The sequence below is a fragment of the Octopus bimaculoides genome, chromosome 11 (assembly GCF_046866305.1).
Source record: "Octopus bimaculoides isolate indiv1 chromosome 11, ASM4686630v1, whole genome shotgun sequence".
Taxonomy (NCBI): Eukaryota; Metazoa; Mollusca; class Cephalopoda; order Octopoda; family Octopodidae; genus Octopus; species Octopus bimaculoides.
The window spans coordinates 52,085,394-52,229,572 of record NC_142938.1 but is presented as its reverse complement, the minus strand read 5'-3'; the positions used below and the strand labels follow the sequence as shown (position 1 = coordinate 52,229,572).

At 36.8% G+C, this 144,179-nt stretch overlaps 3 protein-coding genes and 1 pseudogene across 7 annotated transcripts; 3 read left to right on the top strand and 1 right to left on the bottom strand.

Annotated features, from left to right (window-relative positions):
- Window positions 1-30,983: 30,983 nt before the first annotated feature.
- Window positions 30,984-56,543, bottom strand: LOC106873921 (GRIP and coiled-coil domain-containing protein 1). Of its 3 annotated transcripts, none has more exons than XM_014921458.3 (11): window positions 56,498-56,543; window positions 53,665-53,697; window positions 51,165-51,283; window positions 50,562-50,755; window positions 47,346-47,471; window positions 44,856-44,945; window positions 42,088-42,216; window positions 40,794-40,985; window positions 33,806-34,190; window positions 32,876-33,009; window positions 30,984-31,885 (listed from the first exon to the last, which is right to left on the bottom strand). In XM_014921458.3, the coding sequence occupies exons 3-11, from the start codon at window positions 51,247-51,249 to the stop codon at window positions 31,055-31,057; spliced, it is 2,166 nt and encodes a 721-aa protein (XP_014776944.1). In that variant the 5' UTR covers window positions 51,250-51,283; window positions 53,665-53,697; window positions 56,498-56,543; the 3' UTR covers window positions 30,984-31,054. The 3 variants fall into 3 exon arrangements, with proteins under 3 accessions (XP_014776944.1, XP_052827749.1, XP_052827750.1); XM_052971789.1 differs by lacking the exon at window positions 56,498-56,543 and adding an exon at window positions 54,524-54,548; XM_052971790.2 differs by lacking the exon at window positions 42,088-42,216.
- A 54-nt stretch (window positions 56,544-56,597) lies between these two features.
- On the top strand, window positions 56,598-89,687 carry LOC106873914 (ESF1 homolog). 2 transcript variants are annotated; one of them, XM_089360010.1, is made up of 15 exons: window positions 56,598-56,807; window positions 64,593-65,076; window positions 66,645-66,737; window positions 67,829-67,912; window positions 68,717-68,910; window positions 69,991-70,114; window positions 70,686-70,845; window positions 71,306-71,423; window positions 72,828-72,963; window positions 73,987-74,163; window positions 74,783-74,904; window positions 76,061-76,181; window positions 77,297-77,400; window positions 80,037-80,201; window positions 89,352-89,687. In XM_089360010.1, exons 2-15 carry the CDS (start codon window positions 64,611-64,613, stop codon window positions 89,670-89,672), a joined length of 2,385 nt encoding a protein of 794 aa, XP_089216136.1. In that variant the 5' UTR covers window positions 56,598-56,807; window positions 64,593-64,610; the 3' UTR covers window positions 89,673-89,687. The 2 variants fall into 2 exon arrangements, with proteins under 2 accessions (XP_089216136.1, XP_089216135.1); XM_089360009.1 differs by lacking the exon at window positions 56,598-56,807 and adding an exon at window positions 62,458-62,495.
- A 3,722-nt stretch (window positions 89,688-93,409) lies between these two features.
- On the top strand, window positions 93,410-112,062 carry LOC106873924 (mitochondrial ribonuclease P catalytic subunit). 2 transcript variants are annotated; one of them, XM_014921460.3, is made up of 7 exons: window positions 93,410-93,571; window positions 96,605-97,615; window positions 100,094-100,144; window positions 103,226-103,469; window positions 106,180-106,319; window positions 108,163-108,355; window positions 111,834-112,062. In XM_014921460.3, the coding sequence occupies exons 2-7, from the start codon at window positions 96,657-96,659 to the stop codon at window positions 111,969-111,971; spliced, it is 1,725 nt and encodes a 574-aa protein (XP_014776946.2). In that variant the 5' UTR covers window positions 93,410-93,571; window positions 96,605-96,656; the 3' UTR covers window positions 111,972-112,062. The 2 variants fall into 2 exon arrangements, with proteins under 2 accessions (XP_014776946.2, XP_014776947.2); XM_014921461.3 differs by lacking the exon at window positions 93,410-93,571 and adding an exon at window positions 94,372-96,389.
- Window positions 112,063-124,790: 12,728 nt separating this feature from the next.
- LOC149133330 (uncharacterized) lies at window positions 124,791-125,593 on the top strand (annotated as a pseudogene).
- The last annotated feature ends 18,586 nt before the right edge of the window (window positions 125,594-144,179 follow it).

Sequence of the window (144,179 nt, the reverse complement as noted above, 5' to 3'; positions counted from 1 at the left end):
TGGTAGTTTTTTGGTGGGGAAAATTATTTGCTACATAATTCTAATTTCTTAAGCATTTTTATTTTTTTCTGGAAGTGTTAAACATATTTAAAATTCTCTGAACTTTTCCATGACAAAAGATTCTCGAAGGGATTTTAGTAAGATGGGGAGACCATTTTAAGATTTTAAAACTGAATTGATGTGTGCGTGTGTGTGTGTGCATGCATCTGTGTATGCATATGCTTGTGTTTATGAGAGAGACATGTGGATTGTGTTCATGGTCCATAGAAATGGCTGCATGGTTCCATGCACTGAGTAGCAGCAGATGGTTTTAATAGACTAAAAATATCATCAGAGTTTAAACTATAGTATTTAACACACAAACTCATTATCACAAAACATATTACATTTTATGCTCAAATTTTCTTTTTTCATGGAATTTGCTAATGGAAAAATTCATTGAAGACTAAATTAGATTATTATCGTTAAACATCCGTATTCCATGCTTGCAGCAGAAAGAATTTCTTCCTTTATGAAGAAGATAGCTTTATGAAGAAGATAGCTCTTATAAAGACTTACCCTATATATATATACATATATATATATGTATATGTTTAGATTTCTTGTCACCATTATGAGAGAGAAAAAAGTGTTTGCTTAAATGAATTAACAGATGTTGTTGCTGTTGTTGTTGTTGTTGTTGCTGCTGCTTTGGCTGCTGCTGCTGTTGTTGTTGTAATAATTTTCTATCTGTAAAAGAAGCATCAAATTAAAAACTCTACTGATAGAGAGAGTACATGAGACTTTCTGTATGTAACCCGATAGTCTAGCATCTGTCAAGGTTTGAGATAGATTCAAATCTGTTGTATAAGCCCTGATTCAGCATCAAATTTGTCATTCAAAGAACCCATTGTTTGAAATGTGGTTCCTGAATCAGATCCATTTGTAAACAACTATCACCATCTCTTAATACTTGAATCAATATTTTCTTTTGAACTCAAAGCAGTGAGTTAAACTAAAGTGTCTGATGGTCAACTTTACTCATCCCCCCACCAAAAAAAAAAAAAAAAAGTTAAAGTAACATGCTAGCATACTCTGATTGAGTTGAGGCCTCTTTTATTATGCATGACTTTGTTCCAGTTTTGTCTTTAACCCTTTCAAAAAAAATTGATTGATTTTTTTTGTGGTGTAAATAGAAGACACATTTTAACCATTCAAAAACACACAAAAACTGTTAAATTTATTTAAACATTTCTTATTTAGTGTTAAAGTGTTTGTCTTGTCACCAGCAACTTGATCACTGTTATGGGGTCATTACATGATTAACAATTAACTAGAATGCCATCAGTTATAACAAGGGATCTGGTTAATCCAGTCAATGGAACAGCCAACTTGTGAAATTAATGTGTCAGCGGCTGAGCACTCCACAGACACACAAACCCATAACATAGTTCACAGGGATATTCAGCATGACACACAATGTGGCAGGGCTGGCCCTTTGAATTACAGGTACAACTCGTTTTTGCCAGCTGAGTGAACTGGAGCAATGTGAAATAGTACCTTGCTCAAGGACAAAACGTGCTGTTGAGAATTGAACTCACAACCATGCAATCATAAACCAAATTCCCTAACATCTAAGCAACGTGCCTCCACATCTCAAACAATTAATCAATTGATTATTATGCTAGGATTGATAATTATGAAATTAATTTTAAAACAAAGCTACAAAGCATGATCTTGAAAATTTTACACAGTACAACCCCCACATTTCTTTTCTCTTCCAGATATACTCAGAGCAGATGTTTAGGTTAAATTTGTACAGGTAAAGTATCTTAACCCTTTAGCCTTTAAACCAGCTATATCCAGCCAAAATATTCTACCTGTTTTATGCCCCAACTGATCAGATTTTGCCTTTCACACCAACCCTACAATATCATTCTAAAAATTAACAATTTCATCATCAAAATTTCAAAGCTAGAAGATAATGCAAGATTAATTCAAAACAATATGAATAAATAAGCATTACATTTGAGAGAATACTCTGAACGCTAAAGGATTAAATGCTACATGGAAACATCTGGATTGAATTTTGGTATTAATGACTGAATTATGAGGAGTTAGAATAACACATTTTCATTTGGTCAGAGTGAATCATCAGCTAAACAGAGTAAACAGGATATTACTGCTAGACTGAATAGGACACTGGAAACTTGAGTGAACAGATTTTTATTGGTTGAACAACTGATAGCTTGGATGAAGTGTTTAGTCAAGACACTTGATTTTCAATTCATTTGGCTCCATTTGTTTTATATATATCTATATATAAATTGACAATGTCTGCAAGCTGATGAATACCACCTATTAATCCCCTCCATTTTCTTATTGCTATAAATATATATATATATATATATATATATATATATATATATATATATATATATATATATATATATATATATATATATATATATAATAGTAAAGTATGTAGCCACATTAAAGTGGCAGATTTCACTACCTGATCATGTTGCCACAACTTGTAGTGGTTTTGGGCAAATCTAGGGCATTCGTTCATGATATGGGCAATGGTTTCGTCCACTCTATTACAGATGTGGCGCAACAGAGACACTTGTTCATTCCTAAGGTTGACCCTCCAATTCATGGGCAAAGCTTGGTCTTGCGCAGCTAGTATAGTGCTCTCAGTCTCTTTCTTTAGTGTTCCTTTCTTCAGTCAATCTCATCTATTTTTTCCAACAACTTCTGTTGTGGCTACATGGAATAGATTGTGTAGTCCCTTGTTGCATAACACTTCTTCATCTCCTTTTTGTACTTTGTTTTTCCTTTTTTTCCACTTTCAATATTCCCTCATTCCTAACTGACACTAGCACTTTGGGTTAGGTATTTCATTAAGCTCTCAAGTTCGATACATACACAGTCTTCCACACTTATCAGTTCCCTTCCTCCATTTGTTTACTTCATGCATAGGTGATCAGCATCTGCACATGGATAATGGGCTCCATGCATTGTTAGGAACTTTCTTGACTTCCTGTCCATCTCCTTTAGCTCCTCTTCTATCCACTTCAGGATTCCAGTGCCATACCAATCTAATGCAATTGCGTAAGAATTTATTGCTGAAATTATGTTTCTGGCTTTCAGCTTTGAAGCCAGTCAAACTATCAGCAGACCATCAGGCACCGATGGTCTGCTGGGACTGAAAGCAAGGTGTTGGCTCTGGAAACCATCATCATCATCACCATCATTATTATTATTATCATCATTATTAAAGTGGCAAGCTGGCAGAATTGTTAGCATGCCAGGCAAAATACTTGGTGGTATTTCATCCATCTTCACATTCTGAGTTCAAATTCTGCTGAGGTCAACTTTGCTTTTCATTCCTTTAAAATAAAATAAGGACCAATTGAATACTGGGATTAATTTAATCACTTATCCCCCTACCCCAAATTTCAAGCCTTGTGCCTATTGAAGAAAGGATTATTATTGCTATCATTATTATTATTATTATTATTATTATAATTGTTGTTGTTGTTGTTGTTGTTGTTGCTATTGTTATTTACTTTTAATCTGTATGTTTGTTGCAATCACTTGCTGAGACACACCCAGAACCCTAGGGCAAGTGAAGGATAAGAGATGTTACAGTATAACTGAAAACTTGGTGTAGGGAGTGGCAGGGGCAGTAGCATGATATTTCCATGTAATACAACACAGACATTTAAATTGACAGGGTTTTTCTAAGGATGTGGGCTGTACTTGTCAACACAATCTTTTGGATTTCTCTGAGATATAGTTCTCCTGGGATGTTGTCAAAATGTTTCTGTCATCCCTTTTTTTATCATACATAAGGCACCCACAATAACAGGAACAGTTTTTGCTTTAAAATGCCACATCTGTTGTATTTCAATTTCCCGGTCCTTATATTTACTAAGGTTGTCAAATTCCTTTACAGATATATCTTTATCGGTGGGAACACTTACATCTATTAGTCTAATAGTATTTTCTTCTTTGTCTTTAATAATTATGTCTGGTCGATTAGTCTGGACCATTCTGTCAGTGTTGACTGAAAAATCCCAGAGGATAGTGATATTTTTACTTTCAATGACTGGTTCAGGATGATGTTCATACAAGTAAGCAGGAGTGTCAATTTTGTAGTGTTTACATATTTTCCAATGTAAGTACTGTCCCACCCCATCGTAGCAATTTTTGTATTTGCTTGATATCAGCACAGGACATCTGGAAATGAGATGGTTAATTGTTTCATTAAATGTGTTGCAGAATCTACATCTAGTGTCAGTACCATTTTCAAGAAGGTTAGCCTAGTAGTTTCTTATTTCTTTATTGCCCACAAGGGGCTAAACGTAGAGGCTAAACAAGAACAGACAAAGAGATTAAGTCAATTACATCGACCCCAGTGTGTAACTGGTACTTAATTTATCGACCCCCAAAAGGATAAAAGGTAGAGTCAACCTCAGCAGAATTTGAACTCAGAACATAACAGCAGACAAAATACCACCAAGCATTTCACCCAGCGTGCTAACGTTTCTGCCAACTCGCCGCCTTTTAGTCTAGTAGTTTCTGATAAGCAAACTTTGACCTTCAGTCTCTGTTTTCAGTCCTAAACTTCTCAGCCACTGATGGGTTGTTACTTGGTCTACATTAGCATTTTGACTTTGAAGAATATATTGTCCATGCAGGGTCTTCTGGCTCCACCACTCCTCAATTTGTTTTTGCCCATTCATTTTTTTGCAGTCTGCTTGATTCATTTTTGCTTGCTTGGTGGCAGTGGTTTCAGGTTCTTCATCTAATTCAGGGTCGATGCAAGTTCCCTTGCGAATTTATAAGCTTCCTTGACATTAGAATATGACTTTTTGCTATTTTTATGTTTGTACACAAGTTGCAGCATCCAGTCCTCTTTACTAGATAAACACCTATTCATTGCTATTGTGAAGGTCTTATAGCACAGTTCTAATTGCATTATTCCTCTTCACCCCACTACATAGGTGCAGACAGTCAACGTCTGCTTTTGGATGGTGCATGTTCTTAGATGTCAATAATTTTCTAGTTTTCCTGTCCCAGCATTGGAGTTCCATAGGATTCCAGTCAGTGATGTTAAAACAGTATCAAACTGTTGGAAGTGCCAGGGTGTTAATGGCTTCGACGCAATTTTTTTAGTTGAATTCAGTCTTCAGTACAAGTCTTATTCTCCTATAGTACTCCTTTTTTCTTTTTCCTTTATAGTAGCATGATAAATACCATCTCCTTCATTTATTCTTATTTCATTTATTATTATTATTATTATTATTATCATTATCATCATTATTATTATTATTATTATTATAGCTGTCACACAGTGTATAATATTGTGAGGTTGTTGATTGAAGATATTGTGTCTACCGTGGGTTTGTACTGTTTGTCAAGTCACAACAAGGACCTCAGACAGACAGTTCTTTATGCAACGTGCATGCAGTTCCAAGTAACCCTGACTTTTGCAATACACCTAAATTTTAGGGTATTTCTAAAGTTTTCAGATTTTTTTTTTCAGATTGTGTGGTATTGAACTCAATGCTCTTATGACAATAGGATAAACTTTATGTTTGACTCTCATAGCTGCCGCATCTCAGCAATCTCAATTCTCAGGTCTCCATATTTATCAACCTTTTCTCTTTCTTTCATTATGATATGTTGATCTCCTGGCACTGCTACGTCAATTATTAGGCACTCTTGCTTGTCCCTCCTAAAGGTTATTACATCCAGCCTTCAGTGCTCTAATACCTTGTCTGTCTGGAAGTCAAAGTTCCAGAGAATTTTTACCTTCTCCTTTTCATCCATTACCTTTTCAGGTGTATGTTGGTTCCAAGCACCCATAACCTCATAGCCATACTTACAGCATAGTAGCCAGTGGAAGTTTTGGGCTACCTTGTCATGTCTATGCTTGTACTCTTTCTGCACAAGACTTTCACAAGCACTAACAATGTGAGTCACGCTTTTGATCCTCTTCCCATACATTCTACAGGGGACTGTTGCACATGTGTGGCATATATTCTTTTTCACTGAGAAGGTATTCAATGCCTGGTCTTGGGCAGCAATGATTAAGCTTTCAGTATTCTTTTTTAGGTCACCCTTGTTAAGCCACCTCCATGATGCTTCCTGGTCTATCTCCTTCATTGGACACGAAACTTAGCTTGCGAAGACTTATTGGGGAAAGCGAAATCGTGAAGGCACCTGTGCCCAGCGTCGCCTTTCTGGCACTTGTGCCCGCGGCATGTGTAAGGACTTTTGAGAGAGATCGTTGCCAGTGCCCCTGGACTGGCTCTTGTGCGGGTGGCACATAAAATACACCATTTTGAGCGTGGCCATTGCCAGTACTGCCTGACTGGCCTTCGTGCCGGTGGCACGTAAAAGCACCCACTACACTCTCTGAGTGGTTGGCGTTAGGAAGGGCATCCAGCTGTAAAAACTCTGCCAAATCAGATTGGAGCCTGGTGTAGCCATCTGGTTTCACCAGTCCTCAGTTAAATTGTCCAACCCATGCTAGCATGGAAAGCGGACGTTAAACGACGATGATGATTATTATTATTATTATTATTATTATTATTATTGCCTTTGCACAGCTTCTAATGCTGGAGATGTACAAAATAAAGATGACAAGAACAAAAACAGTATTCCTTCTACTTACTATAATGGATTATGGTACCCTAGCTATAGTACCTATTTATAGTACCTAGTTATAAATCTAAATACAGCGAGCCCTTCACCTTCTGTCCATCAATATAACATCTTATCAACTACAACTCTACAAAATAAAGATGACAAGAAGAAAAACAATATTCTTCCATCATCTAAAAGAAAGTTAGTTTCAAATGATGACTTATCTCAGCAATATTTTTAATGTTTTTAGTATAAGCAACAGAAAAAACAACAAACAATTCGTTCTCATCCATCCTGATGAGTTGCTAATTACTCAGAAGAGAAGAGCAAACATTCCATCAGAGTAGCTTAATGAAAACCCTCGTATTTTTTACTTCCTTTTACGCTGCACCCATATTACACCTCATTTGTTTACTTTCCACCACCCAAACCGCCCAGCCCTCCATTTCACCATTCCAAACCAACACACACCATTAATAACCTACAAACTCTTGCTTTTGTAACACGGGGTGGTGGGGAGTGCTGGTGGTGGTGGTGGTCGTCGTCGTCGTTATGGTCATAGTGGTAGTGGTCGTCATCACCATCATCGTCATGGTGGCGATGTGGATGGTGGTGGTGAGTACATAGTGGTGTTAGTAATGATAGTGGTTGTGGTGTGATGGTGGTGGTGGTGGTGGAGTGTGGATGGTAGTAGTGGATGGTGGTGGTGCTGGTGGTGGTGGTGCTGGTGCTAGTAGTGCTGCTGGTGGTGATGGTGTCGCTGGTGGTGAGTACATGGTGGTGGTGGTAATGATGGTGTGGCGGCGGTGGTGGTGGTAATGATGGTGTGGTGGCAGTGGTGGTGGTATTAGCAGTGTTGGTTGTAGTTGAATTTTTTTACTAATCAGTGGTAAAAAAAATGTTAGTGGTTGTGTAAATACCAGAGAAGAAACAAATGTTCTTTCCTATAAAATGTAATCACCAAAGGCAGAAGGTGGCGAGTCAATGCCACCACCACCATCACCTCCTCCTCCTCCACTACTACCATTGCCACCACCACCACCAATAACAACAACGCCATCCCCCTTCTTTTTCTCCCTTTTTAGTTTTTTGAACCTTCTTTCTTGTCTTCTTTTTTTTTTTACTTCCTCCTTAGATTAGATTCTCTGCATGATTCACTTTCTTTTAATCCTTTCTCATCATCATCTTTACCATCATTTCTTTGTTTTCTTTTGTTTTCCTTCTTTTTCTTCTTCTTCTTCTTCTTCTTCTTCTTCTTCTTCTTCTTCTTCTTCTTTTCCTCCTTTCTTTTTTGCCTTTTTCTTCTTTCTCTTTTTTAAACATCCCTACCACCAATCCCCCACCCAAATTTCAGACCCCTATAACCTGCCTTTTCTTTGCACCTCTCTTTTCTTTGCCTTCGTTTTTTTTTTATTTACCTTTTTTTTCACCTATTTATTTAAAATAATAGCTTAATAATTGTAGATGTTGCAACTGATTTAAACACATCTAAAACATTGAAGAACGATAAGAAACACTATTCGAACAAATAACTGAGTTTCCTTAAATAGCTTCGTTATTTTCCAGTGAAAATGTTCGTAAACTAAACAAGGCTTGGAGCAGCCAGATGTTATGTTTATCTGCTAAAACAGTTTGATTTCCTTTAAAACAAGGTAGTAAAACAGGAGAAGACAAAAGAGGAAATAACAAACCACTCCCATCCCTCTCCGTTGCAGACCAATGCTTTAAATACAAGATTCAAGTTGAATTTTCTAGACACGTTTCCTTTTCCATTTCAAGTGAGAAGTCTAAAACCATTGAGAGACTTCAAAGAAAGGTGCTAAATAGGTTCTGTTTTATGGATGTCTTCTAAAAGAAAGTCTGTTGCCTCCACTACAACAACCATCACTACCACCACCATTACTCTTTACTCTTTTACTTGTTTCAGTCATTTGACTGTGGTCATGCTGGAGCACCGCCTTTGGTTGAGCAAATCGCCCCCAGGACTTATTCTTTGTAAGCCTAGTTCTTATTCTATCGGTCTCTTTTGCCGAACTGCTAAGTTACGGGGACGTAAACACACCAGCATCGGTTATCAATCGATGTTGCGGAGACAAACACAGACACACAAACACACATATATATATATACATATATATGACAGGCTTCTTTCAGTTTCCACCTACCAAATCCACTCACAAGCCTTTTGTCGGTCCGAGGCTATAGTAGAAGACACTTGCCCAAGGGGCCACGCAGTGGGACTGAACTCGGAACCATGTGGTTGGTAAGCAAGCTACTTACCACACAGCCACTCCTGTGCCATTGATAAATAAATATATAAACAATGAATAAATATCATTTAATGTACACTGTATTAAAAGGAGAGATACTAATAGTTTCTCACCATTAAGACATGTGGTTAACGAGCTTTATGCTATAGCATAAACCTATATAACGATGTGTCTCAATGACTAGAGACTGTTAGTAGCTCATAATTTAATGCAGTGTATATCAAATGATATTTATTTCTCACTGGATGGAGTTCTTTTTTTGTTGATCCTATCTTAACTGAACAGTAAACTAAACAAGGAATAAATATCTAAATGATGAATCAGAATTTTCTCATGATCCATGAAACCACTACACCTTATTTTATCAATCTCTATGTTAGGCTGCTAAGTTACAGTACGGAAAGGGATACAGCAAAGGCAAAATCAGTGTAAATATAAATGGATACAGACACATACATATACATACACACATGCTCACATACACGTGCATATATAAACACACACATATAAACACTTGCACACACACACATACATATATATATAGAGAGAGAGATAAGGAGAGAGAGGGAAGGAGAAAGAGAGATTTAGTAGAACAAACAGGAGAAACAGAAGCTAAGTGCATAAATAAATACATTTTTTTATTTTTTGATTAGCAGAAAGTTACAAATGTGACTTAAGGACAGAGAAATTCATGCATCCCACTGGACCAAACTGATCGGCCCTTGAGTCACTTTGGTAACTTTCTGCTGCACTTCTCTCTCACTATTCCCTCTCACTCTATATTACACACACTCTTTCTACCTTTCTCTCTCTCTCCCCCTGTTCCTGCTGGTATCCAACATTCCTTTCTGTCAGCCTTTTCTCTTACTGACCATTCCTGTCCAATATTTTTCTCTTCTCCATTCAAGTTGTACATCCAAATAAATGTCTGTTTTTCTATTTTCTATTTACACTGTTATTTTCCAGGTTTGTTCCAATTTAAGTTAAATGACTTATACTCTAGATTTGTTTGTTGTTTTTATACTCTAGGTTTGTTTGTTGTTTTTTTCTATCAACTTTTGTCTTCATCATCTCCATTTTCATCCCTAAGTTTTTTAACATCTTCAGCTTGTCGTCATTTTGTTTTTTGTGTTGGCACTCCGTCGCTTACAACGTCGAGGGTTCCAGTTGATCCGATCAACGGAACAGCCTGCTCGTGAAATTAACGTGCAAGTGGCTGAGCACTCCACAGACACATGTACCCTTAACGTAGTTCTTGGGGATATTCAGCGTGACACAGTGTGACAAGGCTGGTCCTTTGAATTACAGGCACAACAGAAACAGGAAGTAAGAGTGAGAGAAAGTTGTGGTGAAAGAGTACAGCAGGGTTCGCCACCATCCCCTGCCAGAGCCTCGTGGAGCTTTAGGTGTTTTCGCTCAATAAACACTCACAACGCCCGGTCTGGGAATCGAAACCGCGATCCTATGACCACGAGTTTGCTGCCCTAACCACTAGGCCATTGTGCCTCCACTGTCTTCACTATATTGTGCTGAAACTCTGGCACTTTCCAGATGAAGGATATCAACTTTTTTCCAAGTACTGAAATCCTCAGGATTCTGGAATAATCCTTGGTTGATGAAATGGTTTTCTCCATGTTCATATTATGTCCTTTTCCTTAATTGTTGTACACATCTTTCACCATTATTTTGAATTATATAGGTATGACTGTGTAGTAAGAATTTTGCATCCAAACCTGCTGGTAAGTTGGAGAGCTGCACTAAGCTCCAGTCTGTTTTGGTTCGATTTCTATGGCTGGATGCCCTTCTTAACACCAACCACTCCATAGAGTGTATTGGATATATTTTACTTGTCACTGGTCCAGGTGCCTTTAACATGACACCAGTACAAGTATCTTTTACTTGTCACTGGTACAAGTTACCTTTATATACCACCAGGTGCCTTATAAAAAAATGTATTTTTTATTTAAGTTTCAAGTAGCTTACAATGAGGCAGATATACACTTTTACTCTTTTATTCTTTTACTTGTTTCAGTCATTTGACTGCAGCCGTGCTGGAGCACCACCTTTAGTCGAGTAAATCGACCCCAAGACTTATTCTTTGTAAGCCTAGTACTTATTCTATCAGTTTCTTTTTGCCGAACTGCTAAGTTACGGGGACGTAAACACACCAGCATCGGTTGTCAAGCGATGTTGGGGGGACAAACACACACACACACACATACATATATATATACATATATACGACGGGCTTCTTTCAGTTTCTGTCTACCAAATCCACTCACAAGGCTTTGGTCGGCCCGAGGCTATAGTTGAAGACATTTGCTCAAGGTGCCACGCAGTGGGACTGAACCCAGAACCATGTGGTTGGTAAGCAAGCTACTTACCACACAGCCACTCCTGCGCCTATATTAATGATTTTACCAAAAGTTGCAATAAAAGGCATTTATTACCAAACAGCTGCTGAGCAGTCACAAGTCAGGAGAATGACAGCTTCGACATTAAGCCAGTGTTTTTCCAGCTTCATGATTAAAATACATAAAGCTAATTATAAGTAAAACAGTTTTGTATCCATTCAGTCAACATAAAGATATTTCAATTTAGCCAGATCTACAGAAATACATGTTCTGTACATAACTGTTACCAAATAGAGAAGTAAAAATCTGCTGCTAAGGTGAATCTAGGGTCCATCGAAGCAAACATAAATAAAGATAATTTAAATGTTCTTAGGACTAATTGTATTTGATTAGATTAAAAACCAAGTGTTAAAAACACACAAACAAAGAAAAATGTCTGTTCCGTTGTGTTATTCCCTGTGCAAATGTTGATATTAATGTTGTTACTGTAGTAACTAGCCCCATGGTGGTTTTATTTTCAATTGTTTGGTTATTGATTGTATAGTGTGACCAGTTATTTCATTAGTATACACAGATAATAACTACATTCCATTTAATATCCAGAGAATGCAGAAAACACAGCAACCAAATGTCAATTGAGTTAAGTATTCTCTTGGGAACTGGACAATGCCTATTCAGAAAAATACTCCACAACTATTGGAAAAACAATGAACAGTGAAGTTTGTTTGTCTTTAAACATTGCTTGTGTTATTTAGCACGTTTAAATAGGAAAGTGCTATCATATATTGTTACACAAATAAATGTTGATAGTTTCCATTCAGCTTTCAGGAGACTGGGCATCATTGTTGTGGCTCTGTGGCAAGTAATTGGCAGAAAAGAAGTTCTTTATGTTCCCCTTATAGATTCATTATACAGGTACATCACCAATTTTCTGTTATCCTTCGTTCAAAACCCATGTTACCATGTAATGAAAAATCACCAACAAACCTCTTACCTGATAATTATACACCTGATTACAGGCAAGTTCACCACCATCAATTCATTGCAGGGGAAGCTCACTGCCATCAGTTCACCATGAAGAAAGTTCACCACGAGGAAGTTCACTGCAAGGAAAGTTTACCAAGAAAATATATCCATAGTATCTCACCATTAATAGTTAAAAAGTATTTTATTGGGGAAAAAAAAACGGTGAATTGATGATGATATATGAAAAATATGTAAAATATTAAGACAGTTGGACAAAAAATATCTATATATATAAAAATGAGAATGTGTGTGTGTCTGTCTGTCTGTCTGTCTGTCTGTCTGTCTGTCTGTCTGTCTGTCTGTCTGTCTGTGTGTTTCCCTAAAACTCGAGAACTACACAACCAATTTCATTCAAATTTTACACATGTCTCCTCCACTATTTAAGTATTACGTGTCAAAAGTGAAACAAAAACACTCATGTCAAATACTTTCACTTTAAAAATGAAACTATTCCACTAACTGAAACAATCACATTTCGATACTGTAATGACAGATACTTTCACTTTAATGGTGTGCGTATGTATATATATATATATATATATATATATATATATACAGAGAGAGAGAGAGAGAGAGAGAGAGAGAGAGAGAGAGAGAGAGAGAGAGAGAGAGAGAGAGAAAGAGAGAGAGATGTATATGTATACATATACATGTATATGTACACGTATATGTATAGATATATATATAGATATAGATCTATATGCATACATGTATATGTATACATATGTGTAGATGTATATAGATAGGTATACATCTAATATGTACACATATATAAATGCATACAGATATCTATACATATATATACACCCATACACACACACAAACACACACATTAGTCATTTGTTTTCTTATCCAAAACTACATCAAAAGTATTGAATGGATCTTTAAGAAATTTGGAAATTATATTCTATGCATAATGGCCATAACCCCCATGAAAATTCATATATTTTTGATGTTGATGAAATTTTAACCATACAGATTACACACAAATAAAGTAATATTTCTAAAAATTTTTCTTCTTAGAAGTTACAAAGACCCCTTCATGGGGACTTCACACCCACAGTTTAGTCATTTTTCCTAAGCAAAGACGAATACAGTTGTACCATTGGTAGCTATAGGGTCACCCGAACATAACAGATGAGCATTATTTGTAATTCAACGGTACAACAGTGTAAGACTATCCTTTCAGATATACTTACATTGTGATTTCTGCAATGTGGTGCATAAATTGTCAAGTAAATGAGACTCATCTTTGCCTCCACTGCTTCACTTGCAAAGTGATGAGTAAAATTATTTCGTTGCAGACCTCCTTTGAGTCTTTTTATTACCACTGCGACACATATAGTCCCCAGTTGGTAACATTGATTTCAAGGCCTTCCCAGATGAGTGACTGGTTGTTCTAAGACATTTATTGATTGTAAATATTTTCTGCCCAGTTACCTATCGGTAGAGTGGTCATTTGCAAACTCAAGAGGCGACACTTTCATTTCCCTTTACTCCAAACGTCACACATTGTTGTTTCTATTGAGTCATGCCCTTCCAATTGCTATAGATCCATAATGCATCTTAAAGCTGTACCTGTCACCTGTATGGTGAGGAATCCTACATTGGGGAGTAGTAACGACTAGGCTACGGTAGCTGACTGATTATCATGATCATTCGTCTTTTGCTTTCCTGTAGCTTTGCTCTCTTTTACAAACCCAGTGAACATACATATATTTCCTATTTTAAAGAAATTCAAACAATACATATTACACACAAGTTAAAAAGATTCCCAACAATTAAACTTCTCTGGTTGACATTAATACACCCATCACCAATAGGGGCCTTAACTCCCACAATTTTCAGCTCCATGAGCTCCATTTTTCAGGAGCAAAATTCTTTTAAGACCCATGTAGTGTCTTAAGCCAAAAAAATTTTTAACTTCCTGCATAGTTCGAGCCCATAGCAATATCTTATCTCCTCCACTATTTCAGTATTATGTGTCAAAAATGAAACAATAACATCACTCTACTGTAATGTCAGATACTTTCACTCTAACACTGAAACTATTCCACTATTTCAGTATTACTTGTCAAAAGTGAAACAATAACATGTCGCTACTGTAATTTCAAATATTTTCACTTTAATATTTTCAATTTTATACTGAAACTATTAAAGTGAGACTATACTCTCACATATATACAGGCATACTATAAGACCCAAGTAAAAACATTCCCAACAATTCAACTTCTCTGGTTGACATTAACACCCCCACCCCCAATAGGGGCCTTCATTCCCACATTTTAGAGCTCCATGAGCTCCATTTTGCAGGAGCAAAATCTTTTTTACAGGTTCCAGAAGACTGAAATTTTGGAATATGCGCATAAAGATCAATAGTATGGGATACATGTCTCATGATTAGAATTTTTTTAGGGTGTGTAAAGAGGGAAAGAACCCTCATGTGCAATTTTGATGAAATTCGAATCATATGTATTCCAGTTCCTTACAGAAAATATAACAGAAAAGTCTCATTTTTCAATTGCATGTAACACGGGCAACGCCGGGTATCTCTGCTAGTCTATAATAAAATTCTAATTGATAAATATAAATTTTTATTACAACAAAACATTCGGGTGAAGTAAATCTTGTGGTGTGAAGAATTAACACAACACAGCATGCAGATGAAGTGAAACACAACACAATGTGCAGTTGTCATGGTAACAAGCTGTTAATGCTTCACTGTCTGTTGATTGGCTAAAATTACCCAAATTTGCCCAACTTTAATTCCAAATAACATGAGATTCTTTAATTTACGAGATAAAGTAATTGGTTGATTGTAATCAAAATTCAGAGTTGCATCGATACACCAAAGTTGAAAGCAATCTGAGCAAAATTAAAGGGAGTTGATTTTGTGAATCAGTTTAACTAGATCCCTCCCTCTTACCCTTATTGTGTTCTTCCCCCACCCCAGCCCAGCATGAACCCTTATGCTCAATCCAACTTCCCCCAGAACTGTCCACTCTCTGCAACTCCTTCCCTGCAGCTATCAATCTGCCACAGTTAATTCTATCAATCTCACAGGTGTTGAAGGTCTTGCAAACTCCATCGACACAGACTCTTTCCTCCACAACAAACCAATAAAATGAATCCACAAAAACTCAACAATAAATTCCTAAACTCAAAATATTTTCTCTGTTTACAGATCAACAGCAAAACTAATAATAATAATTAATAACAAGAGCACTCAGAGAGCGCAAACTTCTGCCATGGCAACACCAACGTCCTCTCAACAATTAGCCTGAGATGATTTTTAAAATGAGAATATCTGAAATAATCTCAACTGCTCTCACAAATGAGAATACAGTTAATGTTGACATTATTACCCAGAAACGAAATCGAAAAATAAAATAGTGTAACGGATATAAAAAAAGGTGTAGGAAACGAATATGAAAACAAAAATGCCCGGAAAGCAATGGGGGTGGAGAGAGGCCTTCGAAAAATTCACAAGATCCAATGTTTTTCCTTCATAACTTTTAGAAAAATGGGTTTTTTTTACTGAAATTTTATATAAATATCTTTCAAAAGGTATAGATTACGATTATAAAGAAATTTACGGGGAAAATCTTTCCCAAAGGGTGGGAGGAGGACTTCGGAAAATTCACAAGATTCAGAAGATCCAAGTTTTTCCCTCATAACTTCAAGGAAAATATAATCCTTTTCAAATCACAAATTAGGCTTTTCCTCAGGAACCTGGATGCTAAACATCCCTTTGAAGGGTTCAGGTCCTTACTTCTAAGATATATATATATATATATATATATACACACACACACCACACACACATATGAAATCACTCATTCGCTCCATTTGACCCATGACATGGCTATGCCATTGGAAGTTTAGCTACACAAAGTATATTACATGAAAGATGTGTGTGGGTGTGTCTCTCTCTTTCTCTCTCTCTCTCTCCACACAAAATTGAAACCTATTAGTTTACCCAATTAAAATTTTGGCATGAATAATTGCTGAAGGAAAGTGAAAACATTGGATACCATTTGAAAACTAGTGATTTTTAAGAGGTATGTAAAAGATATTTTGTTTTAATATAATACTTTGTTTCACACACACACAAACACTAACGTGATTTTTATAAAGATTTTGTATCATTCTTTCTCTAACGTGGTTTTTATAAGGATTTTAAATCATTCTTTCTCTCTCCTGTCCAGACTTCGTTACCACTAGTTTTTATAAAGGTGCACTTGTAAAACTTAACGAAATTTTAAAGAAAGAAACAGCCCGTTTTCCAGACGAAAAAGTGCTTTGTGGCATATTACGTCACTATAATTCATTTATCGGAAAAAACAAAAACATTTTCCAATAATTCCGGTTTCCTCCTCCAACCCCACTTTTTCCGAAAAAAAATAAGGGGTTTGTGGCACATTCTAATATAGGTACAAGACCTGACAATTTTATGGGAGGGGACTAGTTGATTACATCAACCCCAGTACTCAGCTGGTACTTATTTTATTGAACCTGAAAGGATGAAAGGCAAAGTCCACCTCGGCAGAATTTGAGCTCAGAGTATAAAGATAGATGAAATACCACTAAGCATTTTACCTGTGTGCTAACGATTCTGCCAGCTCACCACCTTAATAATGATAATAATAACAAGAGTACTCAGAGAGCACAAACCTCCACCAAAGCAACACCAACATACTCTCATCGATTAGCCAGAGACGATTTTTAAAATAAGAACGTCTGAAATAAACTCGACTGCTCTCACATACGAGAATATTAAAAATGAACCCAACCGCTCTCAAAAATTAAGTAGAAAAACAGGAAAAGTAATCCAGTATCCTTACCCGGTACCTGATTGATCCCAAAATCTAATCAGTTTGTGCCAGTCACAAGGCCAAATATCCTTGAAAGTTTAATCCGGATCCATCCAGCTGTTCTTGAGATATCTTGCCCACAGACTGAAAGAATACCTTGTGAAAGAATACCTTGTGGTGTTTATTTACAGCTTGACAGCTTGTTGCATTCTGTAGTGATAAATGAAGTTTATTTACAACTTATTACATTCTAGGATTGATTAAATAAAGTACCACTCTGGGGCAATTTAGACTGGCAAAACTGTTACAGCATCACACAAGATACCTTGTGGTAATTGTGGTAATGATTGATATTTTTCTTGCATTTTTGAACAGAATTTCAGCTTTGGAAAGAAAGAAGTATTCTGGGTTCAAATCCCTCCCTTGTAGACTTGATTGCTTCTTGCCTGATTTAACATCTTCACCTGACATCTTCCATGTCTTTATTGGAGTTTATCTATTGCTTGGTCATCAGGACTCTTCTTTGAGGATAATCATCTCTCAACCAACCGTAGACACGTAGACACTTCCTTTCCCCATCACTAAAGGACATACAAAAAAGTAATTTTCTAACTGATACCTATTACTATGACAACTGCTTAACCTACCCCACTGAGAACAGCTATGCAATTCTTTTGATATTCTTCAATCAGCAATGTTGAGTCAAAGTCATACTTCCCTCTTGATGACAAATACAGTCTTAGGAATTAAGAAGAACTTCATTAAATCAATCAAAGACTTCTGTGGTTGGAGTCAATCATGGAAAGATCAGCAGATGATTGGAAATGAGATTTTCATAAAATTTTATCTATAATGAACATTTATTGATTATTAAAATACAGTAATATCTGAATTATGGCAATCTTTGATTCCTTGAAAAAAGGTAAGAATAATTGTATATGATGATGGTGGTGGTGGTGGTGATGGTGATGATGGCGGTGGTGATGATGAAAGATAATGATGAGGGAAGATGATGATGATGGTGGTGGTGGTGGTAGTAGTGGTGGTGATTACAGTGATGATGAATGATAATGGATGATGATGATGATAATAATGACAATGATGATGAGAATGGATAATGATGATGCTGATAGTGATGAAGATGATGATGATGATGATGACTGGACTCTTTTGCATTGGTTGTTTACAAACCCAATGTAAATTATTATCATTTTAATTCATTCTTACAATAGAAGCTCCCAGAATTTCTATATTCTTATAAAATCAAAAAATATTCAATTTTATGCCACATCTTTGTACATTTTTTTCTCTAAATTTCTTAAAAAAAACATACTGCAATTAACCAAAATTTATACCATTCACATATACTGGTCCATCATAGATATATTTCATGCTAAGCATGTGCTGATGTTATGAAAATTTGTGCAATTAAATGGAATCAAACTATAGTATTACTGGTTGTGTCAACAGGTGCAGGAGTGGCTGTGTGGTAAGTAGCTTGCTTACCAACCACATGGTTCCGAGTTCAGTCCCACTGTGTGGCCCCTTTGGCAAGTGTCTTCTACTATAGCCTCGGACCAACAAAAGGCTTGTGAGTGGATTTGGTAGATGGAAACTGAAAGAAGCCTGTCATATATATGTATATATATATATATATATATGTGTGTGTGTGTTTGTGTGTCTGTGTTTGTCCCCGTAACATCGCTTGATAACCGATGCTGGTGTGTTTATGTCCCTGTAACTTAGCAGTTCGGCAAAAGAGACCGATAGAATAAGAACTAGGCTTACAAAGAATAAGTCCTGGGGGTGATTTGCTCGACCAAAGGCGGTGCTCCAGCATGACCACAGTCAAATGACTGAAACAAGTAAAAGAGTAAAGAGAATATAGAAGAGTATAGCAGAATATCTAGCACTCAGTCAGTTTCAACGACAAGTGTTCCAGTTGGTCTAATCAGTGGAACAGCCTGCTTGTGAAATCATTGTACAAGTAGCTGAGCACTCCACAGGTATGTGTAACCTTAATGTGGGTCTCAGGGAGATTCAGCGTGACACAGAAAGTGACAAGGCGAGCTGGTAGAAACGTTAGCACGCCGGGCGAAATGCTTAGCAGTATTTCGTCTGCCGCTACGTTCTGAGTTCGAATTCCGCCGAGGTCGACTTTGCCTTTCATCCTTTCGGGGTCGATTAAATAAGTACCAGTTACGCACTGGGGTCGATATAATCGATTTAATCCGTTTGTCTGTCTTTGTTTGTCCCCTCTTTGTGTAGCCCCTTGAGGGCAATAAAGAAATAAGAAAGTGACACGGCTGGTCCTTTTGAAATAGAGGTACAATTCATTTTTGCCAGTGAACTGGAGCAACATAAAACAAAACATCTTGCTCAAGGACACAATGTGCTGTCTGGAATTGAACTCATGACCTTGACGACTGTGAGCTGAATGCCTTAACCACTAAGCCCCACAACTTCGTTGTATAGCAGAATATAGTGACAGTTAAGAAGATAAGAAAAAAAATCATGAGAAAACTGAAGAGAAGCCAAGCTTTCAGTCCTTCATCTTCAAGAACTTGACCTGATTAAAGTGAAATGTTGAGTGTTTCTACTTCATAAACTCAGTCAGACATCCAGCTAGAGAGGTCCAGTCATAATGAATGTGTTAATGTGAACAGCTAAAATAAATAGGTGCAGGCAGTGTGATAAGGAAGTTTGCATCACAACCACATGGTTCCAGGTTCAGTTGCACTGCATGGCACCTTGAGCAACTGTCTTCTACTATAACTTCAGGCTGACAAAAGCCTTGCGAATGTTGTGTGTGTGTTTGTGTATGTGTGTGTCTTTGTCTGTGTCTCTTACCACTGCTTGACAACTAGTGTTGGTTTGTTTACCTTCCCGTAACCTAGCAGTTCAGCAAAAGGCATTGATAAAATAAGTACCAAGTTTTAAAAAAAGAAAAGGGTACTGAGGTCGATTCATTCAACTAAAATTTTTCAAGGTGGTGCCCCAGCATGGCCACAGTCTAATAACTGAATCAAGTAAAAGGTAAAAGATAATATTCTGGAAAGATGAAATAAAAAAATAAAAAAATCTAGAACATGTTTTCTTTAACTTTTGTTCTACTTTAAACATTCTATTGTGATTTTCCTGACTTCCATATAACTTCATTTAATGAGGTAATGAATAATCCAAGCTGTTCCTATTATGTTTTTAAGAGTCACAGCTGACTGATATGATAGGCTGTTGCTTGTCTATCAGCCAAAGTTGAATGGTTCACTGACAAAATATATAACCCGGGTATTACGAAGGCAGCACATAAAAGTATTTTGTTATTTTATTGTATTGAATCATAACCTCAAGACCTAGAAAACAACTTACCACAGTAATAACTACTTATTTTAAAAGTAGATTTAGTAGTTCATTGAGATGCAAAGACTTTTGTTTTGAATCAAATGTTCCAGTTGAAGATCAAAATGGAAATACCCAAAAAGAGTTACTTGAAATTTCCAAAATGAAGAAAAGCAGCAAAAAGCATTACTTTGCACAATTAATTAAATGGTAATTCAGAGAATGACTAAAGGAAATGTTCAATCACCAAAGAGTGGAAAAAGGTTTTATTTAATATGTAGTGAAACTACCTCCCGCCATTAGATACAAACTACTATCGCCATTACATACAATCTTCTCATTTAAATATAAATAAATGCGAGCGTAGTAGAGAACCCATTCCTTGTCCATCACGTGACTGATAATTATTCGAATCGGCAACTTCTTCGAACCGTTCCCGCCAGAACGCAAACTGACCAATCACGGCCCCTAATAAGGTCACGTGATAGAGTATATTTCTACCATCTGGTGAGCCAATAATTTGTTATAAATAGCTTTAACTCGGCAGCCAAATTTGTCTCGGTCCAGTTTCTCTTTGAGAACTGTTCCGTGTACCACACGACAGCAGCAGCAGTTCCAGCGACCACTTCAGCAGCTTCGTCCAGCCACGATGACCTCCGCCATCGCCACATCAGCAACAAGAGTCTACTACTACTATCCAGCATCATCATCATGATCAACACGATTCTACGATTACTACTAACCAGCAACAATCTCTACCAGCGTCAACACGACTTACCATGTACACCACACCAAACTCCGCGGCACATTTCTCTCTTCGATTCTGTTAGGTGACTCAGCTTCACCACGGTAAATAAACAGACAAGAGTTCTTAAACAGACAAGAAATTCTCAGCCAGCGATGAACATCTGTATAACAAGAATCAAGGCCCTGGCATCGAAGCCAAAACACAACTAGTGATAAGCTCTGCCACACTCAGCCCCCTCACTTTCACATACAGAACTTTTCCTATAGTGTACTAACGAACTGGTATAATTGTCCACGTGTTATTGACTCTCTTTCTATCTGCTGTAATAATACACATACACATACATACTTTTCTTTGTACGACGGCCTGTCTTTGATTATGTTATTATATGTCGCATTCACACTCTCACACAGACATACATCTTTGACACTACAATAAATATCTCTGTTATTCATCTAATACGGTTGTGGTCTTTCATTACTGGTCATCTATGTTATCGTCGTATAACATATCATGTATATCATCCATTGATATATATATTTGAATGTTCGACCGTGTGACTCGTTTAAATAAAAGGAGTCCTGTTTTTCCATTCGTCACCATTGCTCCTTTTTTAGTTCGCACGGTCGTCTCTAACAAATATGATTGATATTTTTCTTGCATTTTTGAACAGAATTTCAACTTTGGAAAGAAAGAAGTATCTATGATGTTTGATTGAAAACATAAGAAATGACAAAGAGAACGTAAGTGCTTCCATGTATAATGGTTGATACAAAGATTTTGTCAGCAGGTTTAGAGAAGTCATTATAGAGATAAAAAAAAAGTAGCAAAGATAAAACACAACTTGATAATAGGTAATAAATACATATTGGATCCACAAGGATGGATATTTCTATGGTCAAAAAGGTTGCAGGGACCTTTTAGTTTGTGTCAGGTCAGTTGTCCACATTTAACAAAGAAAAACACTGCAGTTCAATAAAACCTATCAAGTTTTTCATTAGTTCAATAAAGTTCACAGAATGAAATAAGTTTGCAAGTTGTGTAGAAAAGAAAACTTTAACCCTTTAGCATTTGAACCAGCCATGTCTGACCAAAAATATTCCAATTGTTTTATTTTCAAACCAACCAGTTCCTACCTCTCACATCTACCCAACATTGTCATTTTAAAAATAAACAAGCACATCATCAAACTCTTGAAGCAACAAGATAACGCTTTGTTGGCACTCTGTCGCTTACAACGTCGAGGGTTCCAGTTGATCCGATCAACGGAACAGCCTGCTCGTGAAATTAACGTGCAAGTGGCTGGGCGTTCCACAGACACGAGTACCCTTAACGTAGTTCTCGGGGATATTCAGCGTGACACAGTGTGACAAGGTTGACCCTTTGAATTACAGGCACAACAGAAACAGGAAGTAAGAGTGAGAGAAAGTTGTGGTGAAAGAGTACAGCAGGGTTCACCACCATCCCCTGCCGGAGCCTTGTGGAGCTTTAGGTGTTTTCGCTCAATAAACACTCACAATGCCCGGTCTGGGAATCGAAACCACGATCCTATGACTGCGAGTCCGCTGCCCTAACCACTGGGCCATTGAGCCTCCTACAAGATAACGCATGATTAATTCAAAACAATACAACTATATAAGCATTATATTGGACAGGTTAATTTGAATGTTAAATGGCTATGGTTTTAAATAGGACTTGTCATTAAATGAAAAATGTTTCCCTCACTCTTCTAAGATAAAGGGTCCTGCTTGAAATATTAGTATTCTCTGCTCAAACCATACAAACTTATTCCATGTGGTGAACTCTGCTCAGCATGAACTAAAATCAATAAGCTTTTTCTATTGTGTCAATGTAAACAAGTTTAGTCTGTTTTCATTTGTCTGGTTAAGCCAGTGGCTCTGGCTCACTTGCAACCTTCATGCTTTCATAATTCTTGTTTTATCATATCAATTTGTTATCAAACTCTACAATTAGAATCAAATTCAAAATCAGAAGTTCGAAATTCAATAAAAATCAAATATTTTTTCATAAATCTAAACTAATCTCTCTTAAAGATAAGATTAAGTTCAGTCAACTAATCCAAGGCAGACTGGATTTAAGCTGCCACAGTGAGTGGCCGACAGTATCACATCACCTGATCTAGTTTTGTACCAAACCATTTGGTATTTTTCACTTCAGTGAAACAGTCCACCTCGCTACGTTTTACTAAATTGTTTATTACAGTAACTAGCAAATTCAGTGGAGATAACTGATGAGTGATTCATTATGGGAGTCACCCTCCACCACCACTAAAATCAATAACAAGAATCTTTGGTATCAAACACTTCAGATAAATAGAATTATTATCTATGAATAAATTAATTTTTATAATTGAAGTTTTTGTCGAAATTTCTGAGATGAGTAATTATCATTATTATATCTTCGTCTTGGTTATTAGAGGCACTTTATTTTTATATTTTATAGATTTTTATTATTAAAATAACTGATGTTGGCAGCAGTTTTAAAGCAAGACACAGACGGAGCTAAGATATCTAAATAATATTGATATATTGAAACTCCAATCTTAACTAAAGTTTTAATAAATTATTTGACAAAAATGTTTGCTTAAGCAAAGGAATATTTGATGTTCTCAGGAAAAATTTTTCTCGGGAGTGGCTGTGTGGTAAGTAGCTTGCTTACCAACCACATGGTTCTGGGTTCAGTCCCACTGCATGGCACCTTGGACAAGTGTCTTCTACTATAGCCTCAGGCCAACCAAAGCCTTGTGAGTGGATTTGGTAGACGGAAACTGAAAGAAGCTTGTCGTATATATATATATATAGAGAGAGAGAGAGACCGTATAAAGCTATCTTCAGCCGCAAATGTATTCTCTCCCAAGAATTATATCACATAGAAGTTAAAGGAGGAAGAAAGATGAGATATAAGAGGTGAGGTTCCGTTTGGTATTTTGTATTGCAATATACCTCGTAGAATTCTTAATTTGATATATTTATACATAATTTCCTCGGTACTCCGGAATCCGTCCATACCTTGCTACAATTCAGTGTGTAGTGAACGCTAAGTAAACATTACTATTTAATATTAGTTAGAAGGGTAGTGTTAAAGGAAGGAATAAGTTGGTGGTTAAAACAATACAACAAAAATGAAATAATATAAAATAAGAAATAAAATAAGGAATATAAAATACTGAGAAGAAAAAATTTCTATTACTAATAGAAATAATACGTATAATACCAATGTTAACGGCAGAACGAATCGAGGTGAAGTAACTTCGAACAACCTAAATAGAGGTAGCAGCAATAATAATACTATAAGCAGCTACCCCACAAATGTAAGCACAAGACGACCTAACAATTATAAAATCGGTTGCAATTGTGTAACACCTTCGACATGTCCCTTACGTGGAAACTGCTTAGCTAAAAACGTAATATACTCCTGCGAAATTATCACGGAAACTAACACCCTCACCTACCTTGGATGCTCTTCATCCTGGAAATCTAGATTTTATAACCATAGATCTTCGTTTAGACTCAGACATAAGGCTAACAACACTTCATTATCTTGTAGAATTTGGGAGCTTAAGGACGACAAGATTAATTTTAACCTTAGATGGTCTATTGTTGGATCAGCCCCAACGTATAAAGATAATAGAACTGGTTGCCAGTTATGCTCCCTTGAACTTTTGAAAATTATTAAATTCCCCGATAAGAATAAGCTAGTTAATAAGAGGTCAGATTTCAAACCCTCCTGTATCCATAAAATGATGAAAACCTTTAGATATTATAACCCCTAAGTCCTCTCTTTTAGTTAGAAGCACTTCTACACCTTCTCTCATTAACTACTCCCACGTTAGATCCTGCCTACCACAACTCAGACACCAAATTAGCAAGGCCTGTACTCTACCCCTAACCTAACCTTAATAATTTTGTTTACCCTCGAATAGCTGGATTATGACCACATGATATACACACATTTTTAATAAACAGGACCCATAATCCCAAACCTATGGATATAGTTCCACCTTTCAGTCACTGACCTGAAACTCTCCAATGACACTACAATACACAAAAATGAAACGAAATAACACTAATCAATACTTTTTCTATAGTTTTTACTTTTATTTTCTTTATTTGATTATTTTTACATTTTTATTTTTTTATCTTATTTTTTATTTTTTATTTTTTACTTTATTTGTTACTTTATTTTTATATGTATATGTATATTCTTTTATATATATATATATATATGTATATATATATTTTTTTTTTCTCAATTTTTATATATTTTACATTTTCAATTTATATTTTACATTTTCAATTTATATTTTACATTTTCAATTTATATTTTTACATTTTTATTCTATATCCTTTTTATGTCTTATTTTTTTATTGTTTACTTTTTATCTTTTAATTTTTTAATTCCTCTATGTCTTTATTTATTATTTATTTTTTATTTTTTATTTTTTTATCTTTTATTTTTTTATATTTTTTATCTCTTATTTTTATTTTTTATTTTTCATTTCTTATTTTTTGCATTATTAATGTGGGTGCTATTATTTCCTATCAATATTATACTATATTACCACGGTTGAAATGCCCCCAATACTCTGTATTTTGAATTTGAACGTCCACACACTTTATTTCCCTTTTCTTGTGGACATTTTCTAATTATTCATTCTTTAAGGTCTTATATGTTCTAATTACCCTTTCCACCTCCTTAACCCTTTCATCATCTAAATAAGTATGTACCAATATAATAGATAAGTTCGTATACTTAAGTTGTAAATCGCGGAGACTGACCAGTCACCACAAGAATATCATATTTCAAGTTTACTCTAGCCTGACGCCACTTATTTACGACCCACCACTGACATAGGCAGACACAGTTCATATATATCTGTCACTTACGACTTTTAAGATCTCTGTATCTATATCTACTTATCTTCTTCTTCTACATTTAAACTTTTCCTCACCACCCTTATCCAACCCGGCTAAATGGCTTAGATGTATCTTAATTTACTATCCAAATTTTCTCTTATTGTTTCTTAGATCACCCGCCCCACCGATTTGACTCCTTTTATTTTTATTTTTATTTTTGTATGAATATCTGTGTATTTTTCTTCTCAGTATTTTATATTCCTTATTTTATTTCTTATTTTATATTATTATTTCATTTTTGTTGTATTGTTTTAACCACCAACTTATTCCCTCCTTTAACACTACCCTTCTAACTAATATTAAATAGTATTGTTTACTTAGCGTTCACTACACACTGAATTGTGGCAAGGTATGGACTGATTCCGGAGTACCGAGGAAATTATGTATAAATATATCAAATTAAGAATTCTACTAGGTATATTGCAATACAAAATACCAAACGGAACCTCACCTCTTATATCTCATCTTTCTTCCTCCTTTAACTTCTATGTGATATAATTCTTGGGAGAGAATACATTTGCGGCCGAAGATAGCTTTATACGGTCAATTATACACTGATGTAACAACTATAAAGCTTGAAACACCGCAGAATCCTTTGTGTTTTGTTTTTATTTTTACATTTACAATTTATTCATTCACCCCGACCATGAGCTGGCATACACAGGTGCTTACAATTATCAAGTATTACCTCTAACATTTATATATATATGTATATATATATATATATATGCGAGTAAAAATAAATACAAAAAAGGTGGGGTTTTTTGTATGATTGTGTATAGAGGAATATATTATTTTGCTTAAAAGAGTTCCAACACTGTCTGTTTTTTATGTTTTATTTATATTCCTGCAGAACTAATGTGGGGTATAGAATATGGAATATACAATATATAATATGATATACAATATACAATATAAAATAAAATAAAATAAAACTGGATGGCACCATGAAAGAAAGTATTGAATGTAGATGAAATATTGAGTGTTCAATATAAAGGATCAAATATATAAATATATAAATATAAATATATATATATAAAGGCGACTCGAGTTTCAGGGCTATTTCCCTTCGTCATGGCCGGTATGACAGACTTTAACAGATATGTATGTGTGTGTCTGTCCCCCAACATCGCTTGACAACCGATGCTGGTGTGTTTACGTCCCCGTAACTTAGCGGTTTGGCAAAAAGAGACCGACAGAATAAGTACTAGGCTTCCAAAGAATAAGTCCGGGGGGCGATTTGCTCGACTAAAGGCGGTGCTGCAGCATGGCCGCAGTCAAATGACTGAAACAAGTAAAAGAGTTATAAACAAAGGAACTGTAACAAAGCCAGTATTATTTGATAGCCATTGACAATGTAGGCATAACTATACAACAGTTACCTTAATGATTTTAGTCAGTGTCAATTGTCCTTAATAAAGACAGGCAGAGCTGCAAAAATATATTATTAGATATCACAGAGGACTTTAAGGAAAACACCATTCTTTCCAGTTGGGTAAGAAGTGGTCAGAAGTTTACTTCCTAACCATATGGTTTTAGGTTCAATCCCACAGTGTGCCACCTTGGGCAAGTGTCTTCTACAACAGCCCCAGGTCAATCAATGCCCTGTGAGTGAATTTGGTGGTGGAAACTGAAAGAAGCCTGTTGTATATGTGAATGTGTGTGTTATTTATTATCTCCTTCCTTTGATATCACATGATGCTTGCAAACAAATATCACCATCATGCAAGTGGTGTCCTTCATTTCCAGTCTTCCATAAAAACATGTCTGGTCATGTGGGTAAGTTACAGATGAGAGTTAGTGACAGGTAAGTCATCCAGCTGTAGAAATTTTGCCTTAACAAATTCTATTTGACTCATGCAAGAATGGAAAAATGGAGATTAAAATAATGATGGTGATTCAGAAGACATGAGATTCTTACAAGAGCCATTGGAAACAGAGTTATAAATCTAATAATTAAGGCAGTATCGCCTTTAAGTTAATTAGAAATAACAAGGGGAGACAAGTGAGGAATTAATGTGACCAACAGTAACATTCTAGCATGGAAGGATATAAAAAGATTCTATCTACTTGTTGAACTATTTAAATAATAAGGGTGAAAAATTGAATATAAATTTGATTAATATCAATTTAAAACCAGTGGTCAAGCATATTGAAAAATTTGAAGATTCAGAAAAATTATATTACATACATATAAGAGGGATGACCACAAAGTGGACATCCATTATGCTAGAAGAGCACTAAGAAAAGATTGTTCTCAAGAAAATTCAGCAAACGCCAGAACGTAAGCGAGCAAGGCAAATGAAAAGATGGTCAGACCATAGGTGGTCTTCTTCTAGCATAATGGATGTCCGCTTAGTGGTCATCTGGTCATCCCTCTGATATGTATGTAATATTTGTTGAACTATTTAGGGAAACACTTAGATATCATAGCAACTACATTGTGGAACAACCATCTAATATCTCACAGAGTGTTTAAATTCCCTTTAAAAATACATTTCATAAGATGTCAAAGTTTCCATGGCACAGACACAGTTCCATTTCAATATATAAAATGGTTCTTCCATGATAGAGAGTAACTGCTTCCAGTCTTAGATCAAGTGACTTTCTAAACAAGCACAAGTCAAAAACTTGTATTTTCTACCATTGTGAATCTGTTATAATCCTGCCAAGCAGCTTGTAATGGTGTCAAACAAACTCCTTTGTTCTAAGATGTCAGCTGAAATCTCTACCAGTTTCTGGAAATATAATTCATGTACCGTTTTTTTTACAAGCTTTACTGTGGGAGTTATGAACCAAGTAAGTCATAAATATATACTAGATATACTTCATTCAAACATTAGCTTTAGAAAATAAACTTTAAGTTATCTTGCAGCATCAAGGCTTCTATCATTGAAAGGACAGGTCCCAAACCTACAATGATAGTTGCATAACTTTTCTCATCTTTGTCTTAAATTTCCTACTGCAAAATTTGCATATGCAGATTCTTTACTTAACTAGCAGATTCATTGAAGTTTCCACTTTCTACTAGGCAATGAATTAAAAACAAAAATTTTTACAAAATAAATCTCAAGAAAAAGTGATTGCTAAGTTTCCTGTATTTGCAATTTTAAGGCACTGAAACAAAAATTTCCTTTGGCTTAGAGATTTAACAGCAGGAGGAGATAACTGCTGAAGTCATATTAAAACTATAAGACGAACCAACATAACCAGGGGAAATAAATAGCAGAGACATTAAAATTGTTACTTAGCTGTGGATGAGCCCGGATTGAACATGATCAAAGATGTTACAGTCTTGACTATCTGAGATTTTGTTTTGTTTTTTTTTTCACGTACAATATGTTTAGGACTACATTATCTAAAGTATCCTTAGATGACAGAGAACAATTTGAAAGAAATTTAGCTTTTTATAGCAGGTTGCAACCAAATAGGAGTTTCCTCATGAGTTTCATAATGCTTTGAGTACAGTTCGTCCAAAAATGAAGCAAAAGGATTGAACTGAGAAAGATTTGGTTTCACAGGAATAACAGATTTTGAGTCATTGGGTATAGAATGTTATAACAAATGGGATTGGAAAGTAAAGACATAGGTAGCAGCAGATATATGTAAAGCATTATTATTATTATTATTACATTGGTTTCAACATGTAATGTGAAGTTGTAGACTTCATCCATCTCTCAGTTTAACTTCACCATCTGCATTCATGGTGTCTTAAATAAGTTAACTCTGTTGCAAGAATTAGCATCAGGCTTTTGGTTTCAAGTAAACTTCCTCTCACCATTACAGCCTTCACTCATAGCTGCTGCCCTCACTCATCAGAGTAAGAACTCATGAACCCTTTCATTACTAACCCGGCTCTGGCTCTGTAGTACAAATGTCTAGTTTTCATAAGTTTTGAATTAAAATCTTCCACCAAACTTTAGTCAAAATTTAGGTTCCTAACATTAGCTAAATGATAACTAAGTTATTTTACTAAATTCTTTGTTATATTTAAAATAATTAAAAGAAACACAGAGCATCTCAAAATAAATACAGTAACGAAAGGGTTTTAAAAAAATGGAAAGAGATGCTTTACTGCAGTTTAATATCCATGGTAGACAAATATAAGGAAGAAGAAAAATCAAAGCCAGACCTAAAAATACTGAAAGGTAATATGATACAAAAGACAAATAATACAACAAAGCTATATGGCAGGCAGACCTGTTCACCCAATACTGACACATAAAAGATATGTTAACCCTTTAGCATTCACATTACTGTTAAATGTAATGCTTATTTATTCAGTGTTTTGAATTAATCATGCATTGTCATAGCTTTGAGATTTTGATGATGTGGTTGTTCATTTTGAAAATGACATTGTTGGGTTGATGTGAGAAGCCAGATCTGGCTGGTTTGAACAACAAAACAGCTAGAATACTTGGGCCAGATATGGCCAGTTTAAGCACTAAAAGGTTAAAATGAAATTGATAATAATAGTGATGGAGAAAATAGAAAAAGGTGTGAGCATTTGAAAACTAGAAAAACTAGAAGTGAAGATTGTACAGATTTCTCAAAATAATTCTCTATTCTTTATTTCCTGGCACAATTGATTGGCCAGTACTTTAAAGCAACAACTTAATAGAAAATGTCAGAGTATGTCAATATTTAAAGCATTTCTTAATATTAACCACTTACTACACAGTCAAGTTAAAGTTAGATCATTTGTGTTAAACAAGAAAACTCACAACATCTTACATGAATTCATTTCAAACAGTTTTGGCTGATAGACATTTTGTTACCTTAGTTAAAAAAAAACAAAATAGCTTAACTGAAAATATATTTCCAAAATGTATTAAAAAAATAACAAAAATAAATAATTTAGACTTTAACAGAGATTTAATCAGTAAAATAATTTGGTCATAAAATATACTGGAAATTCAAAATTTGTTTATCCCCACCGTACTTTACAGAAAGAATATACTTTTTCTCGTTCTTGAGGACTAAATTGCAATATGGTAATTATTGCATTTAGCATCTTTTGTTTCCCAGAAGAGTCTGTACAGATGAGAAACTGATATACGACATTTTTTAAATATTCTAAATTAGCTCCTTCTCTTGACTTATCTCTTTCGTGCTTACGAAGCATCTCTTGTAACTGTTCATGCTCTTCTTTAGCTTTCTGCTCTTTAAGCAATAAAGAATGCTGAAGTTCTCGAAGTGCCGTCTCCAGCTGATATTTCCTGCTTCGAAGAGAAGCAATATCAACATCTTTGCGAGCAATTTCTTGAGCAAAATGTATGAGAGGCATATCACCTGAAGGGGAAGAAACATTATGCAATAATTTAGAGAAACTTTGTTGCTCTTCTGGTAAGTTACTGGAACCAGCATTGTCCTTTGCATTCAAAGCATCCATCTGTTTCTGTGGTAATGATGTTGATGATGAATGCTGACTGTACAAATCTGTATTATAAGTTGGAAGATTAGCAAGTGTCTGAAGCCGTGCAATTTCAAGGTCCTTCTCCATTAACATGGATATAGTCCGATTACGTTGCTTTTTTAACTCTTCTTCAAGCTCTGCCAGTTGATGTCGATGTTCACTGACCATCACATTCTGCTCTGAGTGATGTTTCTCTTGAAGGGTTACCATTATACTGTGAAGGTTATCTTCTTTCTCTAATTGTGACTTCATCTGGATCTCATGCTGAATGTGTAAAGTTTTCACTTTCTCTCTCAATTCACTTACTTGCTCCCGTAAATTGTCATCTTGAGAAGTGTTTTCCTGCAATAAAAATAATTTACCAATTATTATCAAGAAGAAAAAAAAAACATGTATATAAAATCTGATTAAAAGGAAATAATTAACTAAGAAAATATTCAACCATAGAAAAAAAAACATCTACAATGGATACACACTAAAGACCAAAGAATAAGAGGCCTCTTACTTTATTTCAATTATTGTGGCATTCCTCAACCACCATATCTACTATCATTTGCCATCCCACTACAGACATATGACAGGCTTCTGTACAGTTTCTTTCAGCAAACTAAACTGCATTCACAAGATATTCTTTGCAAAAAAGACACTAACCCAAAGTACTGAGCAATAAGACAAAGTAATCATGAAGCTAACTTTTAATCCCACAATCATGCCAGTACTTTCTATATGTATATTAGGGGTACACTGTCTCTATAATATGAAAATTCAGATACTGTTTGTCCACTGTATGTGTGTTCCTTATTTTTAGACTAAACTATACATTATTGTGTTAAAATATGCTCTTAGACATAAGACCTTGTGCTTAAAAAAACTGAAAGGTATCTGAACTCTCAGAGCCTCAAAATAAAAGAATTTTCTTCATTTTTCTAACAATGTATTACGACAAAAATTGTCAACATATCTGTCAAAGAAAATTAAAAGAATATGCAGGACCTCACAAACACACACATAACACAAACACATGTCCGGCCATGGGGAAATAGTATCTTGCTTGGAAAAAGGTGAAGGTTAATGACAGGAAGCGAAAATATACCTCAACAAATTCCAGCTGACTCAGGTAAGCATGGGAAATGGGACATTATAACAGTGATGATAATGATGGTAAATATAATTCAAAAACTTGATCATCATTATCATTTTTTAGAGTTAGCTTCTTATTCATAAAATACTTGCAAAACTTTAATTCTAGATTAAAGACAACACTTTGTGCAAATCACGTCTATTAATTGAATATATTTTTAACCAAACTTTAATTATCAGAAGCCTCATTACCTTTAAGCTTCTACTCTTCAGTATAGCTTGTGCCCTAATTTTGTATCGTTCATACTCTTCTTTCAGCTCACCAAGTTCCTTTTCATATTTCTTACAAAGAGAACAGTCAGCAGCGAGATCATTGTAGACAATATCTGTAATAAAAGAAGAGCAGTCATTTATTCAGCAAAAAAAGAATTACTAGAAAACTGCCCATTTTAAAATGTTACAAATCAGTTTTGTTCTAAAAACTTTGAGAATTTCATTTTCAAGATGAATCTTGAATAAATTTCTTTTAGTCAATAATAAAATCTTAATGAATAAAAAAACGAAAAAAAAGAAACCATAACATTTTTTCTCTTTTACAACACAAGTGGAAAGTGTAATGCCAGAATGGTTAAAGCATCGATTTGCCATCATTTGTTCTTAGACAAAGATCCTTTGAGTCAGTAAAATAAATACACACTATACATGTGTTTCAGTTCTATATTTAAGAGATGAGGAATTATGTACATTATTTACATTATTTAAAGTTGACAGATATTTGTCCTAATCTTGTTTTTTGTTAACACGTTTCGGCTGATATACCCTCCAGCCTTCATCAGGTGTCTTGAGGAAATTTTGAACCTGAGTTCTCAGTCCTAAGGTATTTTTTTGATGTTGTTATTATTATTATTATTAAGGTCACTGCATAGAATTGAACTCGGAATCTTGGGGTTAGTAGCCCGCACTCTTAACCACTACGCCATATGCCCATGGGCATATATCAGCCGAAACGTTGTGTTAACAACAAACAAGATGAGGACAAATATCCATCAAATATAAATAATGTAAATAATGTATATACGTGTGTTTATCTTAATTTTTATTGGCATAATAACTCTCCCTAAAAATAACAGGATTAAAAACGTTAGTCTTTAAAATTATCCAGGTTGTTTTAAATCAACTTACCATCAAGTTCAAATGATTTCTCACTTTTCTGATTTAGCGCTGTATTTAACAACAACTTATATTTCTTGATTTTATCAACAAGTACCTGAACATCATTGACATCAGTGTCTTCTTCTAAATCTTTCTTCATATCTGGGATGTGAGCAGCCTGGGCTAGGGCCATATTCTCAGTATCAAGCTGAGCAACCCTTTCTTTAAGGCGCTGAATGGCTTGCTGGTCTTGTAAACGTAATCGTTCATAGTTGCCCACCACCTCAGACAAATCAGAGAGTTTAGCTTCCAAACCAGAAACCCGTTCTTCACTTTGTTCTGCCATATTATTCAAGCTATCTTCGGCATCATTGGCTCGTTGTTCTTCCTGATACACTTGACTATGATACTGAGACTAAAAAAACAAAGAAAATAATAAGTATATATATATCGAGTTTGAAAAATAAAATTAAGTTTTATGACATAAAGCCATGATGATGATGATGATTTGGGAATATTGGTTTCAAGTTTTGGCACAAGGCCAGCAACTTTGGGGGAGAGGTAAGTTGATTAGATCGACCCCCAGGATTCAGTTGATATTTATTATACAATCCTGACAGGATGAAAGGCAAAGTCAACCTCAATGGAATTTGAACCCAGAACGTAAAGATTGATGGAATGCTGGTAAGCATTTTGCCCAGCACACTAACAATTCTGCCAGCTAGCCACCTTAATGATATGGAAATATGATAACCTTTTTACAGTCAGATTGGTCAAGGACCATTTACCTTCAGCCCACAAACAGTCTATACATTTCTATTCTATTTTGGTGACTGCCAAGCTGGAGCTATATAGAGGATCTTTGTTGCAATTTAACACACATAATATTTTCAGTATTAGACTCCAACAAAAAACATGAAAAATACACAAAAACTTTCCAACCCCACACACATACTAAATCTTTGACAACTCCATATTTTTAGGTTATGATGAAAGAAAGTGAAAGTAGCAGCAGTAGCAGATGGAGAATGAAAACTGGAGGAAGGAGAGAAAAGGGATCTTTTTTAAAACGGGGGCCACATTTTTCATTAACGAAACACTTTGAAACTTGGAACACTGGTAGAATGTGTCATATAAAACATCTTTTTCTCTTAGTCTTCTTAAAAAAAAAAAGAAATCCATAAGTTATTCCATGTTAAAGTTATCGTATTTCTGTAATTTCAACCAATCACTGACGTCCATTCAGCCGATATACATTAAGTGCCGACTACATAAACAAACGATTCTGAAACAATTAACCCTAACCCTAACCCTAACCCTACGGTTAGGGTTAGGGTTAGGGTTAAAGCAAATAAAACGAAGGAATGGAGATTAAATACGCTTTACATCGCTTAATCAGCCAAAGGAGTAAATGTAAACAACTGAATACTTGTCAGTGATTGGTTGAAATTATCGAAATAAGACAATTTTTTACATGAAATAAATTCAAATACAAAAATATTTTTCTGTTCTATAACACAAAATAGATAAATATACGAAGTTTGAAAGTCTTTCCGTACCAAAAACACTACGTAAAACATTAATGAAAAATGTGGCCCCCGTTTTAAAATAGATCCGAGAAAAGAGCAAATCTCATAACAACAGCAACCACAAAACAGTGTTGATGATTAGAATGATGACAGTTCAATCCCTCTTTAAGTAGCAATAAATAATTTTTTTTTAAATATTATGAAATGGTCTTTACCATGCTAAGCTAAATCAGTTTATATAAATATTATATATCACCATCATCATCATCGTCGTTTAACGTCCGCTTTCCATGCTAGCATGGGTTGGACGATTTGACTGAGGACTGGTGAAACCAGATGGCTACACCAGGCTCCAATCTGATTTGGCAGAGTTTCTACATCTGGATGCCCTTCCTAATGCCAACCACTCCGAGAGTGTAGTGGGTGCTTTTGCGTGCCACCTGCACAAGGGCCAGTCCAGGGGCACTGGCAACGATCTCGCTCGGATGTCTTACTGGCAAAGGCCACGCTCGAAATGGTGTATTACGTGTCACCTGCACAGGAGCCAGTCCATCGGCACTAGCAACGATCTCGCTCAAATGACTTTTCACATGCCACTGGCACAAGTGCCAGGAAGACGACATTGATAACGATCACACTGGTGCTATTTACATGCCACCGGAACGGAAGCCAGACATGGCTATGTGGTAAGAAGCTTGCTTCCCAACCACATGGTTGCATGGCACCTTGGGTAAGTATCTTCTAATATAGCGTCGGGCCAACCAAAGCCTTGTGAGTGGATTTGGTAGATGGAAACTGAAAGAAGCCCATCACGTATGTGTGTGTGTGTATGTCTTTATGTTTGTCGTCCTCCCCCCATCACCACTTGACAACCGGTGTTGCTGTGTTTATGTCCCATAACTTAGCAGTTCAACAAAAAGGAGTTGATTTGTTCAACTAAAATCCTTCAAGGCAATGCTCTAGCATAGATGCAGTCAAATGACTGAAATAAATAAAAAAATATAAATATGAATGTGTGTGTATTTATGCACACACAATAGGCTTCTGCATAGTTACCGTTTTATTGAATTCCACTCCTACAGCATTGGTCAACTCAAGGCTATTGTAGAAGGCACTTCCCCAATATACCTCATAGCTGGACCAAAAACCCACAACCCCATGGCTGGGAAGCAAATTTCTTTACAAGGCTTGCCCCATCATCTACATTCATCCCAAAACTGTAGATTTAGAATTGATCAATGTAACAGCCATGACAAAGTTTGAATTGATCAGATATGAAGTATGAAGCTAACACTTTTGCAACATAGCCAGACCTTTTCTGAGAGAGCTGCTTCATTTAGTATTTTATATCAAAAAATTGCTTTAACATATATCGAAGCTTTGAGATTGAATTTGGTAGGCGGAAGTTACTGCCGTATGTGTATATATCTGTGTATGTGCTTGTACTTCTCTCCCAAAGAGAGAGAGAGGGAGAGAGGGATATATGTTAAATTCAAATTATGATAAACGTAAACAAACAAACGAAGTTTGCTTTTAGAAGCGTTGAGATGTCTTAGAAAGTTAAAGAAGTGACTTTAAATTCTCAATCGCAGGATAATGCTAATAATATAGCCTGAACAGGATAAACTACCCCTATTTTGCAGAAAAAAGTGTGGGCGGTTAGCTATATATATATATATATATATATATAAATATATGATAAAGAATAAATGGAGTAAAACGCATATAATAAATAAGTTCCTTTAATATCCCAGCTTCTTTGTGAATTTTGCTACCCTGGTAACTATTAACATATTTACCTTATCAAAGTTTTTCAACTAAGATAATATAAATACATACATCAATAAATATATAGAAATATATCTTCTTTTCTACCATGGATCTTTTCTTTTGTCACCCCCATTATATTTCTTTTTCTTGACATCATCACACACGTTTTCTGCTACAAAAATACTTGCTGCCTTGATCAAATTATTTGATTCTGTGATCTTTTTTGTTCTGATGTATTTCAGAATTTCATTCACATTTTTCGTTTCTTGATTCAATTTCCACCGATCAGCCTTTTTAAGGTTGCAAATAATGTCACTATCGTTCTCCTGTAGTCTTGGCTTTGTTTTTTCTAAATTGCCTTTTGCCCATCTGTCATGTCACCATTAGTTTTATTGTCTTCTTCCAAACCATCTATATGTCTCTCATTGAGCAAGCTATCACTGTTCCTTTCCTGTGGTTAATTAGAGATCTCAACTCTGTTTTCTGTTATGAGATTACTTTTATCAGTAAAAACTGTATTTTCATCATTTCCTCTGCTGCTATTCTCCAGCACCCATTTCTTTGATAGTTTCAAGCTCTACTTCTGTGAACCAATGATTTTTTCTTATCGCTCTAGCTTGATCACATAATCTCTCCTCTGTGATTTGAAACAATCCTTTCTCTCCATTGATCATACATACTGTTACGAACGCCCGCACGCTAAGCACCTCCTTAAACACCGAAGGGGAACTAGCGCACGCGCGAACGTTCAACACGCTCAGTGAGCTAGCAAAATTCATCTGTCGGTACAATCCTGACCGATAATAAAGCCCCGGCTGGAGCACGTAACGAAGAACAACACAGGCAAATAGGACTGGGAGGAAGAAACAACACGAAGACCATGCGTTGGGTAACCTTTTCTTTTTACATACATAACATCACAGAATACATTTAAAACATTAGAATAGAGCATTACATAATAACAATTCCAATACATGGCATGACAGTTCAATAACGTTGACAAAGTTTCCAAACAATTATAAGCTTTTCAATCATTTTTACATCGCAAAGTTCGTGTCTCAAGTTTCATTTGACAACAAAGTTCTTCTGCTTCTTTCTTTTGTATTTCTTTTCTTTTCCTTTCTTTTAGAAGCATTTAACAACACAGTTAACAACTCAGAGTTCTTTTTCTCTAAAATAATATAAAAGCATTTACCCCAACAAAGTTTGTTTCCTTCAGGTCTGCTACTTCCACTGACCAAGGCAGTCTGCCACTACAATTCCGTCTCTCTCTGTCCCTCTCTATACATTTCTGCTGACCATAGCTTTATCCGTCAGACTTATAATTCTTCATCTTCATTTCTCTGTCCCTCTCTCTACATTTCTGCTGACCATAGCTTTATCCGTCAGACTTATAATTCTTCTTTCTTCATCTCTGTACAACTGCTTCATCTCCACGGGCAAACTGCTGTCCCCCAACTGCTTCGGACGACTGCTACAACCCAACTGCCTCGGCTAGCTGCTACCGCTCGACTGCCCCGCTGGCTACCAGAACTCCACTGGCCAAATTCTCTGCTAACTGCTTTTGCCGCCAATTCTCGTTCTCCTATTCATCCCAAATACCATAGCTCATTGTGCTACTTTACCCCCTGCCAAGATGGGTCAGTCGGTACATTCTTATCCTGCCGTTTTTGAACTTTCGCTGACCGAAAAGGGGCAGCTACGCTAAAAATAGCTGTGGTTGCCGACGAGACAAAGGAAATACCATTCTCCCCAACTGACCAGAGTACGGGTTCAAAACCCAGCCTGGGAGATAGGGATATAATGCCAACTGTATTTTCGGTCGTCACATCAATACGTTATCGGTATCCCCTAATATGAACACCTTTTTCATCTACAGGGTTGTTCAGGTAGTAACACTCCATGACCACAGCATTGACTTGTTTGTTCCACCTACACTGTGTGTGCTGGTCCATTGCTGGATAACGACAGGCTGGAGCCTGACCAGTATCTCAGAGCCTGCCGGGTGCAACACTGTCACCATGAAGGGCTTCATTTTCGTTAGCACTGTTATTCCCAATATTTTGTCTTTTCATTGTCACTCATTATGAGGTAGCAAATATCAGGTTGCACAATTATCAGTGTTTTTATTGTGACTGGCAATTATTATTATTATTATTATTATTATTATTATTATTATTATTATTATCATCACTATTGAGTGAGAGAGCAGTGCATGCCATCAAAGTGACACTGGGGTAAAATATACAAAGCCCAATATACCCATCATGAATACCCGTCTGATAAGGGTACACCAGGCACATGCATCACAACCATATGTGCACGACATAGTGATCTCATATCAAGATAAACAGCACATGACCTCGCAGGTGGGGCCCAGTTAGAATTTTCTTCAGGTCGAGTAGCCCATCCCGTTCAAAAGGTCCCTGAATAAGGTTTGTTTAAGAATGTTGAGCAAAACACCCATCTTTTCAGAGGTGAATTATTCAGACCCCAAAGAATTCCTCTCAACACATGGCTATGATGCTCCTCCACTACTTCTGCTCGTGATCAGAGATGCACATATCGTCAGCCACCAAGGGACATGCTCAACTGGTTAAGGTCAAACAATTGACAAGCAAATCTGTGGTATTAAGCAGAATATTTGCTGTAGCCCATCTTTTATACCAAGACAAAACAATGTACATGATAACACTTCCAATCAATTAAGATCAGAAGCCAAGAGAGCCACTGCCTGGTACTGCATTATTATAATTATTATTATTATTAAACAAGAATGTTGTTGACATTGACTTTGAAGCTTCAGCCAGCTAAGCCATTGTTGGACTGCAGTCTGATGATGGCTTAGCAGACTGAAACTTCGAAGTTACTGTCAACAACATTCTTATTTAAGAATAATAAATTTGTATTATACAAAAATATAGAGTAGCCCATCAGATTAATGTAAAATTGTTTTTATTATAACTGAACATGAAAACAAACATTAATATATATATATATATATATATATATATATATATAAAACCTATATTCATTTGTACATTATATATGAGTTTGTATGAGCATGGGTGTTTGCAAGAAGGTGTGTGGGTATACGAGTATACACATAAGTGTTTAGTTGAGGTTTAAGCCCATGAATAAGAAACACATTATAAGTGAGCAGTTAATATTTTACATGTAAAGCAACATTAAATAAACAACATTTCTGTTTACAAATGTTTTATATTGTTTATATTAAAAATCTTAGAAAACATTACCTACTGATTTATAATTTGTCTCTAGCTGTGGTGTTAACTGTCAACTAAATATCAAAGCAAGATGTGATATAATGCTATGCTAGAAATTTGTGAGAACTGGTGTACATGTGCACAAATTTCATAAAATTAGTTAATGATGTATATATATATATATATATATATATATATATATATATATGCCTTGTACGGGTGGCACATAAAAGACACCATTTCGAGCGTGGCCGTTTTCGTGCGGGTGACACGTAAAAGCACCCACTACACTCTCTGAGTGGTTGGCGTTAGGAAGGGCATCCAGCTGTAGAAACTCTGCCAAATTAGATTGGAGCCTGGTGTTGCCATCCGATTTCACCAGTCCTCAGTCAAATCGTCCAACCCATGCTAGCATGGAAGGCAGACGTTAAACGATGATGATGATATATATATATATATAGAAATAACATATTGTCTAAGGTAATAACATACCTTCAAGCTGGTTAATTCTTTTTGTAATTCAAGAAGTAATGGAGATGGCTGATTGGCCTTCTCTTCAGCAGCTTTCAGACGATTCTGTAAGACCACTAATTCATTAGATAAGTCGTGTATCCGCTTCTCATATTGCTCTGAAAGTTTATTGGCTTTCTCTTTAGCTTGCAATGCATTTTGGGATAAATCCAGCTATTTAGATAAAAGAAAAAAACAAAAGCATAATAATAATAATAAAAGTGAATTAATTTTTTTTTCCAAAATTCCAAAAAACACTTTACTTGAAGTCATCAGCTATTCCAAGTGATTCCCTATAAGAATGGTCCAATTGCAGTAAACATGATGCTATATGATGTATGAGACTGTCATATTCTCTGTTATAATTACCAATTCTTCTACTATAATCAGGTTTTTAACTTCATTTCATTCTTAAACTATTCATGTTCTTAATGTCATCTATCAACAATCTAAATCTTTAGTTGATTTAATTCTCCCATTAAGTCTAGATATATTTTCTTTTTTTTTTCAGTTGACTATATTAGATTGCCAAAAGTCAGACAAATTTTATTTCTATTGAATGCAGAGATCTTAGAAATGCTATGCTTGCTGGATGCTGTACTAAGCTGGTCTCTTATGTCTTCATAATGGACAGGTTCTGCAAATACAGTGTTGGAACATTTCACATGTAGAAATCTAAATTATTAAACAAACTTTCCAAACATTTTAATTTCCAATTTCTAAAACTTGTGTAAATAATATTCCCTAATTAGAAACTTCTGTAGTTTTTCAAAAAGTTCCTAACTGAAAATCTCCCAGCTGAGTTCCACAATATGACAGATAAAAAGAAAGGAAATGGAGTTATCCTGAACAACGGATAAGTGAATCGGTCATTTTAACATGTTATCATCATCATCGTTTAATGTCCACTTTCCATGCTAGCATGGGTTGGACGATTTGACTGAGGACTGGCAAGCTAGAAGGAAGTGGGACTGAACCCAGAACCATGTGGTTCGTAAGCAAGCTACTTACCACACAGCCATTCCTACGCCTATATATATATATATATATATATATACTGTTCTGATATCATATCCAATCAGTCGTCTCTGCATCCTCCCCTATATCTTATGAAATAGTCAATTATTTATGAAACAAGTGGAGGGAACTTAACTTGAACCCCACCACCATCTGTGACTATTTCATGAGAAGATGTCTTTAACAGACAAACACTATGTGCAATAATCTCTGAGGCTTTTAAAAGTAAAACAAAAGAACATCTACATCAGACGCTTACTTGATATTCAAGATCTTCCCTGGCAGTCCGCTCATCACTGACAAGTTTTTGAAGTTCTCGTAACATAAAGGCATGGTCTGTTTGCTCCAGTTCTCGTTCTCTTTGCTGAGACCGAAGTTTCTGTTTTAGCTGTAATAAGAATTACAACAATAATCACAGTTTTTAATGATTAATGATTCATCAACATTAATAATTCATGCAGCATAAATGATGCCACCTGAATTAATGTTAATTTTTTTTCACTCTCTTTCTACATGTTAGATATATCTGTTTGATAAAGCTTTGATAATTCTTTGAGGAATAAAGCACAGAACTAACGAAGAAACAAAAATGGGCAGAATTTTGTTTCATGAATGCCATATAATTCCTCATAACCTTTCTTTTTTTTTGTATTTTCAGGAAATTTTTGCAAATTTGTATTCTATATATGGAAATTCATACAATTATGCAAAGCAAAAAAAAATTTTCTGGTGCGTGATTTAAGGCCTATTTAGCTGTTATTTTTAGCACATCTCACCCCTCATACCTTCCTCGTTTGTCAGTTTGACGTATTGATGCTTTTCAATATCTTCCTCTTCATAAACACATTTAATGGTCTATTCTGGGATTTAAGCCAAAAATTTAGACTGTCCATATTTTAAACTGACTCAAAAAGAAAAATTTGAAAAATCACCCAAAATATTCTTTAAAAAAATTTCGAAAAATTTTTTAAAATATTTTTTTATATAGCCATGTGAATTCCTGTGTAGAATACAACTTCAAAAAATTTTAAAGCTACGAGAGGTTATATGGGGTGCTTAAAGTAGAATTCCACCCAAAAATGAGGAACCATAGACTAAATTTATCAAAGGCATTTTGTAGTCTATTTGGAAAAGATATTCACTTGTGTTGCAATTTCTTTCGTTTTTTTTTTTTAAATAAATTTTACCGCCTGTGATAGTTTCCAGCAAACCAGGGACACTACTTATTCATTTGCTTAAAGCCAATAAGATTGAAGTTAAGCATTGACTCATAAAAGCTTCTTGAAGATATTTATGTTTTACATACCAAATATCAACTCCAATCTTTAATAACTGATAAAAAAATATTAAAATACATATTAACTTTATATTGATTTCAAATTTTAAAGCAAAGCCAGCAATTTTAGAGGAAATGGTTAACTCGATTACATCAACCCCTGTGCTCAAATGGCATCTATTTTATCAAGTACAAATGGATGAAAGGTAAAGTTAGCTTTAGCAGAATTTGAACTCAGAATGTTAAAGACAAATGAAATGCAACTAAGCATGTTGCCCAGTGCAGAAACAAATCTGCCAGCTCACTGCCCTTGATAACTTTATATGAAAGCATTACAGACTTTGCTTTAAGGCATATAGTATATAAGAACGTCAATAACCACAGATTTTTAACAAAGCAGCTCAGTGAAGGATTACTTTGAAATTCATAATTCTTTCTTGCTTTTAACCCTCCAACGCAGAGTATAGGCCACTTATAATTGAATTCCATGTCGCATAATTTTTCGCTTCTGTACTTATACTCTGCCATGAATGTCCCCCTTTCTCTAGTTCCTTTTGTGTTGATCTACGCCACGAGTTCTTAGGCCTACCCCACTTTCTATATCCATCCAGATTCCACTGTGAAGCACTTTTCGCTGCATTTGGTGTGTCCTTTCTAATTGTGCTACCAATCCACTTCCACTTTTTCTTAAATATTTGCTCTCTAATCGAAACTTGATTCATTTTTTGCCATAGCTCTATATTGCTTATGTGTTCGGGCCATCTGATTTCAAGTATACTACGCAAGCACCTGTTGATGAATGATTGTATTTGCTTATTTGACTTAACTGCTATTCGCCATGTCTCAGCCCCATACAATAACACCGCTTTTACGTTAGTGTTAAAGATTCTTACTTTGTTCTTTATTGAACATAATAAAAAAATAAAAATGAAACAAGCTTAGATTTATACTGGAGATCCCTTAAATAGGAATAAATTAAACTGTTGGCATCCCACCTCATTCTACTATTATGTTCTGCTGACAACACACTCCCTTACTATGCTTCCATCATCATCAACATTTAATGTCTGCTTTCTATGCTGGCATGGGTTGGATGGCTTCACAGGAATTGGCTAGGCTAGTGGCTGCACCAGGTTCTATAGTCTGTTTTGATTTGGTTTCTCTGGCTGGATGCCCTTCCTAACTCCAACCACTCCACAGAGTGTATTGGGTACTTTATATGTGGCTGGATGCCCTTCTTAATGCCAACCACTTTACAGGGTGTAGTATTGAGTGCTCTTTATGTGGGACCATCACCCACACCAGTGCTTTTTACATGACACTGCTTTACATCGACATTTCAAGGACAGCACAAATGAGAGTTTTGTTTCCAAAATTATTTTTCCATCTAGTATGGTAGGGCAGTGTTTTAAACTTTAAACATTTGCATTCAACAGGAATAAAAGTATTTTCCCAACTGGATGTAATTAATGACACTAATCAATCAACCATAACATACTTAAAATTGCTGTTGGCTACAGAGATTAAAGCAAGCAGAGTTATGTATCTGTTTACAACACAATTACATTGTATGATGTGTAATAATGGGGATATTTCAGAGAATCAATAATTAGGGTCTTTTGAACTAAAATTTACATATTATTAACTCTTTCGTATCACAGTTACCCATGAATAATGCATCTCAGCTGTAATATGTTAATAACATGAAGATATAAATAAAATGGCTTTGTTCCTTTAGCAATGACACTTACATCCTTGATAATTTCATCTTGTCCTTGCTGTCTTAGATTAGATACTTTTTCATTTTCTTCTAGCCTTCTCTGGAGATCTTCATTTTCTGTCTAATTGAAAAGAAACGGAAGACTGCTAATTACAAAACTTTATATAAGTATGTAAAGTTGAATGAAAAAAATTCATTACTACACAACATAGTCTGTGAAAATACTTCAGAATGCTTACTATGGTTTCATCAACCACAACACAGTAACTTACTACTAATGGTTATTGACTTATCATTTATTGCAGCATCAGAAAAATATCTCAACTAAAATTGTATTATATTTCACACTTGTCAACCTCACATGTGCATTATTTATAGAAGTAATTTTTCAACTATTTATAATTTCAAACCTAATTAACGAAGTTTGGACTTGCTACATTACTTAATATAGACCAATAAATCGAAGTATTCAGATTATTTTGTAGGAAAGAAGTGGATTTCATCCTTATCACATTCAATTTTTCAAGATGAATAAAAATAAGGTTAATCAAGTGCTGAAGAGTCAAAAATGATCTGCTGTTCCCCTTCTCGAAATTTAGCATCTGATTGTATTATTCTTTTATTTGCGTCAGTCATTTGACTGCGGCCATGCTGGAGCACCACCTTGAAGTTGCTTTAGTCAAACAAATTGACCCCAGGACTATACTTTAAGCCTAGTACTTATTATTCTGTCGGTCTTTTTGCCAAACCACTAAGTTACAGGGACATAAACACACCAACACCAGTTGTCAAGCGGTGATGGGGGAGGGGGGACAAACACAGACACAAAGACAAACATACATAGATATACATACACGTATATATATATGTATATATATATATATATATATATATATATATATATATATATATATATATATATATATATATATATATATATATATATGTATATATATATATATATATACAAAGACAAACATACATAGATATACATACACGTATATATATATGTATATATATATATATATATATATATATATATATATATATATATATATATGTATACAATGGTCTTCTTTCAGTTTCCATCAACCAGATCCCCTCACAAGGTTTTGGTCAGCCCAAGGCTAGAGTAGAAGACACTTGCCCAATGTGCTATGCAGTGGGACTGAACTCAGAACTATGTAATTGGGAAGCAAGCTTCTTACCACACAGCCATGCCTGCACCATATTAGAAACCATTATTACGATTATCATCATCATTATTGTTACTTTTTAAAATCCATTTCTATATGATAGCACTGAAGAGATGTTTTGTAAATTTGGATTTCTGTATATTGTTGAAATAATTACTACAACCCTTTTGTTAGCATATGTCTTTTGAAATACACTGCCTTTCTCTCAGTTAATTTTGAATATAGCAAACAGTTTCAGGCATGTTGCTATCAAAACAGTTAAAAGCTGACTTTTCACAACTTGTCAAAATAGAGGCAAGCAAAGTTTAGCATTTTCATTAATAGCAAGGCACCCATGCCAACGTCGTCTCCTTCACTGGACACGAAACTCAGCTTGCGAAGACTTATTGGGGCAAGCGAAAGCGAAATCGGGATGGCACCTTTGCCCAGCGTCGCCTTTCTGGCACTTGTGCACGTGACATGTGTAAGGATTTTCGAGCGAGATCGTTGCCAGTGCCCCTGGACTGGCTCTTGTGCGGGTGGCACATAAAATACACCATTTTGAGCGTGGCCATTTCCAGTAACGCCTGACTGGCCTTCGTGCTGGTGACACGTAAAAGCACCCACTACACTCTCTGAGTGGTTGGCGTTAGGAAGGACATCCAGCTGTAGAAACTCTGCCAAATCGGATTGGAGCCTGGTGTAGCCATCTGGTTTCACCAGTCCTCAGTCAAATCGTCCAACCCATGCTAGCATGGAAAGCGGACGTTAAACGATGATGATGATGATGATTAGCAATAGCAAAATTAATCCAACATATACACTGCTTGGTATAATATTGGTTTCAAATTTTGGCACAAGGCCAGCAATTTTGGAGCAGAAGCTAGTCGATTATATCAACCCCAGTGCTCAACTGGTACTTATTTTACTGACCCAGAAAAGAGGAAAAGCAAAGTCGAATTCAGTGGAATTTGAACTCAGAATGTAAAGACGGATGAAATACCACTAAGCAATTTGCCCAGCATCCTAACAATTCTACCGGCTCAACACCTTACAATGGTTATACTATGCTAATATCATCAAAGATGAAAATAGTATGCACTCATTCATCATCATCGTTTAACGTCCGCTTTCCATGCAAGCATGGGTTGGACGATTTGACTGAGGACTGGTGAAACTAGATGGCTACACCGTGGTACATCTGCTTCTATTTTTTGTCTCAGACACTATAAGAACTATGAAGAATACAGTAAAAGTTTAGCACTGATACCAAAATCAAGAGAAATTTGAATTTCTTGATCACGAGACTGTTAAAAAATAATTAAAAATATCAGGTACAAATTTACTTTTAGCTGTTTTTTTTCGGCAAGATAACTACTTTCAAGTCGAGATTTTTCATTGGTCAAAACACTTAATGTGGTCGTCAATGTAGCCAACTTTTCTTCAATATCAGTCTGATGGGATTCACTGGACTGAAATAGAAAATTAAATTTGAGTCTAAAATAAATAAAATAGCAATTGAGTCTATATTAGACATGAAATACTCTTAGATTTAATTTTATCAACAGAATGGAATGGCTTCATAGAAAATATCAAAATACTTAAGAATTCTGTATAAAATATGTATCTTAAAAGGATTGTGATAAAAAAAACAAGAGATGAAATACATTGTGTCATAGTATTTATCGAAATATAATCAAAGCCAAGCTGTTACAATGAATTAGTAATCACCTTAAACCTTTTGATACAAACCCACCTGAAATCGCCTCTGGCTCTGTAGTACAAATGTCTTGTTTTCAAAAGTTCTGAATTAAAATCTTCCACCAAACCTTAATCACAATATATGCTCCTAACACTAGCTTAACCCTTTAGTGTTTAAACCGGCCATATCAGGCCAAAATTGTCTTCCTGTTTTATGCTCAAACCAGTCAGCTCTGACCTCTCACACCTACCCTACAAACTCATTCTAAAAATAAACAGGGACACCATCAAAATCTCAGAGTTTCAAGATGTTGTACAATTAATTTAAAACAATGTAATTAAACAGGCTTTACATTTGACAGAGTAGTCTGAATGCTAAAGGGTTGATGATAATTAAGTTAACGAGCTGGCAGAATCGTTAGCACGCCGGGCGAAATGCTTAGCGGTATTTCGTCTGCCGTTACGTTCTGAGTTCAAATTCCGCCGAGGTCGACTTTGCCTTTCATCCTTTCGGGATCGATAAATTAAGTACCAGTTACGCACTGGAGTCGATATAATCGACTTAATCCGTTCGTCTGTTCTTGTTTGTTCCCTCTATGTTTAGCCCCTTGTGGGCAATAACGAAATAGATAATTAAATTATTTTACTAAATTCTTTGTTATATTTAGAATAATTGAAAGAAACACAGAGCATTTCAACAGAAATATGGCAACAAAAGTGTTAAGTCTTCCTAATCACAAACAATATTACTGATTTCAAATTTTGGTGCAAGGCCATCAATTTCAGTGTAGTGGGTAAGTCAACTGCATCAACCTCAATGATCAACTGGTACTTATTTTATCAACCCCAAAAGGATGACATGCAAAGTTCACCATGGTGGAATTTGAACTCGGAACACGAAAACAGATGAAATACCGCTAAGCATTTTGCCCAGTGTGTTAATGATTCTGCCAGCTCACCACCTTATTCATAAACAGTAATATTAACCTACCAATAACATCCCCTCATCCAGAAATAAATTAATTGAATTCCTTTCATTATTCAACAACTATGTCTAATGTCATTTGCTAAGTTTATGTCTGTCTCAGTTGTTGAACCATAATATTATTGGGGACTTGAGGGACTGAAATCTCTTTCAGTGATTCTCAACTGGGGTCCATGCAATAAAATAGTAAATTGGGGACCCACAATAGTATTTCAAGGACCTCTGAAAACATTTGGTTGTAGATGTATATAGTGGTATGTATTGCAAGAAATAGCTCAGTTTCTTTCTCTTAACATTTTACATAGTTCAACCTACACAAGTTAATGTATGAAAAACAAAATAGGAATTTAGAAAGTTAAAGAAGTGATTTTAAATTCTCAATTGCAGAATAATGCTAATGATATAGCCTGAACAGGATAAACTATCCCTATTTTGCAGAGAAAAGTGTAGGTGGCTAGCTGTGGACTCGAACTCACATCCCCGTGATTACATGTCACGATGCTTTGACCAATTAAGCTAAGCTACCCACTACAAATTCCTCTGCAAATTAAGATATATAAATCTCACTTTATAAGACGCTCTCATATGTTAAATTCAAATTACGATAAACGTAAATAATAATCGGTCAAAGCATCGTGACATGTAATCACGGGGATGTGAGTTCGAGTCCACAGCTAGCCACCTACACTTTTCTCTGCAAAATAGGGATAGTTTATCCTGTTCAGGCTATATTATTAGCATTATTCTGCGATTGAGAATTTAAAATCACTTCTTTAACTTTCTAAAAGACATCTCAGCGCTTCTAAAAGCAAACATCGTTTGTTTATTTACGTTTATCGTAATTTTAATTTAAAATAGGAATTGTCAAAAAAAAAGTCTCTATAGAACTAGTTTTTAAACACTGAATGATTATGGAAGATCCACTACAATAAAACAACGATCAAAGGGGTTCACAGACAAAAAATGGTTGAGAACCCCTGCTCTATTTGATCTGCTGTCAATATTCATTATTCTTCATTTTGATCTGTTATGAATTGATAATATATTTTGAGCTGATATATTCCATTCATCCTTAAGAATCAGTTCAAGCTATATATCTAGTTTGTGGTTCATCATTTTCCTTGTATTGATACCAAACTGGAACTGCAGCTGCATAAGATATTGTTCCTGATAAATGTAGGGATCTAGTTACTAAATTAGATGAACTAAGAAGTCTCTTAGAGTAAAATATTGTCCATTCCATTGAAACTATGCATTTTTTCAAATATGCAACAATGGAACTTTTACTTTTGACTTTATGACATTCTTTTAGTAATTCCATTTAATTCAAGAGCACATTTTTTCTAGATATTTCTATCTGATCTCAGCGAACCATTATTACAAAATACACAGGTGTGGCTGTTGGGTAAGAAATGGTGGAGGCATGGCTGTGTGGTAAGAAGCTTGCTTCCCAACCACACAGTCCCAGGTTCAGTACCACGCAATGGTACAAGTGTCTTCTAATATAGCTTTGGGCTCACCAAAGCCTTGTCAGGGGATTTAGTAGACAGAAACTAAAAGAAGCCCAACATGTGTGTGTGTGTGTGTATTTCTGTCTGTGTTTGACTCTCACAGTGAAGCGTTTGTCATACTTGTCTCATTGACTGGAAGTTTATTAAGTGCCAATACCGTTATGACATCTCTTTAATTCAACTGAAGGCCAAAAACTGTTACTTCAAACTTACAGACATCTTAAATAAACCTAGTTGTGTACAAAAAGCTTTAAAAATCAGTAATATTAGAAGAATAAAGATATCCCAATACTCTTCCAGTTGTAAAAGAACTTACTTCAAATTTCCTGATAACATATAATAAAAAAAAAGCTTTAAATAATTACCATTGACTGTAATGGGTGAGGAATTTCTTCTTTTTCTTCATCTGTTTTTTCTTTGTCATTGTTGTTTTCCTTGTTGGCAGCAGAAAATGATTTTTTACCTATACCATTGTTCAAATCAGTTGCAGTTAAACATTGGATGCTAGCTTCCAGAGCCTCTTTCTCTTTTGACAAACCTTTGTAAGCACTGATTAAATCTAGGTAATAAACGATTAGATTTTCATTAATAAAATATTCAATAGCAATATACAAATTTTACACCAAACTAATCAATGAACCAATTTAATTATAAAATAATCATTTGTGTTCTCTGTCTGCCCTGCCTTGTTTACCTATAATCATCGATTCCTGATACATTTACACCCAAGATATAATCATGAAAAGATATTGAAATTATTTCAGACGACCGACCCATCAAAAATGTTACAACGAAACACAACAGGCTCATTCTGATAGAATCAAAGACAAAAAACCAGTCACAGTTACCTCCCTTAAGGCTTATTGTGTTGTACAGAGACAAGCAGAGTCAGAAGGTTTATATCAATGGATTAATTACCGGTTGTTTTTTTCCAGTATCTGAATTTCCTGATACAAGCAACCACTTACCTCTTAATCTGGCTTCATATCTTTGAATTTTGTCTTTCTGACTTTCAATAGTTTTTATTAGTTCACTTCTTGTTGTCTTGTCCATATTTCATTTGAAATGATCCATCTTAATTTGGTGACTGAAATTATACAAGACATAGAAACACATAAACTTAATTAATTAATTAATGATAGATAGATAGATAGATAAAGTAGGTATGTAGATAGATGTAGAGGCGCAATGGCCCAGTGGTTAGGGCAGCGGACTCAAAATGTAAAGCCAGAAGAAATGCCACTAAGCATTTTGTCCCAGCGCACTAACAATTCTGTCAGCTCACCACCCTAATAATAATAATAATAATGATTTACTTAGTAATTTTGGAGGCGCAATGGCCCAGTGGTTAGGACAGTGGACACGCGGTCATAGGATCGCAGTTTCGATTCCCAGACCGGGTGTTGTGAGTGTTTATTGAGCGAAAACACCTAAAGCTTCACAAGGCACCGGCAGGGGATGGTGGCGAACCCTGCTCTTACTTCCTGTTTCTGTTGTGCCTGTAATTCAAAGGGTCAGCCTTGTCACACTGTGTCACGCTGAATATCCCCGAGAACTACGTTAAGGGTACACGTGTCTGTGGAGGGCTCAGCCACTTGTATGTAGACAGACAAACAGATATGCATATTGTTTCATATTCTGGAACAAAACCAGCAACCTTGATGGAGAGGGTTAGTTGATTACATTAACACTAGTGCTCAGCTGATACTTATTTTATCAACCCTACAAGGGTGAATGGCAAAATTAACCTTGGTGGCATTTGAACTCAGAACATTAAAGCTAGAGGGCATACAGCTAAGCATTTTGTCTGGCATGTTAACGAATCTGCCAGCTCACCATATGCATATATATGTGTGTGTGTGTGTGTTAAGAAATTCGTGTAGACAGTGTTTTTTATATTTTATCTGACAGCATTGTCAAGTCTCTATTTAGACCTCTTTGACAGCCTTTGATTTTTCTAAAGCCCTAATCAATCGTCTCTTTCTCATTCATATCTTTATTACTCATGCTCCTATCGCTCATCTCACTTTTTTTATGCTGTTGGTGTGACTAAAGATAGCACTGGATTTCTTTTGTTGACCAAACATGGTTTCCTGTCTAAGAATGGATGCCACACTAACACTCCACTTCTCTCTCTCTCTCTCAATTGTCATAACTCACTCATTTGAAGTACAAGCATATTGGACCTTATCAAATACACTCTAACAATATTCATCTTCTGGTATTAACATCCACCATTTATCTTCCTTTTAACCCCATCCACTATGAAGTAGCATGGCTCAGTGGTTAAAGCATTTGGTTCACAATCATGTGATATTGAGTTCAAATCTTGGACCAGGATGTGTTGTGTTCTTGAGCAAGATACTTTATTTCACATTGCTCCAGTTCACTCAGCTGCAGAAATGAGTTGCTACATCATTGGTGCCAAGCTATATTGGTCTTTGCCTTTCCTTTGGATAACATCAGTGGTACGGAGAGGGGAGGCTGATATGCATGAGCGATTGCTGGTCTTCCACAAACAACCTTGCCTAGACTTGTGCCTCAGAAGGTAACTTTCGAGGTGCAAAAATCATGGTCGTTCATGACTAAAGGGGGTCTTTACACTTTACCCCTATCCTCTTCAGTATTGGTGCCACAGAAAGTGTACCTAGAACATTTTTATTAAGTGTAGCATTGACATGATCCTTCAATCTTGTCAAAGACGTGACAACCTCTTCAATGCTGATACCACATTAAAATGCATCCAGTTATACAATGGCTGTTGTTAGGAAGGGAATCCAACGATGGAAACTAAGTCTATCGTTAAATTCATAAAGAAGGTTCGGTCCTGCAACACATATAAGACAGAAGCAACAACCCATCTAATTTATGCTAACATTGAAGTTGAACATAAAACAACAACAGCAATAATGATGATCATACACAAATTGTTGTAGGCATGTATCCTCCTACCGACCTTAAGAAAACGTCAAGTAAAATAACAGTTAACAAGAAAAACTTTTAAAAGGTAACTAGTTTCAATTTTATGCCAAATCCAGCAAATATATCGTCAAATATATATAGATTTTTCACTTTTGAAATCTAATAAAACAGCATTAATTGTAATTGTCATTTTTCATGTTAGATTTGGCATTAGGAAAGGCATCCACCCATAGAAACCATGCCAAAACAGACAACTGGAATCTGGACAGCTCCCGGCTGGCCAATTCCTGTCAAACTGTCCAACCCATGCCAGCGTGGAAAACGGACATTAAATGATGATGATGATTCGTAAAGCTTCTTCTGGACAAGATGCCAAGGAATGTATTAGACACCAACAGTAGCTGGTACATACTTCTAACAGCTAGTAAATTTGTCACACTCCAACCAAACACGATGAAATGTTTAGAGGATATATAATCCTGAGACTATAATTATACATGAACTTATTTTACTTCTACAACAGTAATTAATAGTAACGAATCTTACCTTATCAAGACATTGTCCCATTGCAAACTGCATCTAGTAAAGATAATTGAGTTGGCCATGTAATATAGCATATGTTAAATAAAGAATGTAATGTAATTTCAACCGATACTGTATATTAAATAAAGAAACATCTTAAAGTTAGTAATGAGGTGGGCATAATAGAATTGTAGACTAAAAGTGATCTGAGAGGAAACAGTGAAGAGCGAACATTGGACTTCTTACATGGGATAATATGAGATTCAGATATGTGGAAATACAATGTGTTGAAGAATAGGCGCAGGAGTGACTGTGTGGTAAGTAGCTTGCTTACCAACCACATGGTTCTGGGTTCAGTCCCACTGCGTGGCACCTTGGGCAAGTGTCTTCTACTATAGCCTCGGGCCAACCAAAGCCTTGTAAGTGGATTTGGTAGACGGAAACTGAAAGAAGCCCGTCGTATATATATATATATATATATATATATATATATATATATATATATATATATATATATATACATATATATATATGTATGTGTGTTTGTCCCCCCAACATCGCTTGACAACCGATGCTGGTGTGTTTACGTCCCCGTAACTTAGCGGTTCGGCAATAAGAGACCGATAGAATAAGTGCTAGGCTTACAAAGAATAAGTCCTGGGGTCGATTTTCTCGACTAAAGGCGGTGCTCCAGCATGGGCGCAGTCAAATGACTGAAACAAGTAAAAGAGTAATTATCTAATCCATACCATCATCACAAACTGGATATTACATTGTTAATGATAATAAAAAAAATAAATAAAATTCAGCGATAATAGTAGTGCTAATTAACTAAATCATAACGAAATTATTAATGTTGTAAAAAGTTGATAGTTGCACAAACTGTATTTGTATGATGACATTTCTGTTACTACAAGGTAACAGAACAGCACCCAGGTAAGTTAAGTGTCAGTGAGCCCGGCTTCATTACAGACGGTATGTTGGTGACACCAACTATCGAAAGGGACGAGAATGCTGCTTCACAAGTATTTCGTCAGTGTTTGGTGTCATCTGAAGTCCTAAGATTATGAAGAAAACAAGTGCCATTCTTTCTACTCTTCTTAAGTAAATATTTCCTTTACCGAGTCACTGGATAAGCACAAGATTATTTCATATCAATAATTTCTGAGTAAAAGAAAAAAATATTTTCTAATTTTTCACAAAAAAAAATCAGCGTAGATCGTATTTAAATATTAATCCATCTGTCACCTAAATATAAAGAAAATCGATAAATAATCCTGTTGACTGGGACATAGAAACAGAAAATCTGCAAAAGTAAATGAATCTATATTCCCTTCCTTTGCCAATCAATTTATGTGCTACGTAGACAAATGTGAAATAAGTATTAAAAAAAAAAACAACTTAAAACTGAAATAAATAACATCCACTATAAACTGAGTTCAGTTCTCATGGGTTCTACATTATTTTAGCTTTCTGGGACATAATATCAATGAACGAACGGAATGTGTGAGTGTTCAAGGACCCAAACAGTTGTGGAGTTTCATACATTTAGACCCAACTCAGAAAAGAAATCCGGCCACTTTTTTTATATTTCTAAAATTATTTTCGCAATTCAGATGTCTATATCACGCCATTGAATCCCTTTGGATTTTCAAAGTTAATAAAATATCAACTAAAGAAAAATATTTCTTTTTCCTTGGTCCCAACAACTAGAAATTAAGCTGAGTGATGTTAATACTTTTCTCGAGACATTGTATCAACTTGCCTTTACCATTTCCTCCACCTTTATTTTTTTTACCTATATTCACCAAATTTCGAGAATGAAGATTCCGATACGAGATCAAGTTTTCAGACACGTTAAAATATAAACGAGCGAGAAAAAAACATATTAAAAATTGAAATTGACATTTGGGTGTGAAAATGAACGAACAATGAACAGTTTGACAAGTAAAAATTAAAATGCGTTATCTGTTTTAATAAGGACAAAGTTGACCAGGAACAACAACGACAGTGTAATTAAATACCTCAACAACGACAGTGTAACTAAATACTTCAACAGTCTGTTGTTCAACCGATTTTAGAAGTTTGAACAATGGCCTGCTCAGGTATTTAATTAGTCATTGTTCCAGGTTAGTTTTGATCAAAGGTATTCTAACTGTGTCCATTAGTCACATTTTTAAAAAGCAGTGAGCACCGAAGACCTCGATATGTCCTTCCCACTTTAAAATAGTATAAGGTGGTATGAAGTAAATTAGCAGCTATTTTATCAGGTCGAGTGATCACACAGAAGCTCTCTCAAAGGCTCAAGGTATTTAGGTTGAAACATAATTCCTTTTACGCCCAAGAATATAAATCCGTCCCAACATTTGACTGGTATTTAATTTCAATGACCCCCAAAAAGGAAGACTGGTCGAGTTACTTTCAGATGGATTCGAACTCGTAATGCAAAGGGTCGTCGTCACTAAACATAACAAGGAGAGGCGTGAGAGATTGGCAGATGGTGTGACATGGCAAAATATCAGATCATGTTTATCGGTATTTAAGACAGATCAGAAGTAGTCAAGGGCTGTTTGGCTTAATGGTTAGCAGAAGAGAATACCAAAAAAATGTTGACAGATTTGGTTTATTAAACAATTAAAAGACGTCAACAATAACATCTGGGATTTAAAACAAAACAAGAACATCTTAAATTAAGGTTTCCAACCACGACCAGGTTTGATCTGACGACGACAACTTTAAATTGACAACACATGAATGAAAGGACAAACTAGGATAATAAAGGATTAATGAGGAAGACTGAAACTGAAATTGAATTAAATTAACTGACTTTAATTAAAGACTTAATAGAGAAACTTACCACGTCGACAGTTCAGAACCTAATCGGGAAAAGCCCAGAATGCTTTGCAATGACAATTTGAGTCACTTCCGGTAACAACATTGACACGTGATTTCTTTGTAAACATGCAACAATTTGGAATGACTTAAATGGGTCTTTATTGAGGAATAAAGAACGATGCCAGAATGCTTTGCAATGACAATTTGAGTCACTTCCGGTAACAACATTGACACGTGATTTCTTTGTAAACATGCAACAATTTGGAATGACTTAAATGGGTCTTTATTGAGGAATAAAGAACGATGGATAAGACGATTTCGTAGAAAAACAGGTAAGATGTTTGGCATACCTACACTAATGTGCACCCCATATGATTTTGTTTCCTCATAACTCTCAGAAAAATGAATATTTTTGAATGAAATTTCCAACTACCTTTCAGATGGTGTAGATTACGATTATCTCGAAATTTAAAGAGAAAATTGGCGGGTGCGCACACATACATACTGATACATGTCACTTAGTTTTTTTCCGAAATTTCAAGTTTCATTTTGTAGATAAATATTGGATGTGTGTCGGTATGTCTATGTGTGCACCCGCCAATTTTCATTTTCTCTTTAAATTTCGGAATAATCGTAATCTACACCATCTGAAAGGTAGTTGCTGGAAATTTCATTAAAATATATCCATTTTTTTCCGAAAGTTATGAGGAAAGAAATTCGGGGTGGGAGGCACAGGTGTGTTGGTATGCACCTTAAGCATCTCTCAAAAAAATATATCAAAACCTAGTGGCAGCTCCTAGATAGAATTAGTGGCGGTGCTGCTTCAGAAAATTTTTAGCCATTGTTTTAATATTGTGTAAAAGGAAACAAACATATAAAACATAAACTTGATTGGGTCGCGTTTTAGCCACTGCCTTGTAGTGTGTTTAATTTGTTCACTGAACGCCACCGTAAATTTTCCCTTGTTTTTTCAAAAATCTCCCCATAATCACAAAATAAGGGGGTGGGGAATGAGCCCTATTTTTCAAATCCTGGCAGCAACGCTGAAGCTGGAAGCAGGATAATAATCTAATTCTACACTTTATCACATTCGAGGGATCTTTCTGATTTGGCGGGCGCCACTTGTTTTCTTAACGAAACACTTTCAAACTTGGGACACTGGTAGAATGTGTCATATAAAACATCTTTTACTCTTAGTGTTATTGAGAAAATTTTATCTTTTTAAAGTTATTTCGTGTTAAAATTGTTGTATTTCGGTAATTTCAACCAATCACTGACGTCTATTGAGGTGAAAACAATTACTGCTGTGGAATGTAAACAACACGTTCTAGCGGTGTAATAGGATCCTTTTTTCCCTTGAATAAAATTAGTGCCGTTGTTTGTCAACAACAACTATCAGCGGTACTGTTATTTATGACATCGTTCGTGCGTTTGTACTGGTTTTAGGGTTATGAGTATTTTTGCCAAATTTGGTGAAAAATTTGTGGCGGTGTATTGAACAGATTTTCACCAAATTTGGCAAAAATATTCATAACCCTAACCCTAACCCTAAAACTATATTATTGTTCTTGTTCCACCTTTCTTTTTGGCTGTTTCAGTATACTAATCAACATTCTCTGATATTTCTACAGTTTCTGTCAGCCAAATTTCATTGACAAGACTCTGGTCAACCCAAAGGCTATGGCAGAAGACTCTTGCCCAAAATTCCATGCAATGAAATTGAATCTGAAACCAAAGAGTTGCCAAACAAAATAAATGTCTTACCACTCAGCTGTCCCTGCACCCACTGAAGGATGCTCACACAAAAATATACTGGAGAAATTTATTGTACATTTGAATAAATCTTTTTAATTTATTTGTTATTAAATAAAATGTGATTTGTTTTTACTTGTATGTAATGCTATATACATGAATTGTGCTATCATTGTGTCATGAAGGTGCATGGCTCAGTGGTTAGAGTGTCAGGCTCAAAATTACGAGGTAATGAGTTTGATTCCCAGACCAGGCTGTATGTTGTGTTCTTGATTAAGACACTTTATTTCCCGTTGCTCCAGTTCAGTCAGCTGTAGAAATGAGTTGCAACATCACTGGTCTAAAGCTGTATCGGCCTTTGCCTTTCCCTTGGATAACATCAGTGGCATGAGGAGGGGAGGCTGATATGCATGGGTGACTGCTAGTCTTCCATAAACAACCTTGCTGGGACTTATACCTCAGAAGATAACTTTGTAGGTGCAATCCCATGATCAGTCATGACCAAAGGTCTTCACCCTTTCTTACCCTGTCAATCAATAAGTGACACAAAATATTTATTCAACTACTCTATCAACAACTAATTTGTGTATTTCAGTGATGGAGCATGCAAGAAAGGAGACAGCACTGGAATGGACATGTGATGCATATGGAAGAGGACAGCCATAAAGAGAAGTGTTGGTTGCTTAATGCGGATGGAGCTTGCAAATGAGGGAGATCAAAGAAGACATGGGCTGACATGGTGAAGGCTGATCTCTCTGGACGTCAAATCTCATAGAAGAGATGAAAAAGGCCTGGGATAACTAGCAATATGAGATTCCCAAGAAGATCAGACTGTACCACCGGTGGGATGTGTGCCACCAGCGGAAAAGGCTCCGTCAGTGTGAAGTGTGCCACTGATGGAGCAGCTTGAGGCCCCTTCCCGTGAGGAGGAGAGTTTGTCCTCCTTTATCATGAGGGAGGGCCTGTAGAAGACTTTTTGGACGGCCTGGGTGACCAAAAACATAGGTACTCGGACTGCACAGGCAGTTCAATATGGCCTCCGCAGGTGGCTGTGGAGGTAATACAACATGCAGTTTTGTCAAGGGTCATGGTGACCCTTGACAAGAAAAATTTTGCATTCCTTTTCGCAGACCCCGACTTGTCGGTGCAGAGTTGTCTGCAGGCGGCAAGTCAACTTACTTGGGGACTCCAATGTGGAGGACTAATTTCTTAAATTGTAAGAGGTTTGTAACCTCATATTTTGTAATTCACAGGAAGAAGAATTTACAGATATTGAAAATTTTGAGGACTAAAGTTTTTATTGTAAGAGGTGTAAAAGTCTCGTTTAAATTGTAAGAGGTTTGTAGCCTCATATTCTGTAATTTACAGGAGAGAACATTGTTTTAGGGAGACGAGGGGTCGGCAGGCACCACTCGTCTCCCTCATTTTATCATTTAATTTTATTATCATTCATCTCATTAATGTACTAGTCTAGCCTGCAACTGCTTCTTCTGTGTAATGCCCTGGTGGCAAATCATATGAAATAAAGAAGATCAGATCAGACTGTGTCAGTGAAAGTGTGATTCAGGGAGCACAATGTGTGTGTGTGTATATATATATATATATTTATACACATATATACTAGCTTATAAACCGCCCTATCAGGTGGCTTTTAAGCTACTAACCCTGAATGGAATGATCTGCAAACAGATCTCTGACTTGTTTTGGAGTATTTGTTGCAATTGCCCCCTCCAGTGTCATATCCCAGTAATGATCATATTCATCATATTCATCGTAAAAAAATCATGTAAAAAAAATTGCCAAAGACAATTGCAGTAATGGAAACACAGGGATCCAAAATTTCAGGATTGCAGGTCTGGATTTGGCCCAGAATGTTTTTAATTTACTCACGGATTATAAAAATTGTTACCATGCAAAAATATTTGTCACAAAAAGTCACGTAAAAAATCATCGAAAATAATCACAGTAATGAAAAATTGGGAATCCAAAATTCCAGGATTGTGGGTCTGGATTCGGCCCGGAATGTTTTTAATTTACTCACAGAGGCAGCCTGATTCCAAAATGGTATGATATGTTGGGCTATGGCCTCTTGGAGTAAAGTTGAAAAAGGGTGACACACTGACCTTCACATTTATTATATTATATTAAGGCGGTGAGCTGGCAGAATTGTTAGCACGCCAGGTAAAATGCTTAGCGGTATTTTGTCTGCCATTAGGTTTGGAGTTCGAATTCCACAGAGGTTGATTTTGTCTTTCATCCTTTCGGGGTTGATAAAATTAGTACCAGTTACATACTGGATTAATGTAATCAACTTAATCCCTTCCCCCAAAAAAATTTGAGGCCTTGTGCTTCCAGTAGAAAGGTTTTATTAAAGTTGAAAAAGTGTGACACACTGACATTCACATTTATTATATTAGATATGTTTAATTTGGGGGAAACTTTATTTCAGTTAAAGTGTATTTTATGTGTGTGTGTATGTATTAAAGAAAGCAAAAATAAAACGAAAATGACAGTGTTCAGTACATTGGCAACAGGAATTTATCAACGAGACATGGTTAAACCAAGTTGTACATCATCTCCCTCTTTCTCTCTCTTTTATTATTACTCCTACTGCCACTGTCAACACTACTACTTTTAATTAAACATCATCAACTCTCCCTAAATTTCTTTGTTTCTCTTTCCCTCCCTCTCTTTCTCTCTGTCTATCTTTGCCACTGCCCTCACCTTCTCTCTGCCTACTATTACTCTCACCCCAGCATGAGGAATAGTAGAAGTGTCACTGAATAGTGAGAAAGGGGCTCTATGTGTGACCCACTACATTCCTGGTGTGGTTGGCATTAGGAAGGGCATCCAGCTTTAGAAACCATGCCAAATCAAACTGGAACCTGATGCAGCTCCCCAGGCTACCAGTTTTTAGTCAAACCATCCAATCCATGCCAACATGGAAAACAGATGTTAAATGATGATGATGGTGATGTGTATGTGTGCGTGTGTGTGTGTGTGTGTGCACAACTGCACCTCAATCATCATCCAATTTCCTTCTCAAGACATCCCCACCACCCAACGTCTCTCTAACTGCAGTATTCTGCTGCTGTAATTAAATGAATAGAACTTCATGCTTCAGTTTTCCCCTGGGAACACTTAAACCCTCTTACCATATGGAATCATTTCACTTACCACCCATCTTTCATTCTTAAAACCATCCTCTCCACTCACATTTTATATTCATCACCTTCCTCCACCACCATACATCCCTCTTCCCATTCACCACATCGGTAAATTCTCATTTAAACCTCAATAATACCTACGATGATGATGACAACTCCTGTAACACAGACTTTTTAGTGATGAGCGAGAGTGCAGTTTGACAGTGAATTAACATACGAGGAGGTAGAAGATACTAATTCTGTTGAGAAAGTTGGATGGTCAGTGTCGACAGCCAACTCCAAACGAGAAGATAGCAGTAGAAACAAAATAGCAAGTGACGAGGTCAGCAACCCTATTTCTGCCCGTAACTGAAGTTGGTGAAGAAGAGTTAAGAGATGGGATGAACAAAGCTACCTTTTCCATTACGCAACGAGTTTAAAATTTCATCGTGGTCGATTGACCTGCTAGAAGTAGCAGACAAATCAATCCTTGTATGAGAGAAAAGTCACCAATGTTAGGGAACGATATATTGGTTAGTATATTTCTAATCGTTTCTAAGGTGGCGAACTGGCATAATCGTTAGCACACCGGATAAAATGTTTAGAGGCGTTTCGTCTGTTCAAATTCCACCAAGGTTGAATTTGCGTTCTCATCCTTTCGGGGTCGATAGAGTAAGTACCACAGTTGAGCACTGCAGTCGATGTAATTAGCTAGTCCCCTTCCCCACAAATTTCAGAACTTGTGCCTATAACAGAAAAGATATTTCTTGAGTTCCTTTCAAAGGACAGCATAGACTAGAGAGGAATCACAGATATGCTCGATCAGGGTTAACCTGGCGCTAAATAGTAACGCGTAAAAGATGTGATAACTCCAATGCGGGACCTTTAAAAAAAATACGTATCTAAGAATTTTTTTTTTATTATTATTCTTTCAGTTCAAAATGCATCTTAAAGACAGATTTTTCGACAAAAAAATTAATGTTGTATTTTTGTATCAACTGTAATTAAAAACAATTATAAACAGCTGATTCTCCTTCCTCCGAAAATACGGCTATGTAAATTTCACCAGAAATTAGTCAAAAGCATCATTAAATGATTCGGTGTTAGTAACACGTGTTGGAGGTAAGTCAGTCACACTGTCTTTTATTTCTTGATTAATTCACTGTTATTAATGGTTGTAATTTACTTTATTCGTGAAATTATGAACTTGCAGACAGGTTACATTGATGCTGTGATAATTGTCATGAAAGTATAACTATATTAATGAACTTGTTTTACCCTGTATGGATCTCCAGCTTTGTTGATTTTTGTTATCTAAATAGTTTTTACTTTTTGTTTTACCATTGATTAGATATTTAATGAGCATTTGTTTATGTGTGTAAATGTTAGTTACAATATTAAATGGATGTATTTATGAATTCGAGTGAAATTGCCATGGGGAAGATGATAGTGAAGAAATTAGGAATTAGAAAACGGATTTTATAAATATTGGAAGAATATTTTGAAACCTACTGCCAATATTCTCAATTGGCACCACCGTTTATTCAACACCTACGGTCTTGTAAGGTGGCGAGCTGACAGAATCGTTAGCACGCCGGCTAGAATATTTAGCGGCATTTCTTCTGTCCTTACATTTTGAGTTAAAATTCCGCCGAGGTCTACTTTGCCTTTCATCCTTTCGGGGTCTATAAAATAAGTTTCCTCTTGGATCACATTACAATCCAATATATAGTCACAGTTATATGTTGGTTCAGAATACATATTAAAATTGAGAATTATGGAAATATTTGCAAAGTTATTGTATAACAAAACAGGAAATACTACCCCAAAATTTCCAATTTCGTTATACAGATATGTGTTTAGAAAAAGGTGGTGCAAGAAGTACAAACCCCATTCTCTCTTCAGTTGTTCATCCGTAAACTCCTAGATATAACTAACCCAGTTCTATGTACAACCAAATATCCAGCTTTTGTCAATAAAATAAAATTTAAACAATTATTACAACCATTCCTCATCCCTGTATCACTTTAAATGTTTTTTGTATATCTTAAACTGAATAATGTTTGTACTTTATTTTGGTTCCACATCTAAATCATTCCACAAATGCACCCCATTGGTTGAAATATACATATTCTTTGCTGTAGAATGAACGCAGATTTCTTTCGGTTAAAATTTCCTCTTAAATTACAATCTTACATTAACATCAAAGAACATTTTGAACTAAGGGCATGTTTCTAGACACTCCACATTGTTAACCAACCTTCTGTAATGTGCAGAATGGCTGACTAACTTTGCTTTGTATTTCCCAAACAGTTGATTGTCCTAAACTCATTAAAGTTATGTTGATTGTTCAAGAAGTGTTACAAGTCAAAATTAAACTATAATTAATTAGTCAGTTGATAAAAGCATTGAAAATATGATTTGGTAGAATTATTTAATTAGAAAGAAAAAAATATTTAATAAGAGTTGAGGTTATTTTGATTTGTTTGTGACTAATTTGCAGCAATATTATTTTTAAATACTTTTAGGTTGTTTAAATTTGAACTTGAATAAGTTTGGTTGGGCCTGAAAATGTCTTGGATACAGCCTCCTAACAAAACTGTAAAAATACTTAAAAATATAAATTGAACAATGGACAATTGAATTCTCATACCTCTCTAATGTGCATTGACAAATAATTGTTCTGTGTGCTAACTTTAATAATTTAATTTAAATTTATTTTTATCAAAAAATATATCTAACTAGGCGCAGGAGTGGCTGTGTGGTAAGTAGCTTGCTTACAAACCACATGGTTCCGGGTTCAGTCCCACTGCGTGGTGCCTTGGGCGAGTGTCTTCCACTATAGCCTCGGGCCAACCAAAGCCTTGTGAGTGGATTTGGTAGATGGAAACTGAAAGAAGCCCGTCGTATATATATGTCTGTGTTTATGTCCCCGTAACTTAGCGGTTCGGCAAAAGAGACCGATAGAATAAGTACTAGGCTTACAAAGAATGTCCTGGGGTCGATTTGCTCGACTAGAGGCGGTGCTCCAGCATGGCCGCAGTCAAATGACTGAAACAAGTAAAAGAGTTAAGAGTTAAACTTGAAGATTTTAGAAGCAGGGAACAAAATATTTCTCTTAAAAGAACTATTTTTTGTTCCATGTTTACCAGTCTCCACAGATTGAAGCTTTTACTAAAAAAAAAAAAAAAAGACTAAATCTATTTACTTTCTTTTCAGAATCAACATCAACAAAACATGGCAGATGAACGGTTCTCTCATATTTCTAAGGATCCTCGCTTTGGAGCTGTTCCAGTGAAAGAGAGGAAAGTTAAAATAGATCAACGTTTCCAGAGTATGTTTAAAGATGAACGCTTTAACTATAAATATAGCCTTGACAAGCGTGGTCGCCCATTCCGCAGCAGTACCAGTGAGAATCTTCGACGTTACTACGATCTGTCAGACGACTCGTCTGATGAATCTGAAGAAGATGAAACACTTCCGGATACTACTAAGGTAAAACAGAAAACATCAAAGCAGAAAAATGAAGTTGCTGCCAACAAGTTAAAATCTAAAAAGGGTATTCCAGATAATTCTGAAGTCTTGGAAAAAATGAAGAACAGTAATTTGAATGATAAACAAAAGTCACCAGTTCTTGTTGAAAGTGAAAAGGAAAGGAAATCTTGTCATTTAAAAGAACCAAGTAAAAAGGACATTGAAGAAGGTAATTAATATAAATGTTAATTACAGCTCTAAGTAATAGCAAAAGTGGAAGGGAAACTTTTTTGGTTCAAGATCATTGTGTGTGAGGGGGAGAGAGAAATTGTGTTATGTACTGCTGTCTCTAAGAATGAGAGTATTGATTGTTTTGTTTTTCTTGAAGAATAAAGATCTATTGTGGGAATTGGAAATCCATTCCCTCCATGCCACACACAAATTAAACATTTCTAAACCCATCACCTATAAATATAACATCCATTTCTTTATTAATTTGAGGATTACCATCACCCTCTCTTTCCTATAATTCTGCTTCTCTTCCCTCCAAAAAGTAGGGTAAAAAGAAACAAATCAACATAGTGTAAGGAGGAAGGGATTCTCTTAAGTTTTATTGAGAGTGAAACCACTTATCTGGGCTCAATGTAGGAATACATGGAGACAGAGGATTTTGTTGTTGAGCTGGGACAAAGCAACTTCTCTAGAATTGTACCAGGAGAAAATATAGCCAGTGTGATCTGTAAAGTTGTTGATGAAAGGAAGGGTAACAAGGCATAGAAGCCATGCCAAGACATGTTATGAATGAATTAGATGTGGTCCCTGATCCATCAAGAAGGACAGTGACTTCATAATACCAAACCTATGACAACTCATCCATCCCATGCCAGCATGGAAAAAGCAATGTAAAATAATGACGTACAAAATTTTCTGGCTGTATTCCTAGAAATTGTTCTGTTGCTCAGTGGGAATGAAGTAGGTAGGAACCTCATCTCTGCAATGTTACTGAATCTGTTTAGTTTCCCTACATTGTGCTGGTGGCATGCAATAAGTACCATTCATGCGTGGGTCGTTGCCAGTGCTGCTTGCACTGGCTCCCCGTGCCGGTGGCATGTAAAAAGCACCATCCGAACATGGTCAATGCCAGTACCACCTGACTGGCTCCCGTGTGCCGGTGACATGTAAAATGCACCCACTACACTCTCGGAATGGTTGGCGTTAAGAAGAGCAGCCAGCTGTAGAAACATTGCCAGATCAGATTGGAGCCTGGTGCAGCCTCCTAACTTGCCAGTCCCCAGTCAAACTGTCAAAACCTATGCAAGCATGGAAAACGGACGTTAAACGATGATGATGATGGTTGTGATGATAAAATAATAAAGGAAGGCCTCTAATCAGTTGTATGTCTTATAGAAAATGTAGTCATTAGATCTAGCTTTTTAAAAACTAATATTAATGGTTAGTAATTAGAAAACAAGAGAGTCATTGTTGATAGAAAATAGTCTTTTCATGATTATTCACTTTGAAGGTGATGCTACATCCTCCATTGTGTGTTCTGAAATTGAATACTTACCCAAACAGTCTAACGTCAACTCACTGTAAATATCTCTAGTGACATGTTGGCATTTATTTCGCTTCGTTATTATCAATCAATAAAACATCAACAAATTGTGTTGCCATTTATATCAATTACATTTTATTTTCCTTTTCTTTCTATGAAAGACTTACATTTATTCTTTTTTAATTCAAATCTAAGAAATGTATTTTATAATTTAAAACACTTTTTGCATGTATTTTTCACAGAAAGTGATGAAGATGATGATGATGCTGACCATGATGATGAGGATGGCAGTGATGATGCTGAAGATGATGATGATGATGACCAGGATGAATCAGGCATGCTTTTTTTTTTTCTAACCTTTTTTTGTGTTACAGTGGTTTATATTTTCATTTTCTAAGTAAGGTTAGTTCTCATATCCTTTCCAAAGGATTAGCTAACCTTGGTTAATAAATGGACAAAACATGGTAAGGACGGAATCTATAGTAGTAGAAAAAGTGGGTTTCAATGAGAATTTTGTTCAGACACTTGAAATACAGTAGGTCAGACTACAGTCTACTGGTATGGCTACACTGTTGTAAGTGAAAATATTTGACTTGCTGCATTTTTTTGTGTGTAAGTAAGTAAAAGTATATTGTCTGAAAGTAATATAGTGCATATTTGGGTTTATTTAAGTATTTCTATCTTCTCTCTTCAAGTAGCACTATTTGCACAGATTCCTGCAACTCTCTGTTGCCACCCGATTCTATTATTCGTATTTCAATTGAGAGCTTGAGTCATAATGAATCTTTCATTAGCTGATTACACAACCATGGACATCACGTCTGTGGATGCATTGCAGTTACTCTCTTGAGAGATCTTGGTGATTCTGACTGTTGACCTAGGATTCCTCTGTTTAGCTTCAATGTGAGAAGCATCATTGACTCAGTTGAGCTCTTACACTACCTATTCACAATCTGCCATGCTGCAGTCTCATGAGTTCGTCATATCCCTGGCAGGGTAGCTGAACGGGTGCTATGCCTTGCCTAAGGGCAACCCATAACTATTCAGGGCAAAGTCCTCACTCCGTGAGGCATTTTCCAAAGTACCTGCATACCCAAGTTTGTATCTATTTAAAGCTTAAGTTGCATCATTTCATCCAGTTGAATGTTGCCTCATGTTTCATGGTTACTTCAGTCTATTGCAAACATAGAGATAAGAGTTCAGCCTGAGGTTTATCATCACCCCATATATCATGACTTTAACCATAGGTCACTGACTTGAAGCTTAGTTTATCTTTATGATTGTAACTGAAGGCCAGTGTTAGTCTCACACTTATTTTGGAAATGCATTGGTTTTTTTTAATTTTAGTTTTTTACTATTTCATTTGCATTTAATTTATATTTTTATGCTTATATTTTATGAATTTTATTTTCTCCATTTTATTTAGGTTTAGGAAGTGGTCAAGATTTGGCTCGAGGCATCGGTAATGAAAGTAGCTCATCAGATGATTCTGATTTTGACTCACTAGATGGTTAGTAAGTTCTTTTGTATTTATTATTTTTGTGGTGGTGGTGGGGTCTCAGTAGTTGCTAATTTTCCAAGATATTTTATCTGGGTTCTTATTATGTTCTATGCATAGAATATTGCATGGTGGTGTTGTTTTGTTCCAGGTCAGCTCTTATGAAGCAGACCTGTGAGCATAAGTTTCCAATCCTCACCACCCTGTCCTTCTATGGTGCATTGCATATCTGCTACTAAATAATCCATTGTGTTCATCCCTTCAGAAGATTGCAAAGTGTGATTTGAGGGAGGTTTGGTCGTTAATTTTAGTAGATAAAACGACCACCTAGAGGCTCGTTCATTGTCTTATAATGCATCTAAAGGTTGCTGGAGATGGTGATAATCTTAATGAACTGAACTGGACTGGATGCTGAATGTTGATGCGTACCTGTTGTGAGCTTAAATCTGGTGGGATGTCACTTTAGCTTTTTACCATTAGGATTTCTGAAATAAAAGACATTTATTCACATTGATTTAATATGATTAACCAAGTACAACTGTGATTTCTGACCTGATGGTTAGTAAATGAAAATTAACCAACTTTTGTATTGTATCTCTGATCCAAAGTCCACAGGGAAGAGGACTTCTGCCAAAACAGTCCAATCCAACCATGCCGGCATAAAATAAATATGAAACAACAAAAGTAAAACTTCCTTTACCAAAGTTGACTGGGGCCTCTTCACAGTGTATAAACATTCAATGATTATTGATAATCTATAGAAATGTTTCATCTCACTGGTTACAAATAGTGTAAAGAATTGGTGTTTTGTTTCAGAAAATTATCCAGGACCAGAAGCTGAAAATATTGTCCATGATTGGGGTGAAATGGATAAAGATGCAGTTTTGGCTTCAGAAAGTTCTTCTCGGTTAGCAATTTGCAACATGGACTGGGAAAATATCACAGCAGCTGATCTTTTTGTTGTACTCAATTCTTTTAAACCACCACAAGGTGCTATCCTTTCGGTTAAGGTAATATATTGATCTTATTATTGCACTGTAGTAATCATGACATTTAAGTCACACGTATATCATCACACTCACTCTTGTTTCATGTTGTATTATATATCAGCATCATCATCACTGTTTAACATTCGCTTTCCATGCTAGCATGGGTTGGACGATATGACTGAGGACTGGCGAACCAGATGGCTGCACCAGGCTCCAATCTGAACTGGCAGAGTTTCTACAGCTGGATGCCCTACCTAACGCCAACCACTCTGAGAGTGTAGTGGGTGCTTTTATGTGCCACCGGCACAAGGGCCAGTCAGGTGGTACTGACAATGACCACGCTCAAAATGGTGTTTTTTACATGCCACCTGCACAGGAGCCAGTCCATTGAAAATTTCTCATCACTGACCTCATCTCCAACCCTTTCTTCCACTGTTTCTCAGTCTCCAGATCATTGTTGGATGACAAAAGTTTTTGACATCTAACCCTTTAGCCTTTAAACTGGCCATATCCAGCCCAAATATTCAAACTGATCAGATCTTGCGCCTACCCTACAATATTCTAAAATCATCAAAATCTCAAAGCTACAAAATGATACATGAATGAGTCAAGACAGTTTGAATAAATAAATATTACATTTGACAGAATGCTAAAGGGTTAAATAGTTATTACCAAATGAAACCAACTAAATACAGTGATAAGTGTGTGTTTGTGTGTGCATTCTAGGTAAATGTTGCCTCTCCATTACTTTGTAGTTGTTTCACTTTCCAATACCACTTCAGAATCAACTGAACTTGTTAAACAGTTTTGAAATTTATCAAATTTGTTTTCATATAATCCCATTGTATAGCTGGATTAGGAAAATCCTTTATATTTCTATCCTTGAAGTAAATAATTATTTAAAATACTGAAAGCTACTGCTTATTGGGTCAGTTGCATATTTAGTAGCATCATGGTGTTGTGTTGTTTCTGACAGTGACATTCAAAGACCTCAATCTATATTACTTCAGACAGCTGTGGGTGTGGTGTCAAAGGTCACAGCTATTGTGCTATCATTTAAAAGCTACAAAAGTAGTTTAAATATGTAATTTGTTTTTGTAGATCTATCCATCAGAGTTTGGACTGAAGAGAATGGAAGAGGAAAACCTGAAAGGCCCACCTGAACTTGCTGAAATAGTAAAAGACATGTCAGATGATGAGAACAATGACAGTGAAGCTGAAGAAGGTAATTGCTTGATTGTCTTTACAGATTTAGATTTATTAACCGTTCATCATCATCATCATCATCGTCGTTTAACATCCGCTTTCCATGCTAGCATGGGTTGGACGATTTGACTGAGGACTGGTGAAACTAGATGGCTACACCAGGCCCAATCTGATTTGGCAGAGTTTCTACAGCTGGATGCCCTTCCTAACGCCAACCATTCCGAGAGTGTAGTGGGTGCTTTTATGTGCCACCAGCATGAAGGCCAGTCAGGCGGGACTGGCAACGGCCACACTCAAAATGATGTATTTTATGTGCCACCCGCACGAGCCAGTTCAGCGGCACTGGCAACGATCTCGCTCGAAAGTCCTTACACATGCCGTGGGTACAAGTTCCAGAAAGGTGACGCTGGGCGCAGGCGCCATCGCGATTTCGCTTTCACTTGCCCCAACAGGTCTTCACAAGCTGAGTTTTGTGTCCAATGACTATATTATATACATATAATATAGTAATATTTATTATATGTACATATTTTAATATATACTGTATTAAACTAGTATTTGAGTTTGCTTCACTGTTTATGTGTTTGTAGGAAATACTTTCCATAATGAAAAGTTACGTCAATATGAAATAAATCGAATGAAATATTATTATTCTGTGGTGGAATGTGATTGTGAGGACACTGCCAATTATCTTTATAATGAACTTGATGGCACTGAATATGAACAAAGTAGGACCTGCTTTGATATGCGGTAAGTAATATAAAAAATTTCATTTTAATTCCTCGATTAGTATTTCTAATTTATTTATTTGTAATTAACAAAGCCATGAGAACTTTTACACATAGTTAAGGAGGGACAAATTATCTCATATGTAATCTTTTTTTTTTTTTTTTCCTGTTTCTGGGTTCAAACCCCACTGAGATTCACTTTGTTTTTTATTTGTTGATAAAGTTGGGGTCAGTGGAATAATTAAAAGAGTCATATTCAGACTTTCTCCCATGTGAGTTAGTTTTTCAGGGTCATTTTCAATTCAGTTGATTACAACTTCCACTACAGAAGTTGTCAAGGCAAACCAATAAAAAGAAATCAATAGCTTTTACCATTTTCCCCTAAAATAACTGCATTTGAATCCCTTGATATTATAGTATTTGATATTCAAATTTTTGGTCTTTCGATATTTTAGTGTCAACAATCTTTCTGCAATTTTCAGATTTATACCTGCTCATATGGGATTTACTGAGACTGCTCGAGATGTTTGCACTGAGATGCCTTCCAAAGACCAATACAGACCAAACCAATTTGTGAACAATGCTATGAGTGCCTCTACGGTAAAATAAATTCATTTCAAGTTACCACAAACTCAACATCCTCACAGAACCGTTTAGATTTTCATAATTCTATTATTCTTGATACAGAAGATGCAGGCATGGCTGTGTTGTAAGAAGCTTGCTTCCTGATGACATGGTTCCAGGTTCAGTCCGACTGCATGGCACTTTGGGCATGTGTCTTCTACTATAGCCATGGGCTGACCAAAGCCTTGTGAGTGGATTTGGTAGGCAGAAACTGAAAGAAGCTTGTTGTATGTGTATATATATATATCATCATCATCGTTTAACGTCCGCTTTCCATGCTAGCATGGGTTGGACGATTTGACTGAGGACTGGTGAACCAGGTGGTTACACCAGGCTCCAATCTGATCTGGCAGAGTTTCTACAGCTGGATGCCCTTCCTAACGCCAACCACTCAGAGAGTGTAGTGGGTACTTTTACATGATATATGTATATTTATATATATGTCTGTGCTTGTCCCCCACTACCAATTGACAACGAGTGTTGGTATATTTACATTCTTGTAACTTAGTGGTTCGGCAAAAGAAACTGATAGAAGTACTAGACTTAAAAAAAGTCAAGTACTGGGGTTGATTCATTTGATTAAAAATTCTTCAAAACAGTGCCCCAGCATAGTCATAGTCTGATGACTGACGCAAACAGAAGATAAAAGACAGGGAGTTATTCTTTTTTTGTATTATTTTCTATTTGTCTGTTGTTGTTTTTCTATATTTAGATACTTTGTAAAAGTTGAAATGCTTATGACTAAAGATTTAAAATGAATTCCTTAGCACATCTAATTCATTATTCTGTGTTGATGAGTTCAATTCTTACTATTCATTTCAACAAGATCAAGGAAATCAATTTTTAAAATATATTCAAGTGTTGCAATCTCCTTTTCACCCCACAATAGATTTCTTTCTATGTCAGACCAAATACATTGGTTTCAAATCTTGACAATGTCCCAGCACAGCCACAATCAAACAACTGAAACAAGTAAAAGATAAGATATATATATACACACACAAACAATATATATGTATGTGTGTGTATATATATATATATATATATATATATATATATATATATATACACACAAACCAAGTGATTGGTCACCCCAAGTTTCCAATAAAAGACATTTGATGTGCAGGAGGATCAGGTCTGGAAATACCCGATTTCAGTGTAAATTTGTTAACCCTGCAGCCCTTCTCCCATTCATTTCCCCACTCATTAGAATTGGTTCTTCTTTAATATATTAACAGCAGCTGCCACCTGTTCTGAAAACCACTGGTTATTAATATATATTTTATTTTGAAGTTCTTAAACAGTTTTTTTTTTTTTTTTATTCATAATCAAACATTAAATGATGAATCTCCTTAGACCAATGTTCTCTTTTTCCTGCAGGTGTCGCTGAGCTGGGATGAAACGAATCGCCACAGAGTAGAACTCACCACACAAACATTTTCCAAGAAACAAGATATGATAATGGATGACTTCAAAGCTTATTTGGCTTCAAGTTCTGATGACTCTGAAAATGAAGGTCTCATTTTTTAATCTTTCCTAGGATTAATGACATCAAGCAATTAGTCAAAGATATGATTATTAACTCTTTTTACTCTTTTATTTGTTTAAGTCATTTGACTGTGGCCATGCTGGAGCACTGCCTTTAGTCGAGCAAATCGACCCCAGGACTTATTCTTTGTAAGCCTGGTACTTATTCTATTGGTCTCTTTCGACGAACTGCTAAGTTATGGGGACGTAAACACACCAGCATCGGTTGTCAAGTGATGTTGGGGGGGACAAACATATGCACACACATACATACATATACATTCATATACATATATACGATGGGCTTCTTTCAGTTTCTGTCTACCAAATCTACTCACAAGGCTTTGGTTGACCTGAGGCTATAGTAGTAGAGACTTGCCCGAGGTGCCACGCAGTGGGGCTGAACCCGGAACCATGTGGTTGGTAAGCAAGCTACTTACCACACAGCCACTCCTGCGCCTATTATTGCACAATTAGTAACATGTAGTTTAACTAATTCGATGTAACCCTCATGTAAGCTAAGAGTAATTATCATGGAATTTCTCACAATTAACAAGGTATTTACTAAGTTGCTGCTTAATTATCTCATTATGTAGAACAAACTGTTACACATATCCTTCACACTTTGGTCTAAACCAGTGGCTTCCAAAGTGGGCAGTGTCTCCCTGGGGGTGGGGGACGGTAAAGAAAAGTAGGGTGATAATGAGGTGGCAAATAGAGGGCAATGGATGTAAAGACAATGAAATAACAGGTTAATTAGCTTAGGTTTTATTTGTGAAATACAGTTGTATTGAATTTGTGATGATGATGGGGGGAGGGGAGCGTTGCTAGGAATGTGGCTTTGGAGCCAAGGAGACAGCAGCCCAGAAAAGTTTGGGAACCATTGGTCTAAATCTACCCTGGCTGATTAGTGATGTTTAGATTATATTTTGTTGATGTCCCATTTCTTGTCTACATCAATGAAGATTGTGGCACCAATAAGAGATGTCTTTGTTGTTTTGTGTTTTTGCAGGACTTGATGGTATAGGAAGTGATAACGATGACGATGACCATTCTGCTAAAAGTGATAGTGAAAACGAAGAAGGAAGAGAAGAGAAAATGAACAAATATAAAAAGTTGCTTGAAGCTGCCACAGAAAGGATGAAGAAGAAGCAAGGAAATGTTGAAATGGAAATAACATGGGAGCCAGGTATAGAATTAATGTTTCTAATGATCAGGTTGATTATACCTTTATGTAGGTGGTTGGGGTGGAAAGTGAATTGTTGTAAATGTTCGATACCACTTCAACATTGATGTTATGTCTCCAGTAACGGTGGTTTCTACAGATGATGTGAAATAAAGTATCTTAATGGTAAAACAAGTAATGGTTGGCATCAAAACCAAGGTGCCATGTTTATGTGGTGTGGGTGCTAGTGCCACATAAAAAGCACCCATTACTTCCCATAATTCTATTAACTGGAATTTTTTTATGAAACTTTGATTTCTAGCATAAAACAGCCTTAGAAACACGCTGGAATGATCAAAATAACATTTTAAATAGAAATAAGCGAGATATTGGGTGAAAAATTAGCAAACCTCATTTGAATATCAGAGAAATATACCTAGTAGATATAGCAAAAAGGTTAGATATGTGTAAATATTGACAGATAATTACGAAATTTGTAATTTTTAAATGATCTCATATGAGATCACTGGTAGGTAATGGGTTAAAAAGCTATCTCTTTTGATCTTACTAAGATTATTTTAAAATGTTTCTTTACTATGAGATGTTCACATTGTAGCAACATAAGTTTTTAATTTTATTTAAGGCCTGAAAGAAAAGACTGAAAGCCTTCTCAAGCAAAGAAGTAAGAAACAGAATTCAACTCCATGGTTGGATTACCTTGACAAAGTAAAAGCAAAACGGAAAGAGAAAAAATCGGCACGAAAGGTAGTCTCAGCAATTTTTTTTTTTTTTACCATTTCTTCCTCTCAAGACACCATCTCGGAGAATTACATCTAGTCTGGTTAAATGGATATCAGATTGTTGACTGAAGTTTCAACTGTTTTGTATTCCACTACCAATGCAATGCTGCATGTTTGCTGTCACCCAGTTAATCTCACTACTTCTATCAATCTATCTTTATGTAAATGTTATGCTTGGGTACAGCTGGAACAATAACAAGATCGCTATACTTGACAAGTATTTTATTAGAATGCTGTGTAGTTTGTTTTCTCATTTGAAGTAAGAAGGAAACACTACATTGTATCATTTGAAGGAGATCTTAGATAAGCAATTTGACAACTTCTTCCTCTCACATTTTATAGTTAAGCAGTTAAGAAACATTGGCTCTCTTTTTATGTTAGAAACTCAAATTTTTCTAGAGATAGCACCACCATGTTTTTTTTTGCAATCAGAAAACCCTCTTGTAAGTAAAATATATACAATCCGCATTGAAAAGAGTTTCACTGGAAAGATGTAAAAGAAATATCTATATAGTGTGTGTGTATGTCCAATCAACTGCTCTGTGACTAGTATATTTAATATGGTTAAATAATGTTCTTGTGATCAGGAAATGATAATATGACCATTCATAGCAATAGTTATATGATCAGTATTATTTTTACTGCCAGATATTTTTCACATTTGATGGGATTCTCCTTGCTATTTGTGGATTTCATTTGACTTGTCATGAGGAATAAAAGTCTCTCATGTCTCATTGAGTGAGAATATATACAAATATTACAGCTTTGGTTGCCAAATTGTGACTAAAGTAACATTTCCCTATAGTCTCCATCTTTCTCTCTCTGAAGAAAGATAACTGACTGAAACATTAGATTTTTTTTTTTTTTTTTTTGCATTCTTTAACTCAACTCCATGTCTACAGATTCTTTTGTGGATAAATATTTGCTGCCACAACCACTACCCCCATTAATTTCCCTTAGATTTTATTTTATTTGCTTTAATACCAAATTGATATGTATTCGTTTCTTGCCAAGATCAACATTTCCCTTTTTATATTTTTATGGTTTGAATATTATATTTCATTTGTTTTTGTCAAAGTTCTTTCGGCTCTATGGCTGTTCTATTTTTTGGTGTGTTTCAGGCTGCTGCTAAAAAAGAAACTTCTGAGGAGAAAACCTTGTTGAGTGACGATGATATGCCATCTGATGTAGACTTAAACGATCCTTATTTCAGCAGTGAACTCAAATTTGACAGCAATAAAAGTGAGTTTAACTTCATTCTTTATTTCTAAATTATCAAAGAAATTCCATTGACAGTTATCAGTTGGTTCATAGTTTGTGTCATTTTTTCTATTATAGAGGGACTAATTAAGATGGGGTCGGTGACTGCAAGGTGATAGTATTGAGAAATAGTAAAAATGTACTGAGCTGTAGCATTGTCAGCTTTTGACTGTTGCTTGAACACTACAGAAAGAATCTGGTTGAGTGATAAAGTTTGAGCAACCATGAAACTAATAGCACCTGTAGTTTGACAAGGTATAACTGTAAATATGAAAACTGAAATTAACTCTTTGTATTAATAGATTTTTGCCTTCACACGCACACACACACACACATCGTCTGTTTTCCATGCTGGCATGGGTTGAACGATTTGACTGAGGACTGGCAAACCAGATGTCTGCACTAGGCTCCAATTTGATCTGGCAGAGTTTCTACAGCTGGATGCCCTTTCCAACCACTTGATAACTCTCTAATTATTTGTATCTAAAGTGTCACCTTTACCTTTGTAGCAGTTGACTATGGTGCTGCTACACCAGTCATTGAGTATGACCCCTTTATGTATCACCTGGTTAACTATACAGTGGACTAGGCTATAGCCAAGACATCTATATTAATCAAAGTGTACAGTATTGTATATCCATAACTGCTGCTCTTACTGATTGGTTTTGCACTAGGGCTTCAACAGAGTGTCAGGTAACAGTTTGGTTATGTAACCCTACACCCTTCAGAGGTAGCCATTGTGGAATGATATATGGTGACTATTTCATTCCATAATAGCTACCCCTGAGGAGTGCAGGGTTACATAAATGGACTGTTACCTAACACCCCATTGAACCTCTAGTGCAAAACCAATTGGTAAGATTGGTCATAATCGATATATAATACTGTACACTTCAATTAATATACCCACTCTGCTGACAGATATATGAATGCATTTTTCCCTGACTGATGGACTCTTAGATGCCTTACACACACACACACACACACACACACACACACACATCTATAACTTGGGGAGATGCTTGAAAAGGATTAAAAGAATTAACTACAAAGTTTAACATTAATTACTCATTTATTGTTTAATTATATACTTTCAGAATCTAAAACTCAAAAGAAAAAGGAGAAGAAAAAGAAGAAACTTGCTGAAGATAGTACTGAAAACCTGACGGAACAAGAAATCAAGCTTAAAAAACAAGAGAAGGTGGGTTGATTCCAAAGTTCTAGAATGGTTTATCTGAAGATTTTATTTCATAGTCTGTTGTTTTGTGTTTTCTTTGTTGACTTGGCATTAGGTACAGTCATTGAAAACCTATTTTTGTTTAAATGTATTTTAATGAAAAGTATATTGGTTGTATGACATTTCCTTGCAAAAAAAAAAACGTATTTATAACAAAAAAATCAATTTGGTAAAATGATTGATCAAACACTTAATGGATATGAAATTTACTGAAAAATACCCCAAATATTTATAAATTCTTTTAAAATCGGAAAATAAATACAGTTCTAAGTATTTCAATCGTGTAATGTCATTTTGATGGCTTATTGGTTGCTATTTCTAGCTGGTCAATTAATCATATAGTTTCTCCTTTATTACCTCATGCTTTCTGATGGAGTGTTGAGTAATCTTACAAAAAGAAATTTAAAATTTTATTTTTGGTCAACTAAATTTTGAACATCAGGGATTCAGAATCTGCTGAAAATAATTTTTGTTTTCATTAAAGTTTTTTTTTTTTTCTTTTTTAAAGAAACAAAGAAACAGTAATAAAGAGTCTTTATCTAATTACATGGATATAACAAGCATGAATGAGAATGTAATTAGAAATGCAACCACAAGTATATAAACTAACAAACAAAATAGTCATACTCCATTACCAACAACTTTGAAAAATTGTAGCCAATTAGAATGAAAAATTGTGTAAAAGTTAAAACTTAAACCACACACATAGCAATTGCAATTTTAGAACACTTCCATCCTGCCCTCTAGAAGGAAACTCAAGAAATATGTAGTGCAAAGGTAGCTACAAACATGACACCAATTTCTATATCTACATATATATATATATATATATATATATATATATATATATATATAGGACCTACAGAGAACATCAAGTATTCTCTTTAAGGTCTTAAGCTATTTAAGCTTTCAAAACATATATGAATATATTTCTTTTCTAATCTGCAATTTGTATTTTCCTTATTTAACAAGTTTTAGCATTGTATCACCACCACCACCACACTACCACTCCCAATCCTTATTTTGTTTTTCATTTGCTCCTTTCACAACTTCTTTCTCACTTCTATTTCATCATCATCGTTTAACATCCGCTTTCCATGCTAGCATGGGTTAGACGATTTGACTGAGGACCAGGCTCCAATCTGATTTGGCAGAGTTTCTACAGCTGGATGCCCTTCCTAACGCCAACCACTCAGAGAGTGTAGTAGGTGCTTTTACGTGCCACCGGCACGAAGGCCAGTCAGGCGGTACTGGCAACGGCCACGCTCAAAATGGTGTATCAATTAACAAAAATGAATTCCTCAGTGAAAACTAATCATTACTGGGTTGGTTTTTATCTGTATCTTGAAGTTATGTAGTAACGAAACACTTTTTAATGTCTTGGAGTCTGCAGGGAATAAGTGGAGAAGCCTTAATTCTGGGATGGGTTCTTACTTAACCAAAGACACCAAGGTGAGACGGTTGGGGAGGACACCAAATATGGCATCTCTTTCTGTAACTGCAACAGACCAAATCAGAAGTCAACTAATGTTTTGACTATTATTGGGTTCCTCTGGTTGTTTGGAGAGATAAAACACAAAGATTTTATAAACCAGACGAAAAGTTTGAGACTAATAATAATAATGGTTTCAAATTTTGGCATATGGCCAACAATTTTAATAGATGATGTTTGATTCCATTAACTCCAGTACTTGAACTCAGAATGTAAAGAGCTGGGAGAAATAGCGCTAAACATTTTCTCCAATGCACTTACGATTCTGCCAGCTCAACACCATAATAATAATAATTCTTTTTACTATAGACACAAGGCCTGAACTTTGGGAGTAAGGCACTAGTCAATTACATCAACCCCAGTGCTCAGCTGGTACTTATTTTATTGACCTCGAAATGATGAAAGGCAAAGCCAACCATGGCAAAATAATGATAATGATTTCAAATTTAGGGGAGAGTGTAAGTTGATTACATCGACCCCAGTTTTCAACTGGTACTTATTTTATTGACCCTGAAAGGATGGAAAGCAAGGCTGACCTTGGTCGAATTTGAACTCAAAATGTAAAGCCAGAAGAAATGCCACTAAGCATTTTGTCCCAGTGCACTAACAATTCTGTCAGCTCACCACCCTAATAATAATAATAATAATGATTTACTTAGTAATTTTGGAGGCGCAATGGCCCAGTGGTTAGGGTAGTGGACACGCGGTCATAGGATCGCAGTTTCGATTCCCAGACCGGGCGTTGTGAGTGTTTATTGAGCAAAAACACCTAAAGCTCCACGAGACTCTGGCAGAGGATGGTGGCGAACCCTGCTGTACTCTTTCACTACAACTTTCTCTCACTCTTACTTCCTGTTTCTGTTGTGCCTGTAATTCAAAAGGTCAGCCTTGTCACACTGTGCCACACTGAATATCCCCGAGAACTATGTTAAGGGCACGTGCCTGTGGAGTGCTCAGCCACTTGCACGTTAATTTCACGAGCAGGCTGTTCCGTTGATCGGATCAACTGGAACCCTCAACGTCATAAGCGATGGAATGCCAACAACAACTTAGTAATTTTAATATGCATGCTTATAGAGTAATTCTTGAGATGTTTGACTTGTTGCAGGAAGAGCTTGCTTTACTGATGGCTGATGATAATGATGGTGAGGAGAAGAAGACTAAGCATCACTTTGATTTTGAAGACTATATTGAAGGAAGAAAAGTAGACAAAAAGAAAAAGTCCAAGAAGAAACTGAAGCAGCAGAAATCAAAAATAGATGATGATTTCAAGGTAAATATTTCTTCCTTGTTGTTTTAGCTTCTGGTCAACTATGGTTGAGTAGATTTCTGGTCAGTGACATTCCATTCATGAACATCTCATCGGTTTGGAGATATCTATGACTACATTATCTAATCTATCCTTTTCTTTTTAAAGCAGAAGGATATGATTTGAGAGATATTTGGCTGCTGTTTCTCATAGATTGTGCAACCACATAGAGGTTCCCTCCTTGTCTTGTAGTTGTTTATTTTTGGGCCCACTGGGGCTTTGAACTCAACACTACAAGCTGACCAAATACTCCTTATGTCTGTTGGCACAACTGTTTGAGTAGCACTTATGCAGGATGCCTATTTATAAAGAGCTGCCCAATTGAGAATTAAGCAGTCTCTTAGGTTATGCTGTACTGGAGAGGGTGTAGACCATTATTATCTATACAGAGAATAAGGCATTTGGTGAGAGTGTTAATGCTTATATATATATATATATATACATATATATATATATATATATATCATCATCATCATCATCATCGTTTAACGTCCGCTTTCCATGCTAGCATGGGTTGGACGATTTGACTGAGGACTGGTGAAACCGGATGGCAACACCAGGCTCCAGTCTGATTTGGCAGAGTTTCTACAGCTGGATGCCCTTCCTAACGCCAACCACTCAGAGAGTGTAGTGGGTGCTTTTACGTGTCACCCGCACGAAAACGGCCACGCTCGAAATGGTGTCTTTTATGTGCCACCCGCACAAGCCAGTCCAGGGGCACTGGCAACGATCTCGCTCGAAAATCCTACAGGAGCCAGTCAGGCGGTACTGGCAACGGCCACGCTCAAAATGGTGCATCTCATGTGCCACCCGCACAAGAACCAGTCCAGGGGCACTGGCAACGATCTTACTTGGCTTGCCGGGTCTTCTCACGCACAGCCCATTTCCAAAGGTCTCGGTCCGTAGTCATCGCCTCGGTGAGGCCCAATGTACGAAGGTCTTGCCTCACCACCTCAGCCCAGGTCTTCCTGGGCCTACCTCTTCCACGGGTTCCCTCAACTGTTAGGGTGTGGCACTTTTTCACGCAGCTATCCTCCTCCATTCTCACCACATGTCCATACCAGCGCAATCGTCTCTCTTGCACGCCACAACTGATGCTTCTAATGTTCAGCTTTTCTCTCAAGATACTTACACTCTGACGGGTATTCACATTGACATTACACATCCAACGGAGCATACTGGCTTCATTCCTTGCGAGCTTACGTATGTCCCCAGCAGTTACAGCCCATGTTTCACTGCCATGTAGCATGGTTGTTCGTACACATGCGTCATACAGTCTGCCTTTATATATATACACATACATATATATATATATATATATATATATATATATATATATACACATACATACATATATCATCATCATCATCATCATCGTTTAACGTCCGCTTTCCATGCTAGCATGGGTTGGACGATTTGACTGAGGACTGGTGAAACCGGATGGCAACACCAGGCTCCAGTCTGATTTGGCAGAGTTTCTACAGCTGGATGCCCTTCCTAACGCCAACCACTCAGAGAGTGTAGTGGGTGCTTTTACGTGTCACCCGCACGAAAACGGCCACGCTCGAAATGGTGTCTTTTATGTGCCACCCGCACAAGCCAGTCCAGGGGCACTGGCAACGATCTCGCTCGAAAATCCTACAGGAGCCAGTCAGGCGGTACTGGCAACGGCCACGCTCAAAATGGTGCATCTCATGTGCCACCCGCACAAGAACCAGTCCAGGGGCACTGGCAACGATCTTACTTGGCTTGCCGGGTCTTCTCACGCACAGCCCATTTCCAAAGGTCTCGGTCCGTAGTCATCGCCTCGGTGAGGCCCAATGTACGAAGGTCTTGCCTCACCACCTCAGCCCAGGTCTTCCTGGGCCTACCTCTTCCACGGGTTCCCTCAACTGTTAGGGTGTGGCACTTTTTCACGCAGCTATCCTCCTCCATTCTCACCACATGTCCATACCAGCGCAATCGTCTCTCTTGCACGCCACAACTGATGCTTCTAATGTTCAGCTTTTCTCTCAAGATACTTACACTCTGACGGGTATTCACATTGACATTACACATCCAACGGAGCATACTGGCTTCATTCCTTGCGAGCTTACGTATGTCCTCAGCAGTTACAGCCCATGTTTCACTGCCATGTAGCATGGTTGTTCGTACGCATGCGTCATACAGTCTGCCTTTTACTCTGAGTGAGAGTCCCTTTGTCGCCAGCAGGGGTAAGAGCTCTCTAAACTTTGCCCAGGCTATTCTTATTCTAGCAGCTACACTTTCAGCGCACCCACCCCCACTACTAACTTGGTCGCCCAGATAGCGGAAGCTATCGACTACCTCTAGTTTTTCACCCTGGAATGAGATAGAAGTTGTTTCCTGTTTGTTTGCAGTCTTTATTGCACCTGAACATCTGCCACAAACAAAAACTAACTTGCTAGTTAACCTGCCTTTGATGTTGCTGCACCTCTTATGTGTCCATAGCTTGCACCGGGTACATCTTATAGAGTTACTACCTACTCCTTTTCTACATACTGAGCAGGGCCATCTACCTGAAGGGGTTTGTGTTTTATCTACCTTCCTACTTATTAGGATTTTGGTTTTAGCTAGGTTGACTCTAAGGCCCTTCAGTTCTAGACCTTGCTTCCACACCTGAAACTTCTCCTCTAGTTCTGATAGTGACTCCGCAATTAGGGCAAGGTCATCAGCATAGAGGAGCTCCCAGGGGCAACCTGTCTTGAACTCCTCTGTGATTGCCTGGAGGACTATGGTAAATAATAGGGGGCTGAGGACGGAACCTTGGTGGACCCCTACCTCTACCCGGAATTCATTGCTGTACTCATTTCCAACCCTCACCTTACTGGCCGCATCTCTGTACATGGCTCGCACAGCTCTCACTAGCCATTCTTCTATCCCAAGTTTCCTCATTGACCACCAGATAAGGGATCGGGGGACCCTGTCAAAGGCTTTCTCCATGTCAACGAAAGCCAGGTACAGAGGTTTATCCTTGGCTAGGTATTTCTCTTGCAACTGTCTCACTAGAAATAAGGCATCAGTAGTGCTTTTACCTGGCACGAACCCAAACTGCATCTCATCTAAATTGATTCGCTCCCTAATTAGTTGGGCTATGACCCTCTCTGTAACTTTCATAACCTGATCTAACAGCTTGATGCCTCTGTAATTATTTGTATCTAAAGCGTCCCCTTTACCTTTGTAGCAGTTGACTATGATGCTGCTACACCAGTCATAGGGTATGACTCCTTCGTGTATCACCTGGTTCGTAATACGGGTGACTAGGCTATAGCCAACACTGCCAGATATTTTGAGCATCTCTGCAGTGATTCCTGATGGGCCGGGGGCTTTCCCGGTCTTCATACTCTTAATTGCTTTATCTACCCTGGTACTATCAACTCGGATAGCTGGTCCCTCTATTGGGTCGACATAAGGCAGGCTCTCTTTCTCCCATTCATTCTCTTTATTAAGCAATCTATCGTAGTGGCATCTCCAGACCTCTTTCTTTGCATCCTCATTTAATGCAAGCGTACCATCATCCATGCGAACACATTTCTCTCCTACAACATCACTATTCTCTCTCCTACACTGTCTTGCAACCCGAAATACCTCGAGTCTTTGGTCCTCACGGCGCAGAACATTGGCAAATCTTTCCTTATCTGCTTCCCCTCTGGCTAAATAAACCTGTCGCCTAGCCTCCCTTCTGGCACATTGGTACAATTCCCTGCTACCACCGTTCTTCCAGTCCTTCCAAGCTTGTTTCTTTTGTCTAATAGCCCTGTCTACCTCCTTGTTCCACCACCACGTTACTCTGGGTTGGGAGGGGACCTTACACCACCCACAAATCTGGTCGGTGGCTTTCAACAGGTTGTCCCGCAGAAATCTCCAATTGTCTTCCATGTTGTATGATGCTATATCCCCTTCTATTTCGTTAAATGCTTCAAGTAACTTGTCTCTAAGTCTCTGTCCGTTTGCAGGGTCTTTAAGCTTCCACACCCTTCTTCTCCAAGCCTGTCTAATTCTGGGCACCCATTTTGCCTTGATCCCAAAGTCGCTAACTACTAATCTATGTTGTGGGGTACATTCTTCGCCAGGGTAGGTTTTGGCATTTATAAGCCGCCCTCTTTCCCTATTTCTGGCGAGGATGTAGTCGATTTGGCTAGAGTGTCTGCCGGAGCGGTAGGTGACTAGGTGACTGGCAGGTTTCCTGAAGTTGGTATTGCAGACCATAAGATTGGTTGCATCACAGAACTCCAGCAGTCTGGTTCCCTCCTCGTTGCGGGAACCGAAGCCATAGCCTCCATGTATGCCATGGAAGCCCCCAGCACGACGTCCGACATGACCGTTGAAGTCTCCAGCCACAAAGAGAAGGTCCCTGTCACTCGTCGACGAGGTAGTTTGCAAGAGGGTGTCATAGAATTGGTCTTTCAGACCATCTGGTAGCCCAGGTTGAGGTGCATAGGCTGAGATGACAGTAGCTAATCTATGATGAAGCACTAGTCTGATCTTAAGTACTCTGTCACTTACTCTAACGACCTCGATTACCTTATCCACCCATTTCTCCGCTAGAAGTATTCCTACGCCCCCGACCCCGTCAGTGTTCCCTGCCCAGAAAATCTTGTACCTGTGTTCTTTGCCTGTGAGGAACCTTGCAGAACCTCCTCTCCATCTTACTTCCTGGATGCAGCACATATCTACGCATCTCCGTTCAAGCATCTCAACAATTTCACCAGATCTACCTTTCAGCGTGCCGACGTTGAGAGTGCCAATCCTAACAGTATGGGTGTTGGGGGTGTGGGCCTGTAGCCTGGGAAGAGGAAAAGCAGTGTCGTGTACCTGAAAAGAAAACTTGCAATTGGAAGAATTCATAAGCAAAACATTACCTACAACCTGCAAACATTTCTCAACCTTAATGCGCTACCCAAAGGTAGGGGAGAGGATGGCCAAGGCCACTAGATGGGTTCCGGGAGACAGCCGAGGTTGACAGGATGACAAAGGGATGAACTTCCGGTGGAGGGGGCGGGATGACAGAGGAATGAACTTCCGGTGGAGGGGGTGGGATGACAGAGGAATGAACTTCCGGTGGAGGGGGTGGGATGACAGAGGAATGAACTTCCGGTGGAGGGGTGGGATGGCAGAGGAATGAACTTCCGGTGGAGGGGGTGGGATGACAGAGGAATGAACTTCCGGTGGAGGGGGTGGGATGGCAGAGGAATGAACTTCCGGTGGAGGGGGTGGGATGACAGAGGAATGAACTTCCGGTGGAGGGGGTGGGATGACAGAGGAATGAACTTCCGGTTGAGGGGGTGGGATGGCAGAGGAATGAACTTCCGGTGGAGGGGGTGGGATGACAGAGGAATGAACTTCCGGTGGAGGGGGTGGGATGGCAGAGGAATGAACTTCCGGTGGAGGGGGTGGGATGACAGAGGAATGAAACTTCCGGTGGAGGGGGTGGGATGACAGAGGGATGACAGACGAATGAACTTCCGGTGGAGGGGGTGGGATGGCAGAGGAATGAACTTCCGGTGGAGGGGGTGGGATGACAGAGGAATGAAACTTCCGGTGGAGGGGGTGGGATGACAGAGGGATGACAGACGAATGAACTTCCGGTGGAGGGGGTGGGAGGGCGGGTTACCGCCAGCGAGTAGAGAGGGCTCTTAATTGTAGATTTTAAATATTTGAGAGACAACAATGCATAAATCGTAATTTTTTTAAAAGAGCAATGAATTCTGGGTGATTAGAATATAACGTAGCATGAATTTAGGAAGCTTAGAAAATGAATAAGCATGAATTTAAGACAACAACTGAATTCAATTGAATTTCATGGAGAGAAACAAGAAAGCGCAAGGTATTGAGATGTTTGAGGCCGTAAATAAATAAAAATCTCTATCTTATCTGCATCTTGGGTATTTCGTCGTAGTACGTCAGCGAGATAATTTAGAATGGGTTTCTCATTTATATATAGCCAGAACCTGAAGACCTTAAAGGAAAAACTACGAAGGGGGATGGAGGGGTAGACAGAGGCATGGCGGGAGAAAGATCATCATCATCATCATCATATATATATATAAAGAGAGAGAGAGAGAGAGAGAGGGAGAGGGGGGACCAGTCAAGCAGCACATCACGCTGTAATTCTTGGGCTGAGAAATCAACACTTAAAAGCCATAATTTTAAGGAGCGATAAGAATTTTTGAATAAAGGAAAATGGGTAGTGGTGGTGGGTAGGTACCGCCAGCGAGTAGAGAGGGCTCTTAATTGTAGATTTTAAATATTTGAGAGACAACAATGCATAAATCGTAATTTTTTAAAAGAGCAATGAATTCTGGGTGATTAGAATATAACGTAGCATGAATTTAGGAAGCTTAGAAAATGAATAAGCATGAATTTAAGACAACAACTGAATTCAATTGAATTTCATGGAGAGAAACAAGAAAGCGCAAGGTATTGAGATGTTTGAGGCCGTAAATAAATAAAAATCTCTATCTTATCTGCATCTTGGGTATTTCGTCGTAGTACGTCAGCGAGATAATTTAGAATGGGTTTCTCATTTATATATAGCCAGAACCTGAAGACCTTAAAGGAAAAACTACGAAGGGGGATGGAGGGGTAGACAGAGGCATGGCGGGAGAAAGATCATCATCATCATCATCATATATATATATAAAGAGAGAGAGAGGGAGAGGGGGGACCAGTCAAGCAGCACATCACGCTGTAATTCTTGGGCTGAGAAATCAACACTTAAAAGCCATAATTTTAAGGAGCGATAAGAATTTTTGAATAAAGGAAAATGGGTAGTGGTGGTGGGTAGGTACCGCCAGCGAGTAGAGAGGGCTCTTAATTGTAGATTTTAAATATTTGAGAGACAACAATGCATAAATCGTAATTTTTTAAAGGAGCAATGAATTCTGGGTGATTAGAATATAACGTAGCATGAATTTAGGAAGCTTAGAAAATGAATAAGCATGAATTTAAGACAACAACTGAATTCAATTGAATTTCATGGAGAGAAACAAGAAAGCGCAAGGTATTGAGATGTTTGAGGCCGTAAATAAATAAAAATCTCTATCTTATCTGCATCTTGGGTATTTCGTCGTAGTACGTCAGCGAGATAATTTAGAATGGGTTTCTCATTTATATATAGCCAGAACCTGAAGACCTTAAAGGAAAAACTACGAAGGGGGATGGAGGGGTAGACAGAGGCATGGCGGGAGAAAGATCATCATCATCATCATATATATATATAAAGAGAGAGAGAGAGAGAGAGAGGGAGAGGGGGGACCAGTCAAGCAGCACATCACGCTGTAATTCTTGGGCTGAGAAATCAACACTTAAAAGCCATAATTTTAAGGAGCGATAAGAATTTTTGAATAAAGGAAAATGGGTAGTGGTGGTGGGTAGGTACCGCCAGCGAGTAGAGAGGGCTCTTAATTGTAGATTTTAAATATTTGAGAGACAACAATGCATAAATCGTAATTTTTTAAAAGAGCAATGAATTCTGGGTGATTAGAATATAACGTAGCATGAATTTAGGAAGCTTAGAAAATGAATAAGCATGAATTTAAGACAACAACTGAATTCAATTGAATTTCATGGAGAGAAACAAGAAAGCGCAAGGTATTGAGATGTTTGAGGCCGTAAATAAATAAAAATCTCTATCTTATCTGCATCTTGGGTATTTCGTCGTAGTACGTCAGCGAGATAATTTAGAATGGGTTTCTCATTTATATATAGCCAGAACCTGAAGACCTTAAAGGAAAAACTACGAAGGGGGATGGAGGGGTAGACAGAGGCATGGCGGGAGAAAGATCATCATCATCATCATCATATATATATATAAAGAGAGAGAGAGAGAGAGAGAGGGAGAGGGGGGACCAGTCAAGCAGCACATCACGCTGTAATTCTTGGGCTGAGAAATCAACACTTAAAAGCCATAATTTTAAGGAGCGATAAGAATTTTTGAATAAAGGAAAATGGGTAGTGGTGGTGGGTAGGTACCGCCAGCGAGTAGAGAGGGCTCTTAATTGTAGATTTTAAATATTTGAGAGACAACAATGCATAAATCGTAATTTTTTAAAAGAGCAATGAATTCTGGGTGATTAGAATATAACGTAGCATGAATTTAGGAAGCTTAGAAAATGAATAAGCATGAATTTAAGACAACAACTGAATTCAATTGAATTTCATGGAGAGAAACAAGAAAGCGCAAGGTATTGAGATGTTTGAGGCCGTAAATAAATAAAAATCTCTATCTTATCTGCATCTTGGGTATTTCGTCGTAGTACGTCAGCGAGATAATTTAGAATGGGTTTCTCATTTATATATAGCCAGAACCTGAAGACCTTAAAGGAAAAACTACGAAGGGGGATGGAGGGGTAGACAGAGGCATGGCGGGAGAAAGATCATCATCATCATCATCATATATATATATAAAGAGGGAGAGGGGGGACCAGTCAAGCAGCACATCACGCTGTAATTCTTGGGCTGAGAAATCAACACTTAAAAGCCATAATTTTAAGGAGCGATAAGAATTTTTGAATAAAGGAAAATGGGTAGTGGTGGTGGGTAGGTACCGCCAGCGAGTAGAGAGGGCTCTTAATTGTAGATTTTAAATATTTGAGAGACAACAATGCATAAATCGTAATTTTTTAAAAGAGCAATGAATTCTGGGTGATTAGAATATAACGTAGCATGAATTTAGGAAGCTTAGAAAATGAATAAGCATGAATTTAAGACAACAACTGAATTCAATTGAATTTCATGGAGAGAAACAAGAAAGCGCAAGGTATTGAGATGTTTGAGGCCGTAAATAAATAAAAATCTCTATCTTATCTGCATCTTGGGTATTTCGTCGTAGTACGTCAGCGAGATATATATATATACACATACATACATATATATATATATATATATCATTAACCCTTTGACCAAATGCCTTATTCTCTATCAAGTTAGTTAATTATGATATTCATAGAATGATGTGTATAGCAAAAGAAAATCAAATTTACTAATTACTGCTTTTTTGTAACAAAGAACTTAATGAATTCTATCATAGAATTACTTATAATTAAGATACATGGCACAGCTTGATATTTCTAAGACACTTTTATTTTCTTGTAGATTGATGTAAATGATAAACGGTTTGATGCAGTTTTCACGTCTGGTCACTATAATATTGATAAATCTGCTCCTGACTATAAGAAGAGTGCTGGAATGGAGGAGTTGATTGAAGAGAAACTTCGGCGGCGCTATAACGAAAGAACACAAACAACCACAAAACGCAAGAATTCCAGTGATATTTCAGGCTCTTCTGAAAATTATTCACAGATGAATGCCACAAACTCACACTCAACTGGTGAACAATCTTTAGACAGTCTTGTTCGTTCAATAAAATCAAAAGTGTCTAATTTACACAGTTCTAAAAAAAATAAAATAAAATAATATTCCTAAAATTTATTATGGAACTTTATTATTGGAATTTTTTAGTTGTGATGACTGTGAAATATGACAGTATGAGAATAAGTCCTGGGGTCGATTTGCTCAACTAAAGGCAGTGCTCCAGCATGGCCGCAGTCAAATGACTGAAACAAGTGAAAGAGTAGAGTAAAGAGTATAGCTAATTGATTTAATTAAAAAGCTTAGCTTTCTATAAAGAAAATAATTATGCTAGTTCAAATCTTTTTTTTTAAGACTTCAGATTCTAACTCAGTAACTAGGATGCGTCCTGTTTATTGTATGATGTGGAAGTGCCAGCTCAGACCGTTTGGCCATATTGCTTGATATTTCCGAGTTAGACCCTGCTTACTGTGTTCTCTTCACTGAGGATTCAACTGGGTTGATGGTTCATGTTGTCCAACCACATGCCTCATGGTCATGGCAGATAAGGAAGTATCTCTTGGGAGATGGGGACTGAGTAGGACTCTGTGCAACATGTTGCCTGGGAGGACCCAGGAATATACTGACAAAAGTGGAATGCAGTAGACTGAAATACGTGCAGACACTGTTAACTCTGGCCTAGCATATTTTGGGCAATTGATGTCACTTATATTATGACCTCCATACCATGAGAGTATACCCTGGCACTTGCTACCATCTATCTTTCTACCATCCCATTTATATCTTGATCTCCATTCCTTGTGGCACTTCACCATCTTCTGCTCTCTTTTGCATTCTTGCTCTTCCCTCAGGTTGGTTAGCCATGTATCTCCTTAACAGCAGCACATCTATTTCTGTCCTCATTCCCTGTCTCTCTGGCCGGGTAACCATGTACTTCATCTACAGCAAGATACTTGGTGACACTGCCAGTGCTGGTCATCATCATCATCATCATCGTTTAATGTCTGCTGTCTATGCTAGCATGGGTTGGACGGTTTGACTGAGGACTGGCAAGCCAGAAGGCTGCACCAGGCTCCAATCTGATCTGGCAGAGTTTCTACAGCTGGATGCCCTTCCTAACGCCAACCACTTCGAGAGTGTAGCTGCTGGTGCCATGTAAAAAGCATCCAGTTCATGCTGTAAAGTGGTTGGCATTTGGAAAGGCATTCAGTCCTCTTTGCTGGGTGGTTGGTGTTAGGAAGGGCATCCAGCCGTAAAAACTGTGCCAAAACACACAGAAGTCTAGTGCAGTCAAACTGTCCAACCAATGCCAGCATGAAAGGCAGACATTAAACAATGATGATGATGAAAGGCAGGGAAAATGGAAGTCAGTTGATCATTACTGGTATGGATTATGGTGTAAATGAATGATTAAAACTGAGGATGAAATATGTAAGGGAAGTATTTGAAATAACAATAGAAAACACCTTTTGGCTGACTCAGTAATAATAAATGGAGGAATATTGAATCTAAACACCCCCTTCCAATCTTGCCTCTTTTCAGCCAGTACAAGCCTTGTTACTATAGGCACTAGGTTTGAAATTTTTGGGGATGGGACCTAGTCAATTGCGTTGACCTCCCTACTCAACTGGGTCAATGTACTGTTTACATTGACCCTGAAGGGATGAAAGCAAAGTCAACCTTGGCAGAATTTGAATTCAGATTGTAAAGACAGACAAAATGCCACAAAGCATGTTAATTGGCGTGCTGAGGTTCTGCCAGCTCACTGCCTTAATAATAATAATGATGATAATCCTTTCTGCTAAAGGAACAAGACCTGAAATTTGGGGGAGGGGGCTAGTCGATTACATCAACTCCAGTGTTTCACTGGTACTTATTTTATCGACCCCAAAAGGATGAAATGGTAAGTCAACCTAGCCAGAATTTGAACTTTGGACACATACAATATATGAGACACCTTCCTAAGGTAGCTATGGAGTTTATTAAATAGATAATACAGTTCCTCCATTGTGAAATTTATAGAATAGTTATAGATTACTTCTTCCCAACATGACTTTGCATCTTCATAACTTGCAGGAAAGTTGATGTGTTTTTTTTTTTCAATGAAATTTTCTAGAAATACTTTAAAGCTGGTGTAGATTATGATTATCTCAGAATTTAATGCGAAAAAAAATGATGGACATACATACTGATGTATATCATATAATTTTCTTAAAATTTCAAGTTTCACTGTGTATATATAGATGTGGGGGGCACATCACAGTATGTATGTGTGCGTTCCACAAATTTTTCCCTTCCTTTAAATTCTGATATAAACGTGATCTACATCTGAAACGTATTTGTAGAAAATTTCATTGAAGAATATTCATTTTTCTGAAAATTATGAAGAAACAAAGTCATGTTCAGAAGAACCAATCTGTAACCATTCAATAAATTTTACAATGGAGGAACTGCAGTATTTATTTAACAAACTTTATAGCTAAAGTTATGAAGAAATGAAGTTGGATGAAGGCACACTTGTACAGACATTTTCTTAGAAAATATGCATTTTTTAGGAATCAAAATCAATGGGCACTAAACTGAAGTTTTGCCAAATCTACTCCCACAAATAATAAATATTAGAAATTTATTCATTAGTACAAAATCTAATCAGAAATTTATGACTTTGATATGACCTTCGCAGGATGTCCTGAAACCAGTGTGTGTTTGATGGCATTTTATGTTCCATTTAACCCAGTGGTTCTCAACCTTTTGGTGGGGGGGGGGGGGGGGGCTATGGATCTTTCTGATTCTTAATTTATTTTTCTGGACTTCCATAGCCATTCCCTGTATATATAAAAAAATCCTAATGTATTTTTATAATTAAACATCATTAAGAAATGTATAATGAAAATTTTGATATTTTGTGTATTGTAGAAGTAAACCAATTTATTACATATAAATTTTTAACAATCAGTACTGCTTATCGTCACATCAATATAGCTGTTCCGTAGAAATCAACGTTTCTACCGCTTTTAACCCCGGGAGGAGCCGCTGGCTATGTAATCTGCACCCGATATACATTGCAAGTAGGGAAGTGAACCTCTACCATCTTCTAGCAGACGACAGGATCACCCACCCATAGTTTCGGGCTATTTGTACCCATCCTCATTGCTGAACACCCGTCCGTTAGAGATAGCACGGATTCGCTCCAAGTATATAGAAAACTAAGCGACAATCAGTCACTTAACTTGCAACAAGCAAAGAAGCTAGTTATGAAAGAGATGAAAGTAGTAACTATATTGGGCACATCGACATGGCTGTTCCGTAGGAATGGACGTTTCTACCGTTTTTGACCCTGCTTGCAAAGTACATCGGGTGTAGATTGCATCGATAACTAGCAGGGGGAGGCTCTTCCCGGGATTAAAAACGGTGGTAACGTCAAACAGCCATATTGATGTAGCGATAAACATTACTTCTCAGTATAGTTATTACTTTCATCTCTTCTAGTGATTTTCTAACTAGTTACTTTGCTTGTTTTTAACAATTAAATCTTATATGGACCCTCGTTGAGAACTTTAACCTGTTGCAAGTCAATACTTTACGGAAAGACATAAGTAGGGACGAGGTTTCAGAGGTTGGTTAGATGCTCTGGGGTGGATAAACTGTAGAATAGAAAACTTTTTTCGTTTTATTTCAGATTAAGGTTAAATTCTAAGACATTACCAAGAGCGATGGAGGGTCACATTCTTTATTCCTTCCGTCGAAGCAGAAGAAATACAAAAAATACAATTAGTCGTTCGGTAAATTTCTCATATTCAGAGTGCATTACTCACTTACCTCCCTTGATATTAATTGCACGCACGTTGTCTTGTTGCTGAAGGTTACCGGACCGATTGTTTATTATATTCTTGATTATTGAAAGAATAATTATTGTTCTATAAATGTAATTATTTCTCACGCCTGACATGTTAATGGTTCATGGTTTGGCTTTGCTTGTTTACACGGAGGACATGATTGAAACGGTGAGATATTTACTATAATAATATTGTTCCCCTTTACTTTATAAACTCAAAACGTTTTTAACTTTATGCAAGTTAACTCAATTCCACACATTTATAATTTAAAAGTGATATTAAGGCAGCGAACTGGCAGAACCCTTACTTAGATTCTGAGCGGCATTTTTTTTTTTTTTTTTTTTTGGCTCTTTACGTTCTGAGTTCAAATTCCGCCGAGGTCGACTTTGCCTTTCATTCTTTCAGGGTCAATAAAATAAGTACTCGTCAAGTACTGGAATCAATGTAATTGACATGCTTCCCCTCGCCTTTAATTGCTGGCCTTGAATCTATAGTACAGATGAATTTAGAAGTTAAATTTAGACAGACCCTTCAATGTCCTTCATAGCAAGACCGGAATAAGCTATTTACTTGGCCTGAATATATGCTATAAAATGGCTCTTCGAGCTATTTTATTGAATTAAAATTACTTTTTATATTGATTCAATTACATTAAAGGACCATTGTCTATCGATCTATTAATAGAGTTGCTGAAGGGAGACACGAATTGGTCACTGCTCCTCACTAAATTTTACTAACATCGAAGATTCACGAGTAAAATAAAATTAGAACAACAAAACGAAAACGATGAAGTTTGTTCTCATCATCAAATATATCTTCAAATAAAGTTGTTTTTGATGTTCGTTTCGATACACAATATTGTTTACGACGAGGAGATTTTAAAAAAACCGGTGGAGTTTTTGATCCAAGAATCCGGTACTACTAAAGCAGCACGGTCTCGAACGCGCAGTCGCGCGTCCGCGCTAGCTAGTCGTGAGTGGTCGATCCTAACCCTAACCCTAAACACGTATTCATTTGCACACGCGGGTTAGGGATAGGGTTAGGATCGACCACTCAAGATTAGCTTGCGTGGACGCGCGACTGCGCGTTCGGGACCGTGCTGCTTTAGTAGTACCCAAGAATCCTTTAGAACCGGCCTTAAACGTTGGTGTTGGGGTTTGACAATCTTTTTCGGAGCATAATTTAGAAATCTGGTTTTAAAAAAATCGTCGCAATCTTTGGTTTTAAGTACAAATATCTGTGGAACTAATTATGTACCTAAAACCAAAGATAGCCTGTTTTTGGAAGTTTTTAAACTATTTTCGAAACTGAAAATGAAGAAGTTGAACACTATTTAGTTTTGTGTGAATGAAAAAGTGCTGATATTTAATTTTACAAATTATTGAAAGAGAAAGTAGAGCTTATTGAAAAAAATTCGAGAATTTCTCTCTGAAAATCTTGTACAAACTCATCACTTGTCTTCCTGGAAGAGGGTCAAAAGATGTTATTGTTTTACCATATCTCTCTGGGGTTTTTTCCCTTACTATTTTTGCACACACCAAACGAAAGCATCTTTCATTTATCAGTGTCGTCTTAAGACATGGATACTCTTTCGTGTAATTCCTGATAGAGTTGAAACCTGATCTTTTCCTAATGAAGCATTCGACACAAACTCCTAGCTATTCTCAATCTCAGATTGCAACTTTAGAAAACTTGCAAGTCTACTGGTGGCAGAAACTCCAAGTTTTTCAGGATTAAAACCAGTGTATAAGTATTTCGAGGAGTGACAAATAAGAGAAGACGAAGAATGAATATAGCACCAATTTAATATTAATCATAATTGTTTATGTATCATTCCATTTTTAAACACGTAAATCATTTCGTGTGAAACATTACACCAATGTGTGGTTGGATACGTTTAAGTGACACTTCATCAGATTAACATTAACTCATTCCTCTTTACATTGTGTGAAGAATATGTATTTTGTGTTGCTTATATTGGGAGAAAATGGGACAATAAATATTTTGATGATGATCCTGTCTACTATTCGGAGGGGGGGGGGACTAGTCGATGACGTCGACCGCAGTGCTCAACTGGTACTTATTTTATCGACCCTGAAAGGATGAAAGACAAAGTCGACCTAGTACTCGATCAATTTTGCCTTTCATCCTTTCATAATCAATAGAATAAAGTATCAGTTAAGTATTCTGGTCAATGCATTCGACTTACCCCAACCCCTTACAAATTGCAGGTCTTGTGCCAAAATTAAGAATAATGATAATAATTTCAAATTTTGTTACAAAGCCAGCAATCTTTGATTCTGACCCAATTTTTATAGAACATTTTGTTTACAATACTGAATGAACAGATCTAGGATAAAAGTATTCTAGCCATGATTATGCTCACTCGTTAAGAGTATGCAAAACTACTATGTCTAATTCATCTTTTCCTTATAAAAGACAGTAGAACGTGATTTGAAGGAGATATGGGTGTCTGTGAGATCATTTTGAAGCTTCCTTGTTTAATGTTTGTTACTCTGATAAACTTTGCTGTCTGTTGGTAATATTGAAAAATGACTTGAAATACATGGACAGTTAACTAATTAGAAATGGGAGACCCAGAAGACATGGGATGAAGTACTGAAGAATAACTTCAGGGCTCTGAACTTTACAGGCAAGATGACGAAAGACCGAGATGCCTGGCACTTTAGTGTACTCAAGAAGACTCATACTCCACAACAGAAGTGTTAACACTGGTCCCTCTGGTGGTGAAAAGTACTCATGGCAGTACCGCATAAAAACGCCAGCACATAAAAGCACCCAGCATACTCTGTAAAGTAGTTAGCATTAGGAAGGGCATCTAGCTGTGGAAACCATGCCAAATCAGACTGGAGTCTAGTACAGCTCCCCAGCTTGCCTGTCTGCTCTGGTCAAACTGTCTAACCCATACCAGCATGGACAACAGACATTGAATGATGATGATGATGATAATGATATTCCTGAAAAGGTGAATGGTTCTTTGGTAATTCCATTTTTGCCACCTGGTTTTCATGATACAGAATCATTTATTTACATCTTCATCTTGACTTTCATGATCACACTTCCCATGGAGAACTTGTTCACTGTGATTTATTACAAAAACGTAGACAACATTAAATGTTATATAATTTCTGATATCATTTTTAATGTGTTTTATTTTTGTTTTTCATTTTCTAATTACAGAAATTTGAAAACCTATCAATTATTTGAACCATTTTCTTTGGTGGAGTGAAAAATGTTTTCCAGAACATTTCAAAAATGGGCCTTGCTAAAAACTTTTGGACCTTACCAACTCTTTGCTCAAAGTGGTCGATGTTTCCATCTGTGTCATAAACATATGTCACATCTCTACTATGTGAAACCATCTTGTTTTCAATTACATACTGGACTCAATAACAAGCTGTTGTTTGTTTATAGACAAAGGAATTTTTCTTCTCTTGAAGACTATCAAGAGATTGATGACAAGGACGAGGATATTGGTAACTACAAACCCAGAAAATTAAATGGAAGCAGACGTCTTTTTGAATTCAAAGAACAACTTGATTCTAAATCCATAACAAAAATGACATCAGAAGACTGGAATAAATTAGAAAAAGAGCTTCTTGAAGACAACGCTAACTTGAAAATATCTTGGGAAGCTTGCTGTATGAGTTTCATTAATAGCAGTAAGTTGGTTGAACTTGGTATATCTCTTGCTGATTATTTAAAGAGTCAAGGTCGATCACTTAATATTGCTACTATTTCACTGTTTATGACGTTACTTAGCAACAGAGCATCACCTGAAGACCAGAAGACTATATTGCAATTATATCAACAGTTGTTAGACTCCACTGGTGGACTGTTAGATTGCCAGACTATTAAATATGTTATATATGGATTATGTTGTACAAATAGTTGGAAGGATTGCTTTCAACTATTGTCCACATTAGAGTTAACTCAACCAACACTGCCCAAACATTACACTCCCATCATTCTTGCTGCAATACGTTGTGCAGATATTGACAGCTGCACACTTCTGTTGCATAAAGTAGGTTCAAAAGGTTTATCACCAACAGAAGAAGTATATCTATCCTTTTTGGACACATGTCAAAGTAACAGTAAGTTTTCTGTTGATGATCTGTTTCACCTGATGCACAAATATAGGTGGTTACCCAACAAAGATGTCTTGCTTGCAGTTATAAAATATTTAAAAAGGTAAGAATTATCTTCAGTTTCTTTGTACTTTCAGGCCCTGAAGAGAAGGGTCAGTTTTTGAGGTGTCCTAGCTTTGTTAAAGATGTACTTTCTCCTGGAGAGATTCTTATTGATAACGAGGCCTCTCATTTGGGGCAACTGTGAGGACTCTAGCTTAGAGTGCTGCTCGTTTTTGAGAGCACTACTTAATATATGTAGTGCTTGTGTTTCTTTTGTTGCTGAAAGAGTCAATATTGGCATGACCCCCTCTGTAAAATGCTCTCAACGTCTCTGTTCATGGAATTGGTGTGAGTTTGGCATGTTAAGTCTAGATTGCCCGTGGATGATGCATGGTTGATAAAAAATCAGAGAAGAATGAATTGTTGAATCATCTGAGTAAGAGAGGGCAGTGTTGGCTGTGAAAGCAAGAACATCACTGATATCTAGATGAAAGAGAGTGGGGGATAAAACTGGACTCTGGGATACACCAGACTTGATTGTGTGTAAGAGAGAAAAAGCTGTAACAACATGATGACAGGAAGCTACTGAATCTAGAGATGAGAGATGGATTAAATCCATAAGGATGAAAGTTTCAGTTGCAGATTCACAGGCTGGACATGGTCAAAAGCTTTGCTGATGTCTACAGCAACGATATAGCTTTCATTTTTTCGTTACAGTAAGAGTCCACTGGAAGGTGACATTTGATTAATACCAGATGGACATTTTATGAAACTGTGTGAATGTTTTAATCAATTGTTTACTTGTTCACCATAAGTGTTTCTCAATTATGAAATATTCAGATAAACAGTTTGTCTCTCATAATAAAGACTAGACAATGGTGGTAAGAATAGTAACTGAAAAATTTGTGAAATGACAGGAGTTACTCTACAATTATAGTTTCACTATTTGATCTTACCTTCTTGTGTCAAGTGCCACCAATAAAGGTGGATTGAATATTTTCAATACTATTTATGGAAACCTCCAGAAAATGGGTGCCATGTCAACAGCTTAAGCAGTGCTGAGACTGTATAAGTTAGTGTTTTTGATTGCTAAGCTCCATCTTTCCCCAGTTAAAATAGATACAATCAAGATAGAAGAGTAAGCAATACAATACCAGAATATATTTGGATAAGAATGGTTCTGATTTGACTGTTTCACCCATTCAAACAAAAATGGTGTTTACTTACTGTTGTCAGAGTTGGCAGAGCATTGGATAAGAAATGTTTTGTGTTATTTGTTCTGACTCTGTGTCTGAGTTCAAATTTCATTTAAGTCAACTTTACTTTTTACTTTTCATCTTTTCAGAGTCAGTAATAAAACACCAATCCAAGATAGCAAATTGGTGGAATTGTAAGAATATTGGAGCAGATGTTTAGGTTCTGAGTTCAAATCCTGTTATGGTTTAGTTGCTTGGTTTCACACCATCAATGGGCACTTTGGATTCTTTTAGCAGTCTCCTCTGTTGCAAGCATTCAGAACTGGTCTCTTCTTCCTTCCCTCCCACAAGCCTCAGAGGCCCTTAAAATGGACAATGAGTATAACCCTCCCTCCTAACTATAAGGGAGCGAAAAAAAAAGAAGAAATTGTAGAAAGTCTGAATTTAGTTCAAATATTGTTTCATATTTGTTATCTTGTGTATCCCAATTTTTAGAATGGGTTTACTTGTATGCCTGTGTTTCATGATAAGCAACTAAAAAGTTGGTATCAGGAAGGGTGTCAAACCATTCAGCATCAACTCAAAATGTCCCACCCAACCCATAAAGTAGATGTAAATGCAGTAATGATGATGATGATGAGGGCTGTGGTGGGGAGTGATGATATTTGTAAAATATTAGTATAAATAGATTGTTATTTGTGTATGCATAATGTGTAATTGTCTAGTTTTACCTGGATATATTCTATGTATTTTTATGTCTATATATGTAGGGGTGTGTGGGTGTGTGATCGTTATCATCATTTAACTTCCATCTTCCCTGCTGGCATGGGTTGGACAGTTTGACCAGAGCTGGTAAGGCCAGGAGCCACACTAGGCTCCATAGTCTGTTCTGGCATGGTTTCTATGACTGGATGCCCTTCCTAATGCCAACCACTCCACAGCATGTACTGGGTGCTTTTTATGTGGCACCAGCATCAATATCAATTCTTCTGTGGTAGACATGTCTTCTTGAATATGGTCTATATGTGTTGATATGTGTGAAGTATATAAACTGTTGTCCCTTAAGGAGAAAGAGTCAAAAGGTATACATCCTGTCACTTGTGGTATATGTATGGTGTGCATTGCTGGGAAAGCATTGTAGTTTTCTCTGACACATTCCTGGCAGGAGAAAGAACTGAGAATTACAGAGAGAAAGAAAGAGAGAGAGAACAAGTCAACTGTAGATTGTTGAACCAACAAGGAACGAATTTGATGGTTGTCAGTACTTAATAATGTCCTCTTTTACACAGTTAAACACTGGATACATCTGATCATGGTATTTAATTATTACGATTATGTTCCAGAAATGGAAACCCAGAACGCTGGTCTGAAGCATGGATCAAATTAGATAAAAGGTAATTCTTTTTACAGTGTATCTTTGAAATTTTGTTTCACTATAGACAGACGTAAAATTTCCCAGTTATTTCCCCTGATGTCTTTGTGAACCTGTTTATTAACCTGTTTATTAACTGATATTTAGGCTGTATAGATCTACCTGAAACAGATTTTATAGAGGTTATTGTTTCTATTGTTATTTAATAAATATTATTGATATTGGAGAAGAGTTGCAGTTGGAAGATGTATTAACTAGTTGTACATCATTTTCTCCATAACAAAGGCATTTAACTTTAAACTTTTCACATTCAGATTATTTCACCAAATGTAATGGTTATTTATTCACATTGTTTTGAATTTATCCTGCATTATCTTATAGCCTTGAGATTTCGATTATGTGATTGTTTGTTTTTAGACTAACATTGTAGAGTAGGTGTGAGAGGCTGAATCTGGCCTGTTTTTACATAAAACAGGTAAAATATTTTGGCTGGATATGGTCGGTTTAAATACTAAAGAGTTTATGGGTTAATCCACCAGGTTGTAAGCAGGTGTCATAATGTAAACCAATCTCATCATCCTCGTTTAACGTCCACTTTTCATGCTAGCATGGGTCAGATAGTTTGATGTGGAACTGGCTAACAGGGAGCTGTCTAGACTCCAACTGTCTGTTATGGCATGGTTTCTATGGCTGGATTCCCTTCCTAATGCCAACCACTTAGCAGAGTATGCTGGGTGCTTTTTACATGCCACTGGTGCAGGTGCATTTATGCAGCACCAGCATGGGTGCTTTTTAAGAGGCACTGGCATCTGCAAAGGACAAGCCTGTATGTGTGGAAGACAGCGATTTTACTTAGTTTGATGTGTCTTATCAAGTTCAGCAAATTGCCACATCTTCTGGTCTCTTGTCATTTCCTCAGTAAGGCCCAGTATCCGAAGATACTTTCTCACTACTTTGTCTCACATCTTCCTGGGTCTACCTGTTCCACAGGTACCCTCCACAATTAGAGCTTGGCACTTCTTTATGCAGCTGTCCTCATCCATACACATCACATGACCAAACCAGCGCAGTCTTCTCTCTTGTACAAATAATAGAACTCTATAATTGAGAAGTATTTCATGAACTTGCAACATTATAGTCTATCTGGATGGGGAAATGTCACTTATCTTCTAAGGACTTAGAAAAACTGAAATAAGCTTTAATCTTTTAGCATTCAGATTATTTCATCAAATACAATGCCTATTTATTCACATTGTTTTGCATTAACCATGCTTTATTGCGTAGTTTTGAGATTTCAATGATGTGATTGTTTATTTTTACGATGACATTGTAGGGTAGGTATGAAAAGCCTGGTCTAGCTGATTTGAGCATAAAAACAAGTAGAAGTTTGGGGCCTGATATGGCTAGTTTAAATGCTAAACGATTAAACCTATCAAAACATTCCTTGATAAAAGGTGGAGGAATAACCAACTAATGAGGATAGTGGCACCAATTTAAAGCATTAGAGTCGTGTTTAGATTTCTAGTAATTGTAGTAAACCAACCCAGTATTAACTTTTTAATTTTTGTATGGAGTTTTTTTAGAGAATTTTACTAACAGTCAAACATCATTATCATTTAACATCTGCTTTTTTGGAGACTTGTACCAGTTTTGGCATGGTTTCTACAGCTGGATGCCCTTCCTAATGCCAGCCACTTTACAGAGTGTACCAGATGCTTTACATGTGGCACCAGTGCTTAACCTAATTTGTGGAAAAGCAATTGTACAGGTTTTTATGTGAATTGGTTTAAGATAGGATGTATCAGAGCGTTTCACAGGACTTTCAACCATCACAAAGCACAATTGCAACAGTGTTAAAATCTAATCAAAATAACACAGCAACGTGATTGGATTTCTATAAACAACCAAGTTTAACTTCACTCTTATAAAACATCCCCTTCTATCCCTCTGTACCACTTATATTCATCGTTTGTGGGTATGTCCTGATACATTTCTAACACAATATATTTCTCTCTCTCTCTCTATCATTCTTTCCTCTCCTTTTCCTACTGGGATGACCAGTTATTTTCTCTCTACTAAGACACCTATCTCTATACCTCTATTATACTTTAACTCTCGCCTGGCACATAGTCACTTCCCTCACTTCCATTCCCTCTCCCAGCTGAGCAGTCTTTGTCTTGCAAGTTATTTGGTGACCCTGCTGGTGTTGGTGCCACATAAAAAGCACTCACTACACGCTGTAAAGTGGTTGGTACTAGGAAGGGCATCCAGCCAAAGAAACCATGCCAAAGCAGACAATGGAGCCTGGTACAGCTTGCCAGCTCCTGTCAAACCGTGCAACCCATGCCGGCATAGAAGACAGATGTTAATTGATGATGCTATAAACCAATTTTTTAATTCTCAATCAATTTTCCATTCATTTCTCATTACTTAAACAGATACATTTCCACAAATTATTGGATCTACTTTAGATGAAGTTCCTTCCATTAGATCACTCATGTTAAATGGGTTATTCAGTTTGGTAGACTTACTTTTGTCCAAAGTTGATCGATTAAAGTTGATATATTTGAAAGAACTAGTAATCTATAAGCTGTGAGATGAATCCCTTCACATCTAACTATTGTCTAAACCAGGAGTTTTCAAACTGTGGTCTGCGGACCACAGGGGCTCCGCAGACAGCAAATACTTTTTATGGGCAATTTGATTTTATATATGTTTTTTAATTGAAATCTTTTAATAGACAATAAACCTATTTGTTAAATAAATAAATGTAAAAATATTTGTTATTTTAAACAAATATTTATGTATAAATTTCATAAGCGTTTATAAGGGGGTCCCTAAGGTAAAGCCTGAAATATAAAGGGGTCCGCAAGTCAAAAAGTTTGAAAACCCCTGGTCTAAACAATGTTTACACTCCATCTCCCTATCATTACTCCCTGATGTTCCCTATCATTATTAAAAGGGATGATTAACCAATACCTTATATCTACATATACAACTTGTAGTATTGGCAGAGGAATAAATCTTTGAAAATTGAATTTAATGCTAAATGTTTCTTTTTATTAAATTGTATCATTTTTGTTTACTTGTTTTTCATTCTCAGAGGAATATGTCCGAATTGTAATACAGCCATAGATAAATTGGATATTCCATTTTCACAATTCCGAAAGCTGCGTCATGTATTTTTTGAAAATGTTCTGATTGGAAAGGACCTTTACCAAAATACAAATCCGGCAGAACTTGAAAGTTTCAAATTATTTGTTGAAGAAAAAGCACCTTTTGATGTAGTTTTTGATTCTTTAAATGTTTCCTTGAAAATGGGTCAGTTTAAAAATAAGTCTTTTCAGGTATGTTCTACAAGTTTATTTTTACCATTCTAGCATGAAATCATTAATGACTTCATCATTGTTCCTTTAGAATTGTCGGTTTTATCTCAAAATGTACTTCATCACAATTTAAAACCAAATTAGTGATTTAACACTTAGAGAATTTCAGTTTTCTTCTAGATTAATTAATCACATGCTAACAATGACAATATACAGAATGATGATGAAGTACATTAATTAATTACATGATGATGATGATGATGATAATGAAGTGTGTAGAATATATTTACCATTTTTGAAAACAAGTGTTTCTTTTTGGAACCAATATTCAAACAAGACTCTATTTTTTTATTCTGTTAACGGTTTCAGTTGTAGGAACGCAGCCATGCTGGAGCACTGCCTTAATTAATTTTCTTTCAGTTTTGTTATCACTTTATAGCTGGAAGTTGGTGTATGATTGAGTTTGTGGCAGCTGATCTTCCCCAAAATATTCTGTCCTTTGTGAAATTCCATAATTTTTCATCAGTGATATTAAAAGAAATTCATTAATTTTACTTTGTAAAATCTGCGAAAGAGCTGCATAAAAAAGTTTTAAACCAGAAAGAGTCCAAAGGCCTAAGGGCCTACATTGTGAAGACCAAAATGAGCACAAAAGCACAATACTATCTCATTAGTAGTTTAGCTCAGTATGCAGTGACAGTGTTGGCATGAACTTAACATTGTCCACTCATTGCAAATAATGGATGCACAAAAGCTGCAGAGGAATTTCCAACAGATTGACTAGGCTACTGGTGTGCATGGCACTAGAATTATTTGCAGGAAGAGCCCTCATAAAATGATATCTTTGAACTATTCAGATAACTTGCTGGATAGAGAGGACAGATTTTTGTCATCTGGGAGATGAAAAGAGTTGTTGTGACAAATAGAAGAAAGAAAGAAAAGAAAAAAGTATCTGCATAAAAAAGTGGGGTGGGGACAGATTGTATGAGGCAAATGTATGAAGTGCAATGTTGCATGGCTTTGTTGTGAAATAGGCATTGAATACATATTGGCTGGAGAGACAGACAGGGACAAATCAACCAGTGTATGCAGGAGAGATGGTTGAATGGGTATAAATATGATAGGAATGGATGAGTGCTAGGTAAAACACTGTTGTAGGCTAACATTGGAAGTTACCTGTGGTGTAGGAAAACCAAAATATGATGAGAAAAATAAATGAGATTAGATTTGAAAATGTTTGGTGTAACAAACAAGAAGAGTTAGAATATGCTGTACTACATACATATCAGATCAATATCAATGTGCAAAGATGGAAATAATAATAATAATAATAATAATTTGACCTTGGCCAGTTGAGCCTGTCTCTTAGTGGCGGATGATATGTGCATCTTTGGTCATGACCAGGAATAGTTGGGGAGCAATGTATTGAGAGGGGTTCTTTTGAGTTTGAATAATTCGCCTCTGGAAATATGGGTGTTTCATTCATTATCCTTAAGCAACCGTTATTCAGGGACTTTTTGTGCAGGATGGGCTACTAAACCTGACGAAAATTCTAACAGGGCACCACCCACAAGGTCATACTCTGTGTATGTTAATATGAATTCACCATGTCATGCTCATATGGTTGTGATGCATGTGCCTGGTGTACCCTTATGAGACAAGTAGTCATGATGGGTATGTTGAGCTTCATATATTTGTGCCCCCAGTGTCACTTTGATGGCATGTGCTGCTCTCTTACTCAATAATAATAATAATAATAGATAATGAATAATAACTGCTCAGATATCACTCTCCTTGTAACATAACTCACCAGATGTCACTTTCCTATGGAAGGTGACCAAAGAATGGACCTTCTTCAATGTATCTATACCTGCAGATCAGAATATTGTGAAGATAGAGGACAAGAAATTCAGGAAGTACCAAGACTTAGGATTAGAAGTGAAAAGGATCCATAGAACCTCAAAAGTGAGTGTGTGGTAGCTTTTATGATGGGTGCACTTGAGATCATTTCAAAAAGCATCAAAAATTGCAAATACCAGACTTCTTAGGAAGTACTCAGTTGGCAGCAATATTTGGAACAGTCCATGTGTTGAAAAAAGTGTTGTATCTCTAAGCTGCAGGATGGCTCTGAGTTATGACATAGATAAATCAGGAGAATTTAAGTGAATAATAATAATAATAGTAGTAGTAGTAGCAGTAGTAGTAGTAGTAGTAGTAGTAGTAGTAGTAGTAGTAGTAGTAGTAGTAGTAGTAGTAGTAATTATTAATGGTTTCAAATTTTGGCACAAGGCCAGCAATTTGGGAGGACAGGTAAATCGATTACATCAACTCCAGTGCTCAACTGGTAATTATTTTATTGATGAAAGACAAAGTTAACCTCAACAGAATAGAATGTAAACTCAGAACTTGAAGACGAGCAAAATGTTACTAAGCATTTTGCCTGGCATGCTAACGATTCTGCCAACTCACCATCTTAATAATAATAATAATAATAATAATGATGATGATTCTTTCTATTATGCGCACAAGTGAGACAATGTCTTTCATTACATTCCTGCGATTTCTTTGCCAGATATCAAATTTGTCCAAAATACCCTGATTTTAAACAGTTTTAATAGTTGTTATTTTGGAGAGAATCCATTTCTTCATATTCTAACTTTGCTACAGAATGGTTACTTTATATGACAGATTAATTCTTTAATATCTCTTGTATGTTATCTTTGTTTGACAGTTACAGAAAGCAGTTGAATATTTTGCTTTGATTAAAAAAATGAAAGTTTTGGTGGTTGGTCGAAAGTATATGTTGAAATGGCCTGAAAGAGACATAAAAATTATTAAAAAGTTGGCTTCCTGCTTCTTCATCGAAAATATGTAAGTAAATTTTTGTTTTGATAGTTTATGTCTAGTCTTTTCCTTCTCTGTCAGTTTGAAATAACAAGCAAATTCATTCCCAGTTGCTGAATGAATTCTCATTTTCTCTGCTAATGTCAATAAATAGAATTGTTGAAGACTTTTGAAAATAGTCCTAAAACTCAGTGGCTGTTTTCAACCCCACTTTTTTTCCCCCTTTTTTTATTTACTGATTCTTGAGGAAGAAATGGAGCTCATGGCCTTTGCAGGACCTGATTAGGCTGGTGAGTTTGTTGGTATTAATGTTGCTCTTGAAACTTTCTAAGTCAACATCTGTGGGAAAGACCTGAGCAAGGAAGGATTTCCAGAGGGATTGCATCATGGGGAGGAAGGATTAGCTGTAGTAATTTCTGTAAAGTCTGGTGGTGGGTTTGGACAAAAGATAAGTGAAGAAAATAAACATGAGGATTAGGAAAAGCAAAAGTAGGTTAGAAATGCCTAAGGGAAGGACTAGGTTGAATTGCAACAACCTGTTCAACCTGGAAAAGCAGATGTGAAATGATAAGGAGGAGGAGTATTGTTGACTTATCTGACTGGCTCCTGTGCAGGTGGCACGTAAAATACACCATTTCGAGCGTGGCCGTTGCCAGTCCCTCCTGACTGGCCTTCGTGCCGGTGGCACATAAAAGCACCCACTACACTCTCGGAATGGTTGGCATTAGGAAGGGCATCCAGCTGTAGAAACTCTGCCAAATCAGATTGGAGCCTGGTGTAGCCATCTGGCTCACCAGTCCTCAGTCAAATCGTCCAACCCATTCTAGCATGGAAAGCAGACGTTAAACGATGATGATGATGATGATTGCTACTGCTACATATACACAAGTATTGTAGACTGCTTCCAAAAGTGGCTATCCAGTTGAATGGTAAAAATGTAATCACCAACACACTACACCACTGGATCACAAACACATTTCCTTTCTCTGTCTCTTTCTCTATCTTCTACTCCTCTCATCCAGCAAACTGTTTACCATTCAAACTTATCGAATACATCCTCAAGATTATTCTTGATTAATCTAATCTCCAAACTTCTTGCTAAACACTGCTCAGTCTTGTCTCCACAGAATTGCACCTCCCCACTCCTATCCTCAGAAAATATTCCCCCTATTTTTGTATTTCTTAGTGATATCAATCTTCTGTAGTTCAAACTTATTGATTATCAAACTATTTATTATTATTATTATTATCATCATCATCATCATCGTTTAACGTCCGCTTTCCATGCTAGCATGGGTTGGACGATTTGACTGAGGACTGGTCAAACCAGATGGCTACACCAGGCTCCAATCTGATTTGGCAGAGTTTCTACAGCTGGATGCCCTTCCTAATGCCAACCACTCACAGAGTGTAGTGGGTGCTTTTATGTGTCACCTGCACGAAGGCCAGTCAGGCGGTACTGGAAATGGCCACGCTCAAAATGGTGTATTTTATGTGCCACCCGCACAAGAGCCAGTTCAAGGGCACTGGCAACGATCTTGCTCGAAAATCCTTACACATGTCACGTGCACAAGTGCCAGAAAGGCGACGCTGGGCACAGGTGCCATCCCGATTTCGCTTTCGCTTGCCCCAATAAGTCTTTGCAAGCTGAGTGTCGTGTCCAATGAAGGAGACGACGTTGGCATGGGTGCCAGTCGTCGAATTTAGTTCGATTTCGATTTCACTTGCCTCAAAAAGTCTTCGCAAGCGGAGTTTAGTGTCCAATGAAGGAAAGGTACACATAAGTGGGCTGGCTACACCCCAACAAGAACCTGCATAAAAGAAGTGTGAAAAACAAAACTATAATCTATAATCTTAATTTTCGTTTCAGATCTGAAGACGATCCTTACCTTATTTACGCTACACTCTACAGTGGTCCTAAGTCAGTGTTTGTTTCATCTGATGAAATGCGAGACCATAAATTTTCTTTAGGAGAAGAGTATGGTGAACTCTTTCGTCGATGGCAGTTCAGTCACCAAGTGCAGTTATATAAAGTGAAACCAAATGGTCACATTATATTTCAGGTGAGACATTTTACCATACTTTATGGTTGTCATTATTATCATTTCACACCTGCTTTCTCAGGTTGAGCAGGCTGTTGTTGTTCAACCTATTTCTTCCCTCGGCCATTTCTAACCCACTTTTGCTCTTCCTAATCCTCATGCGTCTTTTCTTCACTCATCTTGTGTCCAGACTCACCACCAAATCACTACTTCCAGTCCTTCCTCCCCACAATGCCTCCCCTCTGGAATTCCTTCCCTGCTCAGGTCTTTCCCACAGATGTTGACTTAGAAAATTTCAAGAGGACCATTAATACCAACTTAGAACATGTAATTTAAAGTAATGGCTCCCTAACAGAAGCTTTTAGCTACTTTTCTAGGGAGCCTTTCAAGCACTTAAACCTTTTGATAGCAACCTTCCTCAAACCACCCCTGGTTCCATGATACAAAGCTTCTGTTTTAAAGTGATCTAAATTAAAACCTTCCAACAAAATGTTAATTAATGTTCTAAGCAGTAATTTCATAGTGACAAAGTTATTTTACCAAAGGCTTCATTATTTTCAAAATAAACTAATATAAAAGCAGCATGTTTCAACAGAAACATGGTAACAAAAGGGTTACAAGGGAAGTAAAAAAGAGAGAAAACAGGAAGAAAATTTAGTTTAAATAGTTTGTCAGTTCATTTGTTACTTAGTTGATCCTGTTCAAAGACCATCAAGCAACAAGAACATTTCACTCATTTTCAATCCCTAGGTCCAGCTCTTGCCATCATTCACAAGATTTTCTTTTGCTACTGTCAACCATTTCTTCTTCAGATGTCCTTTCTTCTTGGGACCCTGTTGGAGGCCACTGGAGTCAGGATGGATCTATCTTGATCACATTCCTTAGTCATTTCATCCTTCTGCTGGCCACCATTTGACTTAAGATGTATGAGAGTCTGGATCTTCTTAGTATCTCAAGGTTGGTGACACAGATCCTGTTGGAGATGTGCTGTGTCTTATGCAAGCATCTTTGCTGGAAGATTTTCAGTTTCCTGTTTAGTACCTTAGTCAGAGGCCATGACTCACACCCAAAGAGAAAGTTAGAGAAGACAATGCTTGACAACAACTGAATTTTTATCTTCATTCTGTTGTGAGCTTTCCAGATTCTTTTTAATTTAAGAAAAACATTGTTAGCTTTACCAATCCTGATGTTAACCTTTTTCTTCATATTTCCTTTATAACTGATGTTACTGCTAAGATATTTGAAGTCCTTGCATTATTCAAGATATTCACCTTCTAAAAGCATCAAGTTCTTAATTGATCATTGCTCCCCCCCCCCATTACTTTTGGGATTTTTTTATTACCAGTGGTCAGATCTATTTTTTGCTGATACTGTGTAAGGTGTTGGTCATTTACTTACATTTCCGTTTTGTCTTAAGCGCTCAAAACCTGGTCATCTGTGGAGTTCAGATCCATGATTCTTGTTGCCATCTGAATACTTGATCATCAACTGTGTAAGGTGTTGGTCATTTACTTACATTTCCGTTTTGTCTTAAGCGCTCAAAACCTGGTCATCTGTGGAGTTCAGATCCATGATTCTTGTTGCCATCTGAATACTTGATCATCAAGTGACTTCACCTTAATATAACCAACAACATAAATCAGAATGCATATTGGTACATGAAACATTAATTTAAGTAGCTGAATAAATAAATAATTGCAGTCTTAATTTGAATAAGTAACTAAAGAGATATTAAATGTCTTAATTTAATTTTGTGATATTACCAATGCCTCAATGAACAATTCATCTTTAATCCTGCAAAATAGAATAGAAAGGGTTTCCTTTTTCTATCACATTTTATTGACAGACATCAATCTCCCTCACATCCATTATTTCTGCCATCACCCTATCTCTCCCCATTCACTCACCCTTCTTTTTTCATGTCGCAGTAACTTTTTTTTTCTAGTTAACCTCTTTACCAACAATCAACATACAGCTTTCTCAGCAAGGTTAAAGACTCCTCTGTTATCAACATTATCTCCCTTCGCTTACCAACAGTTTGCATTGTACTGAGTACATTTCATTATAGCACCTCGTCAAAGAGGTTGTCTTGTCCTCTGCAACACTAAAGAGTTCTATGTTATCTCCCTTCCTTCAAGGTAAATATGATCGAGAAAGTATATAGTGACCAACCCCTCTGACTATTGCTGTCAAAATAATCACTGATCTGATACACATCCAGCAGATATGTGTGCTTCACATGATAAACAATACCTTTATAATTCTAAAATAGTCATCTTCTCTTACCCAGTCTGTAGACTTTCACTTTTTAAATATTAATTCTATTGGCTTTATCCTTTAAATATCACAGAATTTTATGCTCTGCACTGTCCTATGACCTGCTCTTTTTTGGAGTTCTTCCACGTCTTACAAAGATTTCCACATTTTCAATGATTCAGACTAAAATAGGAGTCAAATGTTGCTACTGGTTCTTTACTATTTATATATCATTGTAATACTCGAAACTCAGCTCATATCAGAACAAAATTAATAAAGGGATTCACTTGTATGAATACTATAGATCTGTAACAGCAACACAAGACCTCAAATTTGGTTGGAGGGAGTGGTTGATTATACCAAATTTAGTTTTTTATTGGTATTTATCTTCTTGATGAAAGATGAAAGGCTGTCCTCAATCTCAACAGTAATTTGAACTCAGGACATAAAGTAATGCAGCTAAAGTCTTTTTGTCTGTTCTTTTGATTTCACAAATTCATTTTCTTCGTGCAGATGCTATTAACTTGCATCCATAATTTCAGTCTTCGTTTATTTTTGTTTTAAAATGTTCAGTATTTAGTTTCATACCTAAACTGTTTTGAGTTAAAATCCTACCAAGGAAAATTTATCTCTCCATTCCTCCAAGGTTGATAAGATGAAACAGTAGTAAGAAACAGGAATTAGTTCAGTCAACTGTATATCTCCTACCAAATTTGAGCTTCTCTCCTGATATTACAGCAATTTATTTCTTGATTTTTCAATGTTGATATAAACCCAAAATCTGCAGACTTCTTGACACATTATTGAGATAAAAGGATTTTGACTTGTTGAATTTTGCTGAAAAATAGAGAAAACAATAACAGTTTGTTTTTTAAGTTATCTGCTGTGTAAAATCAGACATCCATATAAGATTCTTGGGGTCCATACAACAAAATAGTAAATTAGGAACCCACAATAGTATTTTGAGGGTTCCTGAAAAAAATTAAGTTTTAGATGTATATTGGTATGTATTGCAAGAAACAGCTAAATTTCTTTCTCTAACATTTTACAGAGTTCAGCATACACATGTTAATGTGTGAAAAACAAAATAGGAATTTTGGAAGAAGTTTCTATAAAACTAGTTTTTAAACATCGAATAGCTATGGGAATCCACCAGAATAAAATAGTAATGAAAGAGATCCATAGATAAAAAATGGTTGACAAACCCTGCTTTACAAGTTTTCCTTTTTTATTCATTTTGCAGTGGCCATGTAAAGAAGACATACGTACTCAGAGGTGTAACCATGGTTGGCATATCCCTTTTGAAAATGCAGAGCCAAGGCCCACTTGGCAAGACCCTAGTACATGGTTGTGTCTTCAAAAAAAACCAACTTCTTATTAACAAAGAAAAAAAACATTAAAGTTTTAGAAAAATTTCTTTTTATGTACATTAAAATCTGAGCTGCAATATAACTAAATATACGTAATCCAAGTATATGACTTTGAATTTTTTTTTTTTGAAAGTTGATGTCATGAAATGTTAATATTTGAGCTTATGAGAGATTTTGGTTATTCTGAAGGTCCAGAGTTCAAATGTTGGCCATGCTTTTTTTTCCTTTTCATTTAATCTTTGATGTGGAGGGCTGTAACCTTTTCAAGCAGTCTGAATCAGAAATGCTTCGAATTTAAATTGGCTGAGTAAGTTTGAGAACAAAGAAATGTAGAAATTATTTATTCTAAGATTGAGTTAAAGTGGTTGGAAGAGGAGGAGGTGAAAAAAATAAGGTTTCGGATGGAGGTGGGACATTATCAACAAGTTTAGATGATTGCAGGAAGGACAAAGAAGGACAAAGCTTTATGATGAGCAAGTACTTGAAGCCAGTTGGTTAATGGTTCTCTTTCAGGTTGTTATTTTGTTGTACTCTGCAATGCATGTATTCTTCATGGGAATGCTATCTCAGATGTGTATGGAATAATATTGTGAAGAGTGAGCTTACAACATGTAGATGTGCCACAGTTCGAAAATAAGTATTTTCAGATAAAAAAAATTCCATTTAATAAGAAATAATAGAAGAAAATTTTAAAAAGAGAACCTTTATTTTGTGATCAAAACACCTGAAGACTACTAATGTAGGAAGTTGGTGAATGATTAACTTCAAAAATATTTTTGAGGTTTGATACCAAGTATGACAGAGTCAAGATATTTTCCAAATCCAATAAAATAATAATCATCCAATATTAGCAGGTTGGATGGATTTGTCAGCGAAATTGTTTTTATAACTGCATGATCTTTCTAGTGAAACCTGTTATCAGCCAGGTAGACTGAAGTATGTGATGTATCGGATTTCATCAGGGCACAAAGCTGTAGTAAAAGTTCCAACTCCTGACAGTGTTATTCAGTTGTTCTGAAGCATAATTTGTTAAATATTATGTCACCCTGGTAGATTAAATTCATGGCTGGTGAATGAATATATATTTCAGTATTAACTATTGGTACAGGCTGAATAAAAGAATAAATATCAGGTTTATCTCAGATAATGACAACAGGAAGTTATTTAAATTGTGAGATATTGTTTCACAATATCATTAGAGAAAAGTATATTAGGCCTAATTGTCAGCAGCATAAAGTGGAATGGAGAAGTTGCGATAAGAAACGAAGAATGTGAACTAAGATGAAGAGAAACTGTGATTAGTATCTTCAGTCGCTACTGTCTAACTATGAGAGGGAGTCTGTAGTAGGTATATATAGAAGGTAGGGAGAATTTATTCTAGGTGGAACCAATAGAAATAAAGCTAGGAACCAGAACTGCTGAAAGTACTATGATGGAAATGGAAGTTCATTTAGCTCAATAAATTGTGCAGGAAATTGTCTTTTTATGCTTAAACACCTGAAATTGAGTTTGATTCAAAAATGAATATTCCCGAGAAAGTATTTGTTAGTTACTAGTGATCCTAGTTCCTGACAAGTACTTTAGATTATTGGTTCCTAGAAGAGTGAAAGGCAAATTCGACCTTGGTGAGATTCGAAATCAGAACGTTAAGTAATGTAACTAAAAATACTGCAAGTTGTTTTTTCATCTGACGCTCAACCAATTTTGCCACCCCCACCCCCGGACCATAATAACGGTGCCTAAGAAAGTGGGGGTGGGGACTAAAACAATGACCTTAGAACAGACTACCTTAAGAACATTCACAGACATGTAAAAATGTTTGTTGAAACATTAAAAGATTTGTAACGAAACAGAATCTTTTAGACACACAACAGACGCCATTTAGTCCTCACCTCACTCATAGCAGCAGCACTACTTTACAGTCACAGATAAATAAAAAAGTAAATCTGATAATTTCAGTGACTTTGCCAGATCTTTAGTAGTTTTTAAAATAGGAAATTGCAATACAAGCCAACACAATGCTGACAGTATATATTTATATACATATACTATTTCAATTCATTTATTTTACATAAAAGTAATTACTTTGCAATTAGAGGTTCGTAAAAAAACAACAAATTTGAATAAATTTGTTTCTTCAACTTATTGCATATCGGTGAATTCTATCCTTTATCTTTCCATAAAAACATTTATTCCCTTATATATAATCACTATAATATAGACAAAAATAATCTTTCATATTGCATAAAAACTGAAGATTAAGAGTAAAAGACAAACCTGACTCTATCAAAATACATCGCTATTAAGAAAAACTTGTCGACTGTACAAGTTGGCAGCCGTTAACTTGTATATCTCATCTTACATACTTCTTAGTTTCTCTAATCTTTGACTCATGCGCCATTAAATCTGACGTATTTCCACACTATCTTCACACCACACACATATTTCAGGTTTGTCTTTAGCATCAGCAACAGACATTTTTAGTTTGATTAAAAGACGCTTTACAACACCGTAAAGTCTTCTGAAAAGGTTTTTACTTTACCCCGCACACATTACATTACGGGGATGGTAAGAATTAGGAAGTTATGGCATAGGATGTGCCCAGAAACCCAGCCTTCAGTGACGTGACAGGGCCAATGGTAAATTAATAATACTTGATATTATAATATAAATAATATTAGATATCAGACTCGTTTAATATGTCAGGCACAGTGGAACCATTTCCCGGGGTGTGATCTTAACATGTTAGCATGCTGTTAAAAACTCGTATTGTTTCATGACTGGAAAAATTTGGAAGGTGTTGATTTGTTACTTATGTTAAGTAAATTATCAGTTATAGAACGATATTTTAAGAGGAAAAAGCAGTTGTTATTATAAAACTTTATTATTCAACTCAATTATAATCCAGTCTGTAAGAATTTTCCGAAATTCTTTTACCGATTCAAATTTTGGAATAATTGCAATAAGATTTATTTTCTCTGTCTGTTCTTTGTAATAGGAATGTTACAGATAGAGAATTTAATTTCTCTTTTATCATTCTTCACCAAAGACATGTTTTTAATCGTTTCTTTGAGAAAATGTTCGTCCAGACGTGGCAGATGAAGTTGGCAAGTCGTAAAAATCTCTGAAGTCAGGTGTTGCAGGCGGCTGTTTTCTTTTTATTAAAATGATTTACAATGTTAGCCAAACAACAAACAAAGGTTTCTTATAGAAATTTCAAATGCCGGAAGTTGAGAGCTTATCAAAGAATTAATGTCAATGCCAATGGCTTATTTTCTCTTTTATTAAATTATTTCTGCTGATTGCCTCTACAAGCAACGTTTCCGGCCTTGAATATATTTTCTAACTTGTCCGTCTGCTCAGAGCGTTGGTCGAAAGAAATTATTCTTTACACCTATGACTAGAACCGTTTTATAGTATGGGCGCACCGCCTGGAAATCCGCGATTTTAGGTATCCCGAAATTCGATCTAAAAACGAAAATTAAGGTTCATATTATTGGTGTTGTTCCGTTGCTCCATGTCAGCTACACGACGAGGCCAAGCTCCACAGGTACTTCTTCCTTGTTATATTGAGTTTCAAACTGGTCGAGGACAACATTATACACTCTGGCATACGGTAAAACTGGCCAAACGATGCAAAAGTTAAAATTTCATTCTGACGACTGCTGAATTGGTCCTTCATCTCCTTTTTTTTTTAATCGCTAACAGCTGACTTCACTTTTGTTGTGGATCTATGATGACGTATCTAGATCGCACTTGAAAAGTTTTACTGGCGTTTATTTCAAACTGACCCGTTTAATCCAGATTTATCTTGTTTATTCACAAAATACGGATATGAATCAATCTTTTTTAGAAAGAGTTTCAAACATGTATAATATGAATAAAAAATTTACTTTAGATCAATTAATATACATCTGCCCTGGTCTCTCTCTCTCTCTCTCTCTCTCTATCTCTCTCTCTCTCTCTCTCTCCCATCACTTTTATTTTAGATAGTGCAATCTAATTCTCAGGTCTTTGTCGCCCTGTTTGTTTATCGATTGGAATTACCAACAGAAGGGCCCAGTCATTTTGGAGCCTTTACTGTTTTCCCATACTATATTAAATACGTTTAATATACTATATTCAATACGTTTAATGTGGAACGTTTTCCCCACGGGCTATCTTTTTGCTTTTAATACCACACCATTGATGGTAACCATTCCAGAACTTTCTGGTTTGGGGTTTTTCATTCTTTTTGTTGCCTTTTCTATTTCTTCCTTTGTTATGTATATTTACATACGTAATACAAACACATATGAGTTTATATGCAAGTGCCTGTTTATCTGCGAGTATGTGTATCCGCATATATATATTATGTAGACCTAAAAAGTTCATAGCCTGACCAAGATACTTTCATGGAATGTAACCTAATGAGGTTTATTTTACAACATGGTCCACACACTTCTTTCATCAGTGTAGCAGTACTTGAATCCCATTCGTGAAAAGCTTTCATCTCGTTGGTCAAAAAAGTCAGCAGCAGCTCAGCAGCAGAAATGACGTTATGATCACAGCGATATTGGTTCCCAGCCGAGTGTTTTATTCATGTTGGGGAACAGATGATAGTCAGAGGGGACCATATCAAGAAAATAGGGAGGGTGATCAACCATTTCAAAGTCACAGTCACGTACAGCAACCATTGAGATGAAAGACTTGTCTGCCGAAGCATTGTTCTTGCGAAAAAGACCCCATTCTTTAGTTTTCCTGACCGTTTGGTCTCGATAGCCTTTCGTGACTCCCTCAGCAAGTTGGCATAGTACTCTCCATTGATAGTGTAGCCCTTTTGAAGATAGTCAATAAATAATATCTTTTGCATCCTAAAATACTGAGGCTGTTATGTTACTTTCCCTGTAAATGAAACAACTTCGGCCTTCTTAGGAGCAGGCGAAGTAGGGTGTTTTCACTATATGGGTTGTCTCTGGCTCAAAGTGAGGAAGCCAACACTCATCTTGACTTGGAAACCCTCAAAGAAACCAACTGGATTTACATGAAACAATGTCAGGTTTTCCCGCGAAGTGATCAGCCCGGTATGTTTTTGATCATGTCAGAAGACGTGATAACACCACAAAACCAAGATTTATCGATTTTCAAGAGAAATCACTACTAGTTTCTTCTGAAGTTCTTGAATAGCCAGATGTTAGTTTACTTTGAAAGAAACAATGCAGTTTTTAATAAGCTGAGTCGAAATTAATGCAAGCAAGATTTCACAGTTCTAGCATCACTTTTTCATAGTCAACCAGTGATCTTTTCACCCACCAACCTCGTATAATAGCTGTATTCCTAAATGGCGAGGGAGATATATGCTGCAGTTGTAGAATTTACTGAGAGAAGGTCAAGGTTGTCTTTTTATTTTACTATCAGACGTGTGTGTGTGCGTGCGTGTGCGCGTACGTGTATATATATGTAAATATATATGTGGTTATGTGTATGTGTATTTACGTGTGCGCGGGCGTGCGCGCGCAATTCACGGTTAGGTCAGGAATAAATTGCAGGAAGAGAATGGGAGAGAAACTAAGATGAGGTGATAAGATGAGTGATTTACATAACGGTAGATTTATATAGCAACACACACATTCCTGGCGGCGAGAAAATGTTTGAAAAAGCTTGCTGCTACTGCTGTTGGAATGTTCTTGCCGATGGACGAACCATTTCCCACATTCAGACTAAGAAACAACGACTGTAATATGGTAATATTAGGTTAGTTGTAAGAGTACTAAATAGATAATGAAATATTCATGATTGCATTTTTACCCATGAAATGCTGAACGCATTAACATTTCCCCATTTTATATCTCATTCTAAATTCTATATCTTACTCTGAAAGTTTATTTTTATTATCTCTTGTATCAATAAATGGTTTCTAAAAATGTTATGCTATAGCTCGCTTCTTTTTCAGCGATTAGATATTATCTGTCCATTAACAGCTTTTATAGTATAAATAAAAAAAAACTTACAAAAATAATAAGTTGATATATTTGGATTCTTTCTGTATTGGATAAAGAAAAAAAACTGACCTTAGTGAAAAGTTAAATTTCTGTGAATATGATTATGGACAAAGATAGGCTAAAATCAGTTTTTTTTTTCTATGCGGGTCAACAACGTGTTTCACAAGTTATCTTATGTCAGAGAATGGCCAGGCGGCTTCCATGAGTTGTTTAAGGGTCTGTGAGATCGATGTCAGAACAAGAAGAAAGAATCACGATTCATGAATTATTCTTACACCAAGGTTTTGGTCCAAATACTGAAAACTTGACCTTTGTCTGTTAAAGGTAGCCAAAGGTCAAGTGATGTTTTAAAGGTGGTCCACAAATTTAATCTGCCAACGGGAAGAAGGAATCACGATTCATGAGTTATTCTCACACCGAAGTTTTGGTCCAAATACTTAAAACTTAACTTTTGGCTGTTAAGGCTGCCAAAGGTCAAGTAATGTTTTAAAAGTGATCGACAGGTTTAATTTGTCACCCAAGAACTGATACAACCCCAATAACGGGTTTCAGTATAGCTTCAGTCTATATATATAGTTCAGAAAGCTACCTCGCAGTTTCACTCTATCTCTTATCCATGAAGCTACAGCAGATTTCATTTTACTTATCATCCACAGTTTCCATACGTTTTGAATCTACTTATGGTCCACGAATCTAACAGACAGTTTCAGTTCACCGATAGTCCACAGATTCACCTCACAGTGTCATTTCATCTGTCGTCCATCCAGCTACCCTACACTTTCAGTCTATATTTGTTCAATTAAGCTACCATATATTTTCAGTCCGTTTATAGTCCACTGATCTGCCACACCGTTTCAGTCCGTTTATAGTCCACTGATCTGCCACACCGTTTCAGTCCAAATATAGTCCGCACAGTTGTCTCAGATAGTCCACAAAACTATCCTACCGTTATAACGAATAGATTACCTGAAGTGCCATCACAGAGATTCATTCTTTAAGTTTATCTATTGTCCACAGAATCACCACACATCTTCAGTGTGTCTATAGCCTCCAAGATTTCGGCATATTCTTAAATTGTCACTACCCCACAGAGCTTCCTCTCATTTTCATCTTGGTTCACAGATCTACATCACACTTCCGCCGAGGTCGACTTTGCCTTTCATCCTTTCGGGTCGATAAATTAAGTACCAGTTACGCACTGGGGTTGATGTAATCGACTTAATCACTTTGTCTGTCCTTGTTTGTCCCCTCTATGTTTAGCCCCTTGTGGGTAATAAAGAAATAAGAAACGTTATCACGCCGGGCGAAAACATAGCGGTATTTCATCTGTCTTTACGTTCTGAGACCAAATTCCGCCAAGGTCGACTTTGCCTTTTATTCTTTCGGGGTCAATGAATTAAGTACCAGTTGCGTACGGAGGTTGATCTAATCGACTGGCTCCCTCCCCGAAAATTTCGGGCCTTGTGCCGAGAATAGAAAAGATTATTACAGTTTCATATAAAGCGGCGAGCTTGCAGAGCAAAATGCTTAGCGGTATTTTGCCCGTCGCTACGTTCTGAGTTAAAATTCCGCGGAGGTCGACTTTGCCTTTCATTCTTTCGGGGTCGATAAATTAAGTACCAGTGAAACACTGGGGTCGGCGTAATCGACTTATCCCCTCCCCAAAATGGCCGCCCTTGTGGCAAAATTCATTGGCCGAAAATAATACAACAGGAACTTCTTACAAAGAATGAAAGAACTGCTTTATTTTTTAATAATTTTATACGTTTAGTTTGCAAACAAAATATCTGGAATATTATCTTCTTTGCCATATGTGTTCGAGTGTTGCAGTTTCAACAAATATAACACTAGAACAGTATCGAAGATTTGATAGAAACATTTTACCTAAAATAAAAAAAAAGTAACGAACATTTACAAATCTTGACATTGTAGCGTAGACTCCGGTGAAATTCTTCTCTCCCATTTATTATATATACGTGCATTCGAACGTAGCAGGGAACAGCTAGCTTTTGGCCGCTGTTTGGATCCAGTTGTGTACAGTACTCTGATTAGTTGATATTGGCGCAATTAGTTTCATACTCGGTCGCGCCAATTTGCCGCGTATGACCAGTCGGAGGTTCTAAATACGATCACGTGGGACAGCCTATTTACTAACCCGTTTGTAGCCTACAGCTTCTTATAAAAACTCAGCTTCTCGTTCCGGAGTCTTTGGTTCCAGACCTTTGAAGGTCTAGCCACTGATCACAGACACAACCAGTTCTAGCGACAACGCCAGACAACACCACTACCACAGCAGCTACGACGAGACTTACCAACTTTGTCCAACAGCATTACGACAACCCCCTTCTTCATCGCCACCATCATGTCCTTCTTAACGTCGTCAACATCATCTCTCTTCGTACACAGCTCAGCAAGCAATTCGCCCAGGTTCCAACAGTTCACTGTTCGTGAACTACTTCACCACGGATCAACAACGAATATACAAACTGCAGTCACTCCTGTACAAGTGATCCAGGCGGCAGTATCACAGCCACAACTTCACGTACGACATTTACCTGCAACCGGCTCAGCATCATAGCCGCGAATTCTTGGTACAGTATTTTAACTATTGTGTACGACTAACTACGAATTGGTATTATGCTTTTTGTGTCTCTGAACTTCTCACTTCGTATGTCTCATGGACGCTTTCACTGTTTCCTTCTTTGTTGCCATCCTTATATGTTCTTAACACACGCGCATACATCTATGCCTACACGCACGCATACATTTTGTTCTCCTGACGGCTTGTCTATGATTCTGAATACATGACGCGCGCACGCACGTACACGCACGCACACGCACGTACACGCACACACATACACACACACACATGTTATTATATCAATAAAATGTTCTCTTAATCATTCTACGCGGTTGTCTCTTTTCTATCTGGCATTTATTTATTCTATCCAATATCTCTTTATTGTAAGGGCCGTATGATGTGGTACACAAGAGCCATTCTTCGTCGCCTCATATCATACGGTCACTTAAAACATCATAATCAAAATAAGAAAATTGATAGATTGAACAATTTCCACTGTTCCCGCTAATGTATTTATTTATTCATACTGAATTTCTAAATGTGCTCTAATTAGAGCTTTGCCAATGTTGCCCAATTGCAATAATGTTTTGAATCACATAGCTTCATCTGCAGACGCTTCAAGCACCAGTTAATTTAATAATTATGTTGAACGCACATGTTCCGATTAACTTAAACACTAATAATTATCAACGATTACTTATTTACAACAATTTATTGTTTAGTCTCCATAGTCACTCCCTTTGTCCAAATTTCTGAAATTTTAGTTTCAATACTGTGACAATTATTTGCCAAATTTTTCGTTAACTGCTGTTCACAATAAAGTAATTAGGTAAAAGCACGAAAATACATCAATTTTAAACGATAAATATTTCAAATAGTTGTTCATGGATAGTGTAAAGATGATCGATAATTTGTAAGAATACAACTCATATTCATGCAATTTATTGACATTAACGAAGTTTAAAGTAAATGTAATGAAGATGACGGAGAAATAGTGTAGCTAAGGGGAGGCGGTTTGTCTTGTATAGAGGAGGCACTTTTGGGTCTGCCGTGTAAGCCTGAAAAAGCGGCACACCCAAGGACTGAACCGAGCGGCACGCACACTAGCTACGCCACTGCCATGTAGTTTCTGGACAAATTTTGCTTTCTCACCTAATTTTAAATGTTAATATATTTCAGTTGTGCTCACGATATTGAAATATCAATTGTGCTAGTTGACTTATATCACGAAAATGCTGGCTTTCCATGATATTCAAAGACCAATGGGAAAGTAAACTGGAATGAACGAGAGATATATCTTTCATGAAAACTTGTCAGTGGCGGAATTCGGGAGTGTGAGCCCTGGACAGCCTTTGAGTTTCTCATCCCATCCGGGCTCCCATAAAAAAAATACAAGCTTATACAGCAGGTCCCAAAGTACTGCACCCACAAAAGCGTCGCCCGAGACGGGCTGCCCCTTCCTACTCTAGCTGCTTTACTGAAACAGTGCTTTCAACGACTGCTTTATTGGTATTTTTCTATTTTGTCTCGGGTTCCTCATTGGCATTTTTATGTAATTTATTGTTCCCCATTTGCTTTCTTTTTATCATAATCTAAGCATTTTGAGAATAAAAGATCTTTTTAGTCTTTATAATTGCTGTTTCGTCCTTGTGAAAAGTTTTCTTGTCTGTAAAAATATTGGTTAAAAGAGTGGACTAATAAGAAAATGTGGATGGAGAGGTGGTCATATGCTTATTTAACTGAACCTGAAAAGATACAGGACAAGAGGTGAGAAGTTTAAAATATTGCAGCTGTAGCTGGAAACGAAACAATGAATGTATTATTTCAAGCTACATTAAAATGTAAAAGTGTACCTTCTGTTCCCTTCCTTAAATTATCATACTGAGACGCGACATAAACCCATGAGTATGGTTTTAATAAGACATGTACAAGAAAGTGTGCGATAAGAGGAAAGAAAATGGCTCTTCAAATTTAACTACATTACCATTGTGACCTAGAGCAAGGGTTTTCAAACTTTTTGACTTGCGGACCCCTTTATATTTCAGGCTTTACCTTAGGGACCCCCTTATAAACGCTTATGAAATTTACACATAAATATTTGCTTAAAATAATATATATTTTTACATTTATTTATTTAACAGTATTTAACAAATAGGTTTATTGTCAATTAAAGGATTTCGATTAAAAAACATATATAAAATCAAATTGCCCATAAAAAGTATTTGCTGACCTAGAGGACCATTGTTAGTTTATTGAATATCGTAACTTGCTGCGGAGTAAAATAACTTAATATCTAAGATGGTGAGCTGGCAGAATCGTTAGCATGCCGGGCAAAATGCTTAGCGGCATTTCGTGCGTCTGCCCGTTGAGTTTAAATTCCACTGAAATCGCCTTTGTTTTTCATCCTTTCAGAGTCGATAAAATAAGTACCAGTTGAGCACTAAGGTCGGTGTAATCGACTTACTTCCTTCCCTGAATTTACTGGCCTTGTGCCAAAATATGAAATCAATGTTCACTATCTAGGAGTGTAGAAGAAGCGGTAAGATCTTGCTATGTCGATACATTGATTTTGTTTCGATTCTCCGTTAACTTCGCTTACATTGCTAAAACCCTTTGAAATCTATGATTGTCACAACTTCTCCATAGCTTCCTTCCTATAAATTAAGTGTCTGTCTTACTCAAAACAACTCATTATGATTATGACATAAGGTTTTGATGTTTAGAGTTGTGTAGGCTTATGATCAATGTCACTGGAGATCGGACCATCCCACCTCCCATTTTTAGAGGAGGGGATACAAGAATATCTATTGTGCCCCTACTATATTTAAAATGGTAGTGTAGATAGTTGGCTGCTATTTCTTGCTGGTCGCGCATCCACATACAGGCTCCCGATTAAAGTGTCAAAGGACAATGGTTCTGTGAGGTTTCTGTTATTCTATCTTAGTCATCCCAAACAGAATTGAATAGGACATTACACGAATGGCTAATTTTTTAAAGTGTTCCAACCAGTCTTAATTAGTTTGACATTTTTATTTGTTTATACTCCGTACAAAAGCGAAACAAAGAACTATTTGACCTTTTATGAATAGAAGAATTCATCAATAAATGAACAGTTTTTATTGATTCCTGACAACGTGAAAAAGAGGTTTTCATTGCTTTCCTCGGCATTTCTAATCCAGCTTGCTTGTTTACTTCAATTTAAAAAAAAAATCAAATTAAAGAATGATCGTCATTGATAGACATGAGAGATTTCAAGTATTTAGCCTTGAACACTAAGTTAAAAAAAAAAAAAAAAAGATTTAGCCAAGAACCTTTCATGCCACACTATGTCAAAGTCTATTTTACTGCTGAGTGTCTTAGTTTAAGGTGAAGTATGTCTGAAAATTAAATATTTAAAAATTAGTGTCCCTCTACCAATGCTCGCTTTTGATTTTGAAGACTTTTTTTTTTAATCTTGTAGCATAGAGAATGTACTTACATTTGTCCCACCAACTGATTTCACAGATGATTTTTATAAAGGGAAAGAAAATATTCAGAATATCCAATTATATACGGCAAGTAAGAAAACGGGGAAGATATAAAATCGACAGACATCAACTGGTAAACATTCAATTATGTCTATTTATTCAATTATGTTGGATGAATACACACACATGTATGAGTGATACAGATTAACGAGTAGAAAAAGCTGGTAACTGCATAGACAAGGGTGTGAATACATACAAGTATATAGAAACAAATGAGCCAAAATATAAATAGGTGTGCAGGTACTAATTCCTTGCGGCCGTTTCTGCCAAGAGGCAACAAAATCTTCCAGGTTATCTCCATCACTTCAATGTTGTGCAGGGATGAACAGACAAGGCTTGGAGAATGGATGTGCCCCTAGGCTTCTTCAGATGGTCTAGGTAGTTGTGGCGGGGGGGGGGGGGGGCTAGCACATATAAAAGTCAGTTAAGGATAGATAAGGTGTGCTTATCCCTTAGTTGGTTTCTCAACCTCTAACTCACACAGAAATAAATTATATATATATATATATATATATATATATATATATATATATAAACTGGCAATATGACCATCCCCAAGTACAACAATATATATATATAATTTTAAGTTTTTAACTTTACAACTTAAGTCCCTTTACAATTTAACATTTTTAAATTACAGAATGCTCAAAGATGTCCCCTGGGTGGCGACCACTGCGGACTGTTGGTCGGCCCACAACAGATCCTACCTGGGGATGACGGCACACTGGCTGGATCCCAAGACCCGCACGAGACAACACGTCGTCCTGGTTTGCTCTCGACTCAGAGGACGTCACTGCTTTGATGTTCTCGCCCAGGCCATGGTGGACACCTATTACAAGTTCCACCTGCAAGACAAGGTGACCAAGACCACGACGGACAACGGCAAAGACTTTGTTGAGGCATTTATGCAGTTATGTATAGAAGTTGATCTCTTACCAGACATTCCTGAGACTGCTGCCGATCCGGACTTGGAGGGCATCGAGGATGTGGACCTGGACGGGAATCCCGAGGCTGGGGATGTGAACGAAGTTGAGTACATCTCTGTTGATACCGTCCTTGACGAGTCCAGCGGCCTGCCAGTGCACTTGTAGTGTGCAGCCCCTACCTTCAGCTTGGTAGCTAGTGTGGATTCCGACAAGGCTCTTGACAGCGCTTCGTTCGAGTCGGCCTACAGTAAGGCCATGTCGAAGGCACAGCGGCTGTGGAATCTGCAGAGCCACAGCACGGTGGCGGCAGACAGCACTCTGGACGCGTTGAAGAGGAGGCTGGTGGTCCTCAACAGTATCAGATGGAACTCTACCTATGACTCTGTTGTTTTCCTCAACAACCTGCTGGAGAAGAATAGGGGAGCTGTCCTCAGGATGATGACACATCTGAAACTGCAGACTTACACTGATTCTGACGTCGGCTCCTGACGGAGTACGCCCATCTGATGTTTAATGTTGCCAAGGCCTCGGATAAAATCTAGTGGGAGGACCAGGTTTATCTCGGGAGCCATCTGCCAACTGTAGCGGCTACCGTCATGAAGTTGGAGGAGGCCAAGTTCAAACATCTTCTGTACTGCAGTCCTCTGGTAGACGCGATACTGGCAGGCATCACGTAAAGGTTTGGGCTCCTCCTAGAAGACCTGGAGTGCCAGCTGATCGCTGCCTTCCACCCCAAGTTTTGCCTGTTCTGACTGGAGCAATATAATAACAGCCATGTTAGCAGAGTAACGAACGCCATGGAGACCGTCGTAGAGACAGCCCTAATGGAGATCAATGCGGAGGGCAGCTGGACCACCAACGATGACGATAAGAAAGATGATTTCTTCAGCGACATCACTCGATTCTGGGAGAGCAGGAGTCACAGGTCACTGAAATCTAAGGCGCAGAACTTGGTGAAGACCTAACTGGAGGCCGTCTCGAAGGAGGTCCTGATTGAAGTTCCCTTTTTGGGCGAGCAGGTCTTGATTGACCTGTTCACCATGTCGATCCCATCCAGTGCAGCAATTCAGCGTCTATTCTCTATAGGCAAAGATATTCTGAGGAGCAAGAGAGCCACTCTGTCAGATGGTAACTTTGAGAGGCTGATGTTTATGAAGGGCAACCAGCATCATGTCGAGGCGATGAAGTCCCAACCAGCGTAGCACACCCAGATAATCATCTGATCTTGAAATGATACCTATGCTATACTACACCATTTTGATTCGTTTAATACTTTTTGCACAGTAAATAAAGTGTATGTTATCTGAAAATAAAGTGTATGTTGACTGATGTGTAATTTCATTTGTTCATTTAATTATTTGCGTTCACTTTGCTCATCATCAGATCTTGGTATGCTATACCTTTTTAGAAAGCTCTATGTCTAAGCTACAACATGAAAATTTCAGCTCTCTAGGTCTGTTTTTAGGGATTTTAGAGCAAGAAACACCAAACCGAAACTAAATTCATATAATAAAAGTTAGCAGTTATCAGCGTTAGCGTCTGCTAATTTTTTTTTACTTGTTTAGCGGTTTAGCGTTTGCGAAGCCAACTTTTTTAGTTAGAGGATTAGCAGTTAGCGAAGCTAACTTTTTGCTTAGCTGTGCCCACCACTGCCCGCAACTAATTTGGCCAACAAGAGGGTCATGTGACTTAATGCTAAGAAAGACTCAGGTGAGCCAATTTTCCAGTATTTAATGTTAAAACAGTCAAATTGACAAGACGTCTAATATTACAATCAAATTAATGTGCTAAACAGTTCTGTTACACACACACACACACACACACACATACACACACACAAGGAGAATTATAAATGTCACTAAATGGGACTAGGATGTTAGTAAACACTTACATTGCTAGAAATAAGAGCTAAACCGCTCTAATGCTGTAGTTAACTCACATGAATAAAAACACACACTAACAGGAACCATAATCGTTCTCGATCGGCACTTTTCGGAAGATTATGCTCCCTGTTAGTGTATATGTTTTCATTCATGTGCGTTAACTACAGCATTAGAGCGGTTTAGCTCTTATTTTTAGCAATGTAGGTATTTCCTAACACCCCAGTCACATTTAGTGACATTTATAATTCTCCTTTTTGGTGAAACATTGCAAACTGCTGTTGATATATATATATGTATATATATAAGTTCAAAAAAGGAAAAAGACAAAAAAACAACAATGTGAGGACGTGATACAGATTGTGTTACTAGACGCTCGGGAAAGGAAAGAGAGAGAATATGACGTTTCGAGTGGAGCTCTTCGTCGGAAACAAGGAAAGTCCAAAGAAGGGGAAAACGGAGGAAGAAAAAATCGCCACCGATGTCCACGAGGTTACATTGTGGAAGGACCGGAAGGGGAAGGGGTGAAGGAAAAGTTAAGCATATAAATATGAAACAAGCTGGGAAAAAAGAGTACTCAATACCAGAGGTGGAGTAATATGCTTTATTTAAAAGCAGCAGAAATATCACAAAAACTGTTACTCAGAGTTTCACGTTCCCGTTCGTCAGACAGTATATGATCATCGCCAGATCATAACTGGTAAATTTATCTGGAAGGATAAAAAGCAAAATTTTAACTTTAGTAGAATTTGAACTCAGAACGTATAAGACCTGTAACGAAATATCCCAAATATAACATTGTCCACTGCGCTATCGATTCTGCCAACTTAGCACACTCACAAGCTTTCGCACCGACAAACCAGTAGTTTCTTTGGTCAAAATGTATCTGTATCTATTGACTTGTTTAGCTGTGTTTTACGGAGGCTTTTACTTTCCCATGAGTAGACGAATTCAGAAAACTTCTTTACTCTTGTTATTGAGTAAATATAGAGTATGGAAGTATTACATTTGACGGCAAGACTTCAAAATATGTGGAAAAATACGGAGAATATGATTCTGACAAAAATTTCCAAAAATTTTTCTACTTAAGGTTAGGGTTAGGGTTAGGGTTTTAGAGTTAAGGTTAGGGTTTTAGGGTTAGGGTTTTTGGGTTTTAGGGTTAGGGTTAGGGTTGGAGTTTTAGGGTTAGGATTACGGAAAAAGTGAAAAATGAAGAAATTGGCCGGGGAATAAGGGGGGAAGGAATTCAAAATCCCGATTTTTTGCAATTTTCCGGAATCTCCGTATCTGAAAACGTTGGATTTTGACAAAAAAAAAAAACAAATAAAAAAAAACAAAACAATAATTTGCGAGAAAATGGGGGGGGGGGGGCAGGAGGAAGTCTTTCCCATTTGACTACCATTGTATTTTCAAGGTCTGTTTTTTTTATTCAGTTGCAGTACCTACTCTCCAATTATACAAACAATGTATACGTAATACACCGTCGATTTCTAATTTATACATATACAATGCGATACGTATATAGGCGTTACAGCAATAGGTTGATGTATTTACGTCTGTTGATCTCTTAAAATATATTTCAAACCTACGCATTTATTACACTGAAAAACAGAAAATCTAGAATATGTACGTCATTATTATTACAACGGGTAAAAGACACAAATATTTGGAATTACTGCGCTGAGATTTATTAACGCCCACATCTACGGCGAATGTCAAAATTAAAAATAAATAGATACATAAAGAGATAAATTAAAGGTGTGGAAGAGGAGAAAGACAGACTCTCTGTCAAGTGGTGCTAAGCAATAATGGCAAAGAGTTAACATACCGCGACCCTTTGTTACTTTTAGGTTTTAACATGTTTTACTCACACTTTTTTTTTTCGGTTTTTCCTATTTCGTTGATAGAAAGAAAAGTTATTTTCATTCAACAACTCTGCTTATATTCAACATACAGAAAACTAATATCCCACCCAACAAAAAGCCCAATTTGGCTTAGATAAATCCAACTTCAGCCTACCATGTTAACGATAATGCTTTCCGATTGAGGCACAAGGCGAGCAACTTTGAGGGGCGTGGGGGTGAGTCGATACCTCCCGTCTCCATTACTTGATTAATACTTTATTTTATCGACCCTGAAAAGATGATGGAAAACAAAGTTAATCTTGGCAGGATTTCAACTCAAAACGTAAAAAGCCGGAACCAACATCGCAAAGTATCTTTTCCGACGCCCTAACGATTCCGCCAATCTACCTCACTACTACTACTACTGCTGCTGCTGCTGCTGCTGCTGCTGCTGCTACTACTACTACTACTACTACTACTACTACTACTACTACTACTAATAATAATAATAATAATAATAATAATAACAAGGACTCGATCAAGTGCCAAAATACAAAACTTTCTCTAGGGGTTACAAAAATAGAAAAGGTAATGGAAAGTGTGAGAAAAATCCCATCCACGTATATGAAGAGAGTGAGGAGGGGGACGGGACGTTGTAGTGTATATGGAAAGACGTCGCGCGCACACACACACACATACACAACTAGATACATATACTTAGCTATAAACAAATGCAAATACATTCATGCATACAAGCCCACACAGATTTGCATGGAATTTATTTTTTAAAAGTGCAAAAAAATAATAGTTAAAACAAAGTATAATTAAACAAAATAAATCATGACATATTATCGGGTTAACTCCACAACTCTAAACACTTAATCATTTCTCAAATTGTGTTTGAATGCAACCGAATTCACCATTAAGCATTTTTTTTTTTTAGGATATTCTTCAGTTTTGACATAACATCTTAATTTTATGAATAATCTATCTTTTGCGTGTGCTTTAAATTGGTTTCAAATTTTGGCACAACGCCTGAATGTTGGGGAGAGGGGTAAGTCGATTACAACCACTCTAGTCCTCAACTGGTACTTATTTTATCGAATCCGAAAAGATGAAAAGTAAAGTCAGCCAAGGCAGAATTTGAACTCAGAACGTACAGACGGACGAAATGCCGCTAAGCATTTTGCCAGGCGTACTAACGATTCTGCCAGCTCGTTGCAATCATGTACTTTATATATTCGAGGTAACGCTTTCGTATTTGTATTCTGCTAAGAATCTGGAAAATTAGTATCGGGCAGTTTCAACAAGCCTCAAACAAGCTCTGAAACTTGCCAAACAATGTCACCGAAAGCATTTTCATAAACTTTTCCTGTGTCCTTTTAAAGAGTAAAATAAACTGTATGAAATTAGACTTAGAAACCAGTCTGTATTAGTTTTATCTTAATTTTTGTGACATCTGTTTGTAATTTCCGGTTTGGCTTTCAACTCTCCCCACCTCTTTCTTCTGTCTGTGTATGTATGTATGTATGTATGTATGTATGTATATATGTATGCATGTATGTATGCACACACACACACACACACACACTTCTCAACACGGTCATTGAATCATTAAACTACCACTTTCGAAAATTAAAAAAAAATTATGGAAGAAGAAAATTTCTCATAAAATAAAAAGAAAATTCTGAATCTCCGTTCTTTAAATTTCTTTTATATTTGTTTTTAAAAAGTTACTTTCTCCACAGTAAGGAATTTCATCCTTCTATCTATCTATCTATCTATCTATCTATCTATCTATCTATCTATCTATCTATTTATCTATCTATCTATTTATCTATCTATCTATCTATCTATCACTTTTTTTTTTAATCTCGATCTTTACACAAGTAACCAAGATAAATCACAGGCACTGTCCACTTCAGTTTCCTCCATTCAGTCATTTCAGAAAGTAGTTCAATGGTTAATTTTATACAGCCATTTTAAAACAAATTTTATTATCGATCTGCTTCTCATGAATTAATAAGCGACACAGCAGCAACGTTCTAACACTGTTCCCCCTCTCTCTCTCTCTCTCTCTCTCTCTCTCTCTCTCTCTCTTTATATATATATATATATATATATATATATATATATATATATATATATATACGTTTACGAATTTGTGTTGCAGGATTCTTGTTGTGAAGTCATGTATTGAAACAGAGATTGTTGTATTTCGAGACGATCGTTATTTATTTACTTTTTTTTTTTTTTGCCAAAGAAACACGCACTATATATTCGTTCTTCATTCGTTTATTACTATTCTTATTCTAATTCGTGTCCATTATCCGGAAATCTTTCGTCACACATCTGTGTGTGTACAGGAGTGAGTGAGAGAGAGAGAGAGAGAGAGAGAGAGAGAGAGGTGTATGTGAGTATGTGTGTGTGTGTGTGTGTGTGTGTGTGTGAGAGAGAGAGAGAGAGAGAGAGAGAGAGAGAGAGAGAGAGAGAGAGAGAGAGAGAGAGTACCGTCTTTTAAAAGAAGTAAGTTTATTACAAAAGGGAAAGAGGACTATGAATCTCTGTTTTTGAAAATTTTCCCCAAGAAAACTTACGAATAAATATTCGTTTTTCTGTCTAATTCATGTCACTTACTTTCCCATGGTCAGTGGTATGTTGTTCTCACTAGAGTCGGCGGGAATCCATCAGACGTATACATTTTTGCTGGTCAAAGCCAGTTTACTCTACCAAAAGGGTCTAACAGGTATCCTTGTTATTCTTTTATTAGTTTTCTTTTACTTGCTTCAGTCATTTGACTGCGGCCATGCTGGAGCACCGTCTTTAGCCGAGCAAATCGACCCCAGAACTTATTCTTTGTAAGCCTAGTACTTATTCTATTGGTCTCTTTTTGCCGAACCGCTAAGTTACGGGGACGTAAACACACCAGCATCGGTTGTCAAGCGATGTTTGGGGGATAAACTCACACACACACAGACACACAAACACACACATATACGACGGGCTTCTTTCAGTTTCCGTCTACCAAATCCACTCACAAGGCTTTGGTCAGCCCGAGGCTATAGTAGAAGACACTTGCCCAAGGTGCCACGCAGTGGGACTGAACCCGGAACCACGTGGTTGGTAAGCAAGCTACTTACCACACAGCCACTCCTGCGCCTATATGAAAAGTTAAAACGTAAAAATCACTACAATCATTATATAAACAGACATTGATTGTCAAAATTTCATATCTCTGGCTTGCTGTAGACAATATTGTATACATAAATAAAAACAGTTAAAAACTAGTGTTTATTTTGATCTCTGAAATGTTTCTTTTATTTCAATATTGTTTCACCTTCTTTTACTTAATTCTTTGTTGAGTATATTCCTATATTTCAATGAAACAAATCATTGCTTATTCCCCGCATAAAACAACGTGTCACCAGTGGCCCGGAAACGAAATTTCATTAGGGGGTGCAAACTCAGGTCCAAAATTTTTGACGAAAATAGTGGATTTTTTTCAGTGTTAGTATCAAAACGAATGCAGGTGTAATCCTTTCTCCTCCATTCTACTATAGGCTCAAGGTCTGAAATTTGGGGGAGGGGGATAGTCGATCACATGACCCTAGTACTTGACTGGTACTTAATTTATCAACCCCGTGAAGATGAACGGCAAAGTCAACCTCGGCGGAATTTGTACTCAGAATGTAAAGACGGACGAAATACTAAGCATTTTCACGGAGTACCAGCTTGCCGCCTTAAATGCAGGTATAATAATTTTTATTATTATGAGGGTTGGCTGAAAAGTTTATGGGCTGAGTAAGACATTCTCATGGAATGTAACCAAATGAAGTTCATTTTTAGCGTAGTTCCTCTTACTGTCCACACAGTTCCATCAGTGTTGCAGTGCTTGGATCACATTGGTGAAGAAGATATACTATTGGTCAAAATAATCATCAACAGCAGATAAGACGTCATTATCACAGCGATACTGGTGTCCAGCTAAATGGGGTTTTTTTCATGTTAGGAAACAGATGATAGTCAGATGGAACCAAATCACTAACATAAAGAGGGTGATCGACCAGTTCAAAGCTAGTCACTTACAGCAGCCATTGTCCTAATGAAACAAGAACCCATTCATCAGTTTTTTCTGGGCGTTAGGGCTTGATAGCCTTTCGTAACTCCCTTAACAAGTTGGCATAGAACTCCTCATTGAAGATAATCAATAAACACAATGTCTTTTTCATTTCAAACAACTGAGGCCATCATCTTCCCTGCAGATGAAACGACGCTGCCTTCTTTGGAGTGAGTGAAGAGGAGTGTTTCCACTGCATGAATTGCCTCTTTGTTTCTGGTTCAAAGTGATGAAGCCAACACACATCCAAGGTTAAGAAACGTTCAAGGATCTGCCTCAAACAATGTCAAATATTTTCATAATTAGTGCTTTTTTGATGACGTATCAGAAGACATGGCACCCACCGAACAGAAACTTACGTCATGCTAAATTCATTGCGCAAAATATTCTGCACTCTCTCGAGTGATGTGCTAATAGCATTGACTATTTGATTTATAGTCAATCGCCTGTCATCCATCACCATGTGATGAACACGATCAATGTTTTCACCGGTGGTGGCAGCTGCAGGACGTCCAGACTATGGATCGTCTCAAGGCTCTCTCTTCCCTTGCTAAATTCAGATGCCAGTTTTGCATTGTTGATAAGGCTGGGGCGTCATCCCCTAATGTATTAACTATGTCAGCATGAATGTCCTTGAGGGCTAGACCCTTTTTCTGTAGCTGCTTGATTACAGCACGATGTCAAATTTTGTTGAGTTTTCAAAAGAAGTTGCTAATAGTTACATTTGAAGTTTCTCTGAACAATCAGATGTCAGTTTACTCGGAAAGAAACAACGCAGTTTTTAACGGGAAGACTTGAAATTACTAAAAGCAAGATTCCATAGCTCTCGCACCTCTTTTTCATTGTCAGCCAGTGAACTTTTCAGACCATTCTCGTATATATAGAAAAGCGCTTCAAATCATTCCAAAAATCTTTCCATGCTCGCTCGTTTTGGCAATGAAACTTTCCATGAGGATGTGCAAAGCGTTTTCCTTCCACAAGTTTTTATGCGCATGCATTATGGCACAATGCGTTAGGCGGTGCTGTGTCATTGTGGTACGGAGCCAGGTTATCAAACGGCGAATTGCGCTGAACGTTCTCTCGATTGATGCAATGACAGAATTAGTTACAAGCGAGAGAACGTTCAGTGCACTTTGCCATTTCAAGACATGGCACCATACCACAATGACGCGGCATAATGCATGTGCATGAAAACTTATGCAATGAAAAAGCTTTGCACATCCTCATGGAAAGTTTCATTGCCAAAACGAGAGCAGACAATTCTTGGAATGATTTGAAGCACTTTTCATATGCATGAGACAGAATAAACTGCATTAGCATCAACACTTGCTAGAACGAATAACAGCATCAGAAGCTCTCCATTTTTTATGAATGTCATGTAATTATTTGGGCAAAGCTTCTTTTTCCGTCCACAGGTCACCAAAGAGTTTGATGTGTGATGACAGTGAGGGCTAGTAAAATGAAAAAGGCAGCTATGTGTAGTGACTTCATTTAGGCACAGAGTAGATTCGAACCTGAATCGGCAAATTTCTCTTAACATTACAACAGCATTTCTCTCAGAGAAAAACAATGGTTACATTTAACATATGGGTTTTGCCGAGCCGATTTATGTCTTTGCCACTTGACCCTCTTAACGTCTTCTAGGCCATGAAAAGTTAGAATTGAGATAATTGAGAATATCTATTGTTCTCTGCAATATTTTTTTAACTAATTTTGTATAGTTATAAATAGAAAAACTCCGTAAGCCAAAATCAGTTAGTGAGAACCGAGTCTAGTTGACCGGTTAAAGCAAACGCCGTCTCTGAAGGAAAAAGGCACAGAGAGACAATTATGGTAACTCACCAACGAAGCAGTTGTTTCATCCCACTACTCTCACTTTCACTAACTCACTTTTCTCTACAACATTACCCAATCTCTATCTGTGATTTACTACTACTCAACGATGAGAACACAAATACAAACCAAAAAAGAAGAAATTAACTCTCTTAGCTTCAGATGTTTTTCCACTTATATTATTGCATACACCAGCCCGTCGAAGCATAGCATTATATTGAGTAAAGGTAAAATAAAAAATTGGAGTCTATATCAACTTTGATCGCTGTTCTTCTTTCATCTTGCACATCTGCAACATCAACACCCGTTATGTGAGTGACTCTAAGTCAAACCGACTAAGAAGCGAAGGGCAGGATTAGCAAGCTGTTTTTATTAACAGAATGCTAGACATTCTAGAAACTTCCAAGAGAAACGCTAAGCTTCTTGAATAATTAAGAAACACGTCTCATGACAGATACTTCGAGAAACTTAGACAAGGAAGGTTACTCTATAATCTTTCTTGCAAAGGAGTTCATTCAACTATTTAGTTACGTAGACCACTACACACACCCTAGGCAGTCATCCCCCCCCCCCTTTCATGTCATTGCTATGTCCGTCTATTTCTCTACGCCACACGACTGAAAACCACCACTTAGCTGTTATTTCTACAGTTTCTATCTCTGAACTTTCTTGCATAGATTACTTCATTCAACTAGATTCTACATTTTGATTCTATCTATCATCATCGACCAGTAAATAAAATATATTTTATGTTGTAAATATATAGGTCTTGAATTTATTCTTCATCTCTTTATGAACTATTGTAATAACATACACGCAGCCACATCAACACCTTGTACTGACTATATATTTCCACTACAAGTTCTTCTAATGGCTCGAATTTTCCTCTCTTGGTGCATTTGTCATACACATGAAGCACATTTTCGAGCTGGGAAATGATTGGAAAATTCAGTTCATCTCTCCACAGTAGTGTCACCTCTCATGATAATTCCGCCACTCTCCTTTCTGCTTTCAATTGATTTCCCAAGAAACTGGTACCGACCAACAATCTTCTCCTTGAGTGGCATTTGACTTTTGCTGGCCAGTGAGGCTTCTTCTGCAGACACACAACTTCAAGATGAATGGGACTGGAACTGCACCAAATACAGTGTTTAGGAAGGCAGACGAATACAAGAGCACCTGGAAGCATCCCTGGTCTGGTCCCTGGTACATGCTGGACTATGTTATAACTAAGAACAAGGATTGCAGTGATTTCAGATTCACCAGTACTCACAAAACTCTCAAATGTTACTTGGAGCACAGAATGGTTCACAGCAAAGGTATTTGTTAAACCATATGGAAAGAGGCCACTGTAATCCAGTTTATATCCAGTAGCTTCTTTAAAAAATCAGGAAACGACAAAAAATCTTGAAATACATTTAAATTCAAAGCCTGCAGAAATAGAGGAATGCCTGAAGTATTTTGGCGAAATATTCGTGACAACATCAAATCATCTGATGAAGTAGTTCCAGGATTTGTGAAACACAAACACCAACAAGAACGATTCTCAAATTAAACCTCTCATAGAAACTTTGCGCAAGAGACACAAGATATGGATCTCATACAAAAACTTGCCAACATTCAGATTTCTATACATCTCCTCTAGAAAAACTATGCAGAGAACTGCATGAGATGAAACATTTGGTGGACAAAAAAAACCTAAGAATTGGAACAGGCTGCTAACTCTCACAACTTGAGAACACTATATAACATTTTGAAAAATGTGTTTGGCTCCCCAAAAAGGTAGTAGAGAATATATACTCTCTAACGAGGAAACAAAACTCTTAAGTAGGAAAGATGAAATTCTGAAAAGATGGGCTGGGCACTTTAAATCTATATCAAACCAAGAATCCTCTACCGATACTGATGTAATCAACAAAATCCCCAGTGATCTATAATTGAAGAACTAGTGGAACATCCTCCTTCCTTGGAAGAGATAAGTACTACTATCAAAAAACTTTCCAATGGTAAAGGTCTTGAACAAAACGATATTCCCATAGAGGTGTACAAGCATGGTAGCAGACAACTTGTAAGTAAGCTGTGCAAATTGATCTGTTTGATCTGGGAAACTGGATCTGTTCCACGGCAGTTCAAAGATGCAACTATAATGCATTTGTATAAAAACAAAGGGAAGAAGAGTATATGTAATAAACCTTTTTTCCAACAGAAGAATGAAGATAATCAAAAAGAATAGAGAAATGTGTTGTTATTGGCAAGCTATTCTAGTGTAATTTATTTTATTGATACTTCTTTGATTAAAGGTAAAACTAACTTTCGTGGGATTTGAACTCACAATACTGAGGAACATAACTGAATAGAATAAAGCATTTAGTCTGGCACTCCATTCTGGGCAGAATTTTTGGAACAACAGTCCTTCAAAGTTCCATACCTCACGGAAAAGGAAAAGTGAGGTGGACAGGTTTCCTTCCTTTTGTTCTTAATCAATTTTTGTTTCATACAATGGAAAATTTCCTCAAAACTTCTGTCTTTCACATCCCACTACTCAATTCTGTGCCCTTTTATTCCTTCCGTATCATTTAGGAAATGACTCTTCTGATTCATTCTGCCAGCTTCAGCTCCACAGGGTTTATTATTTCTACCTCAGTGGACCCAAACCTACCAATTACATTACTTGCCCATCACATGTACAGTTTTACCTCTACATCTCAGGCAGGGGTAGAGGAGGGGCACACATCATAATCCTGACATGTTAGTGTTGAGTTCAATCCAACTCCATCACAACTTAAGCAAGAATCTTTTAGCCTAAATTTGGTTTGATCCTTAAAGAAACACTAAAATCTCCTTCCCAAAAATCCTCCCATCACCTCACCACTTTCAAAAAGCTACACACTCCCAACATTTCACTTTTAGCTTTTTGGAAATCGGCGAAGTTTCTTCAGAAATAATGTCGTTTACCTGTTGCTTTTAGCATGTCGGGGTTTCTGGTGGTTGTCTGGTGTGTTTTACGTCAGCTATTTCAGTACAATTCTACGCATATGTGAAACATCAGACGGAAGTGAAACATTGAGAGATTTTAGCTTTCTGAAAGCGGGTTGGTGATGGGTGGATGAGGTGGGAGAAGGGGCATTGAGTGTTTCTTTAAGAAAAATTAAACTTTAAAAAATATATATATTTCTCAGATTTGAAATCTCTGTATTTTTCTACGTAGATAAAAAAAAATTCGAAAAAAAGGTACAAATTAAAAAATTGCGGTGGGACGGGAGAAATTAAAATTCTAAAAACGCGATTTCTGAGCAAAATTGTGTTAGCCCACTTTTATACGATGAAACAATGCATAGTTTGTGATCCTTCTTAAGAACAGAAAGCACTTTCATCAAACCCATATAAATTGTACCCTCTCCCCGCTTCACTTTTAAACAAACAATAACTTCTATTGCGCCAGTAATTCAGTTCACTATATATCAGCTGTGCAGATTCTGAAAATAAATAATACAATGTAGCTGTAGGTCATAACACCCGGGCAACGCCGCGATACATTGCTAGTTATCGCTATTTATAAATTTCCAGCCTTCCAACTTATATTTAGTTTCACCTCAGTTTCATGTGGTTAATAAGATGAAATAAGTTCCAATTTCTGTTCGTCTGTTGAAGCACATCTTGTAAATTTCATTATCTTGTAATCAATTTAGGATAAAGGAACTTAATATTAACTTTCTACATACATTGAACTCCACTGAAGACGCCAAGACACTCTTTAGTGCTCTCTCACCAGTAACCATTTTCATCAAGATAATTTAAAGCAGAGAAGCTTAATCCTACTGCTTACAATAATAACCCAGATATCTAACTATTTTTCAACAACACTCGTTCTAGGAATAAATTTATTATCAAAATTTCCTGTTTGGAATATAAATAAATACAGTTATATTCCTGTGTATTTAAGTCTCGCCGTGAAATTAATCCCACGACGGTCTTTTCAGCAGTTTGAGATCCGAAATGACCATGTCGTTGTCAATTTTAACAATTTAAATTTAAGATAACGGTACTTTGTTTGAATTATGTATGTATGTATGTATGTATGTATGTATGTATATGCGAGTGCACGTGCGCGTGTGTTCATTTATTTTATTGGAATTCTTCATTGAAGAAATGAATTAGTTTCTAACAAAGAAACAAAAGTTTTATCACTGGAATTTGGGTAGCAACAACATTGATCATTATTTATTGAACTTTACGAAAACCTTGCATATTTTAACTATTCCACTTACAGATTATATCCGTAACGTGCGCGTTAGCCAGTCTCTTTCTTCGCTTAAAAATTCTAGCTTCCCTAGATTGTGTTTTATAACCAAGAACATTGATGATTATTGGTATAAATTTGAATTGTAATCAGTGTAGAGAAGCTGGAGGTTTCGAAGCAATTATCTATAAATATTTTCCTCGCTGGTTTTGGAAGAAAATGTACATATCTATAGGACAGTTAACCTCTAAATAACAATGTCAAGTGTTTTATGTTTACACTTGGTAAAGTTTTGATGGGAATGTTCCACCAATATTTCTTATGTTGATACTTATACATTTAATAACAATAGGAATCTCTGTATTTAGTCCAGGTCAGTCTTTTTTCAATGTATATTGTTTTTTCATTGTATATTGTTTTTTCATTGTATATTGTTTTTTCATTGTATATTGTTTTTCATTGTATATTGTTTTTCATTGTATGTTGTCATTGAACGGTAGTACTTTGATGACAGTTTTGGGCAGCTGTTAATGACATGTGCAATGTCTTCCACGGAAATGTGACATAATCGATATTTTCGGTATGTATGTATGTATGTATGTATGTATGTATTATATATGTATGTATTCGCGTGCACGTGTGCCTACTTAAATGCACGTGGAATATATATATATATATATATATATATATATATATATATATATATATATATATATATATATATATATATATATATATATATATATATATATATATATATATAGTTAATAAAAAACATATATCAGAAAGAAGCACACACTAAAAAAATATAGTAGTAATATTACAACAAAATTTTATATAGAGTTACCCAAGGTTTCGCACCCACAAAGGCGAGCCTTGTGGACAGCTCGTCAGACTCTATATGAATACAAAATTTTAAAATATCTACATCGCAGACTTGAGGAAACGCTCAGAACTCGAGGAATAATAACCTAGAAAAACGTTAATGAGTACGAAAAAGCGAATCAAACTCGAAAGTCGTCACTCTGCGTGTGTTTGTGCGTGAGTGTGTGTGTGTGTGTGAGTGTGTGTGTATAGATATTCCATGTACATTATATACATATAATACATACATATAATGTATCTGTGTTCGTGTATGTGTATATGTATGAATAGAAGCGAAAACTGGCGGGATCTAGTTCAAAACGGGGGCACCAGTTTTCATTTATGTTTTATGTAGTGTTTTTGGTACCGAAAGACTTTCAAACTTCGTATACTTATCTATTTTGTGTTATAGAACAGAAAAAAATTTTGTATTCGGAGTTATTTCATGTAAAAAATTGTCTTATTTCGATAATTTCAACCAATCACTGACAAGTATTCAGTTGTTTACAGTTACTCCTTTGGGAGTTTAAGCGGTGTAAAGCGTATTTAATCTCCATTTATAATTTCGTTAACATCTGCCTGAACTGTATGAAAGGTTTATTAGCTACTGCCTAACCCTAACCCTACTGCCAATATGCTTCAGCCATTTTTTGACAAGGAAATAATAATTTTATCACCGCCAGAATCGTTTGAGAATCGTTTGTTTACGTAGTCAGCACTTACTGTATTCGACTGAATGGACGTCAGTCATTGGTTGAAATTACAGAAATACGACAACTTTAACATGAAATAACTTGCGGTGTACGTTTTTTTTTGTTAAGAAGACTAAGAGAAAAAGATGTTTTATATGACACATTCTACCAGTGTCCCAAGTTTCAAAGTGTTTCGTTAAGAAAATACTGGTGCCCCCGTTTTGAACTAGATCCAACTGGCGAACTAAGTGAATGAATGGCCGGTTGATTTGGATAAGTAGGTCTAGATAGATAAATTATTGCTATTTCTTCCACTGCCTCGTTCAAAGTGTAGCTGGAAATAATAGACACAGCCTGAGCACCCACGGCACCCCACCCCCACACATCCGCAAACGTCACTCTTTGACACATTTTACGTTTATTTATATAATCCACATATCGCTCAACGACCACTTCCATTTTTTTTTCTCTCTCCATGTATATCTCTTCTCTTTTCCTGCTCACTCATCCACACCCACCCACTTCCCCGCCCCCCATATTTCAGCCGCTCCCTCCTTTGCATGTTTCAGTCGTGTCTAGTTCTCCTACCTGCCCGCCCAACATCCCACTCAATACTTTGTGAGTCCCAATAAATCGTCCGCTTTTCTACTTCTAAGTTTTAAAGACAGAATTTTTAAAAACCATTTTATATATTTTTTTACTTGATGAATTTCTCCCCCCCCCTTTCTCTTTCACCCCTCCCTCCCACATACACACATAGACACACAACCACACATCTCAAAAATCTTAACCTCACCTTCTTTAATTGCCGAGTTTACCATCTTCTCTTTTCTATTTCCGCAATATCTTCTACCTAAAGCCATACTCTAACTTAACTTCTTACACTGACGTCATTCTTAGTTTTGGGAAGAAACAAGCAATATCTTTTACACTCTATCTTTCTATTCCTTGCCTTTTTACCTTGACTTCTTTCTATATTTTTATTTTTATTTGTGAAGCTGTAGTACAAGTAAACGAACGAGTTTACAGACACCAAGCATCACGTTTAAAGAAATATTTAAGTTATTTTAGCCTCATCAAACCGAATTAGTAGAATTTTTAAGGTTTCGGGGTGTTGAATTCCAGAGTTTTAAATTATCAGTCGGTATCCCTCCGAGGCAGCGATAGAGGGATGGTTTTAGGAATTAGGGGCATACTAAAATCTGGAGTAAAGGTAGAGAATGAAAAGATAAGGGGTGGATTTAAAGAAATAAACAACCACTCGTGAGCGGAGAAAGAACATCACCCTCTTCTCCCTTCCATTATCATCAATGCTCCCGGATTACATTTGCATTTCATCTCCTTGAGATCGATGAAACAAAATATGAAGCAAATATTGGAATCGATTTTATCGATACTTAAGTAAGAAATTACACAGAATTGAAAGGAACCATAATCGTAGGAGAGCTGAAACAAAGATCGATTATTTCTTACTAACGGCAAAAATCATTATCATGATTAGAAGAATACAGGGCAGTGCTTCTCCTAGTTAAAAACTTGCTTATCTCTATATATATACGTGTGTGTGTGTGTGTGAGTGTGTGTGTGTGTGTGTGTGTGTGTGTGTGTGTGTGTGTAAATTTATATATAGGTATATGTAAATTTGTGTGCGTGTGTGTGAGTATGTGTGTGTAAATTTATGTATAGGTATATCTAAATTTATATGTGTGTGTGTGTGTGTGTAAATTTATATACATATATATATATATATAGTACACAAATACTTGTTTACATACATGCATGGACACACATACGTGCACAGAGAGAGGAGGGGGTGCGAAAAGAAATATGTTTACATGTTTACATCCATATGTAAGCCTCACTCTTTGCACACACACACACACACACACACACATGTACGCACACGCGCGCACTCCAGGGGTTCTGCTTGTGCGTAGATGTGATGTAATAAGTTTATGTGGTAAAAACGATGAATAGAATGAGTGTAGTAAATAAGGGGTAACTATGCGTGAAGTGGTGTATGATGGTGAGGAGAAATGTATGTAGAGTAATTGACTGAAGCTGTGTTGGTGCAAGGTGAGATGCTGGGTGTAGCCGTGCGTCTGCTGGCGCGTACGCATGAGAAATAAGTTGTTATACTTGGAGACGAGTCTGTGCGTATATCTGTGTGTATTTGTATGTGTGTGTGTGTGTTTTCGTTCAGAATATGTGAATGCATTGTTATATAGTGTTTGTGATCTGTGAGATGTGTGGTGTATTATGGGGGGCGCAATGGGGAAGGGTGGAATACGATGTGGTAGGGTGGAGGTATGGGAACGTAACCATACTATTATGTCAGAGCGGGAGTAGTAGCCCAGATAAACGATGAGGTGTTGTTCTTTATGATAGCGAGGAACAATTGAGCCGTAGTTTGAAATAACACTACAGACCATGAGGTGGAAAACAGCGTCAGTGGATGAATTAAAGTGGTGTGTGTGTGAGAGAGAGGGCACATGGCCTAATGGTAAGGGCTTCGCACTCTCAATCGTGAGATCGTGGTTTCAATTCCTGGTCCGAGTGGTGCATTGTGTTCTTGAGCAAAACGACTTCATTTCACGTTGCTCTGCGATCACTTCGACACCTGACTTGTGGCACATACACTCGAGCACCTATCCAGGAAATGTTGTTTTGATGGAGAGAGCGAGCTAATGTACAGTACAAACATTTGATCGCTATAAACAAATCATTTGTGCAAGTTGTTCAGCAAGAAATAGCAGAACCGTCTTTCTCCGACTGCGAGACACTACCATCATCATCCTTATCACCATCACCACCATCATCATTATCTGTTGGACTGACCTTATAGCTCTACCGCCATAACTTCGTCTCTCATAAATTTTATCGGTGACACTGTTAATGTAGAAGTTGCCAGTGGTGTCTAGTACCTTTCTGGTTTTGATGACCAGGCTTTGTACCTCATCGAGTGTTCAGTCCAATATCCCAAATGTTAGTTCTAGCACTGGTACTGCAATAGCATTGTGAGATATGGTCTAGTTAAATACAGACGTCTCAGAATTCCATATTTTCCTGAGTCTACAGAAGTACTCTTTTGTTATTCTGGTTTTAATCAAAGCAACAATGTATGCAACGTTTTCATCGATTCCGAGATACTTGTAGCTTTCACCAACAGCCGTTGATGTCCATGTTCTCTGCCTGGTCGACAATCTTCCCTCGGTTGACCGTCAAGTGTGAGCATTTATCTTGCCCAAATTCCAATTCTATATCTCGCGAGAATGTTGTGACTAGTTCTAATTGTCTCTTGGTGTTGGTCATATCACCAGAATATAACTTTAGGTCATCAACAAAAAATGTGTGGGTAACGTTAACTTTATTCTTTTCTGCATATCCCAGCACGCAGCCTTAGCATTTTGTTAACAGGGCTGACAAGGGTTTACTGCCAATACAAACAACATTAAAGATAAACCATCAGCCTGGAATATGCCTGTTGATAGCTTAATTTTGTTTGTAACTATAGGTTTTGCTTTAGTAGCTGTCGGTGATAACTATGTGGACTAGTTGCAGTCTCAATGGCATTCACTATAGCAGAAGGCACTTTAGCAGGTATAATGATTCTATTACCCATGAGTGGGGCACATAGTCGAACGCCTTCTTGTAGTCTAGTCATATCGTTAGATGTTGCTTGGTTTCCTTAAGGACAACTTTGTTTAGGAGGAGCTGTTCAGCACAACCCCAGA

Excerpts from the sequence above, each read along its gene's own strand:
- LOC106873921 (XM_014921458.3), bottom strand. The coding sequence starts at position 51,249 with ATGGACAAGACAACAAGAAGTGAACTAATAAAAACTATTGAAAGTCAG. Across the intron at positions 33,010-33,805 it reads GAAATCATTTGAACTTGATG|ATATTGTCTACAATGATCTC; the intron begins GTAAGTTGATTT and ends CTTTTATTACAG. Across the intron at positions 31,886-32,875 it reads TGAAGAGTAGAAGCTTAAAG|GAAAACACTTCTCAAGATGA; the intron begins GTAATGAGGCTT and ends TTTTTATTGCAG.
- LOC106873914 (XM_089360010.1), top strand. The coding sequence starts at position 64,611 with ATGGCAGATGAACGGTTCTCTCATATTTCTAAGGATCCTCGCTTTGGA. Across the intron at positions 74,905-76,060 it reads AGAAAAAATCGGCACGAAAG|GCTGCTGCTAAAAAAGAAAC; the intron begins GTAGTCTCAGCA and ends GGTGTGTTTCAG. Across the intron at positions 80,202-89,351 it reads AAATAGATGATGATTTCAAG|ATTGATGTAAATGATAAACG; the intron begins GTAAATATTTCT and ends ATTTTCTTGTAG.
- LOC106873924 (XM_014921460.3), top strand. The coding sequence starts at position 96,657 with ATGTTTTCCAGAACATTTCAAAAATGGGCCTTGCTAAAAACTTTTGGA. Across the intron at positions 100,145-103,225 it reads TGGATCAAATTAGATAAAAG|AGGAATATGTCCGAATTGTA; the intron begins GTAATTCTTTTT and ends TTTCATTCTCAG. Across the intron at positions 103,470-106,179 it reads TTAAAAATAAGTCTTTTCAG|TTACAGAAAGCAGTTGAATA; the intron begins GTATGTTCTACA and ends TTTGTTTGACAG.